Raw genomic sequence first — 114557 nt, forward strand, 5'->3', positions numbered from 1 at the left:
TGTAATTCACTTGCACACATGAAATTAGAGTCCAGGCAGGACATCAGCTATGGTAATTGCAACTTTGGCCTCCTATTTCTCTATATACTCCAAATAGGGAGGTAATTGGAGCCAAAGAACTGTTCTGACTGCAGTATTTCAGTCATAGAGTGTTGTATTCTGCACTGGGTGTTCATATTTGATATCACAATTGTATCTTGTCAATAAGCATCACCAAGAGACTTTCCTCACTGATGATATTTGTGACTACTGCTTACCAGTCTTTTGGAGATGAAGGACAGGATGTGCTGATTGGATACAACCACAAATCTGAATGTTACACAGGCCAGGGATGCAAGGTCTAAACAGAATGCAAGGGATAGGTGAATACAATGCTTGATATTTCTAGGCTTTTATCTTTGTGTTGGTTCATATTTTCCCACAGTCAGTGATTAGATCACTTACCAAATGACCTTTTTTTGGTAGTGGTCACATAGATAAATGGGGATATACAAATTGTTAATATGGTTAATTCAGGCATGAATTTTTATCTGAAATGTATTGATATTTCAAATGTATTAACCTTCTTTTTTTAAATGCTAGGAGACACACGAACTACTAGGTACAAAAACCAATCCCAGATATAAGTTCTCTGAAAATTGATTGATAACTGCAGGCTTTTTAATAGAGTGTAGTGCCCCCCATCTCAAAAATTAGGTAACCAAATGTGCAGCTGGCCTTTGGACTTGTTAAAAAGCAAAATGTTTCTGTAAGAGCTGTTCTGATCTCAGATGTGTTTTCTAAATATGCTTTAGGTAGCTCAAAAATTCAGTATTCAGTGAAACCCATTCTAATTTTCAGATAAGTGATGAGAAACTTATCATTTAGGACATTTGGAAAATTTGGGTCAAGCTAACCAATCAGGACTTATCTTCATCACATCCAGCTTTATTTTAGCCAAGGGTTTGTTTATCAATAGCAGAGGGCCAGCAGGCTCTGTATTTACTTCTGATAATACTTTAGTTTCCATTTCTGATGATGATGATGCAGCTCATCCAAAAATATGGAAGTGTGTAATGTGCTGCCTTTTGATAATCATCTTTGTCCCCTAGTTTAATTACCCATCAGATCCTTTAGTTCTTCTAATCTGCAACCTGCTTGAGGGTTTTAAATTTCAGTGAAGTTTATCGAGGTTAGAGGTATGCTGGTGATTAAGTGAGACCCTTTGTTACATAATATGCATATGAAAGATCACCCCATTTAAATACAGTGATAAGGCTGCCTCTGAATCTTGACCATCTTTGGGCAAATTGCAATACTCCTCTTTTCAACAGAGCCTTCATTTTGTAGGTGTGATTTTAATTTCTACTATACCTTCCCCATGCCGAGGGAGACTCCACAAAAGAGCAAGCAGGAGAGGTTCAAACAAATCCACTAGTGACAGTACATTTCCAAACAAAAGAGGGAGAATGGCTACACAGTTCATTCACAGCAGCACAGAGGAAAGGTGACCAGTGCATTTAGACCAAAACTAAGCTTTAAAAACAATTCAGAAACCTTGGGTATATTGAACATCCATCATGGTGGAATACACAATACAGGCTTGTTTGGGTTTTTTTATTGATTATCTGCAAATCTAGGCTCTTTTGTAACTGTCTGACACCTCTGCAAGTCTAGATAGTGATTGTGGTTTATGCTTCAAATAAAGGTAACATTTTGAATGATTTCCTGATGGTTTTGAGCAGAAGAAATAATAACCTGCAAATTTAGCCTTCTTTTATTCTGAGGAAGGAATTCTTTTACTATATCTTTACGTTACTGATCACTATATTAATTCCTGCCAACAAATACTCCTATAAGAAACTTTTGCTCCAAGCAAGACAAAAAATAGCATCAAAGAAAAAATATTAAGTGCCAATAGGAGACAATTTGCATGTTCTAACACTTAGTTGTTGGGAGTAGGAAAGAAATCCCAAATTTGTCATTGTGCATTTGTTTACACTAATATGTTATTGCTTGACCACTCCCCCATCTCTCTCCCTGACAAACACCCCCATCTGTCTGTAGAGAGAGCCAACCTAGCAAGGCTGATAGCTTATTGTTTTAGAAATTGGGGGTGGGGAGAGAAGGGGGCAAAAAGAAAAAAGAAATAAAGCTTTTCTTCTGTTGCTAGCGTTCCAGGAGTGCAGCGATTCTGGGGGTTGTTAACTGCTCTGTGTAATGCTCACTAGAGGCTACAGCTGGTGCCAGCTTACAGCATTTAGGTTTTGAGAGGATGACTGTTCAGCCTGCTGGAGGATAAGATGCATTTCTGTGTGCTGGATATATCTGTCCTTCTATGGGAATGGTTTGAACCCCAACATAGTTGTACTTTAAGTTATGTGATGGTAGCATGTGTGAAGTTTCTGTAAGACTGTAGCATTTTTCTCCAATGCAAAAAGTTTTCTCACTCTTTGTATGACTTCAGTAACATCCTTGAAGAGCCAGAGGAGGGTTTTCTTCCATTGAAATCTGTTGGTTTTAAACTGGGCTCACCAGAATAGAAGATAAATTTGTTTAAAAGTAACTTTACAGAAGGAAATTAGAGTATATGAGCCTGAGTTGCTTGTAAAAATAGAAATTAAAGGTTATGTTTTGTTTTAGATGACTTGTGCAACCGACTTCATATTAACTGCACCCTTTTAGATGTGTTAGACTGACAGTACTGGGAAGTTAGCCCAGGCCTTCTGACTTCTGGTAGCTTTCCTGACTGCTGGACTACGAACTCACATGACAGATTGCATCCAGCACAGTAGGCTGCAGAAAGTAGTTAATGGAAAATAGACTGCTTTGATGTTCACTTCTGGTGGGCTGATCCTCTGGTTTAAAGGCTAAACATCTATTGTCCTCAGTAGGAGTTTTCTTTATGAAAAAGCTTCCACAAAATCTGTGATTTCCCATTTTGTTTTCTGAGACTGTGGTTTGCTCTATTTCTACATTCAGTAGCCACCAAATATTTTCAAGAGTGATTTGTAATTTTTGGGTCTCTAACTTCAGATGCCACAGACATGGCCTTATTTCTCAGATGTAAGCTAAGCATCTGTCCTCTTCTGCTAAAGCAGACGTCTCTAAAGTATTTCCATCAGAGCACCAGAAATGAAGGCATCTAAACACACTGTCAGATTTGCTGAAAAGTGGGGCTAAGCACTGCAGAGATGCACCTTAAGAAACAGGCTTGGCTAGAATTCAAATGGGGGGAGGGTTAGGAGGGTGAGAGCAAATTCAGCAATAGCCTATGATTACAAATCTTAACAATGACAGTGAGTTCTGTTTAATTTCTAACTGCTTAAAAGCAGGCCTGGGGAAATGCTCTGCTTAGAAATGTCATGGAAAGTGCAGCTGGTCCATAGGCTTTATCTTGTAAAGCAAAGGATCTTTCCCATTTTGCAGTAACACTGCCATTTACTGGGCCATACCACTAGCAATTTGCAACAATGGGAGGGAAAAAAGCTGCCATTTGACCTAGAATGCAATTTTCAACTAATTAATAAAGTGACCATTAGTGCCCGAGGGGATAATAACAGGAATAAGAACAAATTACTGTGGGGTGCAAAGGAGGCTTGGGCATTGTATTGCAAATTTCTTATGGCACTATTCTTTTTTCTTTTCCTCACTAATACTTTTAAAGTGCCCCCACTCAACACTTGCTCCTTGTAGGACCCTTGCAAACCACATAAGAATTAGACCTTCAAAGATCAATCAGGATCTAATTGTTGTTAACAAAGTGCCACCTGGAGAGAAATGTTACAATATACCTTCATTACAAAGCATTCAATCTCTCTCACACTCACAAATCCTGGCTACAGTACAGACAAAAAGAAGCAGTTGCTAGCATTAAGATCAAGCACCTGCAATTGCTTGTAAGACACTGCCAATCCCTGCACAAATATGCTCCTAACATTGCATGAGCCTTGTTAGAACTGCTCTGTTTATGTTTCCTCCGAGCAAATTTTGCTGGGATCTCTCTATTTGCAACACTAACCTATTGCTGGAGCGCTCATGTTGTTGGGGACTCGAGGCAAAGCAGCTACGCCCTTGCCTTGCATTTTCAGGATATGCTCTCAGTAACAATTGTTCTGTATTTTATGGCCCCTGCTCTCAGTGTCCCAAAAGCAAATGTTCAGGAAGTCCACAGCAAACTGACAATGCCCAAATTTCATTTCTCTGCCCTGAATGAAATTTTACTTGTAGGTATAGCACATCTGTTATAGGTCCTGGCTGTGGCCATACTTTGCAGTTGCAGTGGTTAAAATTCAAGACATGACCCTTGTTGCCCAGTGTCTGTCACTTAATGCTTGGACACACCTGTGGCTGTGTGTCCACAGAAGTTGAAGTCAACTGACACTGGTCTAATCTGTCCTGAATGTTCCAGGGGACTGTTTTACAGCAAATTGAAAACTACTGTTCACAGGCTTTCTTTGCTCATGCCTTGTTTACAAAGTCAGGGAATTGGCTTGACTGAAAGCTAACCTCTTTGAGAAACTAACAATAAATTCTAGTTTTCAACCTGTTACTCAATCTGTCTGCTGTGGCCAGCACAGAGAAGGGACAGAAACTGATAGTTAGGGAGCAGGTAAGAGAACATAAGACCTTCCTTTTAGGGAAAGTACTTTATCCACATAAAGCATTTTGTAAAACTTTTTTTTTTATTTAAAGCAGTGGGAGTTACTGAATCATAGAATAGCCCAGGTTTGAAGGGGCCTTGTAAGATCACACCTGACCCAATCTAGCCCAGATGAGATTATTTAGCATCGTGTCTGATCATATCTCAAAAACCTCCAGTGATGAGGACCCTACCACATCTCTGCAGAGGCAGTTTCAGCGAATGAGTTTTCTCACTATAAAGAATTTATTTATTATTTTGACATTAAATCCCTTGTCTTCTCCACCTGGCTCCTTGTAAAGAGAGAATCTCTGTCCTCTTTGTAGCTAGCCTTTAAGTACTGGAATACTGTGATGAGGTTCTCCCTGAGCTTTCTCTTCTCCAGAGAAAATAGACTTCACTCCTTCAGTCTAATCTCATAGAACAGGTTTCCAGCCCTTTGATGAACTGCATGAACTCCTTTGGATGCTCTCCGGTCTTTCACTAAAAGACTCTTTTCTTGAATTGACCAGAACTGGACACAGTACTTTAGGTGTGGCCTAAAACGTGATGAGTAGAGTGGGATAATTTTTTCTTTATCTCTGTGGATTAAACCCAGCATCCAACTGGCCTGTGTTGTTGCAGCAGCACACTACTGACTCCTCCTCGGCTTGTTGTCCACCAGGACCCCCAGGCTGCTTTCAGCAAGGTTGCTCCCCAACCACACAAATCCTGGCCAGTAACTGGGCACTTTGGTTGTGTTGTCACAGGTGCAGGTCTTGGCTCTTGTGTTTGTTAAACTTCATACTGTTCCTGCTATCCCACTCTTCTAGTCTGAAGAATGAGGCCGGTGTATAGGAGAGAGAGAGAGAACTTTTTTTCCCCGTAAACATGAATGTCTTGCTCATTCTGAGAATCAGGAAGTTGGAGAGTGACGGAGAGGTGGAAACATTCTCCTGTCTTTCTGTTCCTTGCTCAGATTACAGATTTGTTCAGGTTCTTATCATACTGCTTCAGAGAACTGAGGGTCTCACTGGAAGGGAATGCTCAGGTCCTTTGTCAAGTTTGATTCCTTAACAGATGTACATGGAAGCAGGAACTTCTGGAGACCTAAGCAATGTTAACAGCCTTAGGCTTCTGTTTTTCCTAGAAAAATTACCTCTGTCAAGATATGTATGTGGGGAGAAATGGCACACTCAGGACCTGTCTTGTTGGATAACTAATCCAAATTACCTGCTTGACTATATATTGGAACATATGTAGTGCAAATAGAGATACACAACATTTTTTTTTCTAAAAAGCACATTATACAAAACCAGACCAATTCTTGTGGATCCTGAAAAACTTCACTTGTTAAATGTCATTTCAAATGTTCTTAACTGGCAGATACTGGTTGTATGTGCTCACCCTGCAGCTGCTTTGTAAACAGTCAGCGTTATTGCTGCAACTAAAACACATTCTGAATTTTTCATTTTGACTTTGCCTATCATTGCCTATCTTCAACTACCACATAAGAAGACCATTCATCATAAAGGATCTGCACTGTTTTAACCCTGGTGAAGATTTGCCAAAGGACTAAATGGTGATGATTGAAATACAAAGTCTTTGGTGTAACTAGTACTTAGGCTGCACCAAACTATTAAGTATGTACAAGCTTTGCTTACATGTAGTGGGGGAAAGAAGCAAAGCATCTCCTATGACTGGAAGAGAATTCCCCAAACAGCACTGAAAGAGATGGGCTTTCAGCAGCACAATCCTGGACTTGCAAATTGCCTTTCAGATTCACTAAAAGTCATTGACAGCACAAAGCATAAAGCAGCTCAGAGCATAAAATGGACACCTCTCAGCAGTCCGGTATCCTTGTGCTTGAAATTAATCAAAAATGCCCACTGAATGTGTGGAATATTACCCCTAATAACTGCAGTGCTGAAGTCAGATACCGAGATGTGCAAAACTAGAAGCCACGTGAAAATACCAGCAGTTGACTACCTGTGCAACATTTTGCTAAAAGAGGGCTGATGATATTCAAATCTCGGTGTGAATAAACAGGATGGTGTACAGGGGGCTATCCAGACTGCACATCTCTGATCAAAATCATGCCTTCCAAAGAAAGGGACAAGGAACAGAGATGGAAGGGTTTGCCATTCCGAAAACAGCTTGGCAATCCCCCGGAACTGTAGACTGGCTTCACTGGAGGGTCTGTTCTGCTGACACAAGAGATGGATGTACATACTAGTCCCATTAGCATTGAAGGAAGGTGCCTGCTAAACTTTCCCACGCATTAGCAGAGGAAAAGACTTCCAAAGGTATCTCACAAGGTAACAGAAGGCTATTGCTGCACACATTGCATTTCTTTAATATCTGCCTGTGATACAGCTGTACACTTACATCATTTGGATGCATCTACTTGACATCTTGCTGTCTGTCACAAAGAGGCATTTTGGAGCCATGCAGCATGCTTTCCCATTATCCTCAAAGCAAGTCCATAAGTATACAACTTGTGTGTAATCTGCTTGCATACTGATTCTCTGTGTCCCAGATCAATCTGTTGTAGATTCCAAAGAGTATAGTCTCCTTTGATTCCTAGATTTTTTTTTAATGCTCATCGGCAGGAATATATGCTTTATTTTATTTTTTCTTTTTGTGGCTGTTTTTCTGACTTTTGTAGCAACCATTAAAGTTTATTTGTGGGCTGAGGAAAGTTATACGCTTTGTGACAATGTATTGTGGACCTTTATTTAATTCTGTCGGGTATTTGGGTGCATTTTGCTGGGGGAGGGATGGAAGGAGTAAAAGAAAAAGCTGTAGAAATTAGAACTGGAGATCTAGAGTCCTAGAAGGTGGCAATCTGTTAATTAGTGTTCTTGGGAAAACCTATCTGTGATGAAAATAAAGCCCCATCGTTAAAACCCACTGCATTTTCCTTTTCTGCTCCTGAATGTTGTTAACAATGTTGCACTCTGGTTAAGTAAAAATCTAAAACTTCAGTGAAGTGTTAGTAATCGGTTCCTGAGCAGATTCCCTAATGCTATTCACTTTTCCCTGCTAATCTTCCTGTGTGAGTTATAACAATGCAGCACCAAATGAGAAGGAAATGTCAGGTTATGTTTCAGGGCCAGCCTCCTGCCCACCCTCCATCTGTGCTGATGTCAGTGCTTATTGGAACATATGCTGCCTGTTGCTCACTGACCATCTGTTAGCTGAGCTGATGAAGTGTTCCCGTTGCTGGGACAACCCAGCCCTTGATTGCCAGTGGCACTACAAACATTTTCCGCTCAGGTTTCACTTTTATCTGTGCTCTGGAATGGCAGCTCTGCCGTCTTAAGGGTTACCCCACCCCTGCATTTTCCCCTGGTCTGGGGGGAGTGCAATCAAAATTCAAGGTACAAGTTTTAGGACAAACTCATAAAAGGCTGCAGCAGAGCTATGTCTGTGAATTCACTGTTGGTGTTACAGGCTCAGACACTGGGGCCAGCAGGCTTTCCAATGGGAGCCCAGGGCTGAGGGAACATGTCTGGTAGTGATTAGAAATTTTGTGTGATGAGACTGTGATCGAAACACCCAGATCCTTGAACACATGCAAGCCTACAGAGGGATTCTTAGATCCAAGCACAAGGCAAGGGATGGGCTACTTTTCCCTTGATTAAGAGTCCCTTGTTCTGGAATTACTGTGTGTTGTAGTTGTGCCTGACTGCCACAAATCTTTGGGACATAACTGAATCCAAATGTAACCATTTTTTTACAGTGTAGGCCTCACTTTGCAGAGTGAAGGCAATGCTAAGCCATAGCAGTGAAAAAAACATTTGCCCACATGCAGCCTTTTAGCAGCTCTGTCTGGTGAGCTTTTCCCCTCTTAAAAATGTCTACAAACATTAATCAATCCTCATGACAAGCCTGTGAGGCTGCCAGGTGGTATTCCCGTTTTACAGAGGGAGAAGCAAGTGTGAGAGCTGGCACGAGATGCGCGGCATGCCCACATCCCAGCCTTCCCCTGCTGAGATCACTAGACCAGATTGCCCTTTGCTACACTCCAAGAGCCCCAGCTCTGCCATGGTGCCAACAGAAGCTCCATACCAGACATGAGGGCTGAGTAGACTCTGCCCTGTGGTTCTTTCTATCTTATATATGAAGGGAATAGAGCAGCATCTGATAAATGAATGATTTGCTGAAGCTGACCACAATAGCTGGGATAAAATGTGACAGCCATTAGGATACAGAAAGTCTGGATGCTCTGCAGGGTTAAACACTCTAAGCTGTGAAATGTCTTGGTCTTTCATTCTCTGTGTTGGTATTCCTCAGTGTTTTCCCTGCTGGCCCTGGCATCTTGGTCCCTGGATGATAGCAGTCACTTGCATGATCTCTCAGCCCCAGCTTCAGAACCAAACACTATCCCATCATCCTTCTGTTTCTCTCACTTCCCTTTCACACAGCCTTGCCTCTTTTATGTTTTCCCCAAATATTTTTCTCAGATACGTTGTCCCTTTTTAGTCCTTACATAGCAAAACTTACAGTTTTTAGTCTTTCCCTCATCCAGCCTATCCTTCTGTTTCCTATCACAATCCAGTCATTCCTGTAGCCTGGTCACTCGGCTGTAATCTGACTGGCCTCTCTGCCAGATTCCCTTTCTTCTCATGTTTCTAAAATTTTTTTTTTCTTCTGTCTCTGGTACAAAAATCCTCTTCCCGTTTTTGAATCCATCCTGTTAGGTATTGTTTTCATAAGACTAAGCTGTAAGCTTTTCAGAAAAAGGGCTCTTTATTTTTCATCCTATGCATCAATTATTGTTTTAATTAAAAGACTGAATAATACCATAATGTGTGCTCAGAGACTGACTACATGACGTGTAGTAGAGCTGGATAAGATTTGATCCACACTGACGTAATCCTAGGTGTTAATAATAATGTACAGCTTCAGCATGTGTTGCTATTTTAGGATGTTCTGGCACAACAGGCTGGTTTTATTCACCCCAGAGATTTACATTGCCTCATCTGCTCTGTGGTCAGTGCCTGAGAGTTGGGTCTTATTCTGTGGCACGTGTGAGGTACTGCCCTGTGCTTGTGTTGAGCAGCACCTTGGGTCTCTTACCTTGCCTTTATTGTGGTTATGATAAAAGCATTTATCTGATCTTATCACAATTACCACAACAGAGCCTGAGCACTCCGAATTCCAACCCTCTCTTGTGGCAACTTGTTTTGTGCCAATCTGCTTTTAAATCCACTTTGGTGTCCTTGTTTGTTGCCAGAATGGTGCAAATGTGCTGGTATGAAGATGAAAATTGGGCTTATCTATTCTCTCCTCCAAGAATATCATACAGCTCGGGGGTTTGGATATCCTTACAAACCCAGGCTACTATGCATTTTGAATCAAAACAATGCAGAATTTAACCCTTTGCTTCAAGATTAGATTGCTTGATTTTCCCTCGATCAAAAAATGTGAAGTAAAACTGGTATTATGAGCCACCATCTGCCCAACCTCCAGAAGGATTTGTAGTTCCCTACTGGAAGTGCTATTTTGACCCAGGACAGGACTGAATGTTTTGTGCATGTTTTAGGCTCAGTTTAAGTGGTGGCACTGTGTTCTGTATGTGAATGAGAAGGTGGAGTACAGTGTGACTTAACTAAGTGGTATATAAACAGTGAGAGTGGTTAATTAAAGAGTTTCAACACCTTGAGATTCTACTAAGAGGGTGAGATGAGGCATATAAATGTACTTTACCAGAAATTTGTAATGTCTGTGCATTTCTAGGGAAGTGTAGCAGCTAAGGGTCATGTTGAAAGTCCAGACAGTGATGTCCTTGCTGCCATCATGGGCACCTATGGAATGAATACTGTCCTCATCTTAAGCAATGGTGGAGTTCCTAGTGCTGTGCCTGTCTACAGCACTGAAAGGCAAACTGTAGGTGGTTTATTGCAAGCACATATACAGGCATCTGAGGTGCACACACATAGCCTCAGCTGGCAAAAAGCAGAGGAGTGGATATAAGTTGCCAGTTTGTTGTTGCTTAGGCAGAGGTATCAGAACCAGTCCTAGAAGCACTGTTGGGCTTCTAGGGAAGCTCCTCAGCCGGGCAGTGTCTATTGACACCATTAGAGAAATGCTGATTTTTACCAGCCGAGAACCTGATCTCTGCTGTGGCTGAAGTGTTAGGCATTCAGAGCTCTGCTTAACACATTTCCTGAATCTGGATGGCTGAATCCTGGAAGAACAATAAATGCTTGCACTTTTGTGCTCTAAACTTTGAAAAGAGGGGCTGTTTTATGTGACTTTGTGAAAAAATCCCATCCGCACCACAGTGCTGGGGGCAGGCTGCCACTGACATCAGTCGCACAAGGATTTGCTCTGCGCTGCCCGAGTTCTGGAGATCACTCTGCACACAAATTAATTAAAAGCTGCCTTAGGTAGGTGTCCAGCCAGCACAGAAGGAACCCAGCTCCGTTACTAGTCTGCAATCCCCAGTTTTCCAGCTGTCACTATGTAATACGGTCTCCCCCTCACGTAATTCCTTCCTGTAGTCCAATAGAAGTCCTTTAAAGAAGAAAAAAAGAAAGAAAGCGGAGCAACAAGCAAGTAATCCTGTCATACGATCTGCCCCAGTAGTTTGGGGCCTGTTTCTCTTTCAGGGGCTGTGAGCATGCTTTGAGGTGCACAATAGAGATGCCTTCTCCATTGACTGGGGAGCTCAATGAGCCAAACTGGGCAGCAGCCTCGGGAACAGCAGCAGCAGCAGCAGTGGTGCAGCGCAGTAATGGGCCCAACTGTTAACTGATTTAACACTCTGCCAGCTGCAGCCCCTGAGCTCTGAGAGGAGCGGCAGCCCTTTGAATATTACCTTTCAGCCAATTAGACATATGTCACTTTCATAAAACCTTTCGTGTGCACTCCCATCAAGAGGAGGATCTGCTGGGGAGAAGGAGGGAACTGCTTTACCTGTCTCCCTTCCAGATGCACCATCCCTCCCTCGAATAGAAATTTCTAGTTGTTTCTGGTATTATTTTTAACACTGATGCAAGTGCCTGGAATGGGGTATGTGGGAAAGAGAATGATTCTCAGAGCTTTGGGAGTTTTTCAGGCAGTCTTATAGGCTTCTACAGCAAAGGTGGGTTTGGGTCATTAGATTGAAATGAGACCTCTTTCATCACCTGAAGACCAAGAAGGTTGACATTATCATCTGACTCTGCCTGAGGTTGTTTCACATGTAAAAAATCCTGATCTCAAAGAAACTTTGAATTCAGGTGAAGCAAATGAGTATGCAATATCAGAGGACCAAAGGTGCTGAATGTGGAAGTTTTGGACTAACAATAAATTTTACAGAAAATAGTGCATGTAAAGTTGCTACTAGTAAGCTGCAGCTGAGGGAGAGCACTGTAGGCTGTGTGCTTTGTCCAAAGAAGCTGCAGCAGCCAATGTGCCACTGAGTCAGCAAACACAGCCTGAGCTACACGCCACAGCCAGGGTCTGCAGGGCTGGGAAGTACATGGGAAACAAATGCTGTGGATGTTTCTTTTCAGAATCAGTGTGGAAGGCAAAAGTGTTTATGCAGAGTAAAGAAGAGATACGTCACTTCTTATTTTTTTAGGTTGACTGATTATTTTTGTTTCAGTAAGACTGAAATTCTTATTTCAGTCAGGTTGACTTCTTTATGCTTTTTATATTAAAATGCATAAAAATGCAATATTAAAAGGCATATTAAATCATGATAAAATATGGCAGATTATAGTGTTTTAACAACAAAATATTTAGTAAAATATGTTTTAAATAATTTAATTACAAAAAATTATTTACTTTAATAACAAGTGAATTTGAGCTAAGAAGTTGTGCCAAAACTAATAAAATTAAAAGGATAAGGATTTTTCTTCCTAGTAATGTAACAATCAAAGTGTTCTGTAGGCTCTAATGAACAGAAAAACTTTTAAAATTCTGGCTTAAAGCCTTCAAGCTGGCTCTTGTTGCTGACACTGTTAGTGAATAGAAATGAGTGAGCCAGAGCTGAGTGAAGAATGCATGTTTTTCCCACTGGAGACAGGAGACCTTTATTGGTTGTACACGCTATCAGAGCTGGACAAGAAACTGTGAGTGGCATGCAAGAAAAGAAGGGAATTGGAGAATGCTATCACTTCTGTAACTTGGGAAAGGAGTGCTCAAACTAAGTAAGATAGGTTGCTCTCTGAATAAGTGTGATCAATTTACTCAGTTTTGGCTTTCCCAAGTTTATTCTGTCTTTTCCTCCTCAGACTCTTCCATCATCTTCCCAGTAGGATGTTCTCTGATTCTTGGTGCTCAGGAATCAGTGCTTGTCAAAGGCAATGTGACAAGATGTATTTTGGGGTAAGGATGATATTCGATCTAAATGTGCAGGACTGATTTTCAGGTATTCAATTCTTTTCACATTTGAAGAAAGGCTTGAGCTTAGTTTTTTGCAAAAGAAACTCTCTTTTCCAAAACACTTTTCCCTTGCAATGTTTTGACCTGCTTCAGCAGTGATGACAGGATTATGGAGTGGTAATATATAAGCTGAAATAAAAAGCTATTTGGAAGATGTCAGGATTGTAGACAGACAAATACTCTAAGATGGCATAAGTTGTCAGTATTGATAAAAGCAGTAGTTCCACACTTCTGCTTCTTGCTGCTTGTTCTCACCCTTATAATATTCTCTCCCTTTCACTGTATTTTTACTAGATTAATGGGGACCTGGAGCAGATTCTGTAGTTCTGTAGTTCTGTAGATACTGTAGTTGTAGTTGAGAGAGGACAAAGGTGCACCTGAATCCATTTTTCCCTGTCTCATTCATGGCATGACTACACAAACCTTTGTTTCAGTAGGCAGGGCATGGTACCACCAAGGATGGAACTGAGCATCCACGTCAGGGAGAGTAAGACCACATTTCTCATGTGTTAGCACTAGATTTTTATCTCCACTGAAGTTTATTTTCCCCCTTGATAAGGACAGCTTGCACATTTTTAGCAGCTGTATTACCTGCCAAAACAAGCCAGATGAGGAAATCTTACAAAGCACAAGTGTCTTGTCCAGCCAACACCTAGTGAGTCAAGGTCAGGTGTTTCTCTTGCTGATGATTCCTGTGATCAAAATTCTTCTGAAGCTCCCTGCAGGTGTTGCTACCTCTAGACATTGTTTGGATGTTGTAACTTTCTCAGTGGGGTAGTTCAGTGCAGCTAAGCATGTTTCTGAATGGCAATCCTCACTTTATCAGAATACATAGTTCTTGGGTATAAGAGACTCTGAATACAAGTAGGGAACCGATAATTTTAAGTATACCATAAATAAACAACATTATATTTTCCCCCTGTGGAATCACATTTGCTTCGCAGGTCTTGTGTAGCATGATTATTCTCTTTTTTATCTTTCTCTGCAAAATCTTCACTGAAGTGATCTTGCAAATTCTGTTCCTTTCCATCATTAGTCATTTACTTGGTACGGCTTGGAACTTGCATATCTTTGTGCATTTGAATCCATTACTAATGCATAAGCATTCATCCGTTTGGCAGGAATGGACATTACACATCTGTAATTCATAAGCTTCAAGACAATTTTGGGTGATGATGATTCAGGCATCCACTGAATGTCCAAATTCCCTTTGGCATCAGTTGTCCAGCCATAACTTGCTGAATCCAGCAGAGTGGGTTCACATTGCAGGAATCATCTCCAAATTCCTCCTTAATGGTTTGCATGCAGTTCATGCTGGAACAAGCAATCTTTGCATGGGGGAAGCTGGCTGGAGTAAATTTCATCCCTTTTGGCAGAAAAGGTTTGATAATGGCATCAGTTGTTGCACTTTTAGGGACAAACAGATGGCATGTGAATTCTTCTAATTTCTGAAAGCAGCCTGATGAAAGCTCCCAGGGTTGCCCAAACACTGAAAAGTTATATTGATAGTGGCATTTTTTTTGTATGAGTTCTAGAGTTCCCGGTTTTCCTTTGTCTGAAAAAAACACTAACAGCATTGCATCCCCAAAAGACATGCAGGCCAATCAGTACTCTGCATGCGTCAGTCCCAGGGGAGCAGACTATTATATTGCTGTCAGTGAGTGATGCTTAGTGTCTGTTTTCGGACTTTCTCATGCATTAGCCAAGATCTATAATTCTGCTGGGTTTTACCCATTGTTTGAGCATGCAGTATAACACTCATCTTTCTTCTTTAACGATCCTTTGAGAAGTCCTGTTTTCTTGTGGTGGTCTCTGGTTAGGAGGAAAGAGGATCACAGCTGAATTGAGATGTGATGCACTTTACCTTTGTGATTTGCACACACACACATTCTATCTTAAAGCAAAATTTTGATGAAATTTGACTTGATCATGCAACAAGAGAAAAATTTGTCTCTTATTTGGATATCATGTCCCACCATTTTATCCATTAAATAAATGCTGGTAGCAGATCCCCTTGGATTTCTCACTACCTTGTTATTGTCTGATAAATGCTTAACAACGTATTAACTTAATGACTTTCTGTACCTTCATATAGTTCAAATGAGCAGAGATGCCTTGTTAACACCACTCAGCCTTTGGATAAGGCTTTGTTAATAACACAGACAGATGGGATAGTGATGGTTTCAGGGGGGCTTTGGTGGACTGTGTTTTTTTCCCCATCTGACTAAATAAACTAAGTCTTAGTCAAAGAGGTTTATCCATTGCTCTGTTCTTGCTCATGGGCTTAAGTCTTCCCTCTATCCTGTTAGCATTGTATGAAGAAGCCATGTACATTTGACTTAATTCAGTTCTGAGGGCTGAAAGGGCCACAGCTCACTCTCACTGTGTACTTTGATGTCTGCTGTCCTCTGCAAAACTGCTCTACACAGCACCACTTGGATGCCTATTGATTTTTTCTTGGTTGCTTTCAGCCTGTGTTCAGTACTAAATTATCTTTGGCAAGCATATCCATCAACAAGTTGTCTGGATACATGATCTGTTTTCCCTTTGTCACCCTGGCTGATACAAACTAGTGTCTCCTTCAAACCTGGTCCTTTGGGCTTCCAAAGGCTTTGTTTCTCAGTTGAACTATTATTTATTGGTTTCTATTTTTAGCTTTTTGATAGAGCCACTCTTGCTTTGAGATAACAGTTGCCATCATATCTGGATATTTTTTTGTGAAAAATGCAGAGATCCCTTGTTATACAAAGGGATTTTTTCTGCAAAATATTCAGTATTTGGATTATCCATTTGGTATTCTTCAGTGCTTTTATTTTGGCTTCTTTTGCTTGAAAGTACAAATAGTAACAACCAGCAATTAGTGAACTCTTGCAGTCACAGTTTCTCTATTGAAAATGGCAAGGATCCTGGGTTTTTTCAATGTTCCTTACTTGTCCATGGTGTATTCTATTTTACAGGTGATTGTCTTCTCAAGTATGGGTGGGGGGATGTTTGGGGAGCTGTGTTTTTTCAAGTTTGGGGCTTTTTGCTGGTGGAAGACACACTCATACTCCTTGGATCCTGTTTCTTTGTTTTCCTTGAAGTTTCTCCCTTTGCAGCCATTGCTGCTTAACCCTTAACAAGATCTGATTTTTGGCCATAGTTATTCATACTTCTCATAATCCTGCATTTGTGATCCTTCACTTTTGTTCAAGCCTTTGACAGTATCCTGAAACAGAATCTTGTTGCAAATTTAAGCAGCTTTCAGAAGAGTATTTTCAAATGAATGGTCAGATACAACTTTAGTTTAGAGCCAGGCATTCCAAAACTTTGTGAAATGTGTGTGCTTGTTGTTTCAGAAATGTTCACTCCTGTCTTCATTGCTTACTTTCATCAATGTAACGATATTTCAAATACACAATAAACAATGAGCATACTGGAGACAACAGCAAGGTTCACCATCGTGTAAACATAAACAGAATGAGCATTCGTGTAATGAAAACTGATATCTTGGCATTCAGTTTTCATTTATTTCATCTCAGAAAAGGTAACCAAATTGGCAGTAGTAATTTGTCATCAAACTGCTAAATCACATAGACAAGTTCTGTAACAACAGACAAACCACAAAGACAGTGAAAAGTCTAACGATTCACACAGAATCATTACACTTCACAACCATCCTAACTCAAAATTTGGCTCTTCACATTATACCACTAAACTACCCAGAGTCATTCACTGAGAAGAAAAGTGCTGCATTTCTACCTCAGTGAACACTCAAACAGTAATAGAAGAAGGAATATTCTTTACACTATCCCTGACTTCCCTTAACCACACAGAGGGAGTGAAATTTTAGCGAAAAGGTAGAATTCAAAGACTCAGTAAGATACAATGGCAGAATAATAGAAAGATGGATTCCCATAATAAAAAAATTAATTCAATGCTTTGCATTATTCAACTCACATAAATTTCTGACACTGCTATTGTTTTTCTCACTCCCCTTTAGAATCAGGTGGATAACTCTCCTGTTAGTGGATTTTCATACATACAGCATTGAAAACTCAAACCTTTCCATTCATTCTCTACTCTCTCTGAAATAAGAAGTGACTAGATGGATCTGGACCAGAAAATTGTTGAAATGTAAATGTTCCTGGGAAGTATTTCATCCTTAACAAAACAATGTGTTTTGCAAAAAATTAATGAGGTTGCAAATGCCCCCATTAGCCCCTGCTAGCAGTATTTTGTAGTGCCATAAATGAAATAAATACTACCCTCAGAAAGCAACTGCCCATGCAGAGCACTGTTGCATAGTTCTCCCACTCACCTTTCTTTGATTACCTGCATTTGGGTAGCAAGTAGAAGGAGTGAACAAACATACAAGTGGTAACAGACTAAATAATCTGACTAATAAAGTAGATTGACTGTCTGTATAACACTTTGTATTTTAACTTGTTTGGATGTTTTGAACACCCATAATGACCAAGGCAGAGAAACAAAAGTATCATCCATCTAAGAAAATTAGTTAAAATTTAAGGCAAGAAGTTCATGGCAAGAGTCGAGGAACTGGAGCAGCATGCTGTCTGCAGGATTTCTGCTTTGTGATTGTATGCTCCGGTGTTTAATAACATGTTGGCTCTATTCAAAGGACTTCACAAATGACTAAGACATTCATAATGTCTCCTGTACAGATTCCCTATACCTAGTAAGGTTTAGTATTTGCTAAGGACTTGTCCTCAATAAGGGAACAAACAGAACCACCCTCCTCAACCCAGGTGTCCATTTTCATGAGACTTGCAGGAATTTAATATTTGTAGTATAATTTCAATCTCCATCAAACTGGCTAGTTAACTAGAAGGCCATTAGGAGGCTGAGTGTAATTGAAGATAGGCAAATGTGTAGAAAATTTTTGAACAAACTTTTTTTTTCCCAGTAAACTTGGCTTAAAATGGTTGTTAAATATCAGGCTCTTATCTCTGTGTGGTAATACTCAATGAGTTCATGATGCCTCCACTGCAATTGTGAATCCTTGATGATTCTGGCACTTTCTTATCTGCTGATGCACCCATTTAGGAGTCTGATGTGAAGGTCACTTTTTCTAGCAGTTTATCTCCTTTGAAAATTTAGGGAGGAACATGAACATAGACATAGCTCTTCAAATGTGAGGTTTCGTCCTATTTAAAACATGCTCTGCATGCTTGAAACTATTGGTTATTGTTGCCTTTTCCCCTATGCCTTGGAAAACTTGAGAGTCAAATACAGATACTATATCTGTCTTAGAATAGAACAAATAAGGAAATTAGCCAAAGCAATACTCAGTCTATGCCAAGTAGAGCTGAGGAAAATTGGAGGAATTTCTCACCATGAAAGAGGTAATTGAAGTTACCTCCAGATTCTCAGTAACTGCTGTCAACTTGAGAATTTAGCTGGCATGAAAACCAAAAAGAACAAAGACCAAGCAAGAGGGAAAAGGAAAACAAGGCATTTAAGACTATCCCAGGGGAGATTAGATGAAGATCCTACTACAGGAACTCTTGACACTCCAGACACAAGCTTGAGAGGCTGTCCTGAATTAGACACTCCAGAAATCAGAACTAACAATAGCCACTGGGCGCAGCAGGCTGAGCCGTGGTCCCTGAGGGCTTCATTGTCCATCAGAAATTAGTCACTGGGACAGAGAAGGGGAAAGAAAGGGAGAGTCAGAAACAGCCACTGTCCTCCCTTCAAGCCCTGCAAGTCAAGTGAGTGACACGGGCTGGAGTTTTGATGTAGACGGCTGTGCTAACCCCCATTCAGAGCAGTGCTGTAAGATAACTGCTGCTGCTAAGATGTGCAACGATATTTAAGATCTTAGCTGACACAGGAAAATGCAGATCTTACACCTAAAGTAAATCATCTGAGGTGCTTACAGATGATGGAATGAACATCAGAATTGTTTGACTGTAGAGAAGCACTATGGCAAGAGGGAAGAGTAATTATCTTCAGCAATTTAGCATTTGTCTTTTTTTGGCCCTTATGTCCCTCAATATCATTGTGGTGGCATTCAGACCATAGCAGGACATGTTGGTGCTGCTCATACTCATCCCTTTCGTGGCAGCCAGTGGTTGGTGGAATGTGGGTGTGATTGCTGTCCCACAGCTGCTGCAACTCAGAGAACACTTGGAGCAGGGTGTGCTCCAAGCACCTCTGTCATTGCTGGGGTTGGGGAACGGTGGAAATACTGCCTTACATTTAGAGTTCAAACTCAGGCCATTTCTGGAGAACTCCTTGCAGACAGTTTACCATAACACTACTTGTAAAAGTGCTTCAACCTGAACTTGTGAGAAGAAATGAGGAAATAGTTTAGAACTGTATATTTTCTAAAAGCTCTAACTCTTAGATCCTGAAACAGACTCTGTGTATTGATAGTACTATGTATACATAATTCATCAATATGTTCTTCATCTAGAAGGATCTATACAGGGAGGCTAGGGCGGGGCTACTGGTAGAAGGGCTTGGCAAAATACGTAACTCGGCAGATGAATGCCATTCTGTTCAACTGGACCAATTCTGCAGAGTGCTTTGTGTCACTCTTCTTGGACACAACATGAGTTAGCATTCAGGAACATATACCTCTTGTCATTAACTCCGCCAGCTACTGGTTTTCTAACCCTTCCCTTCATCTGAGTGTCAGATTTTTCACTTGCAAATGTCTCTGGAACAACCCTTGTCATCCAGTAGGAGCAGAAGGAAATTGCCCTCCTTAATGAGCATGGGCTAAAAGAGGAGGAACACTTCCTGTCTTCTGTGAGCAGGGTTTTGTCCATCGTAGATACTGTTTGAAGTGCCTGAACTTCTCCTTCAAACAAACTGTAAAGACAGGGTCCTCTCTCTTCCTTCTGTTACTTGTCACAGCTGACAAGTGCCAGCTTATGTACTGAGTCTAAATTCCAGTTTGAAGTAACTGAATTTCTCTTACTCACATGGTTTCAGTTCTGTCCTGCAGGTGTTGACCTGAACTGCTGGGTAGTACTTCATAGGCTGAACTGTTTCCTTGTGCTACACTAGCCAAGGGCAGCCTCATTGCAGGAACACGTTTGTTTTGCACTGTTACCTACAAGCTGACTCCAATGGGTTTCTTACACCATACGGTTGTTCCCTTGTTTTCAGTAGAGGAGAAGGTTAAAGTAAGGGCTGCAAAATGCTTCTAATCCCAGGTCTAAATTAACGTGGACTCTAATGCCAGTATTGAATTTAATTCCTACTCTTCAGCTTCAATAGACTGAAAAGGCTGCTCTGTCATGGCCAGGTGTAGCCATGGGTTCTGAGTCTGTACTTTCTTCAAATAAAGCAGTGCTGTGGAATTCAGGGTTAAAATAACTTGTATATTGGTATAGTCATCATTGTACATTATCTTTAATAGAATAATAGCAAGGCCAATGAGAAAAATCCTGGTGTGTGTTGTGATCGTTGTTGTTGTTTTTAAATGGCCGATAGGGCAGCTTTAAAAAAAAGTTTTAAGGGTTTCAGTAATAGCTCAGAAAGATCCTGGAAATAGAGGCACTTCTGAGAACTCCAAGTGTGAAGCTGTAAAGTCTTCATATGCTAAAACAAAGAGTCTTTAACAGTTCAGTATTTGTCTTTTATTCAGCTATCTCATGTTGTTGCAAATCCAGTAAGAGCTGAAAACAGGCAGCCTCTTGACAATGCGCTTTTTTCTTTTTGTTTTTTTTTCTGTTTAATAATCATACACTAGATACAAATTTAGCCAATAAATGTTCATGTAGTATGTATGTATGTATAATACATGCTCAAAAGGGCTATTCAAAATGCATAGCAACCACTCGGCAGGGTTTAATTTTCCTTAACAGTTTTCCATTTTCCTTTAAATTTGAGATGGGAGTGGGGGGTAGCAATCAGAATTCTTGGCATAAATAGGATAATAATAAGGAAGTTCCTGGTATTGTTGATGCAACAGTTCTTAGTAAAGTGTGCAACTAAATTCAGATAAAAGAAAGTTTCTGATTAAAGGGATCATATGAATGAAAAATGTGAAAAGTTCTTGGAAATTTCTCACAGCTCTTAGACACAGTTGTGTTAATCATACAAGAAATTAAAAACTAGTTGATATTTTCATAACATGTTTATTAGTTTGGCTAACACTTTAAAAAATATATTTTAAAAATATTAGCATTCTGTATGACAGCACATATAAATTATGCCAGCCAAAGAGTACAGCAGGTTACATCATTCCCTTCTGTGACATTTATGAAGCCAACATCTGCTATGCATGATGGGTTGGCTTTTTCCAAAGCCTGTCTAAGGGTTTTACAGCTGGCTTTCCAAATATATGCCCTGCCACATTCTTAAAGTGACATGCACAAAAGCCACCCACCCCAACCCCCCACCCCCCCACCCCACCCACCCCCCGATCATAGGCAGGTTCAGATTTTCTTCCAGTTTTCTCACTTAGTGGAACCTGTTGGAGCATCAGTTCTTGTGTGTCCTGGCAGCGAAATTACAAGTGTTAAACAGATGTTTTTGTTACAATAACACTTGAATGCTCAGATTGAGATTGTAATCCCATTTTAGCATTTTAGTAGAAAGTTTCAATAGTAGCATAGTGCAAGGCTTGAGACTGCTGAATGCTGCAAAACTGAAGAATACAGAGGTAGAGATTATTTTTAAGTTTGCGATGCCTAATGATACAGATAAAGTGGTTCTTTGGGTTTTAGTGGGGGTTTTTTTGTTTTTTGGGGGCTTTTTTAACTTTTTCTGTTTTAGTTTTTTAAAATTTTTTTTCAGAAGCATCTACCCTTATAATTCTCACTGAAAACTGGTAGCTAGGTGTCTTCAGACATTTAATGGCCTGAGGTCTGGACTCTTCTTAGGCACCTAGACAATTTAGCTTTTGCATTGTGCACGGGAAAGGGTGGAGATGTGCCTGCAGGTTTTTGTGAGTGTAAGGAAGATATGGTTTTAGAGAACCATGGAACTAGAAAAATGCCAGATCAGGAGTGGTGATAAAAAAGCATCAGTCCTGACAGGCTCAACTGCAAAAGTCAAACTGTCTGGTTTATTTTGGCCTGCTAGTTTTTGGGTTTGTTTTGGTTTCTGTGTTTAACAGCACAAGTCTCCTGTGATGTATCAGTGAAATTAGTGGAACAACCTCATGCTCTTCCATTTGCTTCTTGATCTTCCATTTGTTTCTTTGTCTTCCTCTGCTACAAAAAATAAGTTCTTCCTGTCTAGATTGACAGAAAAATCTTGTGATATATGGGTGAAGATACATGCATATATGCATATGTGCATACGTGCCTGTGTGTGCCTGTGCATATATGTATATGAAGCATTCCACCCATAAATCCTGAAACAAACAAAGCCTGAGACCCCTGCAGTGCACCAAATCCTCCTGCAGCTCTGATACTTGCGTAATGCTGACAACTTCCCCCAAAAGGTTTTCTGTGCCTCTCCATTTTTCTGTTTTTTTGAGAAGCCAGCAAAGGTGAAAACCATGTTACCAAGAGGCATCCCAGTTTCTCTCACCTGACTGAAGGGATCAACTTCAGATTCCTCTGTAAAACCCACCTGCAAAACGCAAAGCTGCTACTGAGCCTGGTTTGGTTTCTTTTTTTTACCCTTAAGCTCTTCAGTGACTTGTGATACCTTTCCTTGGGGCAGTAGTGCTGCTTGCAAAAATCCAGTCACTTCGTGAAAACCCCAGACTCTCGAGAACGTGGGCTGTGCCATCACAGGGCTGCTTTTCAAGGAGGCATCTGTGCTTAGCATATGGCAACTATTTATTATAGCTGTTGCATTGAGAAACAACAATTCCCATGATAATTGTTTCTCGTATATCAAGATGCTTCAATCTCTGTTTCCCACAACATTCTGCTTGTCTGGTATGTATGTGCCAATGTCACCACAGTCCTAGCAGACAGTTGTCTACGTTTTGTCATTACTGAGGGTAAACAGACATGACTTGAGTGGGAAGGAGAGCAGGGGAAGTGGACTGCTAATTTTGTCTCTCTTTAATACTGCACTGTGAAAGAAGTACTGAATGATTTTTGAGTAATATTTACAAATCTCCCCTCTCTCAATACAGCCATCCTTTTTCTTAAAGGGCACATTGTTTAAGGGCATTAATGATTATTACTTGCCAGCGTGCAGTACAGATGATGTCTGGTCTTGCAAGGGGATAGAGAGATTCTTCCATCCCCTCCATCAATTACTGCTCTCTTTGTTATTCCAGAAGAAGCACTCCTGTGTTCCCTTGAAAATATATATCACGTAAGGACATTTACTCACACATGCATGCATACACTTTCAGCATCTAGATACAATATTTACCTTTTCTCCTTTTGCATACAGTAATCACATACATACCTTTCATATGCTACATGTCAGAATTGCTAAACACATACACTAATTTAGTTACGGGAGGGAAATTAATAAAAACATGCTATAAAGTAACCTCCCAATATCTCATCACCAGCAAGACCTCGACTTTTGCTGCCTGACATGGCTGTGGTGTTCCCCTGTGGACTATGAGTTTTGGAGAACATTACAGGGACATATTTTGAGACTGGAGAAGTTCAGTCTCTTTGCTTGCATAAGTCAGTGCAACTCTGCAGACTTTCAGCAGCAGTGTTTTGGCTCATGCTGGGTAAGATTTGATATATGAGATATTATGATGCTTCATTTTTTTTCACTCTTGTTTTGGTTTGTATGGTTGTTTGGAGGAGACAAGGGAGAAGATGCAGCTTCTATGAGTTAATTAAAGTGTATGATACCTGGAGATAGCTAAGCAAAACCAGTACCTGAGAATTCTGTGCAACAGATAGGTCTCCTGCACTCATCTCCTCAGATAGTCAGAGGCATTCCTGAGAAGCTGTAAGCATTAAAAATAATGATTTAATTTATATAAATGAAATTCAGGATTTAAGTTATACATCAGGATTAAGTTTGATGCAGAAATCAAGGATTAGGTGGAAAGAGTATTGACTCTTAAAATGTTTTAACATAGTCGTGCTACAGCAAAACTCAAGCATAACCAAGGTTTGATCTCAATTCATTCTGTGTGTACTAAAGCACAGAGAAGAGTCCATTATTTTTTGAGAAATTAGGTTCTCTTCAAAACACAGTATTACTCCCTTATGAAGGACCCAAGCTCTTCATGCCATGATTAGAGCTCTGAAGGTACTCAAGATTTGTGAATCTGACTTGTTCTTTTGTGTAGCACTGATGTGTTTACATTAACCAGAGGATATATACATGTCCTGTGTTATTCATAGACTCATCTTGTTGTAACCAGCTTCTCTGATTTTATGTTAAAACCTGAGATAAAACAATTTTGGTTGTCAGTTGAGGTGGTGCATCTCTCAGTGAAGTTACATGATTCTTCTGCTTTATGCTCTGCTAACCGGGTCTTGTATTTGCATGTAAAAGTCTGACTTCATAATGCTGCTTTATTTTTGGCCTTGTGCAAGCTGTTTCTAGTTGAATCAATAGTAAAACTGCTCCTTGAGGCAGATAAATATGTAATTAGTAGAAATAATGGAGCAGTCAATCAGCTGCAAAACCGATGCTTCATCTAAATGTGTGTAAGGCACTTTATTTAGTTGGCATGTTGCTAACATCTATTAAGTTAAATTATGAGAAGTGTTTTGAGGCCATTCACACAGAATGTGAAGCTTTTCATTCCTTATTTACATGTGTGAATATATATGCATGGAGTTTTCAACCCATGAATTAACTCCAAAGGAAAACAAACCACCAGATAAACACAAAGCCTAGGTTTGTGTTTGGGTTTATTATTTGTTCCCTTTAGAAGGCAAAGAAGCATCCTTACAGAATTTTCTGATTAATTTATTCAAGGAACTTAATTGATGTATCACAACACAGTGGTATCACTTACATGGCATTAAAAAATGGAATTGTGTAGTTCATCGTACTGAGAGCAGCCAGCTGAGAGAGTAACAATAAGTCAGTCTGGTCATTTTTATGACTTTGAAACATGTGGTCTCATTTAAATTGATCTCATGCTACTGAGTTTTCTAAATACTTAAATATTGCGCAGTGGTTTATTAATACTTGTTAACATTGGTAGCTCTGGGTCAATGGATGGATGGATGGATGATTATCTAGATAGATAGATAGATAGATAGATAGATAGATAGATAGATAGATAGATCCAAATCCTCTTGGAAATCACCATGTATGGCCAAACTTTGCGAACGCAGATTTGGGCAGGGCTCTCCCCACGTGGGTGTGCCCTTTGAGCCTACGCAGTGGATTTTTTAGGTGAGGCACAGCATGCACAGAACTGGCCCCACCGTTTAAGTCCTGAGGTCCATCTGCCACGGCCGAGCGAGCTTGGACAGTGACAGTGAAGTCCTCAGAACTGTCACAGCACCCAGTACTAACTGGGGCTGACCCTGCTGAGCATCCGAGATGTGACGGGATCGGATGGCAGAGAGGCATTTAACTGCCCGGTATGGTCTCCACTGAAATCACCATACATCTCAGAGTTTTAATGCAAAACCAAAATTCATGCAAAGCAGCCTCTGATCTTTCCTAGTGGAAGAGATGCTTTTAACTTAGCCCATCTGATCCTTTGTGGTTGGAATCTGGGGACCTTGACACCTTTACAGGGAGGCTAAATAGTGTAGAGTGGGGCATAGCTGAGGCTCAACCAAGACCTGTGAAGTGTTATCTCTCAAATAATGGATGTCTCTGCTCTGCAGCTCAAGGTCCTCTATCAGCTACTCTGCCAGGAACTGCAAAGGAGATGTGGGGTGAGAGGAGAATAGATAGGAGAAAAGAGTATCTCCATGTACAGAGTAGTTTATAAGTAGCATAAGAAAAGCTGGAAAAAAAATCAGATCTTTTGTTTTTCATCTCCCTACAAGCACAAAGTACCTTGTTACACTGCCTCATAAAGATCTTAAAGATGGTTTTGATACTTGAAACTTCCTCTGTCTTCAAAGAACAACAAGACTTTGAGACAGATATGTGGGAATTCACTTAGCCAAACATTGCAATTTTAGTTTGTCTGCAGTGATCTGCAAACCACAGACTCTGAAATGAGCAAGGGGTTATGTGAATGTTCCTTTTAAGTATTTATTTTTATTTTCTCTAGCAGAAGCTGTCAAATAAAGCATCTCCTGCTCTTCAGAGCTTTTGCAGTCTGTGCAGAGCTTCTGCAAGCCAGGGCTGTACTTAGTACACTTAATTAGAGTTTGCTTATTATAACAGTGGAAAATACAAGCTGGTTTTACTCTGGGAATTAAATTTTGCTGCATTCTATTCTTGGTTACCATCAGTTGCTTCCTAGTGTTGGCAAAGATGCTCATGAAATCTGGGCATGTCTGGAGCAGAAAAGGTTAGTAGATTTAACAAGGAGGCATTAAAAGTTGATTTAATAGAGCACTAGCCTGGACTTTAGCATATAGCATAATTTCAGCATTGCTCCAGGGTAAGTATTCAATTTTGATTTTTTTTTCATTCCAGACTAAATGAAACAGATGCCTCTCAATATTCGTCTTTGATAAACACTCTGAGAATCCTCTATCCAATTGTAAGTGATTATATGGCTAAAAATGCAGTCTGTAATAGAGAAAACAGATGTGGTGATAATTATCCCTGTGCCCTGCATATCAAACATTAACTACTGGTGGTGGAAAAAAATGGGTTGAACTCAAAACAAAGTGGGATTTACTGCACCAGGCCAGACTGGCAGTTCAGTTTGCCTGACACTACCTTCAGAAATGGGCTGAGCTTCATAATTTTTAAAGAACTCAGGAATGCTTCTTTATAGCATTACAAAGAATGCATAATGCTTCTTCGGTTCACTATCAGTTGTTTGCATATGATCCTTCCTAGTCAGGCATGGAACTCAGAGGGTCTTGAGGTTTCTAGTTACAATTATTTGAGTATTTTAAGTCTACAACCTGAATTTTCCATACAGTTTTCTATCCCCAAAAGCAGTAGCCAGCTGTGCTCTGTCTTTAGTTATATGGGAATTGAAATGCCTTGATAGGAAGTTTGAGGTTGGATCACTGAAAATAAGTTTTGCCTGTGGCTGTTATGGAAAATTCCATGTAGATGTGCAAGCTTATCATCTGATCTTCCAAGAGATTAGCACTAGCCAGAGTGACCAGGCTGTGTGCAAGACATGAGCCCAGGCTGGAAGGCTCAGTCCTTCAACTAAAATCACTGCAGCTGGTTTTGATTGCTCTTGTTTTGCCATCACATAGCTGAAGATGATTCAATTTGAAGATATAAGTGTCCAATAAATAGGCTGCAATATGAATGAATTTCTTCAGGGGTTTGGGGGTTTTTTTGGTTTGGGTTTTTTTTTTTTTTTTTTGATTCTTTCAAGAAGGATTTCAATACTGAAAATGTGAAACTCCTCTCTGAGACTGACAAAGGTATTTTGCCAAGATTCCCATCAGCTAACTGGAGGCATCTGACCTATGATGCCTAAGGGCACTCATCCAGCATTAGCTACCTGAAAGCTGCAGTTCCTAACTGGTGGTTTATTTTCCTTCATTTACCAATCAAGGACACAACAGCTATTTTCAGAGGGTAGTTCAGCCCCTCCTAAAATAGGTGGGAAAATAGTCTCCCACAGGAGTCACTGTCTGTAAAGGAAGATTATAGTGCTATCATGAGCTACAAGCCTGATTTTTGGTGGCTTGGTTACCTGAGGTGTGTTATTCCAGTTAACCTCATGGTTTCCTTTGCTTCTGCTCAAAGTAGGATAAAGCCAGTCTCTTCCAGAGAATTATTCCATTCACTTAAGACCCAAATCTGCTCTTGGGAAGTGCTCTTCTTCCTCTGACTATTAGAAATGGGCATCTTAGAGAGATAGGAATGGGATGAAACCAGATTAGCTTCCTGAAGCCTTATATTGGAGGGAAGGGAGAGAGGAGCTTTTGCAGAGCCCTGGAGCTGTCCTGTTCACTGGAAATCTCTTTCTGGAACCTGTTGCTCTTCTGAATAAGGCAACCTGTTAGTGTTGCCATCTGCAGGACAGAGGTGCCTCACCAAAAGCTTTGGATTTACCAATCTGGTTTTCTTCATGAAGTGAAAATATATGCTATATTGATTAGAAAATAGACTGCTGTGACATCTGAACACAGACACTTATGCATATAGGCTTAACTAAGTGGGCTGCTTCTATTTTGAAAGCTAAATATAAAAAATATTGCCACTTGCCAACATACTGCTCCATAACAGTGGCCTTGTTTATGTTAGTCCTAGTCACATTAACACAAGTTAGAAGCATGTGCCACTGTCTTCTGATTTACAGGTGAATGTGTTCATCTCTTTGAGTTGTTCTGAATGGTTGGTTGATAAGATCAAGTTACTGTGCTAGACTTATCACTTCAGCTCTTCCTCAGCTGGCCAGGCTTTGGTGAGAAGCACACTCTTGGGATGGACTCACTGATCTGGGATAGAGAGGTGTGACCCTGTAACACAAAGTAGCCAGAGGCTGGTGGTTAAAATACGAAACTAATGTAAACTGCTTATCATTGACAGGTAGGTAAACGTTAGAAACTGGGTGAACTCACCTGTGTGAAATTTGTGAGAAATAGGTCAAGGCTATGCTGTCTGTTTACCTGCTTTAATCTCCTCCAGGGCTCAGCAATTTATCATCCTCCCAGAGTGAAAGCCCTTCTCAGTACAGAAGAGTGGCCTGAAGTTCCATGGCCAAGGACCCTTAGGACACACGTTTCAGGTCAGAAAAATCTAATGGGCCTTCTGAGTTTCAAATATGTTTGTCTGCAGTTTATTCTGAATATATTTGTCTGTCGCTCTATGCATATCAAATATACTCACAGGATGGTGTCCCAAGGGATATTGTTGGGGCAGAAGAGGCTTGGGTCTTTTGCAAATGTTTACAAGTGTCCCATATGTGCATTCATAGAGCAGGAAGGTGTGATATGTTAATGTGAAAAGCCATGTGCTCTGCTCTTTTTGTAGAGGGAAAAAAGGGACTATTGGAAGCTGAAGGTCAAGGACACAGCTGAGACCAGGTTGGGCTGGTCCCAAAAACAAGACTCTTCTTTGCATTCCTCTGCACCATGTGCTGAGCAGCAGCAGGAGCAGCCACTGGTTTGATTCAGCAGCAATCACTCTGCTAGCCTTTCATTAGTGTTTGATAATTAGTATGCCTTGTGCTCTTTCAAGAGCACCAGATCAGTCCTCACAGCTTTTGCCAGGCAGATGGTAACTTTCATTACCTGACCAGGTCTGCTGATCTCCTGTTAGGTATCTCACTCTGCACAGTTCTGCAGTCAGATTGTATAAGGCTGCTGAGCATCCCTAGCCACAAACAAGAAGATTCCTGTTTGATTTTGAAAACCATGGCTTGGACAAAATCCCATTGTTCCATCTTCTACAGATATCAACTTTATGTCTGAATTTTTTCCAAATACTGTCAAAAGAACAAACTGCAGGTTTAAGCTCACTGTGGGCAGTGAATTACCTCCCTCATCTCAAAAGCCTTTTGTTTTTCCACAACTCTGTGGCATCTTTTAGGTCTCAGAGGGGGAATTACAAATTGTAAATTTCTTTACAGGTCCTCCTTTCACACTCCTAAGAGTGAAAAATAAAATGCTGCCCAGCATTTTATTTTTGCAGCAGGGCCATCCCTCTGCCTCTGAATAAACATTTGTGTGAGGGCTCCCATTCTTGCCAAGGTGTTAGGATAACATTCTCATGCTGATTCCCCTGTCCTCCTTCAGCATCCCGGTGCTGGAGGTCCATTTCCGAGGCTTTGAAATGGTCATGCTCTCACCTCATCCCATACACATGGAAATCAGATCACCAGAAGGATCAAGCTTGTAAATGGAATGGGGAAGCCAAGAGGGGCAGGTTAGGAAATTATGACTTTCAATGTATTGATGGTTGGGTGAAGAGCTTCACATGGACAAATGGCTGTGATGACAATGGAGAAGGCCTGGTTGCCCGAGGGTTGGGGACACTGCTGAATGGCTTGGGCCTCTTTTCTTCAAATTCCACTGGCCATTCTACCATTGTATGAGCAAAAGCTGGAGCTGAACATTTGAAAGTTTTAACTGTTTGCTGATTGTTATACGCTGAGGACAGAGGATCTCTTATCAGTAGCAATTGTTTGTGTTCAGATACAACAGCTGATCGGGGAGCCCACAAACCTGACAGAAGAGAGACGAAGGGCTTCAGCACATGAGTGGCATAGGCATGGCAGCAACACATTTCTGGTAGGACAGGCCAGTGCCATCAACCACAAAGGCAATTTGTAGCCATTGTGTAAGACACAGAGGGGGTTAACTGAGTGTACAAACATCTCCTGCTTATGATGCTTCTAATTAACCAGAAGAACACACTCCCACGTGGTGTCAGGGAAGCCAACAGCTCTTGCAACTGCACAGTAAGGAGAACAAGGCTTTCTCTGTCCTCCAGAGGGTATCTGGGAGTAGTTATTCCCTGAAACATGTTGGCAAGCCCTCCAGGCACTGACCATCATGCCCTCCGTTCAGTATCAATACTGCTTATTTTCTGAACAGAATGAGCAATGAATCCTTCTGCTCATTTAGTTGCACCTAAACAGGGTCTTTTCCTGGCAAAATCATGGTGGAAGGAATATTCTCCAACTCCTTGCTGCTGTAGCTGGTCTGAGAGTAATTCCCAGTGTAGACCTGGGAACAGGTCTATAAGCAGGATGTTTGTATCAGTTCTCAACTTCCACAGCTGGGATACAGAAATAACTTTTCTCTTCATTGCTGAATTGCAGAGCTTAATTCTGCAGGAGTGGATCTTTCTTTTGAATTTCCTTCACTATATACTTCAGCCATGTCCAGGGAAGGCCCTAGACTTTGGTTTGGTTGCACTGTGAGTGCTGCTGTTTTGTTTGATGCAGATGGGAAGCAGTACAGGAGGAACTTAGGTGTGAACAGATGTGTGGCTAAACCCACACCTCTGAGAGATGAAGACACCTCTGTTCACTCCCGACCTGTAAGACGGAGTGAATAACTCAGATTAGGTTTGAGGTGTCTCTCTAGTGACAGAAGATAAGGTCCATGTTGCTTGTTTAGGGAAAAACAAATTAGGTACAGTGAAAGGCCTGAAGGGAAGGAGGGAAAACTATCCTGAGAAAGACAATACATTCAGTACTGCCCTGACCCTGTAAAAGAGAAAGGGGGCAGAGTAAAGGCCTGATCTAGATTAGATCCAGAGATAGGGTTGTGACTGCAATAAGATAATCTTCAAAGCTTAAGCCCTGGCTTCAATATTTGTTTTCTCATCTTGGGTAGGAGCTATTTTGAAGACACTGCTTGAGGCATACCTTGAATACAAAATAGCATCAAATTCAAAATGATCAAAGAAATAGATAGGAATAAGTCATTTGGGAGTTGAGAATTTTAACAAATACTAAATGAAATTATACAGAAATTCCAAGATCAGTCAAGTAAGGTATCTTTAACATATTTTATCATGGTTAGATGCCTGTTAGTATGGGTCTTTCCAGCAAGTGTCTTTTGATACAGTAGAAAGAATCAGCAAAAGAGCAATTCTCGTGGCTGTTTGAAAAACTCCTGGTTTTTGAAAACTGAAGTAAGAGTTGGATTCCTGCCTGAAATCCTATATGACAGGCTGTCTTTCCCTGGGTGAAACCCAGTGTTCAAACATGTGCACATCTTCACTATACCCAAGCCCTTTATTGTTATGGATTATTCTTTTTAGAGGTCTCTGAGGACTTCTAAGTAATTTTCTTATAATTAGTAGTACATAGTGAAGTATGCACAACAACACTCAAAATGGGAATGTTCCTCATGTTGCTAGCACACTCCTTTCAAGGGGTGTCTGGTTTGGGCTGGAGGGTTTTTCTAGTTCACGTTTGTAGAGCTTTCCTTACATCAAAATAGAACCAAGAGAAAAGGGAACAAAATCTTAAAACTATTCTCTTTCCTCTGCTGCTACTGTGAAATATGTTCCCAAGAATGAGAGCAGGTCAAATTATTCAGCATTGGTATATAAGTGCTTTGGGAAGGGTTACTAGGGCATTTCCATTATTTGCTGTAGTTGTTCAGTGGTTGTGACATTTAGACGGTACTTTGAAGAAAATAGCCTGGCTAGTAAATGACAGCAGAGAAAGGGGAAGGCAAGCAAATGGAGAGGAGGGAAGTTCACACAGATTTCCTGACAAGATGAAAGGGTGAAGAAAACCCAGTGAGTTCTTATTCAAAAAACATTTTGGTGGCCTCTATTTGAATGAGAGAACTGTTTCGTAGCACGCTTAGCAACTCCTTAGTCCTGTCCAGGAGTATACTTCACCAAATGTCTGCAGTGTTTAACACCACAGTCACCTTTGTAATGTGTGATGAGAATTATTTTTACAGCTGAGCTTCTCAGGAGAGGCCCACACATGGTATGTAAGTCCTGGTGGGTTTTAACACACTTGTGTTGCACTAAAGAGGGAAACGTTGATCTTCACCATGATTTATAAAGTACACAAACATATTAACGTCCAAAGTTTAAACTAAATGAAAAGCAGCCTGAGAATCTGGTGTCCTCTACAGGGATCCCAGTATGTGCATGTGGAGAGATGAGGACAATGATAGTACTTTCCGCTGACTCTCACCACAGTTTTGGTCTTATCACCTTTCCCATATGTCCTCCGGTGTCACAACCAGCAGAGGAGACAAAATAGTGATGGCTACCCCAGATGGACAGTGTGAGAATGTAGCATTTGTACACAGCTTCAATAAAAGATTCAGTAAGTCTCAGTGTTCTGATATCAGGTGATGGCATAAATATTGCCAGGTATTTTATTAAAAATTGTGAGTGTGGAAATGAAATATTAGCATGAAAGAGAATCTTGTGGGGGAGCACATTCTTATTTTGAGTGTGACCTTGGGAAGATTGCTTAACCTGTCTTCTGCATCTTTATTTCCCAACTCTAAACCCATGCTGATATGTTCCTGCCTTATTTCCTGGATTGCATGAGCAAATCAATCAACTCTGAAATTCAGACACTACAGTGATATAAATAGAGCTGGCCAGGAAACTTCTCAAATCCTTCAACTTTATTGCACATCAAGATAAAACAATCTTTCAAAGTTTGTTTAGTGGATTGGTAATTAAAACAAATATACATAGAATAAACAACATTTTGGCAGTAAGTGTGCTCCTATGTGTTGTGGATTCATATTCAAATTGCCATTAAATCCATAGAGGGTCTTGAACTTTGGGCTTTCCTTTCCTGGAAAACTGTTCAGAATTGGGGTACTTGGTTAATAAAAGCTGTTTGTGTTAAAGAAAAAATAACCCAAAACATAAAAATCGGACAGGCTCTGAACATAGTAAGAATAGAAGGAATGTGAGTTATAAGTGCAAAATTTAAATATGGACCAACTCCTGTAGAGAAGGCAAGGCACAAGGGGGAAGAAGAGAAGGGAAAAAAAGGGAACACAAAAAGGTCTGCATATCTATAACCAAATGTGTCTTTTCCAAATCAAGTAGAAAAAAAGCATCACGAAGAGTGCAACACAGCAGGCTAAGTGTAGACTGAATACATAAACCTGTCTCCAAAACACTGAACAGGGAGGTGTGAAACAGACAAATTTAGAGAAAGGAGAGCTGTGTCAGCAGTAGCATGAAAACATAGAGACTAACATAGCCTTGTTTAAGAGAAATTAGAGGCAGGGAGAGAGGAGAGGGAGAAAGTGTTGATGCACTGTAAGATTATCACACATTTCTAAAAAGGTTTGAAAGAACTGACTTCCTGCTGTGGGGTTCCTCTCATATTGGTGTGAACAAGCATCACACTATCACCTGCAAAGTCTTTAAGTGCAAGTGGTGACACTTCAGTATTCACAGCCTGCCTTAGAAAATCCAAGGGAAGCAAAAGAAAGATGAAAACCATGCAATTCAAAAGGGTGTTGCTTCCATTGTTCTCCTTGCTGCTTGGTTAACTGGGAATCCCTTTGAGCAACAGAGAGGTCACATCTGCCCAGATGTGCTCTGCCTTCACCCAAGTGCAGGGCCATGTGGAAGCGCCTCACCACAAACAGCTTTCATGATAACACTTCAATGAAATCATCCTGCTTGGAAGGATGCAAGCTCTCATCAAAAAAACATGACTTTAGCAGAATATATATCCGCAAGAACAGTACCTGTGGAAGATGATTACCCTGTGACACAGCAGCCAGCCCCTTTTACAGAATAGTCAGGACTGGAACCACTCAGGACTGTCTTGAACTGAACAAGGGCTTCATGGGCTCCTGAGACTGAGTGTGAGTTACCAAAGAAAAGAATGGATATATCTAGGCCCTATCCAGCTACGACCTTGGTCATGACTGATGCAACCTGGTCATGAGCTCCTGCCAGTCCCAGTTCACTGGCTTGAGGACTGAATGTGCCATCAAGTCTATGAAAACCTGAAGCTGAAGGAAGACACTGTGGCTGTGACAGGAAGGACCATGAGCTTCACAGTGTAATAACAATGAAGAGATCATGCACCAAAAATGGAGGGAAAGGAAAATTAACCTGAGTTTTTGACTCTGGGTAAAACAGTTGATCAGTAGGTTCATTGGAGGATAATGATGAACTCAAGAAAGACGTTAACCACATGAATGTGTTTTGCTGCATGTATTTCATACCTTGTAGACAGTGCTGGACCACTGAGCAATCCCAAAGAAAGGCTTGTCTTCGGAGGGACACTGTGCTGTCTTCAGCAGGAAGCAATGCCAGTTCATCTCTGTCATTGTACTGTGTAACAAGAATCTGGAACAAGCAGGGCTAATCAAACTCCTTTACTCAGATAACACAATACAAGTAACAAATCCTAGCTTCTTTTCCAGGAAGGAATATGTGAGAGGATTTGTTTTGGGGCTACCAGGAGCATGCTCTGAGTATATGCTTGTCTAGTTTTAATAATTATCTCTGGTTTGGATAACCTCATTCATTTGATGTCCAACCCTACAAAAAGGACAGAAGTAAGGATGAGAACTAACTTTGTGATCTGCAACCCTACAATTTCCCACAGCCATTTTCAACAATTAAAAAGCCATTCATGTTCTTGATTCTTCATGAGAGCAAGACAATTTATATAACCATCACAAAAAAAAAATCAAACAAACCTCAAATGCTTTACTTTTCACTATTATTAACCCCTCCCCAGCAAGTCAGCCCATTTCTTTTTTGAAACAGTGAGATACTGTGCCTGGCTGACACTTACTAAAGAGCTGTTTGAGCTTGCCTCCCCTCCATTTCAAGAAAAAGTTATTTTCCTCTTTTTAATGAAAACTCACTTTTTTTTTCTGTGCTCCTTTATTCACTTATTTTTGAGGCCTTCCACCTCTGTTAACTGTGGGAAAAGGCTTGCTTTGCCAGGGTACAGCATGCATTGTAAAAGTAATTCAATTTTACACCATAGCAATGACATGATCAAGGGAACTTTGAGCAGGCTTTGTGACCAAGAGCATTTAACAAGTATGTGAAAAGCTTCCAAAGAGCCCTCATGAAAGAAAGAAAGGTTATAACAATAGGAGAGGCAGTTTGATAGTGGTAAATTAAGAGTCATAGGAGTGACTCTAATCAGGTTAAGCTTTAAAGAAAGAGAAGCACCTTTATATCTCTTGGGTATAGGCCTGAGTGCATTAAGAACTGTTGAATTTGTGTTGGGAAGTACACAAATACCTGTGGCACTCAGCACTTGCTCCTCCTTGGGCTGAAGAATTCAGCCCTGTAACGAGAAAGACTTTCTAGGCAAGATAAGTAAAACATCAGAGCTTGGCTGAGTATACTGGAAAAAGAATATCGAGTATTTTTTTAGTTTTCATCAATATCTAGACCTCTTTAGAAGTTATTACCTTCCATTTTTTCCCTGTGGAAACCTGGCAGTGCCAGTGCAAGCATGGGGTCAAGTCTGGTGTGTAAAAGCAATGATGAAACACCCACACATGTAACAAATTTTTAAGTTCTGTGCAGCCTCAGACAGATTCTGCCCTGAGCTATACCCCAGCAAGGTACATCATGTACCACATGCACATGACAAATATTTATACATACTGTGTATTCATAGGTACACCAGGTGGAATGGTTCTACACATATCATTAGAACATAGAATTGGTAAAGAATGTGCATAGAGATGTACACTTTAAAGGTGAATCCAGCTATCTAAAAAAGTAACACAGATACAAATAGGTTATCAAGGTGCTAGGACTAGTTTTGTTGGTTCTCACATATGCCTTAATCAACACCTTTTATATACGTGTAACTGTGAAAAATGCTCAGGCTTTATTTTACCTAGGAAAAAGGTTATAACTTTTCTTTGTTGAATAAAATAAGAAATGACAAAGCTGGGGCTGCCTCAATTTTGCGATCGACAGGGACACCTACAGGAAGACAAAATTAACACATGGGCATATTGGGTGTTTTCTGCTTTATTTGTTCACAGCTTGAGCCTATTACCTAATAGAGACACAAGAAAATGGCCCATCTGTTTGCAGTGGGCAAATGTGTGAGTTGTACTCTCTGGGGCTGCATGGGAGAAGGGTTGCTTTTCAAGAATGTATTTACTTTACTTTCTGTTTTCTCAACGGTGTGTATAACTCAATACTAAGAGGCTAATTTGTTTAAGAAAACCAAACCTGACTTCTTCAGTTAATTGCTTACAGAAAAGCTGTATGTATTGCATGGATCCTGTGTGCTTTGCTGAGTGGACTGGAGTGGCTTCCACTATGAGACCAGCGAGGATGTGTAAAAGCCAGCTTGATGGCAGCAAAGTACTCATTGTTCCTGTCCTGCTTGCTCTGGTGGGGCTGCAGCTCTTGGGAAAGATCAAGGGTGTGTAAGGAGTGGGAGAGAGATGAAAGTCTGTCTATCAGGGGTTGGGGATGAGGCAGCTGGGAGGGAAAGTCTGCTGAGGGGCATATGAGATTTGGGATATGATTAATGCTTTGTCAAAATGTTAACGAGAACAGGATCTGGCAACTGAGAGGAAATGCCTATGTGTTCTCTTGCAACCAGCCTCGAGCTGGAATAGGAGCCTATGCTCGTGCCAAAGTGAACACAAGCATTTGCATGTACATGAGTGGAAACGCTGTAATAGAAAACATGGAATTTGGAGACCTGCATCCTGCTGGAGTCGTTCCTCCAGTGGGAGCTGGGTCTACTTTGTAGCTCCTTTTATCAAGAAAGAGACAGAAGAGAGTTTTGGTAAACAGCAGCACACTCTCCAAACAATGGCAGCAGTCACTGTACCTTCTCCCAAGAAACTTTACCACTTAGGCTTTTAAAACAATTTTTAAAACTCCTCCAGTCAAAATCGCTGATGCCAGAGGTAGCCTTTACTTCTTTCTAGTCTGTAGGGACAGAACTGCTTGAAGGTATTAGCTATGCTAAGCCTCTTAAATAACTATTAAACACATAAAACTCTTAAATGCACACAAATCCTGTGTAGCAAATGGCAAACAATAAGGTAAAGCTGATCAAACATTATACAGCAATTTAATCTATGCAATTTGCATAATTTTGCCCAACAGAAAGAGGCTATAGCAGCATTGCTTTCTGAAGAAAGGCAGAAATCCTGTACCAAACAGGTAAACAATCAGGAAGGAGGATTTTGTAAGTTCTCAGTAAATTCCTGGCATATTGACAAAGGGAGTGTGATATAATTGCAAGGGATGTGATGTAGTTGAACTGGAAGAGACAAAAGACAAGTTGAGGGCTTGAAAAAAAGTAATTTTGCAATCCAGTTAGGGAATTTAGAGCAAAGGTCGATTATGTACTTTTAGCTCTGTCCTGTGTCATTTCAGTAGACTTAAGTGTTGGCAGCCTGTACCTGAGCTGCAACAGACAAACTGCAGCTACCTGCAACATTTGTGCACATGTGGCACCTTCACATTTGGAGAGATCAAAGTATGGTGACAGTCTGCTTTACAGATGGTCACAAGGCAAATGAGGACTCTGGGCCACACCATGCAATAGCCTCCTCAGGGACTCCTACAGAAACTGTTTTCACTGGTCTACAGTCTGTAAGGTGCGCTCATATTTCCAGAAATAAACCGAGCACAGAAATAAACTGAGACTCTGTAAGACTAAACTAAACTCACATACTCACCATGTAGATATTTTAGTGACAGGAGCTGTACGACTTACTTGTAAGTAAATAACTGGAGGCTGCATGTCACTGCAAAGCCACCTGCTTAGGGTGAGTCCCTACACTTCATGAATTTACACCAGGAGCTCATTAACAACTTAGTGCTGGGTTGCAAAGCAACCTTGTTTTTTTGGTTTTGGGGTTTTTTGCAGGAATATCCACTATTATGTTCCCAGCAATCTGGCAGCCATCAATGCCTTGATGATAAACTGGAAATCTTCACCTTCTCCTGTCCTCACCTCTCAAATGACCCATGAAAGGGTCTTGGACATCAAAGAAATCCTCTTCCATCCTTATCCTTTGGACAGAAAAACTGATGAGATTTAGCACCCATGTGGGAATATGAGCATTGGTAACTGGGGATTGGTAGGGGTGAAAAATGGTTGGGGGAGGTGGTGATGGAAGAGCCCAGAAGATGAATTACCTGGGGAGGAGGTACATACTGAATTGTGGTCTCCATAGCAAGTGTGAGAAGACAGGAGAGAAATTACTTCCGCTGCCCCAAATAAAGATCAAGGAGTATTTGCATTCAAAGGGGTTGGGTTGTGCACATACCTCTTCAGTCACTCTTTTAACTGGAAATCCTCACTAATTAATTGCTCTGCAAATTCTGCTTCTGCACATCATATAACTGAAGGGCTTGCTTGTTTCTCCAGTACTGACTGCATGTGTTCTTTGTCCTACATCTTGCTCTTCAAAGCTAAATAAAAAGTATAATGGAGTTAGATGACAAAACTGGGGATTCTATTATATTTTTAAAAAATCCTCCAATTCCCATATGTGAAGGTGTAGGCCTCTGTGCTACAACCAAACCAAATGTCCAGTAAGAGTTATCCATTGTTATTCCTATTTTTACCCCATCAATATAAGGCTTTATCTTGAATTCACTTAGTAAACTTGTGGGCTTTTCACAGCACCTTAGGCAGACTGAAGTGGAGCTGATGAATAATCAGTGATGCAACAGCTGTTATCCAGAGATAACAGAGGACTTCAGGCTGCAGATGTGCATGGGGTCAAGAGAGACAATGTTGTGCATGAAAAAGTCATACAATGGAGTTCTGTGTATTTTCTTCAGATTTCAAGAACAAAGAAGCAATGATCTTTTGTCTGCTGCTGTCATTCCCTGCTTCACCATTAAGGTAGTTTTCCTTTTTTTTTTTTATTTAATGGGAGGTATTTTGAAATAGACCCCTGTCAATCACACCCTGAAAAAGATGAGCCCATCCATGAGTGGAAGCCTTTTAAAAAATTTAAAAATACTAAACATCAAAACTCGTGGCAGTAAGGTTAACATAGCACTTTGTATACATGTTATTTGGATATATTTGATTCAAAGACAGGTTTGGTTTTAATCACTGAATATGCCAAGTTTCAGAGGACAAATAAAAAATTGAAGAAAACCAGACTATACACTTGTGTTGAATAAAGATCTTTCCAGCCTTCAGCAGTGGTCAATAGCACCATGTAAAAACATCGCTAGCAAAGAGAGACAGTTCTTTCTGTGTATCCTCCTGGTGTCTGGCATTCTGTGACTTAAGGATTTCTGAGTTCAAGTTGCATCCCTGTGTTGATTGCATTTATAGACTATTCTTACCTAGATTTGTCTCTTTGTAATTGGTACTATATGGGAAGAGATACTTCCCCTGTTTGTTTTGACCTTGCTGTCACATTGTTTCAGCAAAAACCCCTAATATTTGTATTGCGAGAAGTGGTGAATAACTTTTCCATTATTGCCTCTCCATATCTGTCAGAATGTTACATATCTCTGTTGGTGCTTAGTTAGAGTCTGTTTGCTTAATCTTTCATCTCTCAAAAATCACCTGCTGCTTTTAAGCATCTTTGTGCATTACTTTGTCCAACCTCCAGCCCAGCTGGGGCAGCAAGCACGGGGCAAGCGCTGTGTTGTGCCCTTGTTCTCCAGGACAGGCTGAGCTTGCCTCAGCCACGTGCAGGTCCCCAGCAATCTGGAGGGGAGCAGGCAGCTCCGCCCAACCTCTCCGGCAGAAGCGCCCAAACCTCTGCAGCACTGCCTTGCCAAGTGAAAGCACGCAAGGACAAATTTGTATAGTGGTGTGCTAATGGGCCAAGCTTGCCAGGAAAGTCAGCGCACCTCGCCGGAGGCTGAGCATAAACCTCTGTCTTCCTCTTGTCAGGAAGGAGTGCAGCTGTGAGGACACGAGCTCCCAAGCAGAGCTCTATGCCAGCTGTGTGCCCGGGAGCAGGGCATGCTGCTGCCTGCAACCACCCCAGCCCAAACCTCTCCCTGGAACTGCCCACAGGCTGCACTGCATGTTTGGCTGCCTCCCTGTCCCACATCTCCACCACCCTGCCATGGAGCCATTATGTATTTCTCACCTGAGAGCTTTAATGAACTAATTACATTCTGATTGTTGGGATTTTTTTTGTTAAGGAAGTGCTCACAGATCCTTTCCCCAGCTAGGCAGGAGACAGAGGCTTCATCCTCTGTGAAGCATCCCTCACACTGAAGAGAGAGACAGAGTTGTTGGTCTTAGTTGAGAAATTCGAGTGAGAACACACAGCAGCTATGTTCCCAGCCCAACTTGTTATTTTTTATGGTTCCCACCCCCAACAGAGGACAATGGCTTCTGTTGCTCTTACAGTCCATGGGAAGCTGGTGTTTGACAGTACACTCCCAACACTTCAGTTTTGTTTTTCTGTTTGGGTTCTATTTTACCGTTGTTAGGATTTTAGCTCTTTTTTGTTGTTGTTTTGGGGTTTTCTAATTGCCTTCTCCCCTCCTCCACACTTCATTCTTTTGGTATAAGGCTGCCACTCACCAGCTGTTCACAATTCCTTCACCCCTTCTGTTTTTCAGCACCATGCTACCATGACTCAAAGGACATTTTATTCCTTGCAGGAAGCTTCCCATGCCCACTGAATACATTTAAGAAACATACTTTTCTCTCTCTTTTCTACCTTGGAGGAAAGTTATTATATCTGTACTCCTCACATAATTCAGATTGACCAATCTATCCTTCTCAGACTGCCTGAGTTTGATTTCTTGGCTGTTTTTTAGATCCTAGAATGACTTATTTTTCTCTCTGCTTGAAAGAACAAGCTCATCCACAAAGTGAGTACTCAATAAATACTTTTCAACAAAAACTTCACTTATCAATTCATAAAACTGACCTCTGGACCCATGCCCTTTTTTATTTGGTTTTGTGTAATTAGATTGTTTTTTCTAGGCGGCAACTTGACCAAAAATCGGCATATTCCCACATAGCAAATGGTACCCAAAAGAGGAAAACAATCAGTTACATGAGAGTTGTCTGCCAAAGGGAAGAATACTTATCACTTGGTGATGTGCAGAACATGGTAGCTCCCACTGTTGCTAAAGGGAGAAGAGTCTGCTGAGCTCCTCTCAGGAGAGTACTGTTCTAATTTACAACTGAGTCACTTGTTCACTTGTTAAAAAACTCATCTCTTAGGGCAGTGACTCTCAAAGACAATAATAGTGGCCACATGCAGTCACTAGGGAACTCATTGCAGCCACGAGACAAAAAACTTGCTCTGATTGTTCAGTTCTGTTTTGACTTAAACTGTCAAAAATGTGATCACCATTAATTTACTGTGATGGCACATCACAGCTGCTTGGCTGAGAGTCACTGGTTAGTCCTATCTCTCTTTTAGGCTCTTGGAGCAGGAGTGTCCAAGCTGTAGTCTAATGGATTGTGTCAACTAGTGTGCAAAGTCATTCTAGCATCACACATTGGCATTATCTCTCTAATGTTTCAGTTAAAAGCACTGATGTTTCAGTTAAAAGCATGACAGCATGCAAGGTGCTCCATGGCTCCAGAGGAAATGGGAACCATCAAACTTATGGAACAGATTTTGTCTTGTAAATAGAAGTAAATCATTCAGTCTCCACTCCCAGCTGATCAGTGCCTTCTGCAGTCTAGGTTCCCTGTCCCTGGCTTTCATGTTCCAGGTCCATCCTTTGCCTGCGGTGCAACCTCACAAGCATTGAACCAACCCCAAAACTGTTTTTTATGCAGAACTGGCCATGGCAGACTTTGTGTGCAAAAAAGACACCTCCAATGACTCCTAATCTGAGAGCGTCTCACAGCCAGGTTGACTCAAAACCAACCTCCTTCAAAAAAGATCCTACTGATGACATGGCTTCTCTTTCATTGCTGACAGAGAAGGACAAAATTAAACACCTCGAACATACTTATTTTCCAAAGGCAAAGTTGCAAAATATAACACAACAGATGCACATATATTGTTTATTTTTTACTAGTTTTCCTACTTCTTTTCTTGTCTTTTTCTTTAGTCCTTATACACCTTCTGGAGGAGCCAATGTGCAGGGAGAATCAGGAGCATGTTTCTGAAGTAGAAACTAATGGACAAAATCCTCCCTGTTTTATTGTACAATGTGCTATACTGTTCCCTTACCTTAACTGTTCCTCATATAGAACAGTTTTCTCTCCTGTAAATGTTTACCTTTGCATTATTTTTTAATAATTTATCAGCATAATATCAAATCCCTTGTCTCTCTAAAGTCCAGCTCTCTAGAAGCATTTGCATGTATGGCTTAACATAAGACTTGCATGTGGTTCAAGACTTGCAAAAAGTAACCCAAAAGAGCAAAAGCAACTTGACTGCCTTTGCTTTAAGGAAAAACATTGACTATAGACAAATACTAGTAATATCCTAACAGTGAGAAAAGAAGGTATTGATTTGCTACTGATGATCTGTATGAGAACTCCTTGCTAAAGGAAAATAGAGGACCCCTGAAATTCCTGAGACATGACTAAGAAGTTGGTTGGAAATCCTTATAAAAAACTGCAGGCCAGGCAAAGTGAGGCACTCAGGAGAGGCTGCAGGTGAGTTGATTAACTCTGATGAAGGAAAGTCAGCAACAACCTGAGTAGGCCAGAAGCAGCAGTGGGAAATAGACTCTGCTCCTGGGTTTGGAACTCTGCTCAGGGGAAGGCAGGTGAGTCTCCTTGTAAAAGAGTGGACAGCTCAGGACCAGTGCAGCTTGGACAAGGAGATGCCAAAGACTAACATCTGAATCTGTGTCTTAGGAAGAGAGTTTGAGATTTCTGGTCTTGTAAGCCCTTTTGATATTTGGACAAGTAGACCAGATATGGGTGCATGATCTGTGTAGGACATGTACAAGGGACTGGATTTGCTCTCTATGCACAGACCTGCAGTGTAGCACTCAGGCTATGTTGTTGCTGCTTGAACGTCAGTTTGTCTCTCCATGAATGCTGGGGAGTCTCCAGGATAAGTGCGGTGAAACTACCCAGATGTACAGCATCTTCAGTGGCTAGTGGAGGCTAATGTCCTGCCCACGAACTATGAAATGCTCCTGGGAAAAAGAGGTGCTGCATCTATGGCAGATGCTCTTGTTTGCCTGTGATGGAAGAACATGCTGCCAGCACCAGGCTGCAGTGCCTGTCTCTGTCTACTGACAGAGCCCCTTGTCTCCTGCCTCTAGTTCCTCGCAGATAAGTGGTACATGCAAGCAAAAGTCACCGGTGGCATAAGTCCCTCAAAGCCTTACTTACTGGCACTGTAAATAAGGCTAAGGAAGTTTAGAAGCTTCTAAGATAAGGCAGCAGCTGGTTTTTAAGAAACAAGCTTGTTTTCCCAAAGTCAAAACCTCTTACAGTTCACATCTTTCCCCCACCCCAAACAGAACATAATGATGCCGTGAATGACCCTTCCCCCCAAAAACAGGACTTCGAGCCACGTTAGTGTAGGGTAAGATAAAAAGTAAAGGTCCTTTAATAACACAGGGCCTACAGCCCACAGGAATACAGGATGACATGCATGTGTCTTAGTTCTTCTTTCCATGGCTTTTATAATAAGATCCCTCCAATCATTGCTTTACACATTTCTCAGTCCAGCCCCAGTCCCACCCCTGGTCCAACCCCCTGGAATTGGGTCTGGGGTCATCAGGACCCTCTGTCTTCATCAGCTCTTCTTCCTCAGGCACACAAAGGTCTCTTGGAGCTTATCCAATTCTGGCTTTTGGGTCACTCTGACCTATGTTTATGTTTCATTCTGTAGGCCTTCTGATATCCTTCAGCTCTTTACCTTGGAAAGGAGTCTAAACAAGATTAATTAACTAAAGGAATTTGAGCTCCCTGTTCTGGGACAGGGGTAGTGATAGAAAGGCATTAAACTTAAACTGTTAGAAATATTAACCCTCTAAAAATCTACAACTACTGTGTTCCTAAAATCTACAAAATGTGAAAATCAGAACAAAAACCCTTTCGGCATCAATAATGAAACAAAGCTGGCTCAAAATACCAGTGTGATACTTCCTAAAATGCCATTGAGAACCCATGTCTTCTATGGCAAGTCACTTACAAGGCTGACATGTATCTCTATTTTGTAGGATTCTGTGGTCTAGTACTTGATTTGTGGATGTCTCCAAGTCCATGGAGCTGCAAGTTTAGAAACTTCTACTAAGTAAGTTCACCCTTATCCAGAAAAGCTCCTGCTTTCAGCAGAGAAGGCAGCTTACATACTGTAACGCTGCTGAAGAAAACCCAAAAATCTAGAGGGATTTTTTCCCTAATAATACTTCAGTTTGAAAATGCACCAAGTCAACAGCAGCATAAGGGCAAAGAGCAGCAGCATGTAAATGCAATACAGGGTGTTCTCAATTGTGAAATGATCTCTTCTCTTTCAGAAAAGATGAAGGTTTCTGACATTTTAAGGACAAATACGATTTTACTAAATGTTTCATCTCAAATTCACAGTTTTGTACATATTTCTAACACATATATGAAACACCAATTAGAAGAGACAGCTGTGATGGAGAAACCAAGCTGAAAAGTAACCATGTCCGCTGGTTAACACCAAGTACAGGGGAGAGGGATAGCAGCTTGTTTTTGAGATTATCCAAAATCCTTTGCTCCCCCCAGAAGGGTCAGGAGTTTGTAGTCGAAGCTGGACTTCCTCCAGGTAATGAGGGTGTTGGAGTACTGGGCCAGCTCTGCCAACTCCCCACGGTTTGCCTGCACAAGCACAAGGTCTGTAGTGACCTGCCTCTTCACGTGAGAGAGAGAGCTGGGGGGCACAGCCTTGGAGCTTGTCAATCCATATCTGTGTGACAATATTTTGTGCTTCTGTTGCTCGTTGGATATGATCAGTTTTGTTTTCAAGTACTGCTGTGGAGATCTGTCATCAACTTCTTCGTCACATTGTCACACTGTCCTCCTTGCCTCCCTGCCCTCCCCCACTTTACCAGTGTCTCTCCACCTTCCCCCTGCTCGATTGCACTCAACAAGTCAGTCTGAATTTTCCATATCTACTTTTTTTTCTTTTACCCCTCTTTTGTCTTGTGGTAACAGTGTTTGGCATTTCCCGGACAGCCCATACTCCATAAGGCCTCTGTGTCTGAATACGAGGACGGCTTGAACGTTGCCTGCTGAGACCGAAGAAGAACTTGAGTTAAAATAATCCTCTCTTTTGTTCCGCTTGGGTTGCTTTTTGTTTGCCTGACAGATGTTCGACCCCTGTGCGTGTGCACAGAGCGGCTCCTGTGCCGGGCCCTCTGATCCGCCAGCTTATTGATTTCTGCCTATCTGTGCGGCTTGTCTCCAGCCCTTACAGATGCGAGGGCTGCAGCCCAGGCGGCAGCCCTTCTCCTTCACACACAAATAGGGCAATCCTCTATTGTGAGGGGGCCAGCAGAGGAAAGCCAGCCTCACTCCCTCTTGAGCTATTGTAACAAATTTGGGTGGGATCTGGGGGGCAGAGGGGAGTGAAGCACCGAGCCATGGGGCTGCACTTTGACATGTTGTGACACACTGCCACACAAGTGCCTGAGCAAACGGGAAGGAAGCTGGGGGCAGAAAGGCGTCAGAGCTTTGCACTGTGCCTCTGTGTTATCTCAAGTTCATATTTCAGTCATTTGACTGAGGAACGTAAGGATCAAAGCTGTCACCAGGGGAAACCTTGAAAACATCAGTACTTACTATTGCTCTGCTTCTCCTAAACGGCATTGCTGTTCACTGCTCCAAGTTTCACTGACTGACCTATCCAAGCAGTCACTGCATGTAAGACTTTCATCTTGTAATTAACAGCCTTGTAAGCCACATGTAATTCTTGTCTTCCATCTTGCTCTTTTATTTGTTTGTTTTGGCTTGATTTTCTGCCTGCTGAGTAGTGTGTCAGGCTAATATGCAAGAGAGGCAAGTTGCAGACCTGCATGCACATTTTGGTCTATAGTTGCAGTCTCACTTTGCTGTTTACATCAGTTTGCCTTTCATTTAACCCTTGGCATAAGTCTGTGGAGGTCTGACCTGCCACTGGCCCTAGTGCTCTGGATGGAACATGGAAAACAAGGCAGTTTCCTCCCCTCGTTAAGCCCATGCCCCTAGAAAGCAGTTACTGTGTGTGCTGCCCCACACATCCCTGTGACAGCAGCTCTTCCCTGGCGTCTGTACTGCACGTGCACAGAGAATGCACTCCCGGGGAACATCCCTTTCTCTGTGGTTGGGATAAAGGCTGTAAGGGCAGCTCAGGGGTGCGTATCATCTCCCACTTTCCTAACCTTTTGCACCTACAGTCAGCTTGCTGTCTGCAAAGCAGCTTTTCTACTCCATGCCAAGTTGTCCTGCCTTGTCTTCCATCTTCTTAAAGCATATCACTTATTGCTGCATATGTTGGAGCCTCCAGAGCTATGACTATGTGGTGGCTAAGAATGGTATGTTCTTTGGTTTCACTGATGCTACCAGGCACCAGGTTATCATTTACTGCCACAGTAGTTTATTGAAGACTACCTAGCTGTGTGTTAATGATCTGCTGCTTGACAGAATATTTTACCCCACAGAAACAAATACAGACATGTTTATAGTGCCACAGAGTTCATCTATGCTTCTCCTGAAGTGTTGCTCTTTGCTCACAAGGGTTGGGGTAGTTTGGTTTGGACTTGTTAAGACAAAACTCCCACTGACATATTGTGGTCTGTTGGATCACCCGACAGGCTGTCAAGAGCTGGCAACAATAGTTCACGTGGTTTCAAGTGATTTATACTAACATGAAAAACAGGCAGAGAGTTTGCAATCTGTGGTGGCCTGTGTTGCAGCTCCAGCCATGTTATGGTTACTGCATCTGACTCTGAAACCACAATACAGTGCCTCCCAGTCCCTTGGTGGATGCTTCCCACCAACAACTTACTGGGACAGGGCTCAGTCAGAGCTGATAGCAAAGGAGGTGTCTCTGTGTAATACTGCTTTGAATAATGGCTAGCAAGAGAGACTTGGACAGCATCCGTAAGGCAGAACAGATGTTCCACACAGCCACAGGAGCCCCTGCTGCCTCCATCTCCTTCAGTGTACTGCAGCAGCACCACAGGGGTCTCCTTCACTCTCATGAGTAAGACGAACAAATTGTCCTCTCAAAATCAGCTCAGTCCTTGAGATTTCCTTCTATGATGCATGTGTCATGCACCTCAAGCAGGGTGTGCATATGGGTCTTTAATTTAGGGAAAATAACACTGACAAGCCACAGAGAATTCAGTAGCCAGCAACTTTCATTACTCTCTTTCTTAGTCTTGGATCCTCCTTGACACAAATGTAAAAATGAGGCAAAGTGGCTTATTTGGAAAGGAGAAGAACTTCATAAAATGCTCTCTGGTTTGACAAGCAAGGCCTTGCCAAGCCTGCAGGACCTTTTATTTGGTGTGTATTTCAATGTCAACAGGAGAGGACTGTAACTGCTGCAAATGATACTCTCTAAATTTGACTTGGGAGTGTCGCTCAAACACTCTGTTAATTGGATTGTATCATGGTAACATTTATGGTGTTGGGCTCAACATGCTAAAAATGAGTGGTTTGAGGCTAAGCATTCAGAGACCTTGCCTGTAGGAAGCAGTGGGGGTGGCCAGACTCCTAGTTCAAACCATGAGGGACAGCAGGTGATGTTTGAATGATTCCCTGGAGGATAAAGAGGAGATAAAATTTTAAAATCCAGATCCATTGATCCTCTGCAGTCAGAGTATGGGGTGAAAAAATTTTTCTCCTGCTTTCAGGAAGGAAATGCCTTGTGGGTGTGGGGTATCAATGAATGCAGTTGTGTGCATCAGCTGGTATCCGTAGGACAATGTCATGCAGTGCCTGGCACAAGTGATTTTGTACATGTGCATTTTGGCAAAGGTCATGTTGAAACTCTGTGCAGCTGCAACTCTCTGTAGGCACTGTTGGACCAATACTGTGGGAATTTTGTACGCCAGTTGTATTTCACAGACGGTACCTGGAACCCAAGCTATACCCATGCTGAGTGTTAGAAAGGGAAAAATCAGTCTTTGGATTAATTTCCTTGACTTGTTTCTGCCTTTACTCTCATAGCCCTTCCCCTTGCTCCACACAGCCTGTGGGTGATGTTGTTGTTTGTAGGGCTGTGTGCAAGCTATTCTGTGACTTTTCTTTAATAGCAGTTCTTTGAAATTCTGCTGCTTCTGTAATGGGGGTTGAGTGTGGTTGCGTCACTGTTGTGATGGTCTGTCAAGCCACCTAATTGGGTTGTCTCATTAAAACTTACAATTGGCATTTACAAAGCATCAATCCTGTAGTCCAACACTAGCTAGAGCCACACTGGCTGACCAAGTGCCTGCATGTGAGTTGTGATGTGGATGGAAAATTTTGTCTCTCGTGAACTCATTCCACAGCTTCTAAGATGAAGCTGGAATGTATCAGACCACCTCTAAATATGCCTTCTATGTAGTGACACTAAGTGGAGCGATTCAGTTCAAATCAGCAAACAGGTGGCTTTTAGTCTCCAGTCCAGAATCAAGACTATTTCTGGGATCTCAAAATGGACAGTCAAGGATCATCCACTAGCTGCTGTTGGATAGCTTGGCCTTAATGTTCTTTTTGTTAGCAAGAGTGTGAGGAGGAAATGGTGCAAGAAAAGGGCAGATTTGTGCAGCCTCTAATAGAAACTCAACTCGGAGTAGCTCCAAAATGCATTTCAGCTTTGAATGGAAACGGTTTATGAAAAAGTCCTCTACCTGTACAGGTCAAAATACTAGCTAAATCACTGTAAGTGCAATCTCTTATGAGAAGTCTATTCTTTATTTTTGTTTTAATCTGAGCCAACCAGGCAAAAGAACCTCACTTACATAGGAGTCTGATTCACTGTTTTGACTGCAGTGGTGACTTCTAGCACCATAGTTAAATTTATCTGGAAGCATGAATTGGAGCTGAGCTCTAGGTTTCTGCAGAGTGAATATGAGTGCAGCTTTTCTGCCAACACTTAAATTAAGTGCAGGCTGTAAACTAAACTGCCAGAAACCTCTCTTAAATGTTTGTGCAGGAATGTTATGGGTTAAATTAGGCATGTGAATGCCTGCATATAGATGCTGCTTTGGCCACTGTGACTCCCCAGCTGCTCAGAGAAGAGCATCTTGGCTGTTTGGTGTTTCACTGTGTTTGATGGAGAGCATCCTTTTGACAGAGAAGCATTTTAACAGAGGTGAAGGGCACCACAGTCACTGACTTTAAAGGCTGTAGAGCCAAACAGAATACATTGGATGGTTTAGATGCAATATCCTGCACTGAATCAAGAGCCTGGCTATTCAAGGCTGTAAGATCAACAGCTCTGCACGAGGGCCTGGAAAAATGAGGGGGAAATCAAGTCCTCATGTTTCTGCAGAAATGCTTTCCTCTGTGATCAGGCACGTGCTCTGGCTGAAATAGGGCAGCTGGCCAGGAGACACTGGCCACCAAGGTGACAGCTTCAAAGAGTTGAGGAGTGCAGATAAACTCTGTTATACACCAGTCTCACAAATGCGTAGACCAAGCTGAGCCATCTATCACAGTGACCTTCACATGAGCTTCTGTGAATTCTGCTCAGCATCCCTTAACATGCCACAGACTGCAGACAGAAAGGTTTTCCCTCCCCTACCTTTCACAGTGATGCCCATGCAGGAGTTGTATGAGAAAAATCTGTCACCAATGAAATATTGTTTGGTTGTGTTTTAAAGAGCAGTTTAATGTAAAAGGCCCCCCCTAAGTACCAGCTGAGAACACTTTGCATCACCCTTTAAAATATTTTTACTTCAAATTTTGTGGGCTAGCTAAGGGTGAGCACTTCCCTTGGCTTTTGTGGAAAGCCATAAAAACCTAGACTTTGTGACTTATTGTAAATCAGAGAATGAAAGCACACTGCATGGCTCCTCCAAAGACAAATTATCTTTCATTTTTAAAAAATCCATCTAATTGCCATTAATCAAGCCATCCCCTGCACTAATAAGATGGAGGCAGAGAATGGAATGTCATTCCAGCTCAGGCAGCTGTTGTGCATGTCAACCAGTTTCAAAATGCTTGGCTAAAGTTGTAAATGCAGTTCTAATGAGATCGGCTTGTCTGCAACTAGCAAACACATACCAGCCGCACTAAAATGTTTGTTTGCCATGGGACTTAATGGAGATTGTGTTAACCAATTGATTCAAGGGTATGTGTCAAGAAAAGTTCAGATCAAGCACAAGGCAGTGACACTGGAATGCAGCTTCCTCCGAAACAGTCACTTATATAAATCCTGAAAAAAAAAATCCTCCCCCTCATCTTTTTTCACGGTTTGTTGTTTTGGGTTTTCCGCCCCCCCTCCCCCCCCATCAGGCCTCTTAACTATCTCGTAACTCAGTGCATGAGGTTCTCTACATATAAGCAAGCTACAAACAGAAGTATGTTTTCTACTGGGATGTTTGAGGATGGGCTTCTGGGACCAACTTTCAAGGCATTCTATCTCCCACCTCCCAAGTACTCCCAGCTAGGCATGGTTCCATCAGCAGCCTAGGCTAGCTGTGGAGAAGTGGTGCTCAGCTGAGCCACCCAGGGTCTCCAGCATGAGAGCACAGCATTGAAAGACCAATAACCAGCTTGATCATCCACCAGGCTGGACTGCCAAGCTGATGACAGCCAGTTTTCACAAAGCCTGGTTAAACAGAGAATTGGCCCTGGTTCAGCTAAGCCACTTCAGTGGGCCAGGCACTGCAGGTGTCACATACACACACTGGGGTGAGCACCCAGGTCAGTCAGCACACTGGAGACTTCTTGTAGAACCATCCAGATCACCAAACTTGTGTGGCTGTAGAGCGCTAAGAAACAGAAATACCTAAGTTTCAGAGAACTCAGGTCTCAGGAAAGACAAAAGCACTTTGCCTCAACGGTGAAGTGTCTATGTAACACTGCAAACTTCCACATCCTGTTCCTCTTCCTCAGAAAAAAAAAAAAAAAAAGGGAATCTTGTTTTTTAACTTTTCTGGTTCTTTGAGCTAAAGTTCTAAGAACTGCTTCAATTTCTGGTGCCATGACTGCTCTCTTGCCTGTACCTCTTTAATGTGTGTCTTGTGCCAAAGAATATTAATTATTGTAAGCTACAATGAAGTCCACCCCTATCCCCATTTGAGCCTCTGAAATGAACAGAAGTTGAACTTTGCCAGCAACTGTTAGGAAAAGGGCCAAGAACAGCCTAACAGGAAAGATACTCAGGATTTTTTGTTTGGTTTTTTTTCTGCTAAACCATGTTTTTGTAATTATGTATACTTCACTGAAATTGCTTGGAAAAGGAAGTACACAGAAAATGGTCCATACAATTAAACTAACTACATATCAGTGTTGAAAGAATATAAGGCTGGTTTCACTCTGTTGCACTCACACAGACAAAACCCCTTCTCAGAAGAAATTTGCCTTGAGAAGACAGATCAGGAGACAAATATTAGTTAACTTCAGGCCCATGTGCCCTTATTGTCCGGTTTATGACTGCCCCAAAAGGCCTAAAAGCAAAGGACATTCACACTAAACAAAAGCAAAGCCAGAAAGAGAAAAGAGGACTTTGAAAGCTGTCATTTCCAAATCCTTTCTACTCAAAAGCTGGTTCTTGAAATGTGATCAGGAACCCTGAATAAAGCAGCAGTTGCTTCATGCTCCTAAAAGCTATCTTCTACTTTACTGGAAACAGGACTTCTTTATTTTGCTCAGATTCACATGAATCAGTCCCCACTTTAATCAGTCCCCACTTGCTCCTGCTACTTCTCCTCAAGCTTAGGTTTGTAAAATCCCAAATTGCTAAATTGAAATCACTTGCCAGGACAGCTTTCTTTTGCTTTCCAGGATGGATGATAACCAGGTATCAAGAAAGGTTTATCAAATGTGGGAAATTACAACTATATGCCCTAAGTAAATAAATAATGTAAAGGAGTAGGGAGTAAGTGGCTGTAGGACCACTTCAAACTACTGTACTTCTTAGTGTTTTATAATTTGATTTAAATTGTTTTCTGTAGTCAGCAGGTCCTGATTCCCATCACACTATGGCGTATGTAGTGTTAAAGGCATATCTTACTGTTAAAAAAAAAAAGTCAACCTGGAGTGGGAAAGCTTGGTATTTGGTTCATATGACAACGATTCAGCCTCAAGAAATTCTGGGGTTTAATTAAAGGCAAATTAAACTTATCCTTGAATGATACAGTGAACTAAGCTTTTGGAAACGTATATGCAATATTTACACCTTGTCAAGCACTTTCACTTTCCATAGTAAGAGGTCCTTTCCTCCATACATAAAATGGATTTGATGCATAAACAATATTGCTGAAAACATGTCAAAAAATAATAAAACAGATTTTGCTTTACAAACCTAATTTTTAAGGCTGATTTTGACCTTGTACAGACCCTTACATAAGCAAAGGTATGCAGCCATTTGGGAGAGATGAAAACAAAGCCTCCCATCTCCTCAACAAACAGTCCCACAAAGCATATTATAGTGGGAAACTGGTAAAGTATGTGTGACTGTTTTTACCCACCCCGTGTGTAATTGTGCTGAGGCCTAGGACAGCAACTAACTATTGCCATCTTAAGGTGGCCCTCAGTTTTGTTGCAGGTGAAGTCAAGTTAGCTGCTCCTGCTGCTGTGCACTGCTGGTTATACATCCTGCCACTTGCAAGCTCTTCAACGAGGTGGTTAGACGTGCTTCCTCCAAGGTTATTACAATCCTGCAGTACAGATCTCTTTTGAAAGATACACATAACATTTAAAATTAAGGAAAGGACTGCAAGGTAAACATTTTCCCTCTCCCTCCTTTCTCTTACATGAAATTGTATTAGACATCCAACCCCTGGCCAAGTAGATCAGCCATACCCAGACCTCTGCTTATAGCAACCCTGAGAGGTACTGTTGTGTTTGCTTTACCTAGCTGTACCTCTATAGACTACCTGGCTAGACAGTTCTGTAACCAAGTAAGGCTAAAGTGCTTCATAAACTATTAATTTACATTGTAGACATGGTGCAAGGTGAGTACTGAGCTGATTTACACATAGGAAGTACAGCCATAGAACTAAGGAGAGCTGCAGACCACCAGGGGAGTCCTATTTTCCAGCCTGAGGTGATAACAATCTTCACAAACATAGCTAAGGAACATGGTGGATTAAAAAAACACACTCTTGGTGCCTTTTATCTATCATACACATCCAAAATTTAGGGATGTTTTAATACTAATAAGCAAGTCATTTCTAGCTGAGCAGCCTGTGAATACTTTTTTTCTCACACATCTTCTGTCACTCCTGCGACTGCTCTCTGAGCACGAGCAGTGATGACATCAGGGCAGGGCATTGGGAAAGTTAGAAATGGGGAAAACAAACATTCCCACGTCAGTGGTTCCAAACCCATCCACAAAGGGAATGGACACAGTGCTACTTTCTTCTTGTAAAAGAAATTTGGTTATTTTCAGTCCAACAGACCTGTGAAAAAGCTTCCTTTCCCTGATGGTTTTTCTGCCACGTGTACTCTGCAGGGAAAACTGAAAAGGAGACAAAATGGCCATCTCACATCTGCACAAGTATGTCAACAGGACAGCACTGACTCACAGTGGCAGGAAAACAGATATCTGCTGCTGTACCTCTTGTGAGACTGCAAATGAGATCTGAAACACCTTGTTTCTCCTGAAAGAACTTAGAGACAAGTCTAGGCAACTCAAACTCAAACCAGTAATCCTAAAATCTGTAAACATGCATTTACTTTGGATGTACAATGTATCCTTAAATATAAAAGCGTCCAAATTTATCAAAACTTTTCAGTGGAATCACTGCAACTCTCCTAGGCGTTTGGCATCCTGTAAGAACATTAACTTATGTAGAAATTACAGAGTTTCCCTTGTTTATTGCCCTTCCCTTTACTGTTTACACCTTACAAACTGTAAACAGACCTGTCCCAAGGCAGGCATGTCAACTTGTTCCCCTCAGTTATTTCTCTTTGCCACTTAAATATTGTTTAGTTTCACTAAACTTCACCAACCTTGCAGAAAGCTCTAACTTCAGCAATGCAATACAAATCCGGCATCAAAGATAGCTGATCTTAATGTGTTTTAATTTAATTTTACAGAAGTAACAGAGCATGTATTTAATTTGGTATTGCCAATTTATACTTTAAATAGGCACAAGCTTTGTGTTCTTAGAATTATTGCATCATATGCCATTTCCTCACTACAGACAGCATACAGCTACACAGTCATTTATACAATCGACCTTGTCCAAGATGACTTTTGCAAATAACATTAAAAATTCCCTTAAATTACCTGAACGTGTCTAGAAGTTCTGACTTGTATGACGTGACTTCAGCCCCAGTGCTAGTCAGACTGAAATGCTGTGTCCCTTTCTCATTGCCCAGCTGCCCAGGGATGAGCAGTTCCCTTCTTACTCTGCCCAACACTGGCACCCAGTGGTCAAATGCTTCCACGAACACTTTGGGAATCGGATGCTGTTCAAGTTCCCACTCGGCGGATTTCCTGAACAGATCTAGTCTGTTTAAACGCACTAGTTGTTCAATGATTGGGGTTCAAAATGCTACCCACTACCTAAATTGTTTAGAAAGCCTGAGACTACCATCGCTGGTGAAGACTAGCCAGAGCTAGAAATAACGCACAGCACCCAAAATGCTGCCCTGAAGGCAGCCAGTCACGTCCAAACAGGAAACAAGGTTACCATAGGGTCTAGCACATCAGCAAAATTGTTCCTTTAAAGTACAAGTATGCCACCTCAAACAACGCGGTATTTTACATTTTCTTTTTTCAACAGCTACAGACAGTGAAAGAACTCTTGGGCAAGGGAAAATTATTTCGCTCTTGTTGATGAGCTTTTTCTAAAGGTCTTAGTACTCAAGCCAGTTTCCAGGAGTCCAATACAGGACATTGAACAAACTACACTTGAGGCAATTTCCCAAGAATCTGAAGCAGTAGCAGGGCTAATAAAGCTCCCAGACACTAAAAGGCATTCAGGAATCTCCATACTAAGTTATTTTCCATCAGCAGCCAGAAAGTGACGATGCTTCAAATTCATGGCATTAACCAAACAGAAACATGTAGAAGTGAGCCCAGGTGCAGAGTCCAAGACTAAACTCTGAAAGATTCCATTTAACATTCTTCCCTCCTACACAGTGGAAGTGGTTTCAGGTGACCCATGCAGTCTCTCTAAATAAGTACACAGAAGTCAAATGTCAGGATAGCATTTCAGAGAACTAAAGGAGAACATAGGGAAGGCAAGCTATGAAGTGCAGAGATGGCAGGACAGAGTAAATGCTTTTCTCACTAAACCAAGGCTGCATTGAAAGCATTAACAGAATAGTCTTTGAACCTAAATTTTAACAAGTTTAAACTCTCTCATATTGCAGCATAAGGGATTTTGAGATGGGGATTAAACTCGCATTGTAATTAAGACTGATCAACAAACTGAGATGAGATGAACAAAACTGACTTGTGACTTTTAGCTGCTTCCTTACCAGGAACCACTCTGGCTTCTAAAGAATACTACCACTTCAAACAAAGATAGAAGACACTCAGCACCACAGTAGTCGAACTTCTTGGAAAACATTTAATAAGACAAATGTCTTCATAACACACGTAAATTGTACATCATAGGTTACTGGTTTATAGGTGAACTGAATTAGTCTTTTCGCAACTGGATAGTCTGCTCTTTAATTCCATCTTTTGTGACAATGCAAATCTTAAGTGCATCCCCAGTATACACATCTCTCTCAGCAGCAGAAATGAAGACATCCTTAACCAGCTGCAAAGCCTTTTCCAGGGTCAGAGGTACATGTTCCACATTTTGCATGTTCTTGAAGCCAATCTAAAAAAAGATGAAAATGCATTTTAAAAGAAGTATGATCCATCTAGCATGAAAGCTGTTTCAGTTTCTGCACTAGAATGAACAGATTTAGTCAAATTAGAAAGAAGAAAAGGCTTGTCTCTTTCAAAAACCCAAAGCTGACAAAAGTCTTCCTTGCATTTACAGTTGAGAACTTTGACAGTGGAGATACTCTTAGAAAAGTAACAAGAAGTAGATCCAGTATACAGCCAGCACTGCTCCTCACACTCATTCAGCGTATTAAAGATCACAATGAACATTTGGATCTGAACTGATGTAATTATCCAGAAACTTCTCACCAGGTCAGCTATATCGTAACTGCACACAAGCCTTTTCTCTGTAGTCATTTGTAGTTAGGAACATTTCTTAAAAGCAAGTATTCCTCAACATACCTAGAACTCCTATATTAGAACACATCTGGCCCTAATATATAGTGTATCTTAGCTGATAAATCTAAGAGTCAACTTAAGCATCAAAGTAGGTAAAGCAGAAGAGTAGTAGTGTACTTTGCTTGAAACTCCTAAGCAATAAAAAACTTACGACAACTTTGTTTCTGCAGAATATATTTTATTTCCTTCAGTTAATAAAGTTCAAAACTAAGTCAAAACTGAGAACATGTTGTTATCTAAATTACAAAAAAAGTAAAGATTCTATTCCTTTCTCAGCTGATAAGGGTCAAGAGTGCTTATTCCTTTATTGTTTTTTTTAAGCACAAATGTTGTGTTGACATCAGGCTGAACTTACTAAATACCAACACCAATGTCAGAAAATAAAATGAGGAAAACATGCTTTGGTATTTCTCCCATTCAACCATGAACAGCTTCAACTAAATACAAAAGTATTCTTTGAGTACTGCCAGACAGATCCAACTGAATAAGCTTAGATCAGTTTTACATAAGAACATTCTTAGAAAATCGTATCTGAGTTGTACAAAACTAAGGACTTAAAGAAATGTATGTTAAGTGACAAAATGTAGGTACTAATTGTATCTTCCTAATTTGGTACTATTTCATGCTAAGTAACAGGCATATTTATGTTATCAGCTAAGGAGAAAACCCAAAACCCAGGAAAAAATAAACCACAAACAACTTCTATGAGAAACATAACTCCCCAATTAAAACATTTAATTGTTTTTAAACAGGCACTGCACTGTTAGTAACATACTAAAAATATGAATAGATCCCAAAGCAAAACTTTGATTTCTCCTGAGAAAGTAATGCCACACAACTTATAAATGTATGGATTAACAGGTCCTACCTGTAATAGATTTAAAGCTTCTCTCAAAAGTGATATTCACCAGAAGTAAAGCTACATTAATTTGAATATCACCATCGTTTACTGAGATAATGGAAGGAAACAAAACTACAGCAAAACCCAACAAACTGTTTTACCTGGTTATCCAGCAAAGGTTGCAGCATGGCACTTGCTGATCCACCTGCTTTGAAAGAATCTCTCTGGTATGAGCCCACTGGATCAAAGCTATATACTGCTCCCTTCCCTGGAAAAAAAAAATTAGTATATAATAACAATTCAGAAAGATTGTCAATACTGATAAGCATTTACAACAAAGACTAGCTTTCCCAATAAGCAGTGCCTGAAAGACCACAGATCCCAGTAAACCTTTTTTCCAAATGATACTGCAGTACGCTCAGACAATGCTGTGTACAGTAGACTCACTATGGTTGTGGCCTGGTACAATATCCAAGGTTATTTTCCCTGTTTGAGCTAAAACCTTGCTTCAACACATGTTTTCTATAGTGCTTATCACAGAAAAAGTGCTGATGTGCAATCAAAACAGGAAAATGTGCTAGAGTATAGTGCTGCACAAGGAGCCCTGTAGGTTCTAAGGCTCACACAAAGGAGCAGTTTAGACACTGTTCTTGAATAATACGATACTCAAATTACATCCAGAAAGAACGCATCACTCTCCCAGGGGTGAAGCTCTGTCTCTTACACACTTCCCTCTGGAGCCAGCCCAGGTTGTGCAAAGTTTCCTGGCTTGCACCAACATCAGAGATGCAGACACATTATAGCTCTGAAGCACTGGGGCTTGATGAGGACATGCCAGTCAAAAGGCAGGACCTGGCCAAACCCAGACTTTCTGTTCAGACAAGGCTGCACACGATTCAATGAACTGGCCAATGCACTTGGCAGCACAGCACAGGAGCTGAATAGCCTTGAGAAAGCCAGCCAAACCAAAAGTCAATCTTGCCGGACCCAAGTTAAGTCCACACATGTAAAGCTACACTCTGATTCTTATCAGCTGCTACCGCATGCTCATAGTCTGAAATTTACCATTATGCAGGGCTGACTAATCCCCTTTCAGACTCCACATATCATAGACATGTCTTAGCAAGACTGGGAAAGCAGCACAACTTAATGGTAACAACAGACTGCAGGGAATGGCTGAAATTATCCAAACAAGACCACCTCTGAGCTCCTTCTAAAAGCCAGAGAACACAGTATTTCAGCAACTCAACCAAATCATTGGACAGGAGCCTAGTAAATCCTGGAAGGGCTGTACATTTAACTATAGCTTCTGTGTAGAAGCCATGATTTTCATTAGACATCAGCTAACATTTAAAAATATCTTTGTAGAAATTTGCCTCTGGAGTACATCTTCATATTTAATAACCTCCACCACACTCACAGGTCTGGGTAAAATATATACAAGTTTACAGGTAACATCTCCTTTAAAGATGCAATTATGAAATCCAGGAAAGCTGTTATAGAGTTTTCCAATCTAAAGTATGAAAGATTTCACTTGTAGAGATTTGTAATCAAATAATTCTAATAGTTTTTAGACTTTTAGACCTTCAGAAATGGAAGATCAAGTTAGTAACATGAACTAGTGAACAAGTCAGATGCATAAAATGTATTCAACCTGTGTAAGTATCAGAATGCCTAAAGGTTGGTGCTAGGAACACAAACTTTGCTATTCCATCAGTGTACCTGCAATGTAAATGGGACAGCTAAACACACACGGAAATTCAGCCTCTTTTTAATTTTTTTGTTTAAAGTCTTACCTTCTTCATCAAGTCCACCAATTATATTGTAAACATAGTAGGGAAAGAAACGTCGAGAATACAGGATTGTAGACAGCATTGCTGCAATAGCCCCAGTGGTCATGGTCTTGTTATTGGAATGCTTGTACATCTGCCAGTGGTAGAGCACATCCAAGAAGAAAGTCAAACATTAAATTTGACATTCAATCAGAATTGCATTTTCTGTAACCTCACTATAGCAGAGTAGGATGCTAAGCAAAATTATTAATTAGCATGATTACTGAAAACACGCTGGTCTAAGTTAAAGCCTTCTTACAAGCCAAAAAAATTATTCTCTCTAAAGTTTTACAATTAACAGATGTTGCTGCATTAACACTCTCCTCTCCAGCTCTTCCATTCTTTAAATTTGTGATGTCACACTTATTAAGAACACAGCATCAACTTCCCCTGCCTTATATTCTACTAGCAATACAGGTTAGATACAAATACTTTAAGAAATCTCACAAAAATTATAATTAAAACATATAATATTATTGGTCTCAAGCATATTAAAGATATCAGTTTCTAAATATAGTAATACAGGTAGTTACCTTTAATCTTGCTTCAATAATTTTAGTAAGGGTAAGACAGTCACCATGGAAACCAGTGCATCCAATGACAGTTTGTTCTGTTCTGAAAAAACACAGCATTTTGTTACAATTTTAGATTTAGTATGAACCAGAGCATTTTCTTACACAGTTGGTTATTACAAGAACACTAAAATGTATTTTCAGTTTTCCTGATGCTATCAAAACCAGCTGTCCAAAACACAGTAACAGCTCTGTGGTGTATGAAAGGTAACTGCAACCTACATCTTGAAGATGCACAGGACCACACAGATGCTTGTCTTCAACCCACCTCTTTCTTCAACAGTCAGCAAGACTGACAAGAAGAAATTCTTAATTTCTTCATGCACCCCTAACTCTATCTATTACAATTCAGCCTTGCTAGACTAGGATGTGTTTTACACTGGGGAGCCAGAGATCCTGTCACTCGGTCCAAGTTTTACTCCACTGGACCAGAGGCCTGCAATAAGCTTGTACCATGGTCACACGACATTTATGGAGTCAGTGCAACAGAAGCTATTTGGCTGCAGATGCATTACAAAAGCTTAGTTCTTTGCTCAGTTCCAAAATGTTTCGTGAATATTTGCCACAGGAATGCCCTCTTGAAATTTAAATTCTAGTAAACAGGAGACTACAAACATTAACAAATACAGACTAACACAGAGCAGTCCTTCAGAAAACACCTTAATATGCAATCTTCTCTCAGCCTGTCACTAGAATTACATAAAGGCATTCTGTGCAGTATGTATATGTATCACAGTAATTTCCATTTGGGCAGTATCAGAGAGTCAAAGATACAGCAAGGAGTTAGCCAGGAGAAACCTAAGTTTCTGTGATCTTGTGTCATCAATTTAGGAAAAAGGAACCCCAAAATCCACAGGGAAAAAAGGAACCAAAAAATGTTTTCTGTAGCTAGTAGCAGCCTACTAGGTAAGCACCTGCTGCACTCAAATGAATGTAAACAATATATAGTTTTAAAACAAGGAGATGATATCTCTGTGAGTCAAGAAAAGCATAAAATGAGCATAAAAAGTTCAATAATAGAACTACTGACAGGTTTATCTTTCCTAAAACAAGCACCTCTCAAGTGCCAAGTGGCTAACCAGAGAGACACAGTACAAATGGCAGGTTTTTTCTCAAACCAGGTGCCCTGATGAAGCCAAGTGAGTTACCACAGCATTAAGTTTTGCTACGGTTAAAACAAAAGTTCTTCTGATTATCCAGCCAAAAAAACCCCACCTAGCTTACAATAAGCTTTGTGTCAGGCTAGAACAGTTCTGTTACCAGCTTGTTGCTTCAAGAGCGTGCAACACTGGCTATATTTACATTACATCACATCTTGCATTACAGCAATGGTCAACATGACTACAAAATCTACTTTGTTACTGTGCCTTTTTTCTAAGAATTCTGCATAAAGCAGAAGGCAGGTGCCATGGTCAGCAATACAAAATATCTTTCATCTGTTTCAATTCTTCCAAGATCTGGACTTACAGCTTGTAGCATTTTGGGCTGTCCCGGCAGTGAATTGAATAGCCTTCACTCAGCCGTGTGTCAGAGGCAACCACAGAAAAGTCTTCTCCAGCAATCGCCAGCACAGTCCTTAAAGGGTATTGATACAATAATGACTTTCAGCACAAATATTTATTTAGGCAACACAGAAACACATCCTAGATAGTAATTCTACATGCAGACTCACTTTTTGTCAAGCATCTTATATTCCTTGCTACGTTCCCCACTGTGCACATCCCTCCATGTGACTCAAGATCAACGGAAGGTTCTTGACACAATATAAAAAATATACATACGTGACCCTCTACTTTGACTACAAACTGTATGGAAACTTGGTAAAACAGAGTCTCTACACCAGCTAAGAACCAGACTCAATAGACCAGGTACTTCAGGTACCTGATAATGATTCATCCATCTAAAACAAACAAAGTACTAAGCAACAGTGTTGTTCCACTCAAATTAGCGTAACTTTAAAAAATCTGATGTTATCTTACTTATTTCCAAACAACTTGTTTTGTGATTTGCCACAGGTGTACAACCATAAAGTAAGAGATGCCCTTTAAAAATCAGTCAGGTACCACAAGAGAAAAACATTAATAACGCTACCCTGGTCAGATCCTGCCACCAGCTCAGATGTGTAAAACACTGCCTGCCTTTAAAAGTTATGGCAAGGCAGCCTTCAACACAGTTAGATGTTTATTAATGACACGCCAAGGAGTGATGACCATAAACTAAAACACAAGAAGTTCCACCTCAACATGACAATGAACTTGCTTATGCTGAGGGTGGCACTGCATGGTAAGAGGCTGCCGTGGAGTCTCCCTCTGTGGAGACATTCCAAACTCACCTGTGTCACCTGCTCTAGGTGACCCTGCCTTGGCAGGGGGCTTGGACTAAGATGATCTCCAGAGGTCCCTTCCAACACTAACAATTCTGCAATTCTGTAATATGACCACTACCTGCATTTCCTGACCCACTATAAAGAAACAACGCCACAGGGAACACAAGGTACTTATTTGAAGACCAGTAAGTGTTCAGGGAGCCCAAGTGTGCCAAAAGCCACACGGACACGCAAGAACACTCCGAAGGGCTGTACGGACCCAGGGCAAGGCCGAGCCCTTGCCGCCCCTCTTTTATAGAATCAGAGAATCATAGAATCGATTGGGTTGGAAAAGACCTCCGAGATCATCAAGTCCAACCCTTGGTCCAACTCCAGTCCGTTTACTAGATCATGACACTCAGTGCCATGTCCAATCTCAGTTTAAAAACCTCCAGGGATGGTCAATCCACCACCTCTCTGGGCAGGTCATTCCAATGCCTGATTATTCTCTCTTTCCCTACAAGGAGGCGATCCCAAGAGCAGACAAACCCGCACTGCGCACCGGGGGAGGCAGAGTAAGGCGAGGCAGCCTCAGCCCCGCGGCCGCTCTCCCCGGGCCGCTCTCCCCGGGCCGCTCTCCCCGGGCCGCTCTCCCCGGGCCGCTCTCCCCGGGCCGCTCTCCCCGGGCCGGCCCGCTCGCTGCCCGCCGCTGCTCACCCTCCGTTGAAGGTGTATGGCGAGAAGCGGTAGCGCTGCACGGGCCCGTCCAGCTCGTAGCCCATCTCGGGCCGGGAGGGTGCGTATCCCGCGGCGGACAACATCGCTCTCGGTGCTGTCTCACGGCGAAATGGCGGCACCGGAGGCGGAAGCGGAGCCGCTCTGGGCCGGCAGCACCGCCTCCTCCCTCTCGGCTGCTCGGGCGGCGCCGCTGTGGGCCGGGCTGGCCTGAGCCAGCTCTCACCCGCCCAGCTCGCAGCTCGGTGTGTGCCGGGACCCCCGGGCAGCACCGCCGCCCCTGCCCACCCCTCCGAGCGCTGCCAGCCCCGGGCAGCACCGCCACCCCTGCCTGGCTGAGCACTGCCAGCCCCTTTGCTTGTTTTAGATGGGTGAATCATTATCTGCTATCTAAAATACCTAGTCTATTGACTCTGGTTCTTAGCTGGTGTAGAGACTCTGTTTTACCAAGTTTCATATAGTTTGTAGTCAAAGTAGAGGGACACGTACATATATTTTTTCATTGTGTCAAGTACCTTCCGTCGGTCTTGAGTCACAAGGAGGGATGAGCATAGTGGGAACCATAGAAAGGAATATAAGGTGCTTAACAAAAAGTGAGTCTGGATATAGAATTACTATCTAGAGTGTGTCTGTGTGTTGCCTAAGGAAATATTTGTGCTAAAAGTCATTATCAATACTCTTTAAGGACTGTGCTGGCGATTGCTGGAGAAGACTTTTCTGTGGTTGCCTCTGACACACGGCTGAGTGAAGGCTATTCAATTCACTGCCGGGACAGCCCAAAATGCTACAAGCCCAAAATGCTCATGGAAACCGGAGGGCAATAAGGCGCTGTGGTGAAGCCATCAAAGAGCTCCTCGTTTTGGGGCAGGTGGGGAGCAGGGTGGCTCCGGCTTTGCAAGAGAGAGCACCTCGAGAACCGCTGTGAAGAGCGAGGGCTGGGAATCACGGAATAGCTTGAGGTGCAAAGGACCAGGGACACCTTTCACTGGACCAGGTTGGTCAGGGCTCCATCCGACCTGGCCTTGAACACTGCCAGGGATGGAGCAGCCACAACCTCTCTGGGCAGGCTGTGTTGGTGTCTCACTAAGCTCACCGCAAAGAATTTCCTCCCACCAATATTTACTCTAAACCTACTTCAGTTTGAATCCATTCCCCCTTGTCCTGTCACCACACGCTCTTGTACGAAGTCCTTTTTTGCCTTTTGTGTAGGCTCCCTTGAGGTACTGGGAGGCTGCAATTCCGTCATGCCGAGGCCTTCTCTTGCTCAGGTCAAACAATCCAAATTATCTCAGCCTTTTCTCATACATTGGGAGCATTGGTGAGGCCACACCTTGAGTATTGTGTTCAGTTCTGGGCCCCTCAGTTCAGGAAAGATATTGAGGGGCTGGAGGGGTCCAGAGAAGAGCAATGAGGCTGGTGAAGGGACTGGAGCATAAGCCCTATGGGAAGAGGCTGAGGGAGATGAGATTGTTTAGCCTGGAGAAGAGGAGGCTCAGAGGTGACCTCATCACTGTCTAGAACTACCTGAAGGGAAGTTATAGCCAGGTGGGGGTTGGTCTCTTCTCCCAGGCACTCAGCAATAGGACAAGGGGGCACAGGCTCAAGCTCTGCCAGGGGAAATTTGAGTTGCATATCAGAAAAAAATTCTTTACAGAGAGAGTAATCAAGCATTGGAATGGCCTGCTCAGAGAGGTGGATTCACCATCCCTGGAGGTTTTTAAACTGATGTGGCACTGAGTGCCATGATCTAGTAAACGGACTGCAGTGGACCAAGGGTTGGACTTGATGATCTTGGAGGTCTTTTCCAAACCAATCGTTTCTATGATTCCATGATTCATCCCTCTAAGCATGTTGGTGGCTTTCCTCTGGACTCAGTCCAACAGATCCAGGGATTTTTTGTGCTGAGGACCCCAGAGCTGAACACAGTACTCCAGATGGGGTGGCACCAGCTCCCAGAGGTGGACCACAGGGTGCTGTGCCAAGCAGGAAGGATTGGGTAGAAGCTCAAAGTAGTTCTAGAGGGAGAAGCATGGGGGGACAGGGAGAGGCAGGGGGTACATGGGATGCTCTGGAGAAGCAGGTTGCTCTGCTTGGGAAGCACAAGCTGCAGTGTCTGCAGTCCCCAGGGGCCCTGTGTGTGGACAGTGGCATGAGCACTGTTAATCTGCCTAGTGACACAAAGAAACAGTTTATATGGGCAGAGTGGCTTATGACCTGTGTCCTTCAAAGCATTATTTATCAATCCATTTATGTACTACTTCTTTGTTTAAATAATGGTGCTGGGAGCAAGGGGACACCTTAAGGAGGAGAAATGAGGAATGATTGCACTAAATCATCATCACCATGGCTGAGCTTCGCCAGTGTAGATTTGAGAAGGGCTCTCCCCATGTGGGTGTGCCCTTCCAGCCTGCGCAGTGGAATTTTTAGGTCAGGCACAGCGTGCACAGAACTGGCCCCACCGTTTAAGTCCTAAGGTCCATCTGCCACAGCCGAGCGAGCTTGGACAGTGACAGTGAAGTCCTCAGGACTAGAACCTACAGCCCCCTGTATTGCCAGGAGGTCTCCCATCCAAGTACTAACCGGGGCTGACCCTGCTGAGCTTCCAAGATCTGGCAGGATCGGGTGTCAGGGTGGCATTTAATGGCCATTGCACTAAATAATAGTATGATTAATCTGCAGTGTGTAACAGGTACAATGTGGGGAACAATCTGCAGCACAGCCCCTGCGACCTATCCTGGGGTACTGCAGCTGGGCACTGTGAGAATGGGTCAGGCTGGAAGGGCAGGATTGTGTCCAGGTGGTTCTTGAATATCCCCAGTGAGGGAAACTCCACAGCCTCTCTGAGCAACTGTTCCAGAGCGCAGTAATTCACACAGTAAAGAAGTTACACAAATTCAGGTGGAATTTCCCATGCATCAGTTTCTGCCCACTGCCTCATGCCCTATGGCTTGGCACCACCAAGAAGATCCTGGCTCTGTCCCCTTCATATTAATACACCCACCCTTAGATATTTAAACACATCGATGAAGTTCCCTCTCAGTCATCTCTTCTTGAGGTTGAACAGGCCCAGCTCCCTCAGCCTTCCCTAAGAGAGGTGCTCCAATCCCTTAATCCCTGGACCTGCTCCAGTAGCAATATGTCTCTCTTTTACTGTGGATCCCATAACTGGAAACAGCACTTCAGATGTGGAGTAGAGGGCCAGGATCAGCTTCCTGGACCTGCTGGCAATGTTCTTCCTAACGCATACCAGGATACCACTGGCACTATTGGCCACAGGGGCACACTGCTGGCTCATGGACAGCTCCTGGTCCACCAGGACCGCCAGCTCCTTCTGAGCAGAGCTGCTTTCCAGCAGGTCAGACCCCACCCCAGCCTGTCCTGGTGCACGGGGTTATCCCTCCCCGGTGCAGGTCCCTGCCTTGCCCACGATGAATCTCAGACAGCTCTTCCCCGGCAGGCTGCTCTCCGGGTGGCGGCGGGAAGTGACGCAGCGGGCGCGCCGGTGGCGCGGAGCGGGGCGGGGCGGGCAGAGCTGCGGCGGGCGCGGAGCGGGGCCGTGCCGTGCCGCGCCGCGCCGTGCCGTGCCGTGCCGTGCCGGACAGGGCAGCAGGTACTGCCCGCCCTCCCGCCGGGGCCCGTGCCCGCCGCACGCCCCGCTGCGCGCAGAGGGAGCGGCGGCGGGGCCGCCACGGTGCGGGCCAGGCCGGGCCTGGAGAGCGGGGCCGGTGCGCGGGGCCGGGCTCGCTCCGCACCGTCGGGGCGGCCTGAGCCGCGGAGGGGGCAGCGGGGAGGGACTCCCGCGGCGAAGACGAGGCCGCCTGGCTCTGGCCCGCTGCGGGGCTCCGGCGCCGGTCGGGACCGAGGGCGGCGGGGGCGGGCCGGGCGCGGGCAGCGGAGGGGGCTGAGCGGGACTGGATGGGGACGGAGGGCGGCTGGAGGCGCCGGGAGCGGTGGTCGCATGGCCGTTTTCTGTGTGCCTGGGGAGCGAATCCCAGCGGCGCCTCGGGGTGGTTCGGGGCCTCCGTGGTGGCTCCTGGTTCTAGACTCTGTTCCCTCGACCAAAGCGTTGCCCAGCGTTTTAGTGGAGATCCGGGCAAGCCGCCTTAGGTGGCTACGACATGGGCCCCTGCTTAGCCGCTGTCCTCGCCACAGGTTCCGGCGTGCCTGGGATCCAGGCTTCTTAAACAACTGAGCTGTCGCGCAGTTGGCTTTATTTCTTCCAGGGTAATGTCTGGGCTTCTAATGTACCCCTGTCTCCAGGTTGTAAAACTTGGGTGCTCTGCTTGATACCTTCGGTGAGGGTAAAGATCATAATATCTTGTGGTTATAGTGGAAAAAAAAGCAGGCCTTTTTGGCTGTAATGTAAATATTACTGTAATTCTAAGCTCTCATATCTGAAAAGAAAGAAAGACTGAACAGGCTTTCCTCAGATTTTGAGGTGGCCTCCGGCCTGAAAATGACCTTGAGTATTTCTAGGCAATAGTTAAGAAACTTAGAAATTACTGGAAAAAAACTTTATATTGTTGATATCATAACATTTAAATTATTTACTCATGTTGTTTATTTCCCTAGCACAGAAACAGAGTTATAATTAAAAAAAAAAATAAAATCATGTGTATGTTTCCCTTGTATACCTGAAATTGGTTTTCATATATTTCTTTTTTTTTTCCATAAAACACATGTCATTGTTATTTGATGTCTGTTAATGCTTTATTTTATGGAATTGAATGGGAGAGGTTTTCCTAGTTACAATTTGACCAGTGATGCTTTTCTCAAAGCAGAAAAAATTAGCTTTTGAAAGCCCAAGCCTTAAAATGGCCAGGAAGGGACTTATAAACAGTGTTTCAATAAGCTTGTCAGCAGTCAGGGGAATTCTAAAAAAATCTGTGCATTTCTAGCTGAAGCAAAGGTTGGAGTAGAATGAGCATTAGCAGCTTGAGCTGTTTGTGCAGGAGGGCTCAGTTAGACAGAGGCCTGCCCGTGTGAGTCAGGTGACCTGCCAGGCACTTCAGCAGAATCACACTGCAAAGTTTTTATGGAATGTGCCTGAAACAGGTTATTTTTATGGATTGTGCATACACGAGTGGATGTTCTTATACGTATTTATGTGTGGGTGTGTGTCTCTTATTTGAGTCAGCAGCTCATAGGTTTGCTTTTCATTTTATGTTTAGATATTATTCTCAAGATATTACTCTTTTTCTTTTCAGGCTTTGGTTAGTGTTTTAGACTCATATTTCTCTGGAGCCAATGTTTTCTTAAGACTTCCAGCTTGGCTTTAAAAGCTGCTTTGCTGGAATGTTTTAAACGGTTAAAAACCCTCTAGGATTTGAAGTTTATTTAAATTGGACAACATACTTGTGGCCTCACCAAAGAAATAACTGGAATCATGGATCAGAACAACAGTTTGCCACCCTATGCTCAAGGCTTAGCCTCCCCTCAGGTAAAAGCAAATGGTTTAAGATACAACTATTATCTGAATTTTTTTTGTGAAAGTGTTTTCCATTTCTTGCATGTAACTTCAGGTTTTTTTGTTTGCAGACCTGAAAAATTTTGCTAGGTATTGAATAATACTGGTATAAAGCAGAATTTTAAAACCATCAATGTGTATATCCAGAAGTATAAGAAATGTGGAGATACGTGGGGTTTCTCTAAGATGAAACATGACTTACAAGTTGGAAAAATAAATTTAATACATACATAAATAGATTGTTGCTGGGCTAAGAATGTGTTTGGTACAATCTGCACAGTCTGTGTTCAAACAATTGCAAATTGAATTGTGGGTCAAAGTTGAGACATGCTTGTAAGGTAGTATGATAAATGAGTCAGATCCCTAGATCTCTAAGGATAGTATTTTATTCTATAAAACAGATGCATTTCTAAGGGCTTTCTGTTTTTTATAAGTTACTACTGTGTGCTTCGGGTTTGAAATGATCAACTCAGTGTACATAGATTTATTTTTAGACTCCTCCTGAAAACTTTGTCTCTTAAAACCAAAATGGAATCAGCATGATCTGTGGTTTCTGTTTCATGTTTTCTCCTGTAGGGTGCAATGACTCCAGGAATTCCAATCTTTAGCCCGATGATGCCATATGGCACAGGACTGACCCCACAGCCTGTCCAGAGCACCAACAGTCTGTCTATATTAGAGGAACAGCAGCGGCAGCAGCAGCAGCAACAAGCAGCGCAACAATCGACGTCACAACAAGCGACACAGGGAACATCTGGTCAAACTCCCCAGCTCTTCCACTCACAGACTCTTACCACAGCCCCTTTACCAGGAACCACCCCTCTGTACCCCTCTCCAATGACTCCAATGACTCCAATAACTCCTGCAACACCAGCGTCAGAGAGTTCTGGGATAGTCCCACAGCTACAGTGAGTGCCCCATGTGTTAGTGCATTGTGTCCTTTCTCAGAAAGCCCTTTAAAGACTTAGTACTGAAGTCACATCAGGAATTGGGTACTGCATTTTGGTGGAAAGGGAGGTCCTCAGAATTTGTGGGTCTCCTGTAGCAATATGAGTAATTTTTGCTTTTATTTTTAGCTTAGCTTCATTACTAAACCACTTAGTAATACAATTTCTTAGAGATTTGTCAACCATACGGCTTTTAAGCATAACAGTGGACGGTGTGTTAGATAGGTCTTCATTTAACACCTTTGTAAGTTTTATACACTTCAGGAGCTCATCATGTTCCCTTTTCTAGTGCATGGCTAACACTGAGTTTGTAAGAAGGCAATAAACCCCTAAAACTGGTTCTGTGTTTAGGTATGGAAGTATTTTACTGAACTTCAGTTTAAAAGAGACTTCTTCAGAAATGTACAGCAGGGACAAAGAAAAATGGTTGATAAGCTGAATTGAAAGAGTAGTTTCTCATATTTCACTCCCCTCCGGACTTTTAAATTTCAGGGTTTTCCCAAACCCCAAAATTTTACATGTAGGAACTTCTTTTAAACTTTAGTCTAGAGACCTGCTATCTTATCTCCTGGCAATGGATTTACCTCTTGGGTGATTCCCACTTAGTTCTGCACCTTCCTCTTTGAAGGGCATAGCAAGGAAAATTTCAGATGGCGCTTCCTCATTTTTTCCTGTTTCCAGCAGCTTCTCTAATTGTGGTGAGGGCTCTCAGAATCAAGAATTTTTCCTTCCAAAATCAAATAGAGATTCTTCTCATGGGACACTTTTCATAATAGCTGGCAGATAAGGAGGAATCAGCAATCATGCCTTGAGAGTTACTGCCCTAAAAAAGGAGCTTCCTGAGCCAAAACACTGCTTGATGGTCTTGTTAGTAGGAAAGATGTCATTCAAACTCGTTTGGAGAAAATCAATTAATCTTGGTTAAAAATGAGGAAGACACATGAGTTCCTTATTGTCTGTTTACTATATTTCTCTGACCTGTCTTCAGGAATATTGTGTCTACAGTGAATCTTGGTTGCAAACTTGACCTAAAAACTATTGCGCTTCGTGCCCGAAATGCTGAATATAATCCCAAGGTAAGGGGAATGTATTATAGTTCATTTATAAAAGATACATCAAGGATTGTGCCTGCAGGTTGCTGCAACAGACTGAAAAACCTTCCTGCTATAGATGCAGCTTTATACTACAGTTTAAAAAGAAATCTTTAATAAACTAAGAACATTCTGTCAAATTAGTAAAAAGCATTTTTATACTGAAGTAGCTGTAATTTGCACCAGGTTGTAATTTGGTAGATTTAGAAGGAACCTAACCAACAGCATAGTACACTGACTGAACTTTCTGTAGTACAGTTGGCCTCTGCTGCTGTTCATATGGCCATGATTGTTCTGTATACTCTGTGGCTTCCTTGACGCAGGTGGGCCCCTAGAATTTTTGTGGTCGCAGCACAGTAATTTTTTAGAGTCTTGATTCCTCTCCATTCCCTTGTGTTCTCCCCCAGTATTCCTGCCATCTCGTTGATGGCTAAGTTCGGTGAAACAGCAAAGTGAAATCGATTTTTATTTTTGCATATTGACTTTTAAGTTGCCTGCTGCTCCTAAATGGTATTTTGTTGAACTGTGGGGTTTTTTAGCTTGGGAAACTTTGAACAACAGCAGAGGAACTGGAGTGTTAAATCAGGAGAATTGTGTTACTTCATTTTTCTTTTGGGTGGCTCCTCTTGAAAATGTTATCTTTGCAACCACAGTAGCTGGACACTTACAAATGTTTAGATGTTATGTAGTTGAATTGGCATGCAATGGGAAGGTTTCAGTTTTCCTGGAGTGCAGGGTTTTTTATTTTAGTATTTAGGATTTTGCTGCAATTTACCTCAACTCTGCTTTCAAAGGTTATGCAGACACGTGTGATAAATAATGTACTGTAAGCTTGTACCAGTGATGCTGTTATGTAATTGTCAGTAAGATATTAGTGCAGCAAAAATTTGAGCATGCCATGGTAACTCCTGAGGTAGGGGGTAGGTGGCTCTATAATGCTCATAGGCTGAAATAATCAATATGAAACACTGTTTTCTATGTCAGAGAGAAAGGAGAATTATGTAACACACTCCTGATGTTTAGTCAGTCTGTTCATCTATCAAAGAAAAATGTTGCTTGGCTGTATTATTTAAGACATTTTGACAAATGTGCTGTTGGGTAACCCACGCTACCGCCTTGGTTATGTCAGCAGGACAATTCATGGGACTGCATGGTGAGCTAGTGCAAGTTAAATATAACAAACAAGGATTTGTGTGTGTGTCTGTGTGTGTGTGTGTCTGTGTGTGTGTGTGTCTGTGTGTGTGTGCGCTCACACCAGTTTCCAGTACCTCTTGCTTCAAGGAGTCTAAGAATATTTGGAAATGCTTACTTAGAATAAAAAGACAGAGCTAGCTGGGCTGCTGTGTCCTACTGTGGTAGCTGAGGTGGCTTCTGTTTACACAGAACTTTGATCTCCAGCTATCTGTTTACTTGTATTGTAACACTGTCCAATTTTTTAAGACACAGAAACAAAACAGATCATAAAATACTCACAGATAGTCTTTCATCCTGCTTGTAACAAATCAAATTTCAAGACATTTGGAGGAATTTTTTTTCATTTATTTTTAAAATTATCTGTACTGCTCTGATGCAAATATTAGCATTATTTATATGTTGCATATACAGTAATGAGAGATGAACTTAGTAAAATAGCAAAGCATTGGTAAATATCATTCCTGTCTGGCTGTACCTCTCAGTGTGTGTGTTAGAAGCTACCTACAATTTATGCATTTCAAGTAAACTTTCAGTGATCAGTAAGAATGTTTGAACTTAGAATTTCTTTGCAGTACAGTGTAACTTGCTACTTAGATGATGCAGTTTTGAGTTTAACGTAATGATTACAGCAATATATCACTAATAGTCTCAACACTCACATTTCAGCGTTTTGCTGCTGTTATTATGAGAATAAGAGAACCACGTACTACTGCACTGATATTCAGCTCTGGAAAAATGGTGTGCACAGGAGCAAAAAGGTATGTTTAGGCATTACAAGCAAATTAATTCAGGTGTATTTTCTCATGTACCATGATGCTTTAGAAGTAGTATTATTTATGTGTGTGTGTATATTTATTTATATATGTGTGTGTGTGTGTGTATATATATATATACACACACACACATCCAAGTTGTACAGGTACAACTAATGTTGCTTCACAGTTTTTTCAAATGACACACATTTCTACACAAAATGTCTTTTCATGACTGAAGGGACTTCCCAGCTAAAGGGGAAATGGTAGTTCCATTTCTGAAACTTTCATCCAGTCTAATATACTGGTTTGCAGAGGTTATTATATTCAGGTTTTTGACTTTGCAGTTATCTGGGGGTTTTTCTAATAATTAAAAAAAATTCAGTGACAGTGCACTGTAACTGCTTAAATTGTAGGGGCAGTGGCAGAAGGTTTTTATATTTGAAGTTTCATTCATCACAGGACAAAAGCTCCAAGTCCCTGGTCCTTGTAGTCTTAGTTAGCTCTTAACATGATCATTGAAGTAGAATAAATTGAAAACTAAACATAAGCTTAACTGCAGTGGGCAGGAGAAAATTTCTGTCCTGAAGAAGTCTGCTAGGAATCCAGAAGGAATAAGCTAATGAGCAAAGATGAATGAATAGAGCTATACGGGGAAACACTTGCTCTGCATGGTGACACTTAAGTTCAGCTTGTCCTTGTCCATCAGGAACAACCCAATCCACAGCTGTTTACAAACCTGAAGCAAACTGAATTCTGCAACAGTACTTAAAGCTGTGCAGTTCTGTTAAGCCCGTGTTGGAATACTTGGGTTCAATCAAGCAGAGGATTTTGGTAACCTACAGATTTTTATAGAAATATTTATTTTCTAGCAGTAGTAGTTTAAAGTTATTCTAAGCTGAAAACAGTTTTCTTGTCCCATTAGAGGAACTCAGGTCAGTATCTTAAAAGTGTGAAATATATGGATTTATAATTTACTGGTTTGTGCCTCATTAACAGTGAATGCAACACTAGTGGTGTCCAGGATCCTATTACAAAAATCAGCATGAAAACCAGTGCTACTTATTGATTTTGAATATAAAAATTTTGCATGTGACCTTCCCTTTCCCCACATATTTCTGTCCTGGTTAGATATTTGTAGTTTAATGCTGTTTGCTTCAAGTAATACTTAATGGAGGCAGTAATACAGATATCCTTCTCTCACTTCTCAGTGAGGAGCAATCCAGACTGGCAGCAAGGAAGTATGCAAGAGTTGTTCAGAAACTGGGTTTTCCTGCGAAATTTTTGGATTTTAAAATTCAGAACATGGTGGGCAGCTGTGATGTGAAATTTCCCATCAGACTGGAAGGATTGGTACTCACACACCAGCAGTTCAGTAGGTAATAAAAGGCTTGCTTATGTTTCATTCTTGTTGCATACTAACTAGCTTAGAGAGTGACATCTGTTTAGGTTATTCCCTTGAACCACAGGGAAACCTGCATCTTTGTTCCCATCTCTGTGCTGCCTTAGGTGTAGCTGAGGCTGCCAATATGAACCCATCAAAATGATCTTCCCTACTACCCTTTTCCAGGTTTCAGTGAAGTCTACATCTGCTCTGCCCAGTCCTGCAGAAGGTAGAGTGGAACGTGTTTGCAAACACGTTTAAACACTGTCCCTCTCTTCTATTCCAGCTATGAGCCAGAATTGTTTCCTGGCTTAATCTACAGAATGATCAAGCCAAGAATTGTACTGCTTATTTTTGTTTCTGGAAAAGTGGTTTTAACTGGTAAGTTAAGACAGTATCTTACTCCAGTAGGTGAGATTTAGACTATTACAGAGAACACACAGACATAAGTAAGCTGCCAGGTACTTTCCTTTAGAGATCACAGTACTGAGAAAGAAGAGATAGTAGAGTGTTCTGTGGATGATGTTAAGGAAACTTCCCTGTCCAGCCATCCAGGAGCCACTCCGGCAGTCACACCAGCACCACCTGCACTGGGATCAAAGCCTGTTTGCAGCGAGTAGGCAGCTCCAGGGAGCTGACCGGTGCCCCACTTTACACACACCACACTCACACAGACAAGGTCTCCTTACTACCTTGACCCCAAGTTTCCCATAATACAGTCTTGGGTGTCCAGTTCCTTCAAATAGTTTGATCTTAATGCAGTAACAAAATAACAGCTTGAGCTGGGTGCCTCCGATGAGGGACCCCAACAAGGGAATTTATATGTTTTTATACCCTCAGTGCAATAGTTGGGTCTTCCAGCTGAGTCCTTGGCTCCTGCTGTGTCTCTGCTGTAGTCACTTGGCTGGGCCACAGGTCCTGGTGTCCTTTGTTATGCAAAAGACCTCTTGCCCAGGGGGTTTGCTACACACAGCTCAGGCCTCATCTCAGTCTGCAGCTGCCCATCGAGCTACCTGCACTATGTGTATTACTTAACAGATGAGAATGTCAATGACTGTGAATCCTAATGAAGTATGCAGGTGTCCAAAGAGCTGGAAGACCGCAGATTATCTTCCTGGCAAAATCTGAGACTGTTTCTGTGGGTTGACTATGTGTGACTGACCCAACTGTTCTTTGGCAGCTTGGCTGCAGGATGCTGCCATTCTCCCATGATAGAGCAGCCAAAGAAGGGGAGATACCTGAACTCTAGAACTCAGGCACTCCACCTACACCCCTTCCTTTTCCTCTCATGCTGTGTCTTGCTATGGAGAATAAACCCACAAGACTCACACAAAAAAGAAGGATTGTGTCCCTGCAGTGTGGGGAATGGCAGGCCTGTGCAGCAGTGTCCATTGCCAGGCCTTCCCCAAGCTGTTCTTTGTGCACAAACATCCTGCAGGGCTGTGCTTTGTAGTTGGGTCTTCTGTGGAAACTGTGTGTAGGAAAATCCTATTTGCAAGTACAGCATCTGCACAGAGATGCTAATAAAATTTTAACAGTTGCCAGGATAAATAGTGACAAGTCTGGAAATGTATGCTCTCTATGAGGTGTGTTTTAACAAAGATTGTAAAAATAAAGTATCAGGTGAAAGGTTCAAGCTAACTTAATGCCCTCTCTTTTTCCAAGGTGCTAAAGTACGAGCAGAAATCTATGAAGCATTTGAAAACATCTATCCTATTTTAAAGGGATTCAGAAAGACAACGTAACAGTTTCTACATGTTTCAGAGAAATCAGGGGTGTATTTTAAAAGGTATTGTGTATGGCACAGCAGTAACGAGATGGACTTCCAGTGCAACTGCAACACCAGGACTTGGACTATTTCCCAGTTAGTGCCTACTTCCCTGATGCTCAAGGGAACTGTATTCTTGAATATGTCTACTGAGTTACTGTGAGTTGCTTCACTGGGCTGTTCCTGGAGCAGTCCCTCCAATTTTTATTTATATTCTAGCTTTTAAATAGTTTTAATGCCAGTTCTATTAATAGAAAATCTGTAAGTTGGTTTAAAGACAAATGCAACTGTGTCACTCAGTGTATAAACCACTTAAATTGCCATGTATATATGTTTTAAGTTCCTTCCATAAGACCATGGTTTTTATAATTTTCAGAACTTTAGCTTTTAAATTTTTTCAATTTTAAATTTCTTTGGTGCCAGACACATTCCCTCTTTCCAGTATTAAGCAAGATAGAATAAATTTATTAATGAAAATGGCTCACTGTACATATATATATAATATATACCTTTCTTCTCTTTCCTTCTTCAATTCCAAATGTACAATAAACCCTGTTTATACAACTGTTGGAACTGTCTTAATAAATTTTAAAATTACCCAGCTGGTAGAGTGAAATACATTGATTTTTTTTATTTAATCTGGATTTTTTAATAGCACATGCACTACTCTTAAGTGACTTGTCATTTTGAGAGAATCTTAACAATACTCTGGCTTGCTTACCAGCAGCCACATCCCTGGCAATATTCACCTTGGAATATTTTCCAGTATGTTAGAGCAAAAGATATGACTGGTTAAAGAAGTTTGTGTTCAAGTAGGTGTTGCCTTTGTGTTCAACAGATGGGATTTAGGCAAGTCTTAAATAGCTACACTTGACTGAATTGGAACAAAAGATCCCTTCTTAGCTTCTAGAATTTTTTTAAATTACTACTTTTGTATTTTACCAGCTATGACAGTCTCACTATATTAGTGTTCATGTAAAATGTCAAAGCCCTTTAGACTAGAGTCAGTATGTACATAATCCTTCTAAACTGTGCTTGAAGCTTAATGGGCTCAGAACTAAAAATAAACATTTTTTTTCTTCAGTAAATTTTCAGTAATAGTAACCTCTCTCTGACTTGCACGTTATTTCAAACAGCTTTTATCTAAAATTAACCCAAATGTAAACCATGGTCTCTTTACTAAGCTGGTGTGTCATTTCAGACAAAATGAAGTTTTGGCTGGTGTTGATAACTGTTCCATTTGCAAATCCTGAGTGACCTTAATCTTTAGTCTTCTCTCTACACTGGTGTTTCTCTGTGTTTTTATTAATTGGTTTCATGATTCTTACCAGACAGAAGCTACTGTTTAATAATGTAGCTGTGCCAGGATAAGTTCATGATACTCAAACACTCCACTGCCTTCGGTGCCGCACCACTCTGTGCTCACGAACATTCCTGAGAGCTCTTGATTGTAACTGTAGGACTGTCCATGCAGCACCCTGAACAATTACCAGCTTAATTGCACAAGTAGCTCTCTAAGAAAGCCTGGAGCCCAGAGTAGCTGTGGGATGGTTTTCAATAAAATAAACTGAGCTGTACTACAGTGACTTAAGACACTGTTTGGTGTTTTGTAACATGTACCAAGACTTGAAACTACCCTTCTAGAAACTAAGTCTTGTGACAACAAAACCAGTTACAGGTACAGCATTCTCTGCCTGCTCATTTGAGAATTTTCAACATCTACATGATTCCAAAAACCCTGCACTGGGCCTAGGACTTCCATGGAATCACTTTCCCTCACTGATAAGCAGCCATAAATGGTTGGAGCAGGATAAGGAAATATGTACCTGAAGTCAGTTCTTTACTGACATGCACAAAAAAGCCTTATCTTCAAATGTAGCTATAGCCACAAGAGTAGTTCACCAGCTACCACAGCATTATGGTTTCATTTTTCTCTTCCCTCAGCTATATGGCTGTCAAATGGCAGAAGGATCCCTGCAAAGGGCACTTAATTTTAAACTTTACCAAAGATGGCAGACTTAAGATACAATTCAGCTTGAAAATCTGCTGCTACAGGTAGTATGCAGCAAGACAAACATGTTCTGTTATGGCTGACTTTGTTTAAACCGCTTCTGCACCAGGTAACTGAGTTAAAAGTATAAGCCCCATGCAGAAATAGGATAAGACACTTAATTTTTGTGCATGTTATCTCGAATAACCACTCAATCAGAACATATAAGAACTGCCAATTTAGAATCAGTGCACCTGTTGAGAAAGAGAAGCAGACTTAAGTTCCACAGCAAAAAGCTATGCAGCTGACTCCTGTACAGCTCCTGACATAAACGCTCAAGTGATTTTACAGCAGTCTGCTTTTCTCTGAATGTTAACTTTTGAGTCGTATAAAGAAAATCCTGACAGACAGCAATCTTTAAATTTTTGAAGTTCTATGACCAACAAAAGATAACTTCAGCAATCCAATGTTTTCCATCTTTATTTAAAACACTGAAAAATGAGATTTAAAATGAAACTTATTGAACAAACACATCTGGCTTCATTACCAGGTTGAAGTAGAAGCTCTCCTGGAGCACAAGAGAGAGGCTGTTGAGGTCTAGTTATAGCAGTTTTATCACTGTTACAAAATCCAGAGTTATCAGTGACTTTTAGTTAACTATCTGTTTGCATAGTGCAGAGATGAAATGAAACAAGGCAAGTATTCCACTTAGATGACTCAGCTTGGTAAAATATGGCCCATGGAATGGTCTTGTTTCCATATGAACTCTTCCAGGTATTCGTTTGCGCCACTGCAGCTGTCAGCACAAGTGTACACCACCAGCGTTCCCCAGTCAATGCTCTCTCCAAGGCTGTCAACCTGAAGGTGGTTCAGGAGCTGTGGCATAATCTTCAAGGAAAACCAAAAGGTTCAGAGACAGGCAACAGCTTTCTCCCTTCTCTCTGCTTCTCTTCCTAAAGGGTTCTCAATTTGGTGTGAATTTATGTTCTCTTACACCAAAATCCCAACTGGAGCGACTATGCATGCAGCAGCTCAAATAAAATAAATCTGTAATTCCCCAGACAGTGTAGTAGGTGCCCAAGGAATCAAAAGCATGGCCCAACTTTATCTATACAAGTTTTATTTGACCTTACACGCCTTTCCCAAACTGTGAGCCTCACTCCATTTGAAATTACCTTCATAACTCTGTTTTGCCTTTGCATGACATGAAGTGTGTTCACCACACATACACCTCTAGCATTCAGAATTCTACAGCTGAATACTTGCAGCCAGACGTATTTACAATTCACATCATGAAGGCTTTTTATTTTTTTAAACATGTAATACTGGACTCCTGTTACTTAAGAGATGGTTCCATATTCACAAGTGCACCATTTTATATATAGTGCAAATTATCTGATAGGAACCTACCTTTGATATGTGAAATTCCTCTGGGAAAAGCAGTTACAATAGTAAAAGGCTCTGTGCAATCATTTAGCATAGTCAGTTTGTAGCAAATTCAACTTTCTTGCTCTACCAGCCAATACCTATACAATTAGATCCAGTTAAGTCTGAAAATCATTACCTGTATTATTTTTAAATGGGTTTACACACCTGGAATTCAAAAATCCGTTTGGCACCACATGAACAGTTTGGGATATCATTTTCTTCAGGCCTATTTTCACCTGACACCCAGACTGGGCCTTCTCCTCCTCTGCAGTATCTAATGATCTGAAATAGAGCAGAAATTTAAGTTCTCATGACTATCTTTTCATCTTGGTATAAAATTGGTATTTAGCAACACAGACAAAGCTGTAGATGGCTCAGAATAAGGTCAGTTCCTTTAACTAATAACCACGGCAAAAGATCATTTGCAAATGTGGTATTCTAAATATGATGGGTTATTTTCTTAACTGTGTGAATCATGCAAGTATTCATACTGCATTTCTTCAGTGATCTAGGAATAAATTGCAATTATTTGTATTTCCCCAGGTAAGAGACACAGAAATGGAAGATCATGTATATTACAGTCCTGAGATGGAGAAAAAGCAGTTGATAATTAGTACATAGAACTGCACATAAAGTCAGGAACGCAACCCAGCTCTTTCTGTTATGCAATACTGCATCTCAGTGTGAGCACTGTCCTAATGTCCAAGAAAGAGGTATTTTCAGACATATCCTTAGTTGTTCTGTTACTAAAAAACATGTATTATCAACAAGAGGACAACGGGCAGATCAGTCAGTACAGGGATGATCAGAGAGAGGTAATGTACATACCTAAAGCAGAGAAGGTACAGACTCAAGTCTCCTACTTTCTGTGTGCGTACCTTAACCCCTCAGCTACCAGGCAAAACATGAAATTAATTTCTAATTCCTCCACCACTTTCATTGATTTAGGCCTGTATTTCCTCTGAATGCAATCAGGGACCATACTTTTGTTGGACAATGTGACTCTTTTCAGCCTCTTGTAATAGCAAAAAATTGTATGGGGGAATTTTTGTTTGAATAGTAGAAATTTTAAAACCATTGCTAATTTTTTCAACCTTAAAAAAAGCTGAACTACCAGTGCAGCTGGTGACAATGATAGAGCTCTTGTCTGCAGATTTTGTTCTGCTGAGAAGGAAAGCCAACAAGGCCAAAGGCTGGGGAATAATGCAGTGGTTCACCATGTCCTTTGGTTTAGAACCACATCACAGGAAGGCAGGTCTTCCCACAATGTGGGGGCTTCAGCACCCCTGTGCCATCTCATCCTGTTTAAGATAGATGAGCAGGTCCTAAATTCTTACTTGAGCATTAATTAAGTTGTGCACATAAGGAAGATGAGGGTGTGTTGGTTAGTTGTGTGGAGGGTGACAAGGCATATCCATTTCTAACTGGGTACAAAAGGCTACAGTACAACATGTTGCAGATGAAGCAGGATGCTGTGCCACAACTGCCAAGTTCTAAGGCCACCCTATCTTCTGACCTGCTCTGGTTCAGCAGCTACTTTTTCTTTAAACATTTGGAAGATCTTGTCTTCTTTAGTCTCACATTTTGCCATTGCTTCCAATGTCTCTTCATCTAAAGACTGAAATGCTTCACCTAAACAAGAAAAAAGAACAACAAAAGTTACAGGCAGTTTTACAAGACAGGGAAAAATTAAAATCCATATTAGCATCTGTAAATGCATTTTGTTTCACAAACCATTTCCAGCATAAATCACTCTTAAGATTTTTTTTCTTTTTGTGGCATGTTCAGATTCAGACACAAGTCCATTTACTAGTTTTAGTTGCATTTTAAACATAGATGTCAGCACTGGAACACAGGAAAGGGGAAGGAGGTAATCTACCAAGGTTTATGGCTCCCACTGGGTATCACTGAGACTGCAGAACCTTCAGACTATGACAAGAAAGACAAGTTGTGCCATGCATATGCCAGACTTCAGTTTCTAGCACTGAACAGTGTGTCTGTTACACAACAATGTTCACATCAACTTGAGGCCATAAATAGTCTTCAGACAGCTTTGGACCACAGCAAGGGGACAGCTGGGAGCCCAACATCCTTCTCCCACACCACCAAACTCTCTGCACTGGGTGTGTTCAACGCCACTGTAGTTGCTGCAAACACATCATGAATTTGGGGGGAGCTGGGAGAGAGGGGCCTGCACTTCAACTGCTTAATTCAAGGTCAATTAAAATAGAATCATAGAATCAGTTGGGTTGGAAAAGACCTCTGAGATCATCAAGTCCAACCCTTGGTCCAACTCCAGTCCATTTACTAGATCATGGCACTCAGTGCCACATCCAATCTCAGTTTGAAAACCTCCGGGGATGGTGAATCCACCACCTCTCTGGGCAGCCCATTCCAATGCCTGATTACTCTCTCTGTAAAGAATTTTTTTCTGATATCCAACTTAAATTTCCCCTGGCAGAGCTTAAGCCCATGCCCCCTTGTCCTATTGCTGAGTGCCTGGGAGAAGAGACCAACCCCCACCTGGCTATAACTTCCCTTCAGGTAGTTATAGACAGTGATGAGCCTCAAACTAGTTTTCTTCTAGCACAGACAAGGAGATTTTAAGTTATTTTCCATAAATTAAGCCAAATGGAACCATCAAGCCAAGACAATCTAATCTCCTGATTTCAACACCATCCCTAAGCAGGTGCTCAAGGTCCTGTCTCTCACTTGAGTTGTTCCTTACCTATGGGAAAAATGCAGGATTTCAGTGTAACTCCGAGCTGCCTGCAGCAACAGCTGCTTCAACAGCTCCTGGAGTCAGGGCTTAAGTCTCTCCCAGAAAAGCAACTTATATCATGGGATGTCTGCAATAAACTTGCATCATAAATGAGTGTAGCTTTAGCCTTTTATCACCAATAGTTTACAAGGAACACTTAAAAAACACAGTATTTTATATTTTAAAGATGTGATACAGGCTTCATACTGAAGAATTACAGGCAGCATCTTATTTCTGACCTGCACTGCCTGTAGCTCCAAGTTCGTCTTGTTCTTTTGGATCCTTTGAGGTATCTACAGCTCCTTGTTCATCACCAGGCTCTACAGTGCTGTCAGCAGAAAACTCTGGCTCCTCAGGTTCTATCAAAATTTCATACTCTGGAAAAAGGAATTCATTATGCTCTGGAATTGCATCCGCCGAGTCGTCTACAAAACAGAAAAGAAGCACCATCTCACAATGTCATCTCATATTTCGTGTCCTCCCCAAAAGCCAGCCAGCAAACTATGTAGCAACCATACAGCACAAACATTGCATGAGCAAGAACGACTAACATCACTGCTAGACCTACCTGAAGAAACACATTATATTAAGGACAGTAGAAAACCGCAACAGTAGAAAACCGCTTTGAAACTGTAAACCCAAGTGATGTGGAAGGCAGACTAAACTGTGTTGGCAGCAGCATTTTAAATCCCAAACCTTGCAGTTTCGCAGCTTGGTGCATTTTAAAAAACCAAACCCTGCAGCTTGGCAGCTCAATGCGTATCTCCTAACTGCCACATGCAGACAAGTGAAGCATAATAGAGCAGGTGACCTGACGGCCATCACATTTCTCCTACTTTTCCACGGCATGCGGTGAGTAGCCAAAGTATCACGAGCGCATCAAGCACACCTCCAGCATTTAACCACACTCTAGCATGTGTTTCCCCGGCCTCAGAGGTCTCCGCTGGCTCCGGACCCACCTCCGGCCGGGTGCTGTCCGCAGGAGCGGCGGTGCCCGCCCCGCCAGTCCAGTGCCTGGTGCTCGGGCCCGCAGTAGTTGGCGCGGCGGCAGCGCCCGCAGCACCGCGGCCCGAGGCCGCCGCACACGCGGCACAGCGCGGCGCCGCCGCGGAGACAGCGCGGGGGCGGGGGAACCGGGCCCGGGGGCGGATCCTCGGGGGGTGGCTCCTCGGGGTACGTGTCGTTCTGCCGCGGCAGCTGATTCCGGAACACTGCGGAGAGAGGCGCCGGTCAGCGCGGCCGCGGCAGCCCTCACCCCCTACCTGCTCCCTCCCTCCGCCCCTCCATCCCCGCGCCTCACCGCGGAAGGGCCCCCGCGGGCCCGGCCCGCGGTAGCAGGCGGGGCTGCGGCAGGCGAACACGAAGACGGTGCGGTGGAAGGCGTCGGGGCGGCCGGGCAGCGGCGCGTACAGCTGGAGCAGGAAGGCGCAGGGCTGCTGGCAGCGGCCGCAGCGCAAGGCGGCGGGGCCCGGCAGCCCAGCCTCGCCCAGCCATGCCGGCCGCCCCCCGACCTTGCTGGGGAAGTAGGCGCTCCGTAGCCGCCACGCCCCGGCAGGGCCGGCCGCCGCCGCCGCGAAGCCCAGCTCCACGCCCGCAGCCATGCTGCCTCCGCCGCCCGCCCAGCCGGGACCGCGCGCCCCGCCCCCGGCGCTCCCGCGCCCCGCCCCCGGCGCTCCCGCGCCCCGCCCCCGGCGCTCCCGCGCCCCGCCCCCGGCGCTCCCGCGCCCCGCCCCCGGCGCTCCCGCGCCCCGCCCCCGGCGCTCCCGCGCCCCGCCCCGAGTTCGGGTGTGTAACAGACACCGCAGTCAGCGATGGGAGGTAGGAAGAGATGACAAACATGTTAAGGACGCTGCTTTAATTCAATATTTAAATATAACATTCATGAAGTAATTAAAATAATGTCAAGTTGCTTTAAAAAAAAACCAAACAACAAAAAAGGAACCAAACCCAACCCAAACAAAAAAATACTACACAATTAGCAGTTTGGTTATTGCCCGAGGTTTGATTTGTGCTCTTCATTCCTTATGAATGCTCTGCCTTCCATTTACCTAGCCAGCAACCTTTTTTACTAAATATTAATAGCAAGTCTTTCAACTCCCTGTTACATTTTCATATCCATGAAATATTTGAAACCAATCACATTCCCTGTTACAAGTCTAGAAAAATGGATTTAGGTACTGATTACTGGTCACATCTCTTTAAATACTTACAAAAAAAAAGACAGTGTTTAATTTGTTTTAAAAAACAAAAGACACTGAGGATACAAATACAACTCTAACCCTCACAGCAGCAGCTCTAAGTGATCATGGAGAGCTGCCCAGCTGAAGAACAACTCTCTGCCTCCCACATTTGTAGCTGGCTGGGCAAGAGGGGAACCAGCTACAGCTCTTGCTTCAGCAGGGCCATGATCCATGTTCTCAGCAGGCACTTAGATCCACTCACAGCATCGGGGGCCACTTAGAGTCGTGCAGTCACGGGTTTCTGTACAGGTATCCGAGCATCTAACCAAACAATAAAAAAGGTAAACACTTCTGATGAACATGCTATAAAAACACCAAGCCACGAAACTACTTCTTACTTTATTTCCCTGGGTCATTGGGTTGCACAGTATGTGAAATAAAGAAGGGAGATTCAAAGCTGCAGCTAATGACATCAGAAAAAGTATTGCAAAAAAATATTACTGGGATTCTTACACAGTTAAATCTATGGAACTACTAGGGGAAAAGCACTACATGTAATGTATGTGCATTGTCCAAAGGTAATTTATAGTTTCAGACTATTCTGAGTTGGAAGGGACCCACAAGGATCATCGAGTCCAACTCTTACGTCAATGGCCCACACAGGGGATTGAACCCATGACCTTGGCATTATTACAGCCAAGTTTTAACCAACTGAGCTCTCTTCAAATTCATTAGAGAATGCTTACCAAACATGTCCAGGATTTTACTAACAGCCTCTTGATTTACATTGTAAGTGAATCCATTTGACCTATAGTTGAAAGAATAAAAAAAAAGTTTATTCAATGAACATTTCTTATTTCAGTTATTTCTACACAACTTTTAAAATTAAAACATTTCCATAATTACATAATATTTTTCATCGTAACAGCACACATATTAATATTAAAGACATGTCAGACTTCTAGTCAAAAAGAGTTATGGTTTCTTTATTCCTGCTCTGTTAACAGTCCCCATGTCTTTCTCTTCCCTTAGGTTTAACTGGGGACAACTGGAGGAAGAGAACAGTTGTTGTTTTCAATCATATATTTTTCAAGACTCTCTCTCTGAAACTGAGCCAAATATTCATCTGATGTCAAATTTTGTTGCACTCCATTTATTCCTTTTACTTGAAAGGGGAATTTAGCTATAGATATCTATTTAGCACAATGCAGTGGCAGGGGACATAACAACTACAGTACTTTGTGCACCTTTCAAGAGCATTGCAAACCTTAGCCTATTCATTTCCTGAATAAAGGCATTAAGGAAATAGCTCAGGGTCATCAGCTGCCAGCTGTGTTCTGTGAAACACTCAAGACACTTCAGGGACTTGTATCAGGGACTTCCATGGTCATACTATTAAATATAGTAAGAAGTATCACAACACAATTTAATAACACAATAATGTGTATCACTGTACTTTTGTATAACAATAGGTGGATTTTAATCTTAGGCCTATGAACTGTGTTAATGAACTTTAAGCTTTCGGTTAAATTGTTTTGAGTTGTCCGTGCTGAACTTCCCCAAAACTAGCAGTAGTCCTGACTATTGCTTACATTGCCTGACAAGGCTTATTGTAACACACAGAGTAACTCCTCTATGACAGAGGAGTTGGAGGGAAAGTTGAAAACCAAAAGGTAAAGAGAGTCAGAAGCAGCCTATAGTAAGTTAATGAATTTTGTTGCTGGGGCCCACAGGAGTCTTTCCACTATGAGGATGTGCCACTCTGCTTCTACAACGTGTACAGAAAGGAACTACCAGGTCTTCACCACAGCTCCAGTAAATCCAGTTAGCCTCTGTCTGACTGGTAGTCAGGCAGTTGGGGTTCTGCTGTTTTGCCTCATACCAAGAGTTCGAGCATTAAGAATTGCCACTACACTCCGACTTCTACTGACCAAAAAGCCAATGTTGCTTACGTTTTCTTTTTCTTCACTGCACCCAGTTGCACAAGAGCTGCTAAGGCATTTTTCTGCATGTCAGAAGACAGCGCCTCATAACACTGTGTAACTCCTATGGAGAAAGCAGAAACACAATTAAAATTTTTATAATTTTCTATTAACAGGCTGATCTTGTAAAATTATGTTGCATAACAGCTGTACACACCCTTCTCAAGAAGTTGAAAAACAAAGTTGCGGACTCCAGGTATGAACTGCTTCTCGGTAAATGCTTCTTTCATTTCCTTTGAGAGGTATCTGAAAATTAACTAACATTTTAAAGGAAATTAGCATTCCTTTCTTTTTGATTGTCAGCTTGTTATGAATTACAAACAGACATGTCCTTGGGAATAATTCTACTCCACTTTGAAAAGTGTAGGAAAGGAACTCAAAAGGTCATTATATAGGGATCTGAAAGTTTTATTAAAGTTTTACAGGCATAAGAATCCCAGTATTAAAGTAAGGTTCAGTATTTCTGTAATGGTTACCTTAGACAATTATCTAATGTTACTGTTCTTAAAATCAAAAACAGTTTAATTTTTTAAAGCAGTATCTGTTCCACAGATGGGAAAAACTGGGCAAATCAGGACAGTTCAGCCCAAGTCATACACCAGATCATTAACAGATTTCACTATGCTAAACATCTACAGTCCCACCAATTCTCTGCTGACATACCTGAAATTTTAGCCTCCTGGGTTTGTATACATTACTTATTACAGGAATGTAGGTATTTAATCATATTAAAATCTTGGAAAACCAAAAGACTTTAAAGAGATATAGATGTAATTAATAACTCCATAAAAGCTATCAGATAGGAGATGCAAACACATTTCCACACCTGGCAGGACAGCCCACATAAAATGAATTAAGCAAGAGCTCCTTGTAAAAAAGAACAATGAACCTGCTGGCAGCACACTCCCCACGAAGCTTATAAACATACAATGAGCCATCTTATTACAAGGTAGTTACTGTTTTAGTAAATTGGAGAGGGCTGAGCCAAAAGCTAAAATCAGGATCAGGTGTTTTACTGCTATTTCTTAACACTTGCACTCCCCCACCATGAAAACAGTCATCATTTATACTGCAGAAGTATCATAGCTCTCCTAGTTTCCCTATAAAACACAGGGGGAAAAAAATTAAAATTTCTGAAGGACAGCATACCTGGTAACCTTCCACAAAAGGTCTGAACATAGCTGACAAGAAAGATACTGTAACACTTCCTTTGTCAGTAGGGTAGATCTCCTGTTGACCCATTTGAATGGCATCACATTTTGTGAGCAGAAAACACCCTTCCTCAAAATCCTGGGTGAGAGATGCATAAGTGAAATTTTAAGATTTACAAGAAATGCATTTTCCACAAAATCAACAACAGAAACCACAGCCGGGTACCACTGCCAGTTCTGAACTCAGTTCTCCAGAGACTTGAATCAAAATTTTCCCATCTACCAGAAAACACCTTACAAAAAGTTAGTGGGAACATGTTCCTAAACACAGCAGTATCTTGATGCACAGCAGGCCTTGGCACAAAGAAAATGGCTGTGGCTGCTATTGCAACAGCCAGCCTGAGCTCCCTCAGGATTTTGTCAAAACAGGGTCAGGTTGTCTGGTTTAGGTTTTTTCTGAGCGTGTTTCTTATCTGTTTATCTATTTTTAAAGTAAGAGTTTGCCTTTATCTCATGCCCATTGTTTGCAAAAAATGATAATACAGTTCACTGACCTGTCCTCTACCAAAGAGACAAATGGCCAAAAAGTTACAAATTATGGAAATGTCAAAGATAAAACCATTTTACTGCCAATATGGGCATAATCAGAGGAGGAAACATGCACAGATAACACAAGGGGATGGCAAACAGACACAACAGACACATGAACAAATAGAGGGGTGGGTAAGAGATTGCTTAACATTACAGCAACTCTTTCATCCAACTCCAGTAAAGTCGGTCATAGCCAGCCACCTTCCAGTTCCTCTGCTGTGTTCTGCTATTTCAAAAAAAGCTACAAGAGGCAACAACTGCTAACAAATAAAACTAAACATAACAGTGCCTGCCAATCAGACTTTTAAAACAGCCCAATTCTCTTCTATATAAAAATCTACAAGATTTTAATATAGTCAAAAGCCTTGAATATTCTTATGAAAATTATTCTTATCTCTTTCCTAATGCAGAAAGGATGACAACTATCACCATGATATCTGGCCTTAGCACTGATAAAAATCACATGTAAGCAGTTTAAAATCCAAACAAAAACTCCACATGGACTTAAAAATTTATATTGGGCATGATGTAGAACCAGTTTCTTTACTGATAAACTTGTTCTCACCTGCATTTCAAGCTGGCTGGACCACAGCCAGCTCCAACTCAGCAGGTCTGTGTACAAACTGACAGAGCAAGTCCTGCAGAGAGCAAGAGCTGCCCGCAGTTTTCCCAGCTTGCCTGTGTCCAGCTGTGTTAGGGGTGAATGCAGGCACACTGAGCCCTATAGTAAGGCAGTACTGCAGGAACAATACTGGCTTTGCCTGAGCAATAGTTTCATGGGGGGCAGGAGGTAGAATGAGGGGGAACTCTTTCCAAGCAAACAGGATGCAACTAAAACTTCTGTAAGACTCTAAGAGGGAGACTGTTATGCCATTAAGAAAGTTCTCACTTAAAAACCTTCACAGGCTGCATTCTGCATTGTGCTCTCCACGACATAAATACCAGCAATAAAAAGCTAAAACGGCTCAACTATGAACCATCAAAATATTAAAAAAAGTTTACTAATGCACAGGAACATCAAAACCTTCAGAGTTCAAGGCCTAAGAGGAACATTAGCCATTGTATAAACAGTACAGAAGCAGCTACTGCCACGCTCTGCAGTCAAGAAGAAGTGGGTACAGAGGAACACTCAAACAGCTCAGGCACTGTGTGAAGCACTGGCTGTTGTCAGGCCTCTGGTAGCCTGACCATCACAGCCCACACACATGGAGCTACACAAAGCAACTGATCACAGCAGCAGGAGAAGGAGCATAATCACCCAGAGGACAACACATACTTAAATTTAGAATTGCATACTCTATTTGTCAAAGATAACAAGGGCATAAACCAGTCACATTAACTGGTATAATACCTATAGTTTAACTTTCTCAAAGAGCAGCAGTGCCCCTCTGCTACACAGGCTGCAAGAGCTATTAGGAAAAATTATCCTGCTGTACCCTCAATGAGAATTCCAGTTTTGTTTCTGCGCTGACAGAACATACCCACTCTGTGACAGAATTCAATTAAATCGACATTAACACGTTTTCCTTCACAGCCCAAGGTCTCTCATAACTGCAGAGCAAGAGGACAGTATTTACACTTCATTTAAAAGACTGTTTTACATATATTCATGTATCTGTTCTGGAAGACTGGTATCTTTATGCAAAAATACCAGACTTCTGCTACAGTTCATTTTAACAGTTCAGAATTGGGCAATTTCAGGATTTTTAGTTTTTTACTGGAACGAGGAAAAAGAAAGGTTGCATAAGCAATGTAGTGTATTCAGACCGTATTTTGCAACTACACAAATTACCCCCTTTTAAATTCTGCCTCCCACTTACAGATCAAGGTGATATCACTGTAGGTGTTTATCACAAGGCACTCATTCAGCAGAGCTCTGAAATCAGATGCTATTTTAGTTGGTTGCATTACTATCAGTATTTTTATATAAAGGATGTTACCTTCAATGAAATGCCAGGAAAAAAGATGAACTCATCTGAAAAAACATCTCTCAAGAAGTTGAAGCAGCTATAGACTTCCTCTAAAAAAGAAAATTGTAAAGTGCTTTAGTTTAAAAACATAATTTAAAGCATGCAAGTGAAAAGCCATTTACTCCTTATTTCAGAGAGTATCTAGTTCAAATAAATATGGACTTGACATTAGAAACACACATACATATATAGCAAAAACCACCACAACAGAACAGCAAGTACTCAAAGAACTTGACTGAAACATTGACAAAAGGAAAGAGCAGGGGGCTGTAGCAGGTAACATACATTAAATGCTACATAATCAGATGCTGCAAAAAACTAAGGTATAAATTCTGCAAAGTTTCTTTAAGTACCAATTACTTGAAAACACTTAAATACTGCGCGAGCAGTAGTGGGAAGAGAAGAAAGACTGAGAATTGACTGCACTGTATGCAAGCATGAGCTGTGCGCAATTTGTAACCCAGGAACTGAGATCAGCTTACCCTGACCCTACCCTGTCGGCAGAATATACCTCCTTTCAAAGGTATCAAAGGGTAAACAAACAAACAAAAAAGACAAGCTAAATACCCACAGGCCCTCCCAACACATCCACCTTATGCTCTGGGCCTCTCTCCAAATGTAGCAGTCAGAGATAGCTCCCTCTATCAATCGCAGAAATCTCATGTTCCTCTCACAGCTGATGGTGCAATTTGCAAAGCCAGCAGATTTTCAAGAGTCCAAATGTACCTTTTCTGAAGCTGCGTGTCATCTCCAAGGCAAGTGCCACCAGAGATGGTCGCACAAACACATTCAGCAACTGGTTCCTGTACGTGGCACACATGAGAATGGCCAGTGCATGCTTGAAGATGATTTCCCCTACGGCTCCATCTTCCACTCCTTTGTCATTTAGGACCACGTGGCCATCAACAAGTCGAGCAATGTTGGAATGCAGGGTGAGGCCAGACAGGACTGCTTTTTTGGCACACAGGTTATCTAACAGGAAAAAGAAACACTCAGGAAGATGCAAAAGGGAGCATGACTATTGAAACAGCCTAAAATCCACCAATCTTTTATTAATTTTTCTCACTAAAGACCAATTATTACACTAAACACTCAGAAATGTTCCAAAACAATGCATACCAGAAATTGGCAGCCTAGGCAGAGTCATGGAGAGAACTAATTCCAAACATTTCTCTAATTAAAACACTTCAAATTCAAACACTAAATTCTTCCACTTCCTAACAATGACAAATGCTTCCTTTGTCTCTGGACAAAGAGCTACAAATAAAAAGAGGAGGATAAATCTGTTTGATGGATACATTCATTAGTAAAGAAATGGAGACTATAATTCTGCTTAGGCATTTCTGACACTACAAGTCTTGAATCAGATGTACAGGTCTTTATAACCTTTTCATCAAATCTAATACACAAGGAAGGCCTTATCCCAAAGTAAATTTAAAGCAATCCTAACATAGGTATTGTAAGATAACATACCCGCTCAATGAGACACCAGACTGTACTTAAACCCAAATCTCTTCTTATGTAAGACAATCCTTTTAAAATGCCTAAAGCAAGGAAGCATGTGGCTTGCAGGATTTTTTAAAAACAACGTTATTCCAAGGCAGGCATGAGAGTCACAAACCTGTGTGCTTCAGTCAAGTTTTTCTGTCAGTGTGATACATCTCAAACTTTATTCAGATAAAGAGTAACATACCATCTCTGGAAAATAGACTCATCTTTTTAGAATACCTTAAACACTACCAAAACATGTCCTGAATCAAATTGGAATCAATTTGGCAAGTAAGAAAAGAAGGAATAAAAACTTCTTATGGAACACTTAAACACAATTTGCATGTTTCACAGCATCACAAGTAGAGCACATCAATAGAGCCTCTGGCATAAAAACCCTCACCACATTCTTTTAATACAAATTTCATGTAGAATCTCCTTTCATCTTATTTACTCCTTCAGCCTACTTTGTTCCAATCTTTCTAAAGCTCCCAAGTTCCTCAATGCAATAGGAAGCAGAAGACTGAGCAAGTCATTTTGCAGTTCCTGTTTTGAGTATAAAATTTCTAACAGCCAAGCAAACGTTCTGCCTGTAACAACCAATCTCAATCACATAGGAAGAAACAACTAGCTCTTCTGAGGCAGAATGGACAGGGTACATGTAGTTGCTGACATCACCAAATTAGCCTTTAAAATGTATTTATTCTCTCAAATTATTGACAATCCAAACCAAAACCACCAACCCTGTTTCTATGCAACTGGTGACGCCTCCAGCACAGCCAGCACACTCCAACACAATCTGCTCACTTGCTGTCAGTCCTCTATTTCATTACTGTGCCTATTGCTATTCCCTGACTACATCCCAACTCTATTAAAGCAAATGCTTATTCACTGTTGCTAAGAACAATATAAATAAGCCAACCTGAATGTGGTTTGTTTTTCAGTTTATTGCGCAGTAAGATTCTAAATGCTGTTTAAATATTGCCATGATATTCTTGCTTTTATTAGTCTGGTAAAAGCAGACCTTGTCTGCTTTCCCTGCAGTGGTCTTTTTTTCCCCCGAAAGAAGTGGTTTTCTTCCAGAACTGAGAGTTCTGTTATACCAGTAGCCTGCTCCTATTTCTTTATTGCAGTAGTGAGAGTGATCCTGGATTATATACAGAACTACAAAAGCAAAAACTGTTGTTTAAGTCTACCTACAGTGACTACTTGCATTACACAATGTTTTTGTTTTCTAGCTTTACTACTTACATCCTGAGACTCTAGAATTAATTACCTGTGTCACTCTGGCTCACAGAGTGAAGTTTAAAACAGAAAGTCTGAAAGGACAATCAACCTTTATATCTATATCTATATAAATGTGTGTGTGTACAAGTGTATAAATAAAACCACCAACGAAGCCTGCTCTCCAAAAGTCATCACTGTTTCTGGAGATAAAGTGAAATTAAAAAATTAACAGACAACTGAAGAGTTCTAATTTTTTTCTCACCCCTGTGTTTCTGCTAGTTCTTTGCCACAGTAACAACTTATATTACAGTCAGTATCAAGCCATAAATGTAGCATTACACCAAGTTAACTGCTGCAGATCATAAAATTGCCTGTGACTTCCATATGGTTCAGAAAGACAGACACTAGACAAATCTCAGTACTCTGGTACAAGTACCTTATAATTTCTCCCTCATTCCACAATTTAGGATATAATAGTAAAATATCTGTTCTGCTTCAAGCTATTTTTCAAATTAGTATCTTCGACAGGTTAAGTCAAAACCTGTCAGGTTTTATCATAATTTTTAGCATATCCTAAAATCCACTTACAAACTCTGAGAAAATGGTCTATTACCCTGTCACCATACATTGCTTCCACAGATACATAACTTATCCATCATAAACAAAAGGAACAGAAATAACACTTTCTGTGCATACCAGGCCATTCAATGAATCCTCCAAAAGTCTGCGTTAAGCCTTTAAGCCACAGGGTCTTTTCTATTAGAAGTTCAAATTCCATGGCTGGCAAATTCTGGAGCAGGAGAGCAGCAACTAGCACCCATGGGGTCAAAACCATGTTTTCTATTTGCAGGAGCTCCATTTTATAGGCTACGTCACTGACAAACTCTTGGATATCCTCAGATGGCTTTTGGGGAAGATGCCTGAAAAGAACAATGCAACTCAAGGTAAAAAGCTCCAAAAACTGGAGTAAAAATCACACCACTCTTTATTTCTTCCACACTGCTCCTAGATCCATAATTGCTTTACAGCACCTAACATCTGGAGGGTGATTCTATCTCTGTGCTAAGTAGACAGAAGTAGAAAGCAAAACATCAGTAGCTTTATGACAGTACTTGAAGCACAGATCTCAGTACTGGTGATGTACATTTGTTATCTTAAAATAAAATTCAAAAGCACTATGTTTTACATGACAAATTGCCAAAGCCACCCAATCCAGACACAGCTACAGCTCCCTGACACAGGGGCACTTAACAGTTTGCAGGAATAAAACAAGAAAGGGAGAGAACGGTGGAAATTTTAAGTGGCAAAAGCACTGAATTCTCAGAATACAGAGCTTTTCCTGGCTCGTGCATCATTATTAAATTTGAAAATGGCATCTTCTCAACACAGGGCAAAGCCACACAAGTAACAATCCATTTCAGAAACATCTATTCACAAGTGTCATAACACTCAGTTCAGGCAAAACAGGTTCAGTGGTCTGAATAGTCAGATGGAGGGAAGTGAGAGAAGTTGAAAACAAAATACAAGAGAACATCTTAATTATTTTCATAGGTGAGGATTAAATACATGTTTTTCCTGTGCATACAGCATGGAAAGATGTGGTTGTTACCTGGGAACCAAATTGTATGGGCACCGATTGATTCTCCCAGATGCCAAAGTTCTAAGGGATACTGGCTGGCCAATGTAGATATGTATGGTACCAAAATTGTCACTGAGGATTCTTCTGGCTTTTAACAACCCCTATGAAAATGGGAAGAGAAAACACAAATGTAGGTGCTACAGGGTGTGTGTACATCCACTTATGTTCTGCTCTTTAAGGAATTTACATACAGATGTAGATTCTTTGGGCTTTGGGACTCCTAGGAGTTCATATGCATAGAGAGATTCTTCTAATATCCTCTCATAGCTGATGCTGATGGGAACAAGGTATGTGTCAAAGACTTCACGTTTAAAAAAGGGTTCCATCACAATGCTGAGAAGACCTGCAAAGTGGGGGAAAAAAGAAAAAGCCAATCACCTGTCTGTTTCAAAGAGGGAAGAGAACTGCAAATTAACTCTGAAAAGGGTATCTTTGCATTTTAGAAACTGCTAATAGGGGTGCACTGTGCCTATTATCTCTTCAGGCAAAAAGAAACACAAGACATTGCCCCAGCTTTAAGACAGAAGGTAAATGGAAGCAATGATTTTGGACAGCTATTTGTGTTCTTTTCAGCAGCACTGCTCTGTCTGTGCTCATACAGTATCTTTCTTCTGAAGCTTCCCCATTACTATTACAGTTAGATTACAATGTTTCTCTGCTGGTCAGGAGATGCCTATTTTCTAGGAAGGGTGAAGAGAAATTTGTCTCAAAATCTCCAGCCCTTGTTCTTGTGGGTGACTTTAACCTGCCAGATATCTGCTGGGAGCTTCATACTGCAGAGAAGAGGCAGTCAAGGAGGTTCCTGGAGTGTATAGAGGACAATTTCCTTCATCAACTGGTAAATGAGCCTACCAGGGGTAAGGCCCCGCTAGACCTACTGTTTACAAACAGAGAGGGGCTAGTAGATGATGTAGTGGTTGGAGGCCGCCTGGGGCATAGTGACCATGAAATAATAGAATTTTCAGTCCTCAGGGATGTAAGGAGAGCCACCATTAAAACCTCTACTTTGGACTTCCGGAGAGCAGATTTTGGCCTATTCAAAAAACTGATTCAGAGCATACCCTGGGAAACAACCCTTAAAGGCAAGGGGGTCCAGGAGGGATGGACATGTTCTAAGAAGGAAATTTTGAGTGCACAGCAACAGGCTATACCAGTGTGCCGAAAGGCCAGCCGGAGGGGAAGACGGCCAACTTGGTTAAATAGGGAGATTCTGAAAGAAATCAGGGATAAAAAGAAAGTTTACAGACTATGGAAAAAAGGGCTGGCTACTTACGAAGAATTTACAGATAGAGCTAGGTCATGCAGGAAAAAAATTAGGGAAAGAAAAGTGGAATTTGAAGGAAATTTGGCTATTTCAGTTAGGGATAACAAAAAGTCCTTTTATAAATACATTAATAACAAAAGGAGGGGCAAGGAAAACCTCTATTCTCTGTTGGACTTGGAGGGAAATATAGTTAAGGAAGATGAGGAGAAGGCTGAGGTACTTAACACCTACTTTGCCTCAGTTTTCACCAGTAAGACTGGTGGCCCTCAAGACAACTGGCCTCTGGAGCCGGTAGACAGGGAGAGGGAGCTGAATACCCCTCCTGTATTCCAGAAGGATATAGTTACTGACTTACTGAGCCAGCTGGATCCTAACAAGTCTATGGGACCAGACGGGATCCATCCCAGGGTGATGAAGGAGCTGGCAGAAGAGCTTGCCAAGCCACTCTCCATCATCTTCCAACAGTCCTGGCTCTCTGGGGAGGTCCCAGATGATTGGAGGTTGGCCAATGTCACCCCAATCCACAAAAAGGGTTGCAAGCAGGACCCTGGCAACTATAGGCCTGTCAGCCTGACCTCCGTGCCTGGCAGGGTTATGGAGCAGTTCATCCTGAGTGCAATCACGCAGCACCTTCAGGGTGGACAAGGGATTAGACCCAGCCAGCATGGGTTTAGGAGGGGCAGGTCCTGTATGACCAACCTGATGTCTTTTTACGATCAGGTGACCCATCTGGTGGATGAGGGGAAGGCTGTGGATGTGGTCTATCTGGACTTCAGCAAGGCCTTTGACACTGTCTCCCATAATATACTCCTGGAAAAGCTGGTAGCCCATGGCCTGGACAAGTGTACCCTCTCCTAGATTAAGAGCTGGCTGGAGGGTCGGGCCCAGAGAGTGCTGGTGAACGGAGCTGCATCCAGCTGGCGGCCAGTCACCAGTGGTGTTCCCCAGGGGTCTGCGTTGGGTCCAGCCCTGTTTAACATCTTTATTGATGATTTAGATGAGGGGATTGAGTCCATCATCAGCAAATTTGCTGATGACACCAAGCTGGGAGGGAGTGTCGATCTGCTGGAAGGCAGGAGGGCTCTGCAGAGGGATCTGGATAGACTTGAGAGATGGGCTGATTCCAATGGGATGAAGTTCAATAAGGCCAAGTGCCGGGTTCTGCACTTTGGCCACAACAACCCCCTGCAGTGCTACAGGCTGGGCACAGAATGGCTGGAGAGCAGCCAGGCAGAAAGGGACCTTGGAGGACTGATTGACAGGAAGCTCAACATGAGCCAGTGTGCCCAGGTGGTCAAGAAGGCCAATGGGATCCTGGCCTGTATCAAAAATAGTGTGGCCAGAAGGACCAGGGAAGTGATTCTCCCCCTGTACTCTGCGTTGGTGAGGCCACACCTTGAGTACTGTGTTCAGTTCTGGGCCCCTCAGTTCAGAAAGGATATTGAGGTGCTGGAGTGAGTCCAGAGAAGAGCAACAAGGCTGGTGAAGGGACTGGAGCATAAGTCCTATGGGGAGAGGCTGAGGGAGCTGGGGTTGTTTAGCCTGGAGAAGAGGAGGCTCAGAGGTGACCTCATCACTGTCTAGAACTACCTGAAGGGAAGTTCTAGCCAGGTGGGGGCTGGTCTCTTCTCCCAGGCACTCAACAATAGGACAAGGGGGCACGGGCTTAAGCTCTGCCAGGGGAAATTTAAGTTGGATATCAGAAAAAAATTCTTTACAGAGAGAGTAATCAGGCATTGGAATGGGCTGCCCAGAGAGGTGGTGGATTCACCATCCCTAGAGATTTTTAAACGCAGATTGGACGTGGCGCTGAGTGCCATGATCTAGTAAATGGACTGGAGTTGGACCAAGGGTTGGACTCGATGATCTTGGAGGTCTTTTCCAACGCAATCGATTCTGATTCTGTGATTCTAAATTCAATTAAGTACACAATGGAGCGAAGGGAGCAAAAGCCATAGAGCTCAAGTGGTATGTATTGCTGCTCCTTGTATGGCCTTTGAACTCCAACCACAGTGTTTTCCAGTACTCTGACAGATCTCCCCATTTCCCCACTACCTTAACATCCCTTTCTATCTGAAGAGCTTACAAAGCACACAGACACTAATTAAAACCCTACTAATAAGTTACAAGGTTTCAATAAACCTACCAAATTTTGGCGTCAGTGTCTTGGCAGTGCGGCTTCTAGTCCCTTCAAGAAAGAATTCGATTGGGGCATAGCCACTCTTCCAAAGAAAAACAAACAAGCTGGTTACCAAATTACCCACAAATAGTTTTAAGCACTTCAAATGTAAGTAAGCTATTTTTTCAATGGAAGACACACATGTCTAATTTCAGTCAACACTATACATGAAAATATTGTGTCTGTCATGAGATACGGGCACACAATCCAAAGCAACTGATGAGCAGTAATTTATTTATCACTTACTGCTGAACTGTTATAACAGAATTCATACATGGCCTTCACCTACAGCAATTCTGAGCTAAAAGGCATGTAATCAAGTCACCATGAAGACTTTCAATCACATACTCGTAACATCATCTTGCATATTTCACATGAATCACTAACACTCTTTCTTAAGCACACATTTTGAAAGTTCAGTAATTTATTTACCCTTAACATTGTTTTTACATATTCAGCAAACACTGCCCAATAGAGTCTGTTCCCACCAAAGGAACGTCGCATGAAAAAGGCACCTGCCCTTCGCAGCAGCTCACCAACTATTTTCATTCCTAGGAAATCTGAAAAACAATCAAACAAAAAACATAACCACACACACAAAATTTATTGATAATATCAGCCAGCAGAATCAACCATGTTCTCTAATACACTGACTACCAAATAGAGAAGATCTCTTTGAAGGATTCCATTGTTGACAGTATGTTTATTTGCTTTCAGATTGTCTACCAAGACTTATGTGGACATGAATGGCACATTATAAAATGCTTTCGTATTTTTTTTGGTAAGCTGCATTCACTTAAAGCAATTTATTTTCATAATTCAACCATAATAGAGACTAAGTTTTTGAAGAACAATGTCTCACTCATCTGTAGGAAAAAGCAGTTACTATTGAATGTATCTTACAAGATACAGACCTTAACTGTCCAGTTAAACTATATTAGACCATTTAAGATCCTGACTCATCATGCTGGGGGACGTACACCAAACAAGCTAAAATTTTTTTATAGTTTTTCAGTTTTAAGCTATGATAGTCAATGCTTAACTTGTTAAAACCAGGGAACACCTAATATTAACAAAATTCTTAAGGAAATATTTAAAACGAGCCTACAATGCAGCTGGCCATGTGCCACTTCAACATCCTTGCCACCTCAATCCATGAAACACTTGAGAACAGCTACTAACCCAGTAAAACATTCACATTTCTAGCTGCAACACTGACAGTGACTGCCTTGAAGATGTCATAGATGTCAGAAACACGATCCCAGCACCAGCTAGACTCCTGATAATGTAGCGCATAGGATTTACCAGTGTTACAGGAACTTGTTTACCTTCCCTTAGCTAATCCCAACAGATCTATCTCTATGCTACTTGAAGCCAAGTGATAACTAACAAAGTAAAGGCACTTACTACTTATATCAGGAGAGTGTCTCTCCACTCAGCACAAGTACCCCTTCGAGAGTGAGTTTGTAAGCCACATCCTGTGAACTTCTAACATGATATGCAGTAAATATAACTACAACCACAGAGAACTGTATTTTCTTCAGAGAATTTAAAATAATACACACATGCAACATCAAGCTGCAAGCCCCTAATTCTTTGGGAGAACTTTGACCCTGAAGCACCTAAAACACTTGAAAAAATGTTAATCACTAAAAAAAAATCCCTGTAAGCTAAACTAATAGGTTCTTAAGATACCATGTTGAGATCCAAAACTCAAAAATACTCTAATCCAAGTCATCAAAGGATTACACCAATACCAATCACAGCATGTGAGCATATTTTGAACAATACACGACAGCCAAAAATCTGCAACACCTTGATCAAGGCACTTATGAGACACTGACTTCTGAATTCACAAGAATCTAACCTGCTTCACCCAGATGCAAACTCAAAGACCAGAGGAATCTCATCTTCCATAGTAAGCATATTCTCCCAGCTTCTGCTGGTTTTCTACTGGTCTTTCCAGCCTCTTGATAGGAAAAGTAGACTACAGTAAAGCAGTAGGTTCCTAGTTTTGCTAGCTTACCCGTGCATACTACAGTGCTGCACCAGACCCAAGGTGGTTTTCTGCCTGCTTAGAAGACCTGGTTGATACCCGACACTCTCAGATCAGGCTTCCCAGTTAGGTGTTGACAGAGTCCAGATTTTCAGAAAGCACATTAACTCAGAAGACATTTACTGTTCAAGTCTTCAAGAATTGTTTTCCACAAATATACTGGCTTCATCTGCTGTAGAACTAAGTATGTCCAAAATCCTAACTTCTGATGTGAAATTCCGCTCCTCACTATCTCCCATAACAGAGTTCTGCCAATGCTTCAAGGGAATCAGTCACATCAACAACAAGCACAAGGTGGGTAGCACTTTTTATCTGACTACTATGACTGCACTTAAAACTGTATGAAGTATCACAAAAAGTTCTGTATCCACAGTAGCTCTTGGGCAAGTTTTGCCTGTTACCAGGCCATAAAGGCAATATAGAAGTTGTCCTCACAACCCTCATCTTTGCCCTTGCCTTGAGCCTACAAATGGGGTACTTCTGGATGAACTTGCTATGAAAACAATTCACCTTTGATTTGGCTCGGCAGCAACAGAAGCTTTCAGACATTTTAAGTACCTCACCCAAGGAGGCTTTTATAAGATACACCTGAACAGAAGTTGAGCACAAGTACTTATAGTTGCAGCTACCAGACACCTTGCTACCAATCATGTGAATCCTGAAAGCACTGTCAAAAGAACATACTTGCCTATTCCTGCCGCAATGACAGGCAAAGCCAAGTCATATGTGTACAGCAAATAAGACAGCATCAAAAAGTCTACATAGCTTCGGTGACTGGGCAGCAGTACAACTGGGTGGTCCTGAATGGCATGTTGTAACTGAAAAAAAAAAACAGTGCAAAGAATATTGTTCCAATATTTACTGACTGACTGTTGAAATTTGCAAATACAGACCTGTACTGGCTTAAGGCAAACAGAAACTGATTCATGGGAGGGTCATTTCTCTGTTCACATACTCTCTACCTTTATCAGCATGGAATCCATAGCAAATTTGGAGCAATTGTTTCCAGGTCAGCGACCTGTGGTTCATAAGCATCACAGGACTGAAAAGCCAGGGCCACCCCATTATGTGATAGTCCAATTCAAGTCCCTTTTGATGGGGGACTATCAGGGGCTACCAGGACTGACATTGCTGACTTCCAGGAAATGCACTGCACCCTTCTGAACAGAGGCATCCAAAAACGTAGCAGGGAGACAATGGCTCCCAGGAAACTGAGGCAAACCTAAAGCATCTCATGCCTCAGAGGTGCTATGTTTCACTACCCTTAGCTGTATGTAGCTTTTGCAGAACAGCCAGTCAACTCAGCCACATAATGCTGTTTTCACCCTCAATTCTCCTAAAAGCATTATTATTTTATAATATCAGACAGAAGAGACTCTCTCACTGGCTGATCTAACAGAATCATGAGCACATGGTATTCCTTACCATAGGAAGCATTTGGAAAATGTACAAAACGTCCTGATAGCTGTTTGTCTCTAAAGTACTTATACATCATCTGTCTGTCCTCCCACATTTATTAAAAAATACAGTAATGAGCACAAGTTCAGAAATTTTTTTTTTCAAAGGGTATTTTCATATTTGTTACCTGAAGATTAGAGTTCTTGTCCAAGTGACTGATATGAAAGTACTATAATTTTTTTCCCCACCAGTACTCACTCTCTGCATTCCTTCTTCGTTCACACAAACTCTCTGGAAAAGCTGTTTAAATATTTTACTCAGAGTGAAGGCAAAAAATCTGACAGCTCCTAATTGCATACGGTGGCCCATCTCATCCAGGATTTCTGTGGCTTCTTCTTGAATAATATCAGGTGATTCTCCCATCTCTTTTGCTAACTAAAGAGAAACAAAACAAATAAAACAGCAGTGAGAAGTTGTTCCCTTCTCCTTGCCCATGCACACCATTCTAATGTACCACAATTACTGTGCAAGAACTATTGCAACAGTTACAAAATTTTATTTTATGCAATAGGCGTGTATCTAACCATACAGAATCTGTTCAGTGTCTGTCAACACAAGACAGCCAAGTTAAAGCTGTTCAAAAATCAAGAATGAGTTCAGATGTCAACAGCAGGTGGAAGGGTTTGCAATGATTCCCCCTCTGCCCAACCACAGCATCTGAATGTTTTAACTTGTAGCATGTTCAGAGATTTAAGTTCAAAGAATATTTCCTATATTATGGTCTGAAGAAGGTTGTATGCATTTCTCTTTGACTCACAATGTAAATATTTTAAGTGCATTTTGGTTAGAGTTTACAAAGAACCTCAGCCCTATCACGCTTCAATTTCTTTGTAATGTATTACTTTGGCAATGGGGAGCTGAATTGCATACAAAGCACTGTCTCTACTAGCTGTGCATATCAATGATCTTTTTTCTGTTGCCATGCACATTCCCTTTTGAAGTTTCTTAGAACTGACTTTAATGCTCATCCCTCCTACTTGATACTTTGAATCTAGAAATATTTAATTGAAAAGTGAAGTCTTTTTCTGTTACGGAGTAAGAAGCATGACTTTCACTGAACAGAGAGAAGGAAAGAGGAGGAATGGCAGAAGAAAGCACCTCCAGAAAAAGCACAGCTCTGTTTAGAAGCCAGCACTGCTTATCTACTATTTCTCATTTTGTTATGTATCCATCTCCTGCCATCTGCCCCCATATACCACCTTACTGTCAGATCTACTGGTTCAATTGTGTTGATTTCTTAAATGCATTACCCTTCATCCTAAGTATTTCCACATGCAGCTTTAACTAATTATTTCAAATGCTTAAAGAAGTCAAAAACTGCTTCCATTTAAGCCTGAGAAAATCAGTCTTGCTTAGGAAGTCAAAAAACTCTTCTTGTTATTCACTAGGGAAGAGACACTGTTTTCACTCACCAGCAAGAGGCTCACCACAAAGTTCATCCTATGTTATTTAAGTGAACATCTACTATGGAGCTAAGCACTTCTTCCCCAAAATCAAGAATCAAATAAACAGACAAGTGACATACAGCAAGCTAAAAAAACCAAGAACTTTAATAACCTCAACAATTTGGCATAAGAACAAATACTAGTATGCCTGTGTAAAGCCCTGTAAACCCTGTCCAGGCAGGAGAGACACTAATCGTAGACTGTTGGGCACATTGCCCAAGCAGCCTCAGATACTTCCAGTAATCTCCAGTGCAAAGCTGCTAACTAGGCTGCAATAGGAGGTCTGTTAACCCCCTTCAATCACTTGACACTAGCCTGGAAAATATCCATCAAAATAATTTTCCATCAAAAATGCAGCACTCTGGAAGAAAACATCACACAAATGTCTTTCTGTCAAGTCCTCTGCAAAGTACTTTCTTTCAGTAAATCTTTTAGTGTTTCTAAAGTTGCAAGACTGTTTTGACTTTCATACTACTCAGCAATCCAGGATGGCAACAGGACTACTTTGTAGGACGTTTACTTCTTCACATCATAACATATTCTGATCTATCATATGTAACATTGAGTGAGAAAAATTTTACAGCAGCCACTCACTCAGAAGTAATCAAAACATATATGTCTATTCACTTGGAATTACTTTCCATGAATAGTATTTCCATGAATTACTTTCCATGAATATTCCAGGAATACTGAAAATAGTTACTCTGCTAACTAGCACACACTCTTATTTCAGGCATTTCAATACTGTGTAAAATATCAGCCAGTTTGACCATAAAATACTTTATTATTACAAAGTAGCAGCTGCCCTTCATCTTAAAACAAAAATATGGTTAGATCTTAGACATATGGTTACATCTGTGAAATGTAACTCTCATTTTAGTGAAAGCAGCATTTAGGACTGACTCATAAATACATCACTAGCCTATAAAATTACAATAAGACATTCCCAAAGTATCAAAATGTCTACAAAGAAGGAGAGTGCCTCTGTCTTTCAGAATATTGCTCTGTGGCAAGGACAGTGGAGTAGGACTACAAATTAAAAAAAAAGAAGTCAGGCACATTGGAAAAGTTACTGGTGTAGTGTTGTATACTGTCTTGGTTTGAGGGGAAAAAACCAAAATGTTTTACCCACAAGCAGGGGAGGGGCCTCCTCCACGATAATCACACCACTCTTTATCAAATTTAAGAAAAGGAATTTTAATACAAGAAGGATAACTGATATATATATATATATATATATATGTAAACAGACTAGTGCAACCCACTTCCCCAACACCACAAGAGAGGAAAAAAAAAACAAAAAAAAACAACAACAAAACCCAGCAGGTTTTTTTCTCCGGGAGGAAAGGTTATACTCAAGTGTTCATATCACAGCCCGGCTGGCTGCAGAGTGAGTTTCAGTCCCTCTCCAGCGAGACAGACGAGCAGTGAGCTTTCAGATGGACTCAGTCTCTTCCCCCTGTGTTCCCCGTCCAAGAAGCAGAAAGATACGAGCAACCAGCAGCAAATCCAAGGCAGGCAGCAGCAGCAGCACGGCACGAAGAAGTAGTCCGAAGTAGGCAGTGGCAAAACAGCCAGGAAAACCCCAGCAGCAACCAGCAGGGCAGCCTGCCTCCTTCGAGCCCTCACTCCCCCTTTCTGCCGAGCCAAGACTGGGGAGAATATCCAAAAAAAAAAAACCAAAAGAGACAAACCTGCCCCCACCCCAGCGATCAACAGTTAACTGCTTCTTTTGTTAACCGCTGGCCTGGGCAGTTAAGTGGCAGGGGAGAGAATTTACATAATAATCCCAAACTACAACATTATAAAATCAAAACACTTGTTTCATGAATGAGCCATCTGACAGCTTTAGTGGCAACTCTATGATAAATCAGTATTTGTTTTTTCCTTCAAGAGTATTGCTCTCAAGTTATTCATTTACTGAACCATCTTCCAAACTAAAGCTATCATTTTGACAAGGTCAGCAATAATCTCTTTTTCCCTGCTGCCACACAAAGCTTGACTGTGCTCAATCTACCTCATCCTCCAGCTCAGTGTCCAGACTCACCTGCTTGATAACATACTGAACTTGCTCTGATTGGAGAACAGCACTTTTAATAGCGTTTGGCTTGCAAGGTGAAAGTCCCTTGTAGATCACAGGGGTGTAACATTTCATTGCGTATCTCAAGTCACTGGACAACCGTCTTTCCTCCAAGATATCTTCAAACTCATCTCTTTTCTTTGACATGAGCTCTTTCTGCTAGGAACATACAAATGAAGAATGAGACACTGTCTTGAGCCATTTGGTGATCTGCTTGGCTACAGCACCAACACAATGGCATGCAATATGTCTGCAACATTTGCGGTTTCTTTTTAGCTTTCAATAAAATCTGTATTCCACAATCTGTGAATGCAGGAACAAATATCACCTGCTTGGAACAGTGGTCCATAAAAAAAACTAAAAAGAAAAACAAACAAATAACACCCCCCCAAACCCCACTCCAACATTTTCCAACTGCAAAGATCCCAAATGATCCTATGCCACATGTTACTTAATTCTGGCCAACAGGAAGAAGTTGAGAGAACACCTGGGCTATTAAAGCTAAAGTACCTTGCCTCCAGCCTCTCCATGATTAATAGCTATTGACTAAAACACCTTTGATTTCAACTCCCACAGCTTCAGCAAGACAATGCCATGACTGACATTATAAAAACAAAATCATCAACACATAAAAAAATAATCTCTGCTACTTAAAGTTGCATCTGGGACCTTGGTGCCTTGTGGTGGTTTTCACAAAGCTTGGACATAAGGTACATGAAACACAGCCAGGCAGGAACAAACAAAAAACCCCACTGTCGGCCATGTGAAGATCAAAACGCAGTAATGGTTCACATGTAGGTAAAAAGAGAGCACAGCCTCTGAGTAACCAATACCACTGCTAAGCAGGAAAACAAAGGGTACATCAAGGACTAATTGTATCTCCATCCCACTGCAGAAATCTCAGAGGCAAAACTCTTCACTTGAGCCAGTAGATTCCTGTGCTGGAGAGAGATATCTCCTATTATCTCATGTAACACCACAGCTTGCATGAATGAACCCTCGGTCTTTCCAAGACTGAAAAATGTACTTCTCTAAACTTCAAACCTGCAGCAATAGTCACCAGAAAAGTAAGACTACGGGAGTAAACCCCTGTGAAACACAGTTATAAAAGTATCAGTTATCATCAAGTGTATCTATTAGAAGAAGATGCTAAAAATAAAAATCCCTACGTCTTCCTTCACAGTACCACTTGAAGGATAGCAAAGGCATCCTTCTCATTCATTCTGCCTCTTCTTCCTACGCAGAACCAATCTGATCATGAAGGATAAAACACATTGCTTCATGAGCTCTTACAGTGACCTTTCCCGGTGCTGAGTGGAAAGCCTTGCCAGCAAACACGCAGGAAAACACCAGGAACAGACATGCAAAATGCCCAGCGGTAGTGGCTGGGTTTTCAACCTTCGGAGAGGGAGTCAGGTTCCACCGCCACCTGCCCACAGCCACATCAGCAACACTATCAGAGCAGCTGACATTTAAAGTAGAAACCAAACCTTTAGTCACTGTTCATTTACCAATACAGGATAACGTACCAAAACAAAATAAAAAAACTCAAATCAGGACTATCTCCACTTAAGAACAACACAAATTCCTTCAAAGTCTAAACAGTATCAAAAGCCAATTTTGTTTTATATATAGGCAGGTTTGGAGACCATCCTTTTGCCTATATTGTGTGGGGAAAAGAACACGAGAAGATCAAACATTATAGTAGGATTTGTGTCCTCCAATGAGACCATCCTTCTACTAAAATTACATTGGGTATATTGTATAACTTTTCTTTCCACTACTGCATTTTAGAGAATTGCCCCACAGTACAAACTCTCCAAGGACTTCCAAAACAATCCTATATGGGGTATTCAATCCAGCCCCGCATTCATGTAAAACTTTCAGGGTTTTTTTTTCCTGGACTGTTTATAGCATTACAGTTTTCAATCTTTCCTCTTCCACAGCTTTCAACTGGCTGGTATTTTGCAACAGCTAAGTAAGCTAAGAACTGTTAAGATGACTGGAAATAGTTTGTATTAGCCATCTGTTGTTGTTGACACCTTATATCAATCCCCTTGATTAAAAATAAATCAGAAATAAATCCCCTATGTTCTGTAATGGTAAAAAAAGCTCAGCAGAAAGTATTATTTGGCTCTAAGTATACACCTATTTAAGGTGACAAGTCAGTTCTCAGAAAATCTAGACAACATTTATGTCAATTACAGAAGTTTAAATCCTGCAATTTGCAACTACACAAAACCCAGACAAAGAAAACCAGCACTCAGCATGGACATTATCAGCCACATCAGCAGTCACTGCGCTGCTACAGCCATTCCCCAACACGGCCCTGGTGAGGAGAACTTTGCAACGGCCCATTGAAAAATTACCTCTCTGCCTCTGCTCCTCATTTGATGTTTTCAGACTTGATGTGCAACCGATTTTTCTCCATGGCAATAGTTGTTTTTATGCCCTGTTCTGAAGGAGCACTGAGGGAGCCAAACCACACACTTTGCCAACAACTAAAGATTTGTAACGCTGCTTTTACACATTACAGCCAAGCCGTTGTTCTACCTTCAATTGCCAAGTGGTAGAGAGCACACTTAGAGAACACACTGTTGGAAAGCTGGACATCAGCAAATTCAGTGACAGGCACTGTTACTGCGACAGCAGTGAAGTACTGAAGTGAAACAGTGGGAGCCTGGAACTCCTCTGCTTCCTTATAACTAGGATATACAAACTAACGATGGTGCTTGTGTTGCACATGGGATAGGAGCATACTGACAAGATACAGAGAAGTTTGGGACTCTGGCGAAACAAGGAGTCACTTCCCTTTCTCCCTAGTCCCCTTCTCCAAATGCTGAGGGGGAGGGCACTTTGGGGGCTTAGCACCCCACACTGAAACCTCCTTGTCTGAGGCTGGCAAAGGAACTGCAGGGAACAAACAAGGTCAATAAATCGTTTTCACCGTGTAACACGGCAAAACCCGCTTCGGCTACCCTATCCCTATGACAATCTCCCAGGGCTGCATTCACCGTCGCTGGCAGCGCAGTTTTCTGCAGGGCCGAAACCCTGCGGAGCTCCCGGTGCCCGGACACCGTCGCCCCGGGACACAGCTCCCGCAGGGAAGAGCCACTGCCCACCTTCCACGGCTGGGCTGACGCGAGACGCGGCGCTCGGCACCGGGAGCCCCGGCTGTCACGACTGACTGTCGTGGCTGTCACACCGGAGGCGCAGCCGGGGCGGAGGAGCGGGCGCGGGAAGGTGACCCGCAGAGCGGAGCAGCCCGGCTGCCGCTCGGCCGCCGCCGCCCCCGCCGAGGCCTCGCCCCTGCCCCGGAGCGCGGCCTCCTCTTCCCACGGGACGCACACCGGGGTAAAAGGAGTGCAGGGACTGCATTACGCGCCGGCATTCCGCTTCGGCGGGAGCAGCCCGGAGGGGGGCAGGTGGCCCCTTCCCCGCGGCACCGCTCCCGCCGCTGCCTACCGAGTACATGGGCGCCTCTCGCCGCGCCCGCCCGGGGGCCGCCGCTGCCGCTGCCGCCATGGTCCTGCGAGCTCCGCCGCGCCGCGCCGCGCCCGCCCTACCCCGCCGTGCAGCCCTGCCACCCGCCGCCGGCTCCCGCGGCGCCCATTGCCCCGTGCCGCCCCGGCCCGGCTGCCCGGCGCGCTGCTGCGGCGGAGGGCGGGGGCACCGCGCCATGGGCGGTGCCACTCGGGCCGACGGGAGCCGCCGGGGCTCACACGCCGTGCGCCCGCGGGCCGCGGCAGCCATGGGGCCGCGGGGGCCGCGCCGCCGGCTGGAGGCGGTGCTCGGCGCCCTCTACGACCTGGGTGGGTGCGCGGGGCGGCCCCAAAGTGCTCCCCGGGGACCCGGGAAGGGAGGAGAGGGGAGGGGAGGGGAGGGGGCCGGGCGTGTCCGCTCCGGAGCGGAGCGATGGGGCTGACTCGCGGCATGTGTTCGGCACGCAGGTGAGGAGGAGCCCGGCGGCGCTCGGGCCGCCGCGGAGGACGGCGAGGCGAGCGCAGCGGCGGAGGGAAGAGGAGAGGAAAAGGAGGAGGATGAGAGGCGGTGGCCGGCGGCGGGCGGGCGCCGAGGGGCCCGCGATTTCTTCGGGGAGCTGCGGGCCGAGCTGAGCGCTGCTGCCGCCGCTGCCCCGCCGGCCCCGGCCCCGCAGCCCGCCGTGGAGGTCGTGGTGTTCCGCGGGAGGAAGAGGAAGGAGCGGCACAGCCCCGCGGCAGCGCCCGCCGGCCGAGCACAGGTAGGGCTGGGACCCCAGTGTGTCTGAACGGCCCCTGCCCGCGGGATGGGCGCCTGGGACGGCCCCGCTCTCCGGTCACGGCACCAGCCCCGTCCGTACCTTGGCTTGTCCCTCCCGATGGTCAGCTGCCTGGAAATCCGGGATGCACTGGAGGTCCGCGTGCTCAGCTGCAGGGCATCCCGTTCTGCCGTTTTCCAGCGGGGCTGGTGGCAGGGGCAGGACGAAGCAGTTGGTGAAGCAAGGGTAGGACTTGAAGACTACTTTTTTCCAGTTTGAGGAGATCTCTGGTTAAGTATCTTGCATTTGAAGTAAGCGTATTCCAGCAAAATAAATTGACCTGCAGGCAGGACTGATGATACGATACGGCAAGTGAATGAAACGGGGAAAGCAAAGCCTCTTAGTTACTTCAGTGCCCAAGTGTTTTTTCTGCGGCTCTGTACCTGTCCATAGGTGTGGATGCGAGGTGCCAAAGTTCTCTGGCATTACAGAAACACTGGGCTATTGACAAGCAACATGCGTCTTGGAGGATCGTTGTTGAATAGTTGATGGGGGAAGGCATAACAGCATTAGATCTCAGTCTTCTGGTTTAACTTTGTTGGTGCTGAATTACCTCATGCTACCAAAAACTGTAATTGAACTGTTGCTTCAGTGGGGAGGCCCGGATAGGCTTGGCTGGAAACTGAACACAGGGGTCCCTTGCTGACTTGTCAGCTTCTCTGATTGTTTTCCTTGAGTTGTCTTTATGGCCATAACATCAGAAGCCCAATTCTAAAATAAACTCTGTGGGCCAATATATGGCTGTCTCAAATTCAGGGAGACTTACTGATATCTGGGGTTTAATGTCCTAGAATTGGAAAGTTCGAGAAAATGACCAAGCAGTTGGTAGAATCTATAAACTCTTGTGCTTTTTCCAGCATGTTTTCCTCTAAAAATTGCCCTAGGTATTTATTTTCTTATGCTTTTTAGAGCTTAAATTTCTCTACTTGAAAAGACTGATGTTAGGCTTGTTAGCAAAATGCTCTGAAGATAACTAGGTTTATTTTTGGTTGAAATGGGCAATTGTATATAGAAGCTTTTGCAGAGCTGAGAGAAGTTTGACTGTAGTGGATGCAGAGGGAAGCCCTGATTTAACTCTCAGATCTGAACCCGTGACTCAGTGTGGCTTTAAGTCCTGAAAAGTAAAAAGGAAATGCATGAAAAGCATTCCAGTTGAGTTTTAATACTTATGTAGGATTTCTGAATCCTTAGAGGGGATAGTACCCTTGAGAGCAACCAGGGAAAAACGAGTGTATGATACTCTTGAACAGACTGTGGTTTCTCTGCCTGTGCTGCCTGCCCACATCAGTGTGCTTGGGAGTGGGCAGAGCTTCCACTGAGAGAGGGATGGTTCTGCATATCCTTCCTGAAACCAGGAATCAGAAACAGTCTAAAATAACCCTGGGAGATTTGTAACTGTTCCAAAGTGTCCTATGTGGAACGCTCCTGTAACAAACAAGCATGGAGCTCTTTTCCTGAGGATTTTATACTTTTTTTGCTTCCTAGGATACAGTCTGTTCCCCCTGAAGAATCTCTCTCCAAATTGAGAACTGCTGATGGAAAGTCTCTGTGTAAATCATGGAGTAGAAAAGATGTAGTTTTCACAGAGCTCATTTTGAGCAAGTACTTTAAACAATGCTAAGTGAGTTCTGCCATTTGCTGACAGTGCACCCTTTGGAGCTGTTTCTCTTGCATTAGTGAAGCTGGCTATGAGCACTAATTAATGTCCATGCAGTTGGGAATTAAGCTTGTTCTGCATGTGCTATCGGTACATGTGCTATTACCGCTGTGCTCTCTGTCTCAAATAAAATTACTTAAAATTCATGTCCTATCCTACATTAGCAGTTTGGTATCATTTTGAAAGTGGAAATAGAACTGATGTGTAGCTCATATGTGGCGGGTTTTCCCTTATAAGATGTATGTATTCTTGAAAGTGTAAAAATTAACTGCAGCTATTAGTAAATTTCTGAATTACAAAACTCTTGTAAGCATTAGCCAATGACCTAGACAGGGAAGTGCAGGCAAAAGCTATATGCACTATGCTAAAATGGTACCCTATAAACCCTATGAAACATGCAAGATTGTTCCAGTAAGACACTATAATATCTACATATTAAAAATGCCATTGAGACTCTCTCCTTTAATAGATCCAGGGAATAAAGCTAGAAAAAGATACTGCTAGAAAGCTGCATACTCTTCCCTACAACTCACTTCACATTTCAGTGCTTTTCAAAAAAACTATTACAATCAGCATTTAGACTGTTGTTACTTGTTTTATTAATTTGAAGTGTTCTTTTTGTTTATAGACCCAAATAGTGAATGAAGAGAAAAATGTGAACGGACAAGAATTTAACTTTGAAAAAGTAAGTCTGCAGGACCTGTCCAATCTCAATGTTTTAGTGTGCAGGTATGTGTATTTATATCCTCGGGAAAGCTATAGTGGAACGAATGGGAAGCACTTTGAGAAATGGTTCTCTCTTATAGATGAGGCTGGATACCATGCCAAAGGAGGATCATGCTGGCTGTAATCAACTGCTGTGTTTGAAGAGAGATTTACAATTCCGTGACCTTTCTTCTGATCTTTCAATGCTAAATTGAGTAGGAACACTGTATGTTAGCTGTGTAACGCTACTTGAGTACCCATAATGTTTTTAGCATAGCTTTTTCAGGCCCATAGTATTAAATCTTGGATTTCTGATCTCATGTGGGATGGCAAAAAAGTGTATTGGCATCTATTTTTGAAACAGCGCATGGCTTTTTTCCATTTGTCTTTTTATTCTCTTCCGCTCTTGTTTGAGCATAACTAGTATTGGCCACCTTAGATACTAATTAATTTATAGTTGCAAGTTGTTCTACGTGCCCAATCTCTGCTCAGGGATGTGCTACAACGCAGTGAAATCTCTCACTGGAGATTCTGCCTGGAGCTGCATACTGTTAAGAAGAGTGAGGATATAATCACTGACAAGATTATGAATTCAGCACTGATTTTGCTGGAGAATTCTTGAATAGTGTTAACTGTATGTATGTGTGTAGTCAAACCACTTCACCATCTGTCCATCTATGTTTCTTACTGATTAAGTGCTCTTTTTCATATGGAGAAGATCAATTCTTGTGTTATTTTATGTGAAATGAGGAGAATTGAAAATTGTCCCCCTGGCAGTCGTCACCATCCAGAGATTAGTTGCTCAGTGGTTAACTGTTCTGTGGTATAGCTCCAAACTCAGCTAGTTTTATTTTATAGCATGTTCATTTCCAGTATCAGCCAGAATTTCTTTGGGAGTATGACTTTGTTATGGTCCACCAAGCATTACTCTACAACAGGTTGGACAAATTACGAAATGCTTGCAATTTTCTGTAATGTTCTAGGCTCGTTTGGAAGTGCACAAGTTTGGAATCACTGGCTACAAGAAGCATGAACAACGTATATGGGAACAGGAGCGTGCTATCATGCTGGGAGCCAAGGTAATGGTCACTTGGTTTGTGTTGAGGGGCCACCCAGGCTTACAGTGCAGAAAAGTTGTAAAGAACAGGGTGGAGAGTTGGTACTACTCTTTAAAAAACACAAGATCCCCTGCCCTGCCCCTTCTCCCACTTCATCCTTACTTTTACATCTTCTATTATGTCATCTATTTTCTGTAGATGATAGGAAAGTTAGTATAGTTGTGTAATCAGAAAAGTAGTGTAGATGAAGTATGACTGAAAAGCAACATTTACTAATTTTTAATTGGGCCATTCAAGACTAAATTGTTGGAGAGAGAGAGCTTTCTAAAGCTTCACTATTCCAGAGACTTAAAGATGGAGAAAACTTTTCAGTTTATCTTCTCTAGTGTAAAAGAAAAAAAATAATTTTAGGTGTTTTTTATGGAGTTGGAAGGAGTATGGCTTTTCTTTCTAGTTCAGTTTGTATGTGGAAACCTTGTAGGACTGATAAAGAGCATTACCATTTTTCTCTACTGTCTTCACCAAGAAAGGTATGGTTTCTGTGTGAGAGCCTTACATACCCTAAGTCCCTTCCTCTCACCCAAAAGGAAATAAACATTTTTAATGTTTTACCACAACCACCTGAAAAATACTGTCCATGCAAGTGTGTCAATAATTTTTGAACCTATTTGAAATTTTAATCTGTGGTATCCCTCCTTATCTTTGTTGCAGCCTCCCAAAAAGGAATATATGAACTACAGGGTTTACCAAGAGAAAATGAAAGCAAAAAAAGCAGCAAAGGATGCTGATGGGGAAAAGGTTTGTGTGAAATGTTCTGTATAAAAAGGCAGGATGGAAGAGCTAGCCCAAGAGCCTGACAGAGAATGGCTCAGGTGCAGGAGGAGTGGCAGAATTTGACACCTGCTGCTGCCCCTGGATTGTGTTCCTGGTTCCCACATGACTAGTGTCTTTGGTGAAAGCCGGTTATGTGCAGTATGAAGGGCACAGAGTTAGTCTTGTGTTATGGTGGGTTTAACTGCCTCATCCTTTGAAGCTGGTAGACTGATGACACAAAATCAGCAGGTTGGGTTTTTTTAATCCTTTTCTCTTAAGAGAAAAAAAATGGCCCTCAATACAAGTTTGTTGCATGTTGTCTAACCATAGAGAGCTGGATCTTCAACTGCGTTTATATCGGCACAATTCCATCTAGGATCTTGCTCATTATTTAAAGCAAGGGTGAGGTTTCTGTTGCATCTATCCTCTAGCACAGCCCATCTGGCTCTGGGCCTACTCCCTGCTTTCTCATGTAGGTGGCAGCAGGTTATGGCTCAAGTAATTGCTCTGTCAGCTGGTTTTCTGCCACCCTCTTTCCCAGGGACCTACTTTTCCTCCTCTGTCATGTGGCTCCAAGCACATCCAGCGCATGACCAGACATGGTTGAACCCTGTTATTTGACAGGTACACTCAGCTGGGTGACAGGGCACACCTGCCAGGTAGCAAGTCCATCTTTTGACCCTAGGATCTGTCACATGCTCAGGGAGCAAGCCTCTGCTTTTGCACATGGCAAGAACAGCATGTTGGTCATGAGTGGGCTGTAAGGTGACATGAAGGGCTCTGGGCACTCCTAGCACTGGCTCGAAGTGTTGTATCACTTGCTCTGGCAGAAGGTCTCCCAGCTTGCTTTAAATGCCTGCTGCTCTGTGACACAAAGGCTACACTGCATTTTATGTGCAGATGGTTGTTTAACCAACATGCTCTGTTACTTTTTCATTAAAATATGTATCTTTAAAAATAGGAACATAAAGCTGATTCTCTTAAGAAGAAGAAGAAAGAGCAGAAGGAGAGGTGAGCTGTTTTTAACATGGTTGAAATTAACTTGTTAACTAATCTCCCGTGTGTAACTGTACCAGAAGTCATGCACATCATAGTGGAATAAATTTCTCCAGCTGTAGAACACCTCAAAAAATGGTGACATTGCTCTCTGTCTAGCAGTTTCAGAGGCTTTAGTTACACAGCTTTACTGAAAATATGTCAGTTCTGCCCAGACATGTCGTAACACTGCAAATGGAAGTGAGATGGATGAAAATCCCTGTGTGCCGACCCACCACTTACTCAAAGCACTTCCCCTAAGAAATAACTTCTGCAAAACACAAGCTACATATGCAGAGGTTTGAAAGTGAGCTGACATTCTTTATCACAGTGTAGCAGGTTCACTCTATCTTCCTTCTCTATCAAAAAGTCTGTGTTTTTAAACATTCAAAAATGTAACCATGCTGTAATGTGCTGCAGATTTTGAATGTCTATGAAGGTAAAGTGTTCTGGAATCATTACTTGCTATGATTTGATACTCCATAAACACCAAACACTGATTGTATAAATAGGTGACATTTTTCACCATATTAAGCATTTTCACGTGTTTCTGCTTTTCTCTTAATTATTGTTTTTCCTCTTCCTATTTCAGGAAGGCCAAAAGGAAGAAATCAGTGCCC

The 114557-nt window shown here is 42.1% G+C and overlaps 4 protein-coding genes and 1 long non-coding RNA gene across 8 annotated transcripts; 1 reads left to right on the forward strand and 4 right to left on the reverse strand.

Moving 5' to 3' along the window:
* Window positions 1-21367: 21367 nt before the first annotated feature.
* On the reverse strand, window positions 21368-54747 carry LOC139668401 (uncharacterized). 2 transcript variants are annotated; one of them, XR_011697049.1, is made up of 4 exons: window positions 54640-54747; window positions 38644-38788; window positions 34585-34708; window positions 21368-23825 (listed from the first exon to the last, which is right to left on the reverse strand). It is a non-coding gene; the product is annotated as an uncharacterized lncRNA (long non-coding RNA). The 2 variants fall into 2 exon arrangements; XR_011697050.1 differs by lacking the exon at window positions 38644-38788.
* A 1163-nt stretch (window positions 54748-55910) lies between these two features.
* PSMB1 (proteasome 20S subunit beta 1) lies at window positions 55911-63027 on the reverse strand. Its single transcript, XM_071549503.1, has 6 exons — window positions 62863-63027; window positions 61308-61415; window positions 59802-59883; window positions 59233-59362; window positions 57598-57704; window positions 55911-56188 (listed from the first exon to the last, which is right to left on the reverse strand). The coding sequence occupies exons 1-6, from the start codon at window positions 62964-62966 to the stop codon at window positions 56003-56005; spliced, it is 717 nt and encodes a 238-aa protein (XP_071405604.1). The 5' UTR covers window positions 62967-63027; the 3' UTR covers window positions 55911-56002.
* Window positions 63028-66394: 3367 nt separating this feature from the next.
* Window positions 66395-76091, forward strand: TBP (TATA-box binding protein). 2 transcript variants are annotated; one of them, XM_071549504.1, is made up of 8 exons: window positions 66395-66490; window positions 68088-68320; window positions 68924-69255; window positions 70283-70370; window positions 72246-72337; window positions 73543-73710; window positions 74002-74096; window positions 75381-76091. In XM_071549504.1, exons 2-8 carry the CDS (start codon window positions 68267-68269, stop codon window positions 75458-75460), a joined length of 909 nt encoding a protein of 302 aa, XP_071405605.1. In that variant the 5' UTR covers window positions 66395-66490; window positions 68088-68266; the 3' UTR covers window positions 75461-76091. The 2 variants fall into 2 exon arrangements, with proteins under 2 accessions (XP_071405605.1, XP_071405606.1); XM_071549505.1 differs by lacking the exon at window positions 66395-66490 and having other exon boundaries at window positions 67216-68320.
* A 1844-nt stretch (window positions 76092-77935) lies between these two features.
* Window positions 77936-83299, reverse strand: PDCD2 (programmed cell death 2). Its single transcript, XM_071547977.1, has 6 exons — window positions 82963-83299; window positions 82622-82873; window positions 81902-82087; window positions 80418-80533; window positions 79067-79183; window positions 77936-78361 (listed from the first exon to the last, which is right to left on the reverse strand). The coding sequence occupies exons 1-6, from the start codon at window positions 83261-83263 to the stop codon at window positions 78191-78193; spliced, it is 1143 nt and encodes a 380-aa protein (XP_071404078.1). The 5' UTR covers window positions 83264-83299; the 3' UTR covers window positions 77936-78190.
* A 203-nt stretch (window positions 83300-83502) lies between these two features.
* On the reverse strand, window positions 83503-108140 carry GNPAT (glyceronephosphate O-acyltransferase). Of its 2 annotated transcripts, none has more exons than XM_071549507.1 (16): window positions 107838-108140; window positions 104340-104528; window positions 101046-101222; window positions 100078-100207; window positions 97766-97893; window positions 97301-97376; window positions 94082-94233; window positions 93861-93991; window positions 92948-93171; window positions 90263-90508; window positions 89507-89586; window positions 86974-87114; window positions 85982-86081; window positions 85795-85888; window positions 84589-84650; window positions 83503-84163 (listed from the first exon to the last, which is right to left on the reverse strand). In XM_071549507.1, exons 1-16 carry the CDS (start codon window positions 108123-108125, stop codon window positions 84120-84122), a joined length of 2262 nt encoding a protein of 753 aa, XP_071405608.1. In that variant the 5' UTR covers window positions 108126-108140; the 3' UTR covers window positions 83503-84119. The 2 variants fall into 2 exon arrangements, with proteins under 2 accessions (XP_071405608.1, XP_071405607.1); XM_071549506.1 differs by having other exon boundaries at window positions 104340-104531.
* Between the last annotated feature and the right edge of the window lie 6417 nt (window positions 108141-114557).

Source organism: Pithys albifrons, chromosome 2 (assembly GCF_047495875.1).
Source record: "Pithys albifrons albifrons isolate INPA30051 chromosome 2, PitAlb_v1, whole genome shotgun sequence".
Classification (NCBI taxonomy): Eukaryota; Metazoa; Chordata; class Aves; order Passeriformes; family Thamnophilidae; genus Pithys; species Pithys albifrons.

Coding starts and splice junctions, on each gene's coding strand:
- PSMB1 (XM_071549503.1), bottom strand. CDS start 62,966: ATGTTGTCCGCCGCGGGATACGCACCCTCCCGGCCCGAGATGGGCTAC. Junction 59,363..59,801: donor TTATTGAAGCAAGATTAAAG/GTAACTACCTGT, acceptor TACCACTGGCAG/ATGTACAAGCATTCCAATAA. Junction 57,705..59,232: donor TGGTGGACTTGATGAAGAAG/GTAAGACTTTAA, acceptor TTTTTTTTCCAG/GGAAGGGAGCAGTATATAGC.
- TBP (XM_071549504.1), top strand. CDS start 68,267: ATGGATCAGAACAACAGTTTGCCACCCTATGCTCAAGGCTTAGCCTCC. Junction 68,321..68,923: donor AAGGCTTAGCCTCCCCTCAG/GTAAAAGCAAAT, acceptor TTTCTCCTGTAG/GGTGCAATGACTCCAGGAAT. Junction 70,371..72,245: donor ATGCTGAATATAATCCCAAG/GTAAGGGGAATG, acceptor CTCACATTTCAG/CGTTTTGCTGCTGTTATTAT.
- PDCD2 (XM_071547977.1), bottom strand. CDS start 83,263: ATGGCTGCGGGCGTGGAGCTGGGCTTCGCGGCGGCGGCGGCCGGCCCT. Junction 80,534..81,901: donor TGGAGCTACAGGCAGTGCAG/GTCAGAAATAAG, acceptor TTTCTTGTTTAG/GTGAAGCATTTCAGTCTTTA. Junction 79,184..80,417: donor TAGCTGCTGAACCAGAGCAG/GTCAGAAGATAG, acceptor GCTCTATTTCAG/ATCATTAGATACTGCAGAGG.
- GNPAT (XM_071549506.1), bottom strand. CDS start 108,125: ATGGCTGCCGCGGCCCGCGGGCGCACGGCGTGTGAGCCCCGGCGGCTC. Junction 86,082..86,973: donor CTTTTGTGGAAGGTTACCAG/GTATGCTGTCCT, acceptor TTAAAATGTTAG/TTAATTTTCAGATACCTCTC. Junction 84,164..84,588: donor TAAAATCCTGGACATGTTTG/GTAAGCATTCTC, acceptor TTGTTTGGTTAG/ATGCTCGGATACCTGTACAG.